Raw genomic sequence first — 137,512 nt, 5'->3', positions numbered from 1 at the left:
TAAACAGTGCAAATATCAATATTTAAACTATAAACATGTAGCTAGTGCTACCAGCAGTGTGTTTAAATGAAACAAAAGTCAAAAACCAACTGCCTCCATTTACATGAAGGTCAGGTTACTGTAAGCCAGCCAGCACAGAGTTCCCCCCTTACATCATAGTCTGCAGGATTCCCCCTTACAGTGAAAGGGAACTCTAAGGGAACTCTTATGCAAAGGGGAATGCTGCAGATCATGATGTAAGGCGAACTCTGATGTAAGTGGGGGGGGGGGGCACTGGTGACCAGAGACCACCTTCTGCAGCGTGAATACACTAAGGTAAGGGGGGGTGTGTTACTTATATAAATTAGTATCAGTGCCCCCTAACAGTATTCACTCCCCCTTACACCAGCAACCCCCTCCCCCCCAGACTGGCCTGGCGGCACTGTCACTGACCTCTTAGGTGCGCCGTACAGAGTCCAGTCAGATGGCTCCAGCTTTGTGGCTCTGGTTTTATCCTATAGTCTCCTTTCCACAATCCACACACGTCCGACTCCTCTTGAGACCCCCATCCTGGCGGTGTTCCCACTCTTGACTCCTCTCCAGACTCCCCCTCAGAGACTGCAGACATAGTACAGGAGGTGGAGGACAGAGGCTGCGGACATGGTACAGGAGGTAGAGGACAGAGGCTGCGGACATGGTACAGGAGGTAGAGGACAGAGGCTGCTGACATGGTACAGGAGGGGGGAGGACAGAGGCTGCGGACATGGTACAGGAGGGGGGAGGACAGAGGCTGCGGACATGGTACAGGAGGGGGGAGGACAGAGGCTGCAGACATGGTACAGGAGGGGGGGGGGGACAGAGGCTGCGGACATGGTACAGGAGGGGGAGGACAGAGGCTGCGGACATGGTACAGGAGGGGGGGAGGACAGAGGCTGCGGACATGGTAGGAGGAGGAGGAGGACAGAGGCTGCAGACATGGTACAGGAGGGGGAGGACAGAGGCTGCGGACATGGTACAGGAGGGGGAGGACAGAGGCTGCGGACATGGTACAGGAGGGGGAGGACAGAGGCTGCGGACATGGTACAGGAGGTGGAGGACAGAGGCTGCGGACATGGTACAGGAGGTGGAGGACAGAGGCTGCAGACATGGTATAGGAGGGGGAGGACAGAGGCTGCAGACATGGTATAGGAGGGGGGAGGACAGAGGCTGAGGACATGGTACAGGAGGGGGGAGGACAGAGGCTGCAGACATGGTACAGGAGGGGGGAGGACAGAGGCTGCAGACATGGTACAGGAGGGGGGAGGACAGAGGCTGCAGACATGGTACAGGAGGGGGGGGAGGACAGAGGCTGCGGACATGGTACAGGAGGGGGGAGGACAGAGGCTGCTGACATGGTACAGGAGGGGGGAGGACAGAGGCTGCGGACATGGTACAGGAGGGGGGAGGACAGAGGCTGCGGACATGGTACAGGAGGGGGGAGGACAGAGGCTGCAGACATGGTACAGGAGGGGGGGGGGGACAGAGGCTGCGGACATGGTACAGGAGGGGGAGGACAGAGGCTGCGGACATGGTACAGGAGGGGGGGAGGACAGAGGCTGCGGACATGGTAGGAGGAGGAGGAGGACAGAGGCTGCAGACATGGTACAGGAGGGGGAGGACAGAGGCTGCGGACATGGTACAGGAGGGGGAGGACAGAGGCTGCGGACATGGTACAGGAGGGGGAGGACAGAGGCTGCGGACATGGTACAGGAGGTGGAGGACAGAGGCTGCGGACATGGTACAGGAGGTGGAGGACAGAGGCTGCAGACATGGTATAGGAGCGGGAGGACAGAGGCTGCAGACATGGTATAGGAGGGGGGAGGACAGAGGCTGCGGACATGGTACAGGAGGGGGGAGGACAGAGGCTGCAGACATGGTACAGGAGGGGGGAGGACAGAGGCTGCAGACATGGTACAGGAGGGGGGAGGACAGAGGCTGCAGACATGGTACAGGAGGGGGGGGGAGGACAGAGGCTGCGGACATGGTACAGGAGGGGGGAGGACAGAGGCTGCTGACATGGTACAGGAGGGGGGAGGACAGAGGCTGCGGACATGGTACAGGAGGGGGGAGGACAGAGGCTGCGGACATGGTACAGGAGGGGGGAGGACAGAGGCTGCGGACATGGTACAGGAGGGGGGAGGACAGAGGCTGCGGACATGGTACAGGAGGGGGGAGGACAGAGGCTGCGGACATGGTACAGGAGGGGGGAGGACAGAGGCTGCAGACATGGTACAGGAGGGGGGGGAGGACAGAGGCTGCGGACATGGTACAGGAGGGGGAGGACAGAGGCTGCGGACATGGTACAGGAGGGGGGGAGGACAGAGGCTGCGGACATGGTAGGAGGAGGAGGAGGACAGAGGCTGCAGACATGGTACAGGAGGGGGAGGACAGAGGCTGCGGACATGGTACAGGAGGGGGAGGACAGAGGCTGCGGACATGGTACAGGAGGGGGAGGACAGAGGCTGCGGACATGGTACAGGAGGGGGGAGGACAGAGGCTGCGGACATGGTACAGGAAGGGGGGGAGGACAGAGGCTGCAGACATGGTACAGGAGGGGGAGGACAGAGGCTGCGGACATGGTACAGGAGGGGGGAGGACAGAGGCTGCAGACATGGTACAAGAGGGGGAGGACAGAGGCTGCGGACATGGTACAGGAGGGGGAGGACAGAGGCTGCGGACATGGTACAGGAGGGGAGGACAGAGGCTGCAGATGTGGTACAGAAGGGGGAGGACAGAGGCTGCGGACATGGTACAGGAGGGGAGGACAGAGGCTGCAGATGTGGTACAGAAGGGGCCCGACCATTTAAGCAGCTGAAGATAGGGAACCCAGAAGGAAGTCTGGGTGAAGATGGTAGCCGCCAGGGACAGGGCAGCACTGGAGGGCTCTGTCTTCAGGTAGGTCTGTCCATGTACTAGTATGCAGTGCATTCAACTGCATCATGACCTAAACCTGCACAGGAACAATTTTTTAAAAGAATGAACAAGACTTTGCTACTGCTAAGGTAAAAATGTTTAGGATTTAGAACAAGTTTAACTCTAAACTGATGACTTCTTAGGCTTCATGTACCTGTGACGATTTTACAACCTCTCCTGAACGATTTAACTTGACAGATAGTAACCCATTTACATGCTGCTTTTAGTGATGCTTTGCCTCGTTTGCATATTTTCTTTTTTCAAAATAGCCAAAAATGAAAAACGCCTGTAAACAAAACGCTAAATGCGAATCTACCACGTTTAGAAGCGATTTGCGCTTAAACTGCCTCTAAACTCAGCTTATGAACCTATTTTTTTTTGGTTCCAGAAAAAGCCTCTAAACTCCAATGCTTAGAAATGACTATAAAGGACCCAGTGTACATGTACTGATAAGATAACATGGAGGAGAGTTCAGGAGCAGGTAAAAAAAAAATGCCCAACTGCTCCTAAGCATCCATTTAGCAGCAGCAGTGTACATGAGGTCTTAGTGTTGGTTCACATCTACGGGGCTTCAAAGTTGCGTGACTTTGACAGCTGAAATTCTGCGCAACTTCATTGCCAGGAAAACGCTTTTAAAATATTTTCAAGATGGTACAGGACCCCCCTCAGGCTACACACCATCTACCCCTCTGTTTCCCTATTATGTTGGAGATGTGGAGCTGAGATGGGCTCCCTACTACACATTTGGTGGTCGTGCTCTAAATTACAAGCGTTCTGGAATGAGGTCCATCGCCTCACCAACAGCATATCCACCTATAACCTAGACTTCTAAACCGGCCCAGTTTCTGCTCGACCACGCCAACATACCCCCGAAGACCTACTCCCGTTCTTTGGCAATGCACATGATTATCACAGCAAAACTTTGTATCCCTGCGAAATGGCGGTCTCTGGAACCACCGATTATAGCTGAGTGGTATCAAGCGTATAAATCAGGATTGCAGACATGGAGAACCTGATCCATCAGGCACATGACACACCTTCTAAATATACTGAATCTTGGGCTTGCTGGATACACTTTACCTCAACAGATGATTATAAGACGGCTATGTCTTAATGGACTTCCGAGAGCTGTGGTGGGAAACTGAAAAACTGTAAATCCCCCACTATGGTTTACTCCCCCCCCCCCTCTTTCCCCCCATCAAGTCCCCCCTGCTCTTGCAAGTACCGAACCTGTACCAGATTATGCATAATACTCCTAACACGGACCTCCTTTGACCTATTACACACTCACCCCCTCCTGACCCCTCCCAGGCACATTTCATATTCTATACATTTCTCTATTGGATACGTATCCCCATTCTACATCGTTAGACCAGCTCGCCACATTGCTCTTGACTAACCTTGAACACTACAAGCTTTTCACACGACCCCGAGGTCGCCCCCTCATGTTTCCCCTTGCCGATGACACGTCTTATGTAAAGCAGGCTCTCGCCCTGAAATAATGATTTCTGATGTTGTTACGAAAGTTTATTTTGTTTACTGTTCATATGACTCCTGTTACACTGCGGCTACGTCCGCGACCTTGCATTTCATGATACCTTATCGATGCATTATACTTTCTGTATTGTTACCATTCTTTTCAATAAAATATTGAAACAAAAAATATTTAGCATAAGTGTGCGTCTGGGAACACCCTAATCCAGGGGAAGGCTGGCAGCCTTAGGCCTGGGGGGCAAGTCCAGTCAAGTGGCCCATAGAGCGTGGAAAAGTGATGGATCGAGGAAAACAGTCTAAGATTTTTCGTGATCACAAGAGTCCACACAGAGGGCCCCTTTACATCAGAGTCCGCACAGAGGCCTTCCCTTACATCAGAGTCCGCACAGAAACCTCCCCTTACATCAGAGTCCGCACAGAGGCCTCCCCTTACATCAGAGTCCGCACAGAGGCCTCCCCTTACATCAGAGTCCGCACAGAGTCCTCCCCTTACATCAGAGTCCGCACAGAGGCCTCCCCTTACATCAGAGTCCGCACAGAGGCCTCCCCTTACATCAGAGTCCGCACAGAGGCCTCCCCTTACATCAGAGTCCGCACAGACCCCATATACATCAGATCTGATGTAAGGGGTGTTCTGGAAAACTTGATTTAAGGTTGCATGCTGTGGACTATTGTGTAAAGAGGGTCTCTGCTAACCAAAGCCTGCCCCCCCTCCCCTTTAACAAAGTCCACAGAGCACCCCTTTTAATAAACTGGGAGGCAGGAGAGACTAGAGAGGGTGAGCTTATCAGGATGGAGGCTGAGGCGCAGGCAGGCTGTCTGATGCTTTTTTGGGTTCAAACTTTCTGTACAGTGCCCACACATGTCCGGAGAGTGTGGGCAGGGCAGACTCAGAAGGAGGAGGAGCAGATGAGCTCTATCTCTCCTCGTGTCTGTGCAGAGAGAGAAGGGGATGTCAGCACTGGTGTGCTCTGAGGCTGAGCTATGTGTGAGACGAGACATAGCTCAGCTCTGCAGCCAACTACTTCGGAGCTGACACAGGCACGGCTGCACAGTGAGAGGTGAGCAGCGGCCGTGACCTGTGTTAACAGAGCTCCAGCAGGCATATTCCTGCTCTGCAAAAACAGCATTTGGTAGTGGCGGCTGGGGGCTGTGCATAGTGTCACCAGCCCGGGGGGAGATTTCCACCCTGTCAGCCCTCCCCTGCCCTAATCACCCTGTGCGGTGCCGATTCCCCCTGCTGCTATTTCATCTATGCCCCCAATAGGGCTCCTAAAAAAAAGAATGTAAAAAAATTATAATAATAAAAAAAACTACTTAGACTGTCCACTGCCCTACTGACTTCATCCTCCACCATGCAGAAAAGTCCACTGCCTACTAACAATGTCCATGTTTTAATACATTTGGGGTGAACACCCTAATGTAATAGGCTGTGCACACCTATGATATTGAGTAATATTTGCAAACATTTATAATCTCTAAAAGAGATCTTAGTATAACTGTTCAGCCTTCATCTTTCTTTCTCAACAAAAGACCAGCCCCATCTTTGTTCAAGCATTATCCAGGTTCAGCATTTACTTACAAGACTGAGATGCTAATCAAAATTCATATTGTTGTAACTGAATCTTTTCTCATTGGAAGGAATGTCGCTTCAGTCCCTGTCTGGTAGGTGTTAGTCTTTCTCCCTAAATGTGACAACATTTGGAGTGGGGAAGGGTCTGAACCTCTGCCACATTTTTATTGCTAATGTACTCTGCTTGGATGAGGCGGATTTTGTGATGTCAGTGCCTGGGCCTCTTCACTTTGTCTAATCAGATCATGCCTTGCATTCATTGAGAAAAATGCAAAGCACTCTGTCAATGGCACCTGTGCCAAGCGAGCAACTTCCTATGTTCACTATGCATTAGGGCAGGTAAGTGGAAGACAGCAGCAATCACTGTAGTAGCAGGGCATACTACAATGATTTTCTGCTTCCACAGAGGTCTGGTATGGAATATTCATACTTACATTGGTTCAAGCTAGACTAATGTAACTATGCGGGGGAAAAAAAAAAAAAAATTGGAGTTCAGCTTTAACTCTCAAAGTGTCCCCCTGCAGAGATGTGACATCAGCAGTCTCCCTGGTTGCTCCCTTGCCGACATCTTCACAAGGATTTCTACCAGGTTTGACCTTTGGCTGTCTCGATTCGCCGGCCTGGGATGACACAACCCCCATGCACACTCAGGCCTCGTACACACGACAGAGTTTCTCGGCAGAATTCGTCGAGAATCTCGGTGAAGAGCCGGATTCTGTCGAGAAACTCGGTCGTGTGTACATTTTTGGCCCGATGGAGCCGCCGAGGAACTCGTCGAGCAAATAGAGAGCAGGTTCTCTATTTTCTCGATGGCAGTGGATTTTGGCTCGACGAGTTCTTCATCGGGCTGTTTTTTAAACGAGAAACTCGGTCGTGTGTATGCTAAGAAACTTGTCAAAAACTTAGACACTGGAGACCAACATAGGTAAAACTAGCGTTTGGATTGGAGATAGCACATTCGTGTCGCTTCCAACATTATTTAATCGTTTATTTGCAGCGCTTTACACAATTTTTCCTAAGGGCACAAAACAGCAATATACTAATTTTTTTTTACGATATTCACACAGAGTTCCTTAAAATTAGGTGGAACCTTTTTCTTACTGGACTCAATATATTTTTTTTTTTTTTATTGTCACCTTATTTTGGTCGTGTGTTTTAAATCCTGCTTTTAATCACCTTATTTTTTAATTTTTAAAAAATGCTAATCCTTTTATTTTTTGTAATGTCAAGTTCCCCCCATAGAAACCTTATTGCTTTGTCTTATCTCATGTGTCCCTTTCAAATTACACCTTATATCCAATTTTTACAAAATAAGAACCTGCCTTCTCACTTGCAAAATTGAAATGTAAAAAAATACAAGGACAAGTATGAACTGTAAAAAAAAAATGTACCATTTATTTTGGTAATAAAAAAAAATTTGATATGCAAAAGTCAGCACTGGAGAGCTTGCTGCCATTTGTGCACAGCCAGGTGTGGCCTGATGTGACTGGTGATCAGTTGGAGGCCAAAATGGGGACTTGAGAGGTTCATTCAGGAAGTCACGCATCAAGGTCTTGGACTCCCCGAGGTCAGAAACTGGAGCAGGGCAGGCAGATGTCACCAGGTTGTGGTACTACAGCAGCCTGAACTCTGGTACACCACATGGAAGTAAGGGAGTCACTTTCTTGATTTCTTCAAGGCCTTCCTTGGTGGCTTCCCTGCAGCCTGCTCTTTCACCTTCTCTGCAGCCTTCTCAGCAGCCTTCCTCTTATGCCTGGCTGGAGGTGGTGCCACAGGGGTAGTACTCATGCCAGGAGGAGGAGTAGACGAAGGTGGTGGAGGATGAGTAGCCGACGGTGGTGGAGGAGGAGGTGGAGGAGGAGGAGGAGCAGTAGAAGGAGCAGTAGAAGGAGGAGGAGTAGAAGGAGGAGGAGCAGTAGAAGGAGGAGGAGTAGAAGGAGGAGGAGCAGTAGAAGGAGGAGGAGTAGAAGGAGGAGGAGCAGTAGAAGGAGGAGGAGTAGAAGGAGGAGGAGTAGAAGGAGGAGGAGTAGAAGGAGGAGGAGCAGTAGAAGGAGGAGGAGCAGTAGAAGGAGGAGGAGTAGTAGAAGAAGAAGAGGAAGCAGAATGTTCAGATGGAGCAGGAGAAGAAGAGGAAGAAGAATGTTCAGATGGAGCAGGAGAAGAAGAGGAAGAAGAATGTTCAGATGGAGCAGGAGAAGAAGAGGAAGAAGAATGTTCAGAAGGAGCAGGAGAAGAAGAAGAAGAAGGTGGGGGAGCTTGAGAAGGAGCAGGAGAAGAAGAAGGTGGGGGAGCTTGAGAAGGAGCATGAGAAGAAGAAGAAGGTGGGGGAGCTTGAGAAGGAGCATGAGAAAAAGAAGAAGAAGAAGAAGGTGGGGGAGCTTGAGAACGAGCATGAGAAGAAGAAGAAGGTGGGGGAGCTTGGGAGTTATGTGGTGTGTGAGGATGGGGATGGCGGCAAATCACAGTGTCCTCTGTGAGAAGACCCCTCACCCCCTGATTTGCCAGGGTGATGAGGAGGCCCTCAAAGAGGAGGCGTTGGTCTAATGTCATTTCTGACATTTTGGCCAAAACCACTGTGACAAATCCCTCCTGAGCAGTGGGAGGCTGTTGCAGGGTTGCATGGGCATCCCGAATGAGGGCTAGTGAGGCGTCACGCACCCTTGTATCCCTCACCTGCCTTCTCGGACGCAGACGAAGAGGAGACACCTGGCATCTCGTGCTTGGCCCAGCAACCTCGTGCAACCCACTTGGGCCTGCCACCTCATCCGCTCCACTTGGGCCTGCCACCACGTTACTGATACTTGGGCCTGCCAACACGTCCAAGATACTTGGGCCTGCAGCCTCCTCCAAGCCACTCACCCTGTCCTCCTCCTGCCTGGCATTTTCCTGATCCTCCTGCTGCCTGGTCTCGTCCTGTGTATGGAAAAAAAGTAAAGTTTTACTATTTTTAAAAATTTTTGGTTTATTTATTTAAGCTCCTGACTGTAGCATTTTTTTTGGTCACGACTTAGCTAAGCCAATCATTCTGACCCATGTTTTATGGTCAATCACACCACAAAAATTCATGGCCAATACTGACAAATTTTAGGAATAACACTTTTAGATCTAATTTTTATTTACCTTTAATATCTTAATTTACATCTCTTTAACAACATTTGAACACCACATATTTGCACATTGAAAGTACTATATACCTGGCTCCAGCTGGGCAAATCTGGATCTTCATCCAGGATGGAAGGCTGCTGAGAGGGTTCTTCTGCAGAGGGAGCAGCAGGTTGGCTGGAGGGAAGGCTGGAGCTTCTGTGGCTTCTGGGGCGAAGGCTAGAAAGTGACTCCCTAACCTCCAGGTGTTCATCCAGGAAGCTCAGTTTGCTGTAGTACCACAACTTGGGTTTAAATACCCGCCCTGCTCCAGCTCCAGACCTCATCGAAGCCAAGACCTTGTTGCGTGCCTTCCTGTAGGTGCCTCTCAAGGTCCCAATTTTGACCTCCAACTGGTCAGTTGTCACATCAAACCCCACCTGTCTCCGCACAAGTGGGAGCAGGCTCTCCAGTGCAGTTTTGCGCAATTCTCTATTTCTAGAGATGGGGTCTTTGGTGGCCCACAGAACAGGAAGTTCTTGCCACCTATCAATGAAGATCTCCAAGAAGTCGGGTCGGTTAAAGAGATTCATCTTTTCCTGTCCAAAACCAAGGATAAAAAAATAATGTCACTACACAATCTAGAAAGTCAATTACTCTTTCTCACAAGCTAGCCCTTAAAGGGTCACTAATGGATAACTATATTTTTGGAGGAAATTACTGTTTACAGTGTCTAGAGATATACAAGTGCATACATATAATGTGCCTCTAGTTTCACTTTTGGTTTTAAATTTAGTTATTGTTTCTGTGAAGTAAAGAGACACACAGAACCCAAAAAAAATAAAAGCAGGGCATATTTTAATTTCAAAAATTATTAGCATTGTTTTGGTTGATTTTTAAACACACAGCTTAGACCACAGTGACAAGCTCCCCTGATAAATTTGAGAGGGAGCAGAACCAGGAAGTGATGATTTATGCAAATGATTACAGCTGCTTAAAAGCAAAAAGGGACAATGAGGACATGAAATCAAGACTGATATAATGTAAAGTTAGTTATTTCTGCCCCAAACAATTTTGGCTTAGTGCTCCTTTAAATGTCTGTCTTTCCTGAATATGCCACTGCTGTCCCAAGTTCGAAGCATACCTACACGCTTGTCGTTCAAACGTCTTTCTTACGCAACCCGGTCGTATGGACGCTACATGTGTTCGAGCCTTATATACACTCCGCACACGACATCCGCCCATGCTTAAAAAAAATTGATGTTTCCCCCCCGCCCCTTATCTTCCGTCGCAAAAACGACAAGGTGGAATTGGCAGCAGATCATGTTGGGTCAGTTCCTAGGAAACAGATGACCAGTTGTGTCGAACTAATAAGCCAGATCTCATCCTCATTTGTGTATGAAACGTTAGTTAGATAAAAGCACTCCGATATAGTTTGGTCAAGACATAAAAGCGACCATTTGCATCATGTTTAAACCGACTTGTTTTTAGAAGACATCCTGATGAGAACCGAGATTGCCCACACAACAGTAGTTGGATCAAAATGCATAATCAAAGCGTTGTTTACGTACGACGGCACTATAGCGGACCATTACCTTCAAATTTCAAACTGGCTATGTTGTAATTTCTGAACCTAAGATGTAGGCCACAAAATCATTCAATCAAGAAAAACATGTAAAATGTAGTTACATACCGGTCTTTGACCCGATCGTTATCTCCGCCGTCTTCCACAAACTGTGAACGCCCCTTTTACTCACGTGGTAGCCCTTTATACACGCGCATGTGGGACTTTACGCACGTCTCCCCGCCCCTGACGTTCATGGTATCGTATTTTCCCCGCCCCTTTTCCATCTTTTTTTGGTTGGAAGCACATGTTGGAGAATATGGCAGCACGGCGAATCAGTTGTAAGGCCTCCAACATGACCTTTGAGGAAATGGTGGAGATGGTCCTCATCCTCAAAGCAGAGGACTACGATGGGAGGCATGGGCCATATAAGTACCCGAACAAGGTCAAGGCCGCAATAATGGAGAAGGTGAGGAGGAGTCTCCATCGCAAATTTGGAGTGAAAAGGTCCAAGGAGCAGATCCGGAAAAGGTGGTGTGACCTTAAGAAACGTGAGCCGGAACAAATGAAGAGGATCAGGAGAGTGATTAGAAGAAGTAAGTTTGTTATATATTTTGTAAGATTTGTTCCGCGCCATGTGTTTTTTATTTCAGGTTGTACTGTAATATTTATTTAGGCACAATAATTTGTCGTCAAACTGGACGTCCATTCGGAACGACTAAATATTGTGTTTTAAATCCTACAAATTATGACATTTTTTGAAAATTGTGGTGAGATCAATCGTGAAAATTATGTAGATGTGCTATTAAAACCACAAATCTTTTTTTAATAATTAAATATACAGTAAAAGGAGAGTCTGCTCAGCAGTCGGTGACACATGTGGACTCATTTGCATAATTGTTGTCCCCTTTAATAACCCATTTTGGGCTTCACACAGAGCTGAGGTGATCCAGTGTATACTTTGTTGGCTTACATGTTTAAAAGTAGACCAAAGCTACAAGATTTGTCAGGATCTTTGTGAATGCCTTCAATCCTGTGTTTTGCCCTGAGGGGTTTTTCTAAACATCAATAGTCCCAGAAATTTTATAAAGTGAATCATATTCCTCTTTCAGGCCTATAAGCTCTAAAAATCCTGTTTCCATTTTCTTCATTCTCGTAGGGCGTCATGAAGCTTCAACACGGGAGCAAGAAGTCCAGCAAGCCACACCCCCGAGGGATGGTGATGATGCGCAGCCTGCCACCACATCAGGTAAAGTAACATATAACTAACCCAGCTTCAGGTAATGTAGATGTAGGCCTGCCTAATTTAAAAAAATTGTTTTGTCCCACATTTCAGGATCAGGTGGTGGCTTGGACAGGCATACAAAACAGATGCTGATCTCGGAAATATGGGCCTGCAGAGAAGAGGTGGAGGAGATACATTTGGCCAACAGAAAAAATAATGAAAGAGCAAGGAGGGTGGAAACTAAATTAAAAAATTTATTGGATGTTTTGGGGAGAGTCTGAATCAGAAAAAAATACCAAAAAAAATTTTAAATACCAGATTTTGATGTTTATTTAATAATAAAAAAAAAATAATAAAACCAGATTTTATACTTTATTTAATAAAAAAAAAAAAAAATAATAATAATAAAACCAGATTTTATACTTTATTTAATAAAAAAAAAACCAAAAAAATAATAAAACAAGATTTTAGACTTTATTTAATAAAAAAAAAAAAAAAATAATAATAAAACCAGATTTTGATGTTTATTTAATAAAAAATAAACCAAAAAAATTATAAAACCAGATTTTAGAGTTTATTTACTTAAAAAAAAACAAAAAAAAAATAAAACCAGATTTTATACTTTATTTAATAAAAAAAAAAAATAAAAATAATAACCAGATTTTAATGTTTAGTAAGAAAAAAAATCCAAAAAAATTACAAAAATGATTGTATATTGTATGAGAAAAAAAAACCCAAAAAATTACAAAAATGATTGTATATTGTATGAGAAAAATGACCAAAAAAATTACAAAAATGATTGTATATTGTATGAGAAAAATGACCACAAAAAATACAAAAATGATTGTATATTGTATGAGAAAAATCACCCACAAAAATACAAAAATGATTGTATATTGTATGAGAAAAATGACCAAAAAAAATAAAAATGATTGTATATTGTATGAGAAAAATCACCCACAAAAATACAAAAATGATTGTATATTGTATGAGAAAAATTACCAAAAAAAATACAAAAATGATTGTATATTGTATGAGAAAAATCACCCACAAAAATACAAAAATGATTGTATATTGTATGAGAAAAATGACCAAAAAAAATACAAAAATGATTGTATATTGTATGAGAAAAATCACCCACAAAAATACAAAAATGATTGTATATTGTATGAGAAAATATACCAAAAATTTTTGTAGGGTATTTATGAAAAAATAAAAATAAATAAATTAAGAAAATAAAGAGCTTTTGAACCTCAAAAAAGTGTGTGGTGTTTTTCATAAAATACGTAAAATTTTCTATGTGTTTGGTTTGGGGGTCACCTGGGAAATGTTTGCTAGTTGATAATGAAAATACACTTAGTTACACTTAGTAAAGAACTCCAAACAACACAAGCAAGACATAAGTTTAGAAAAAAGATTATGATTTATTTTTTTGAAAGCTACAATTATGGCAAATTTGATTGAGATGGTATTGCCCCCCTACCCATGAAATAGTCCATGTATTTGTCCCGGACTTCACGGGCACTCTGGGGGGGCAGTCCTGTGTGGCCAGCTTCAAGGCCCGCCAAAGTTTCTGCAGGGGTCAAATGTTGTGCCTCGGGCCCAACCAGGGCCATATAATTAGGAGATTGTCTCCGCAAAAAATTGTGGAGAATGCAGCAGGCAAAAATAATAGTATTCCACTTATATTCCGCCATGTGGAGAGAGGTGAGGAAAAGGCGGAACCGGCTGGCCATGATGCCGAAAGCGTTCTCAACCACTCTACGTGCTCGGCCCAGCCGGAAATTAAAGACACTCCTCTCTGGGGTGAGGGTGCGCTGAGGGAATGGCCTCATAAGATGGGGTCCCAGGGCAAACGCTTCATCAGCCAGGAAAACAAATGGCAGGCCTTCTACATTCTGGTCATCCGGTGGCAATGACAGATCATCATCCTGAAGGCGAAGCGCGAACTCCGTCTGCCTGAAGGCTCCCCCATCCGATACCCGTCCATTCATCCCGACATCCACAAAAAGGAATTCATACTGTGCTGATACCACCGCCATCAGCACAATACTGTTGAACCCCTTATAATTAAAGAACTGGGATCCTGAACGGGGTGGAGGCACGATGCGGACGTGCTTCCCGTCGATGGCTCCCCCGCAGTTGGGGAAGTTCCATCGGGTCTGGAAGTCCAAAGCCACAGACTGCCACTCCTGTGGTGTGGACGGAAGCTGGGGAAGAAAAAAAGAAAAAATTAGCCACATAACCTTGCAAGCAGATTATACAAGGACATTATAAGCATTATAACATTTCTGGGAACTAGCATATTATATCTAAATATATTTAGCCAATTAACACATTAAACACCCCCTCTGATGGGCCAATGCCCAAGTTTGGGGGAGGGCTAGATGAGTTAGGGAGTACTAAAAAAAATTAATTTTGATTATTGGTGAACATAGACTTTACAACACATTTTGGAGGGGAGGGCTAGATGAGTTTGGGAGTCCTAAAATTTAAATTAAAAAAAAAAAATATTGGTGAACATAGACTTTACAACACATTTTGGAGGGGAGGGCTAGATGAGTTTGGGAGTCCTAAAATTTAAATAAAAAAAAAAAAAATATTGGTGAACATAGACTTTACAACACATTTTGGAGGGGAGGGCTAGATGAGTTTGGGAGTCCTAAAATTTAAATAAAACAAAAAAAAAATATTGGTGAACATAGACTTTACAACACATTTTGGAGGGGAGGGGGGGGACATTACAATGGATATAACACAATACATTGGGAAGTGACTAGACTAGGTAGGTTGGGGCCCAGGATAGCATGCTGGGGAGGTAAGTGATGGAAAATATGCATGTAGGCCAAAAAAGGGGCATCAAAGTTTACATCATGCATGGGGGCAAAGGGGACATTCACAGCATATTCCAGACATGGTAATTAGGGAAGGAGGAGATAACTACAAGACATTAGCATACATTATAGACATAAAATGTGATATTAAAGGAGAAAACTTACCCTCATATATTCCTCCTGCAGAACCTGGATGATGGCAGAGCAGGTGTCAGGAATGATGAGGCCCAGAGCCTGGGGGGAGATGCCCGTGGAGAACTTTAAGTCCTGAAGGCTTCTCCCAGTTGCCAGATAACGGAGGGTGGCAACTAGCCTCTGCTCAGCACTGATGGCTTCCCGCATAACGGTGTCCTGCCTGGTAATATAGGGGGACACCAAAGCCAACAGGTGCTGAAAGACGGGATCAGACATCCTCAGGAAATTCCTGTAATCAACAGGATTATTTTCCTGAAGCTCCCGCAGCAAAGGCATGTGAGAGAATTGGTTCCTACGGAGCAACCAATTCTTGGTCCATGAACGTGTCCTCCTCCTGTTCATGAACTCCTCATTGTCTAGGTCATAAACAAACAGACCTATAGACAGAAGATGCTTAGCACGAAGTCGGCGACGACTAGGTGCCTGCAACATGGCTACAAGGCTAGTTACGAACGACAAATCAGAATTGCACTAAACAGACCGCAGTGAAGAACAGCAAGACCTATGAAGAACGACCCTGACAATGAAAAACGCGGGGACAGGACCGCAATGTAAAACAATACGACCTGACCGCACGTCTCGATTGCCTAGATACGACCCACACAAGTACAAACTGAACGGCAGAGATCAATCTGAAAGCACAAAGACTGAAAAGCACGAATCGTCACTCACCAAACTTTTACTAACACGCGTAAACACGGAATCAGCAAAAGGAGCCCCAAGGGTGGCGCCAACAAAATCAAACCTCCCCTTTATAGTCGCGTCATACGTCGTGAGCGTCATCGCGCCGGAGAACGACCAGATTTTGGTATGTTACGTGTGTACGCAAAGCAAGCCTGCCGAGCTTCTCGACAAGTTCAACAAGGAACTCGTCGAGGAACTCGACGGGCTTGGCACGTCGAGTTTCTCTGTCGTGTGTACGAGGCCTCACAGGAGTTAACTCATCCCAGAAAGGCTACCTGTTAGTAACGATTAAAAAAAGAAAAAGAAAAAAGACTTATCTATTTATTTAAAGTAAACATGTAAGAGAAACATGGGAGGCTGCCACCGATGATCTTTAATCACACTTACATACTATATTGTCTCACTACAAATTTCCTTTAAAGCAGCTGGAGCCTTGCTGAAAATGTACTGCAGGTAAAATGTGTGTATATAGCCAAAACATATATTTTTTTTGCTTTCCTTATTTTTTATTATTATTATTATGGCTATAAAAAGAAAACGAGAAATACCTCTATCAGGTTTTTTGTTTAGCTGAGGAGATTTCCCCTCACTTCCTATCCTAACAATACAACAGGAAATTAGAGGAAATCTTACAAAAGGTGAGCGGAATTTATATCTTGGTAAAAATGAAATTCCACACCTGGAGTAACAATAAGATATTCCCCCCCCCCCCCAATACATTTATCAATAGTGAATGCTGCACACACAAATCATGAAAAAAAGGTCCATTCAAAAACTAAAATTAAATAAATATATGTAGTACTTTTATGAAAAATCTACCAACATGTACAATGTGGAGATATATAGATGTTTTGGGTACCATTGTCGCAATAGATGTATTTAGTACATAAAGCAGACTTGGAGAAACAACAACATTACATACTTTAGATTTGCTTTGAAAAATAATGGACCAGCCTTATAGTCATTAAAAATAACCATGGAAAAAAAAAAAAAAAGTTTTTTTATTTTTTTTATTTACAAAAATAGTTTAGCGCAGAATTAAATAAACTACAGTTCACATTGTATATTTGTCACCTTGCAATACCCTTGTGACGATACAGCCGAAGAGAATACTACATCTGTACACACAAGCAGTGTAGAGATAAAACACAAAATGTGCGCCTGGTTGTTTCACCATGAAATTACACTTCTCTTGTAACCAGAGTTCTCTTTGACCAATAAAAATATGATGCTATGACTGACATGTTTGTCAAAAGACACATATGGGGGTATAGCAATATAAATATGTCCATTTAGACCCCAATTCAATAAGGTCAGTAGAGTCAAAAGGTCCTGCAAATGGCCAATGTTGACAAGTTCAGTCACTGTCAAATTCCTCTATCTTTAAGTCTTCATCTTCCAAAACTGCTTGAGCTGCTACAGGTTGAGGTTGGCTGGCTGGCAAATCTGCTTCCCCTCCTTGGCTTGAAGGTAGTAGTAATTCTCTATGCCCAGCTCTATGTTTAGGTACAGCATTACCGCTTTCATTTATACTGGGCACATGGCTGGGATCCTCATCTTCATCACTGTCAGCATCTGCACCTGGATCTTTGTCTGTCAGTGCTTCGAGCTTCATTCTGGAAGAACAAAAATATAGGTACACCCAGAGGACAGTAAATCCAAACCATGCAACACTAAAATAGAAAAGTTAGTATGAAGTGAATGGCTACAGCAGATAATTATATCACTTCCTTCAATGCAACGAAAGCAGACAAACTGTCTCTATAGCACTGAAGAGCATTTAAAGGGATATGAGGAGCCGGTCTTGTATAGCCAAACTGAAAGTGATGGCCAAGAAAGAGGCCAGTAGAAGAAGATCACAATAATGCAATGCTGAACACAATTTTTTTTACCAAAACCTGCATACAGCGAATACAGAAAAATGTATGCTTTGGACTTTACACTTGCTATGCACTGCACAAACTGTGGCTGGTACCTGATGAACTGGACAAAATTGGCTTTGCAGGTGGCCCTTTTGGGCCCATCCTTGATTGAAAAATTGAAGGAGCTAGGCAGAAAATTGTCATCTGCATTCAATGGCCCAGCAGGAGGCAGAATGAGAAAAATCTTTAAGCGCACGGTCAGCCAAAGGTAGCCATACGCCGTGTGATTTTCTTTTGTTTAGCCTGTTAATAGAATAAATGGAGGAATCTCCACTGTCAGCTATTGCAGTGGTCTGAGGGCCAGATGCGGCCCTTTGCTTACCTTTATGTGGCCCTTGATCTCATCAATTCAAGGCACTATTTCCTCCAACTGACACCAATGATGAGGCCCCATTCTTTCCACTGACATCAACAGTGGGGTATAATTCCTATCATTGACAACAACAGTGGGGCCCAATTCCTTCCACCGACACTAATGATGGGTCATACTTCCTTCCACTGATCTAAACATTGCAACACTATTCCTCTCCCTGACCTACAAAAATTGACCACTATTCTTCTCACTATTACCAACACTATCTCTCCCACTGACACCAATGACGTGGTACTATTACATAGTTACTTGAATAAAGACAATAGTCCATCCAGTTCAACCTGTGTTGGTGTACGTGTGTCACTGTTGATAATCATTTCCCATATCCCTGTAAATTGTGTTCTTTAAGATGCATGTCCAAGAGTCTTTTAAAAAACATTAATACTCCCTGCTGACACCACCAGAGAGTTCCACACACATTCTAACTGCCCTGACAGTGAAAAAACCCCAGCACAGCTTCAGGTTAAACTGCTTCTCCTCCAATATGCGTGGCCCCATATCCTCTTACACCCCCTGAGAGTGAATAACATTTTTCCTAAGGAAAAAAAAAAAACGCACTAATGGATAACATATATGAAATCAATCAAAGCAATTCCTAGAAATGTTAAACTCATCTGTGAGATATACACAGTTTAAAGCAATAATATTGAGTTGAGCTTAATATGATAATGTCCACTATGAATAAAAAAAAAAAAGTGAAAAAAAGAAATGAACCAAAGTATTAAATGTAATCCACATGTGATGAAGTGATATAGTCTTTGCATGAAAGTCATCAATATCCACCACTGTAAGAAAAGGATTTGCTGTGAAATCCCCATCACCTGCAGAAATGCTCGCTTACCAGCTAGTGTTTACCTCTTATTACAGGAGATCACATACCGACGGCCACAGATGTCTAAAAGCTCATGGTAGGACAATAAGTGCATTGAGACCTTGATTCAAATCGAGGTGAAATAAGGAAGGATACCCCTGTGATATTGCTGTCAAGAGGATTGATAAAAGAGGATCCATGGATGTTATCAAGGCCTTGGCTGGGTATTAAAGGGGTTGTAAAGGTTTGTTTTTTATTTCCGAAATACATTCCTGCATTGTTGGTTCACTAACCTTTTCCTTCGATTTCCCTTCTAAATGTTTTTTTTCTAAACATTTAGAAGGGAAATCGAAGCAAAAGGTAAGTGAACCAACAATGCACTAGCTTAAAGGAACTTATTTAGAAAATAAAAAATGAACCTTTACAACCCCTTTAACCACTTAAGACCCGGACCATTATGCCGGTAAAGGACCTGGCCAGTTCTTGCGATTCGGCACTGCGTCGCTTTAACTGACAATTGCGCAGTCGTGCGATGTGGCGCCCAAACAAAATTGGTGTCCTTTTTTCCCCACAAATAGAGCTTTCTTTTGGTGGCATTTGATCACCTCTGCGTTTTTTATTTTTTGCGCTATAAACAAAAATAGAGCAACAATTAAAAACAAACAAACAATATTTTTTACTTTTTGCTGTAATAAATACCCCCAAAAATGATCTAAAAAACATATTTTTTTCTCAGTTTAGGCCGATATGCATTCTTCTACCTATTTTTGGTGGGGGGAAAAAAAAAAATCGCAATAAGCGTTTATCGATTGGTTTGCGCAAAATGTATAGCGTTTACAAAATAGCATAGTTTTATTGCATTTTTATTAATTTTTTTTTTTTTTTTTTTACTACTAATGGCGGCGATCAGCGATTTTTTCCGTGACCGCGACATTATGGCGGACACATCAAGAAATTTGGACACATTTTTGGGACCATTGTCATTTTCACAGCAAAAAGTGATATAAAAATGCTTTGTTTACTGTGAAAATGACAATTGCAGTTTGGGAGTTAACCACTAGGGGGCGCTGAAGGGGTTAAGTGTGACCTCATATGTGTTTCTAACGGTAGGGGGGGCGGGCCTGGACTTGTGACATAATTGATCGTGTTTCCCTATAACAGACGATCAATGACAGTGCGCCACTGTGAAGAACAGGGAAGGTGTGTTTACACACACCTCTCCCCGTTCTTCAGCTCCGGAGAACCGATCGCAGGACACCGGGCGCAATCGGGTCCGTGGGTCCCGCATGCGCGGTCACGGAGCTTCGGACCATGTCGTGTGAGCACGCGCGACTCCACGGCTGGGCTTAAAGGGTCACTACATTTAACCTCATTTGCAATATAGTTGCCCATTCCATTATTTTGTTCAGGTCTTTCTGTAAAATTTCTATATCCTGATGTGAAGTTAATACCCTGCTTATATTTGTATCATGCGCAAAAACTGAGATTGAGCTATTTATCCCTTCCTTTATGTCATTTATGGATAAATTAAACAGAATTGTTCCCCAGACAGAACCTTGGGGTACCCCATAAGAAAATGATTCCAGACAGATGCACTTCCAAAAATCCTTTTACTGAAGCTTCACGTGACAAGTGGTTGACAGATGAAGCAGGGGACAAAGAGGTAAATGCGCTTCGCGCAAATGTTAGCACTCAGTCAGTGGTAATGACTAAGCGCCAATATTTGCACGAAACGCGTCTACCTCTTTAGCCTCGTGCACACGCTCGGTTTTCTCGGCAAGAACCAGCAAGAAAACTGCTGCCAGAACATGTTCTCTATTTTCTCAGCAGTGTTTTCCTGCCGAGAAAGTGAAAATTTACCTGTCGCCGTGGAAACCCCTGCATGCTCGAAATGACTTTGACGCATGCGCGGTAGCTTCATAGGCATAGGTAGGGTGCAGCAAGGTGGCGGTGACGGCATCGAATGTGATGAGCCCATACTCATCGTACACGATGACATCACCGCGTTCTTGCTTTTCAAAAGAACCACGGTTCTTTTGAAAGGAGAGTCTGTACACTCGGGCGGCAAGAGATTCTTGCCAAGAATCTCGTCAGGGAAAACAACGTTTTTTTCCTGACGAGATTCTGGCCTGTGTGTACAGGGCTTTTGTCCCCTGCTTCATTTGTCAAACCACTTGTCATGTGAAGCTTCAATGAAAGGATTTTTGGAAGTGCAGCCATCTGGAATAATTTTCTTATGTTACACAGCATGCGAGTTGGGCTAGCACCTGACTAGTGTGTGTGGGGATTACCAGAGTCTAACTCACCTGGAGCGGCTTTTCTGGTTCCTTAGGGTACCCCATTTACCACTCCAGACCAGTACACGTTATTTATCACTACCCTTTGGACACGGCCCTGTAACCAGTTTTCTATCCAGGAACAAACCTTATGGTCCACACCTGCAGACCTCAGTTTGTAGATTAAGAGTTTATGGGGGACTTTATCGAATGCTTTTGCAAAATCTAGATACACCACATCCACAGGCCTCCCCCTATGTAGATGGCAGCTCACTTCCTCGTAGAATGTTAACAGATTAGTCTGGCAAGAACGGCGTTCGTAAACCTATGCTCATTACTACCGATATTGTTTTCATCAGCAAATTCTTAGATACATTTCCTTATCCTCCCCTCCAATAATTTACCTACTATTGATGTTAGGCTGACTGGCCTGTAGTTCCCCTATATGGCTATGCTCTTTTTGGAATATTGGTACCACATTGGCTTTTCTCCAATCAGCTGGTACAATTCCTGTCAATATGCTGTCCACAAATATTAGAAACAATGGTCTAGCTATAACCCGACTGAGTTCTTTGAAGACTCTCAGGTGTAAGCCATCTGGTCCTGGCAATTTATTTACGTTAAGCTCATCTAGTCTTTCCTTGACTCCAGCCTCTGTTAGCCACAAGGGTACATCCTGTGATGTGCTACTAACAATGCTGTCGTAGTCAGCATAACCCTCCTTTTCCTGTATAAAAACAGAGGAGAAGAAAGCATTTAGTATTACCAATGATGGGGCACCATTTCTGCCACTGATACCAATGATGGGCCATTATCTCTCCTCCTACTGACCACAGGCACTATGTAATCGATTTTTTTTTTTTACTTCCACGACCACCAAGCCCAAGGCATTTTCGACTCCCACTGGCCCCTCAAAAGCATAGCAAACTGGCCCTTTGTTTAAAAAGTATGGAGACCCCTGTTGTACCCACGGGTTCCTGAATACAATGGCACTACCAAACGGTATCTGTATCGGACAGGATGCAATCACCGTTCAGCTGATACTTTTCCACCTGGCTCAGTTGCAACAGGAGGTGCTTTCAGGATCACCCATGTCTTGAATTTTAACCGACTCATCAGGAGTCAGTCAAAATTCCAACAGTTTATGGCCAGCTTTAGTCTTTAAATAACATTAAAAAATATTTCATTTGAGATGGTACCTGCCCGCCTACCATTTTTCGAAGACCCCCACCCCCACCTAACCACACACACAAAAGCGCTCTATGTTGGAGAGGATGTGGTAATACAGGCACCCTACTGCATATTTTATGGTCCTGTAAAAACATTGACAGCTACTAGCTAATATTTCAGTAGTTTTCAGAAATACTAGGGATTATAACAATGCCTAGTCCACCCTTAGTTACTCTGAACTTTGATATTGATAGATTTCTCGTTTTCTTCCGAGTCTTAGTTAGGCATATTCATAGCCTCCCTGACAGATACCAAACATCTTTGTCTCTCACTCACCCTTGTCTTCTCCTCAACATCTTCGTCTCTCACTCACCCTTGTCTTCTCCTCAAACACATTTGCCTTAAACTCTCTCCTCTCTAAGTGAATCTCCTTCCTTTACCAAGCTCCAATTCCCCTAATGCATCCCTTTCACTCTTCTTCTCTGATTCCATATGCCATGTAATGACTACTAATGAGATTCACTCCAAGTGCTCCCTCAGGTCCACTCCAGTTAGTCTGAAGTCACATGTTGCATAGTGCTACTCTAGCAAATTAGAGGATGTAACACAGTGCTCAACAAATCGCAGGAGCCAGGTCGTAGAAATTGCATGCTGGCCCCTGGGCTTTTGTCACTGTTCCAGCGATGCACAATTTGTATCGCCCGATGCCCGACTGCCAGCCTATTGCTTCCACACACGCAGGAAAAGTGCCCCCCCTGCTATGTATCCCGGCGGACGCTCTCCTCCGCATTTTGTTCCTGACCCAGAAACGACGTGTATGGAGGTCACTTCCGGGTCCCCATTGACAGTTTCCCCAGCCAGCATTAAGGTCCCCACATATACAAAGGCATGCGGTGGGGTGCCTACGCATGAAAGTAGCAATTGCGATACACGCTACGGTCTTAAATTTTGCCTTAGATGAGAATAAACCACAACCGCTAACTTTAAACTTTGAAAGGACAGGACATTACACCTGTTACAAGTGCAGCAGTGGAGAAAGGATTTCAGAAAGCAACACATAAGCTACTCGGAGGTACAATACCCAATTCTGAGAATAATTACCTTGCAAAATGCCTCTTTAAAGGTAATCGGCCAACATCCTGGATAAATGCAATTTGTGCTGGGAAATAAAATAAAAAATGTATGAAGTTCAGCAGATCCATACTCTACATTATGTTTTTGTCCCATATATATGTTCTTACCTGTATTTCTCAAGGGATTTGTAAGCTGAGCCAGGTATGGGATCACCTGGGTTTGAAGGCACAACGGTGAGGAACAGAAAATTGAAAACAGTTCTCTAGCTGCAAGAGAGTTTTCTTGGTACTGTAAAAAAGTAAAAATGGAGAAGTTACCCCAATTAAATAATTGTTAATCATGTTTTTAATCCCTGTGTAAACTACTGTATCTTTTTTGTGAAGCTTATTACTGTCTTATTTACACCTGGAAGAAGTCAGTTGTTTGACGAAACGGCGTAGGGAGGAGCGGCGTGCCGACGTCACCACAGTTTACCTCGCTGCTATCCGGAAGGGTGGGCGGATTGTGAGAGCCGGCCGGCTTCAGCAAAATTTTTACACGCTACTTTTTATTCGATTGTCATGTGAGTGCAACCTTTGCTTTTACCTAAATATACCTTTTTAGACGTTATCACGCTATGTCAGCACCTTCTTTCTTTTGGGTCATTTCCAATGAGAGAATCTTGATGTGAACATAAAGGTGGAACGTATAGGACAGGGATATGCAATTAGCGGACCTCCAGCTGTTGCAGAACTACAAATCCCATGAGGCATAGCAAGACTCTGACAGCCACAAGCATGACTCCCAGAGACAGAGGCATGGTGGGACTTGTAGTTTTGCAACAGCTGGAGGTCCGCTAATTGCATATCCCTGGTATAGGAGATCAAGGAACAAAGGGGTCCACGTAAATACACCAGGGCTGTTAGCCTTATATGCTTTTAATCGCTTTTGAGTCGGTAAGCAGATTAGGAATAAGAGGTGGAGGTCTCATCTATCCTACTTTCTTGCACCAGGCTCCTGGATTTGCTTTATGCATGTATTTCACAAGATAAATGCTTTTGGATATCACAGAAATTTGGATAATTTTTTATGAACTACTTGTTTGTGATTTTACAAGTTTGAATATTTATTTTATTCACCTTGCACAGGTTTTATACACAATTATATGGTGTTATAATTCACTTGTTTTATTTGTGCAGCGCAGTTTATATAATTTTTATGGCATCCAATGTTTCTATCTGACATTTTTGCTGCCGCAGCACGTTTTGTTTTCTTCTATAGCAATGTCATTATTCAATTTCACACTGTTTGTGACCAGCGCAGTATTTTTTCAACTTTTGCATTCTTATTTACACCTAGCAAATGCCACAACAGTGAAAAAAATTGATTTCTGTAGACCAACTCTGGCAACTCTGTTTACAGGGGTTTTTTTCTTACATGGCGTTTAATAGTGAACTCTGTGTATTGGGTCACTTACCTATACATCCACATCCTGCTGAGCTACCAGTAAGGATGTGGATGTATATTGTTAAAGTTTTGTGGAAATCCATTTCGAACACTAAAACGCACTCTGCGTTGTATATAAAATTCTTGTCATTTGCCTCCATGTTCCCATCTTAATGATTTGCTGGCATATTCTTCCATGCTGGACATTTTTCAGAGTTGTCATCTCATTGCAATATCTGCCTGCATGCGCTTCCAAAAAGAAACAGAGGCTGAGAAAACTGCAGCACCCACAGTTTTTTTTGAGGCTGATCTGATCACATGATCCAGCTCCCTTTTATCAGTCAGATGGTTTCAGGGAAAAGGAGGGAGCACCGACAACGGATTGGCCACTGAAGCCTATGGGTGATATCATCATTCCAGGCTTTACTAGCCGTTGTCAGGGCACTCCCTTCTCTCCCCTGCAGCCACCACTGGCTGACACAGGGAGATCCTTTTTTCTTAAGGCCGGAATCACACTAGTGCGTTGCTTTTTTGAGCTGCGTTGTCGTTGCAGATTTCTCTAGAGGGTGTTCTGCAGATCAACTGCGGTTTAGCTGCAGATCAGGTGCGAATTTGGAGACCTGGGAGAACTTCCGGGTGAGAGGAGAGTGGGGGAGAATTGTATTGAGCTGAATGAGAGAAACTCCTGCAGAGAACTGAACACATGTGCGAATTAGATGCGTACCCATAGAAGATAATGGGACTGAATTCGCACCTGAGCCGCACCGCAAGACATAAAAAACGCATGCGGTTTGGAGGCAATACGCAGTGCGGATGCATCGCACATATGTGAACCAGCCTCATTGAAAACAATGTATTTTGAAATGTCCTGCGAATTAGATGCGGTTTAAACCGCACTCAATTCGCATAGGTGTGAACCTGGCCTAAAGGATAGGTTCACCTTTGTTCCAATAAAAAGCATTTATTCTTTTTTTTTTTTTTGCATTAGGGGCCTTTAAAAGCATTGCAATAAGAGATTGCTGATGCCATGCAGGTCTCTTGCACACTGTCAGTGTATCTGCTTACATCCCGTATGGGTAAGCAGATACTCCCTGACAAAAAGACTCAATGAACTACCACGGGAAGCTGGAATTACACTTTAAGCCTTATGCCTCAAATCAATAGCTACACAGAGTTGAAGTCTTTCATCGCTTTGCTGTGCATGCGCATTGTGGATAAAAACACTCAAGTACTATTTTATAGCCCAATTTGATACATGTATTTTTGAAATTGTACAGGCTTTTCTACTGGTTTTGAAAATGAGAAGTCTGATTTCACTGCACACTGCAAGTGTTTCACAATGTGCATGTGTGAAGCTGCAGTAATTCAGATAAAACCCACCTCTTTTTCTGGCTGAAGGATGCCCTGCATAATCTAGCCCTTTCTTTTCTGGCCTGCCGATTTTATTAATTGGATTTCAGTTCTTTTGATGGAGGTTCAGCATTACATGTAGGTGTTTACCTAGGTGGTCTGCATGCACATGCAGTCTGCCTAGGAACGCCCGCTCCTCCAGACTGACATCCCACCCATGAAGGCATTTTGATATTTTCATATCTTCTCCAAAGAGCTAACCCACTGCTTGTATCAGAGCTTTTGTGAGGACTAAGGCAGAAAGCTGGCTCCTCACACCACCCTAGTTAATCCAGAATCGTGTATGTATTTGGAGAACAATTGCTGAAATGAAAAAAAAATATACAGCTTTAATGGGAAAACATTTAATAAAAATAATTGTTCTAGCTACCTTTTTATTAACCATAAGCCATTGTGGTTTGTGAAGAGGCCGAAATCCAACTCCTGACTGACTGTTGGCAAAAGCCCTGGAGCTGTTGGAATGGATAACTCCTCTGCAGGTCACCGATGAGCTGTATACATTGAGGGTTGTCCGGGACTGCAGAAGAAAAAAAAAAAAAGGAAACATGAAAATACTAAGTTATAAGAGCCTAGAATCACCCAAATTAAAATGGTTCCTAAGCTAAAATATTTTTACCTTAATGCATTCCCTGCATTTAGGCAAGAAATCTTTTAGGATTTGCTGTACCTCCCTTCCACTCTAAACACTTAATGACTCCTGGATCGAGCCAGCGCTGTGCCCGGCTACAGTCTTCTCTCCTCTCTCCTTCACACGTGGACTGAGAGGCAGCAGCAGGAGCCATAGTGTCAATAAACCCACACAGCCCAATTTGGGAGAAAGCCAGTAGGTGAACCCCCATAAAAAGTGGCTTCCTATGGGACACACCAAGAAGGGGAGATGCCTAGAGGACAGTTGGGGGACCCCAGAAGAGGAGGTTCAGGGCTTCCCTGTGCAATACTATTGCACTGAGCAGGCAAGTATAACATGTCTGTTATTTAAAATAAAGCTGAGACTTTACAATCCCTTTAACCCCTTCAACTCCTGTACCTACTGTATGGACCTTATGGACTAGAGCAATTTGTACACTTTTTTCTTTTCCTATTTTGACCTGCTTTTGAAAGATAAAAAAATTCTGACTCTTGTAAGGTTTCTTTATCTAATGTCACATGCAGATCAATGGTCAGATATGGTAAATACAATGAAACAATCTACTCAATGGCACTTGCAGACTACACAGCTCCAGCCATTCCTGATGTGTAATACAAGCGAACAATCCAGTTGTTTTCACAACTGATAGTTGCCGGTGATGGCAGCAGAGGGAGCAGCTGCAGGGGAAGATGAGTAGGATCAAAAAGATGCACCTTAGCTTTGTTAAACTTTTTTGGGGCGTATTAAGCCAGCTATACAATGATGGAAATTTGTCCGGTTCAGCAGGGACTGGCCGAATTCTGATCCGTGTATGAGCAGGCTCGATAGACACAAGCCCAGTCAGCATGTTGGAAAATTTTCTTTTGATTAGCGCCGCCGGTTGCAGGTAGTGGTGCTGATCAGTGTATTCCGATGATGGGGAAGTCTCCCCGATGTCAGAATACAAAGACACAGCGGGAAGGATTCCCCATCCACATCAAGTTTGTGGATAGGGGAATCAAAACGGTCATGTATGGCCAGCCTTGTATTCAAAATCCTTAAATGGTTAAAAGTGTAATTATATACTATACAATACCACCACACTATGAAGCTCCTATAAAGGCCCATTTTACAAATTCATTTTTCTGACAACAAAATATTGTCACCCTGGGGCCACCTACTGCCAGAGGAAACCATACTAACTTTTAGGTCATTACCCAAAAGGTGTATGTGGTTTCCTGTGGCAAGGGCTCATGCATGTTCATCTGGTCTCCTATACATGTCTACAAGTGTATGTTCTCTGCTGAAAGAGTATAATAGCTATGTCTGGGGTTTATACACACTAGTGTTTAGGTCAGTATAAGGTCTCTTCTCAGTCCAAGGTTTCAGTCGGACAGCTGTGATTCATATGTGTTTTGTTTTTACATTCTGAGGGGAGTACGGAACAGTTAGGCTACTTTCAGATTGAGGCACTTTGCAGACGCTATAACGATAAAAATAACGCCTGCAAAGCGCCATGGAAGAGCCTCTCCTTTCACTCCAATGTGAAAGTCCCGAGGGCTTTCATACTGGAGCAGTGTGCTGGCAGGACCGTAAAAAAAGTCCTGCTAGCCGCATCTTTGCAGGCTTTTCTTGGAACTAGAGAGAGAATGTAGTTGAATCTTGATGAATATCTATGTAGCCTTCACCTGTTTTGTCTTTGTTTCATGACTGTGTCAGTATATTGACCCGTCTCCTTGACCATCACCCATTGTCAAAATCTGCACATCCATTCTTATATCCCATTGCCGAGCTACGAGCGTGCCTTGGAAAGATATGTAATCCCCAAAAAGACCCCTTCATAACCTCCAAACTAGCTAAATCAAAGCCTAACCATATATCTATTGGGAAGCAATGTTACAAGCTTCAGTGTCTGTTCACCACATACGTGTCTCCTTTAAAAAGTACAGAGAAGAGGCAGATCTCTACGAGGGAAGGACAACGAAAAAGGAACCCTTGCATACCGTCATTAGGTCCAGACGAAGCTACCTACCAGCATTACGAAATGCACTGACGTCACTTCCGCCTGGGAGCCACGCCACGTCCTGGCATTATCTCCCGTAGTGTCAGTGTACACGAGGAAGAGGAGCGGAACAGTGTTCACACATGACAGCTCCAATGGGCAATTCCCAGGCCTGAGACTTCTAATTCATACTAGTCCTTCACGGCACCATACCTTCTATTGCATCAGGAGAGACCCCGACTGTGGAACTATCCAGCGGTCACCACTCAGGAGTCTAGGAACATTTCCCGCTATACCCTAACAGGAGGAACATTTATCAACGGGAATTCTGTGTCCATAGGAGTGGTATCGTATTGCATAATCAATACAGCGATACTCTTCATTTATCTGCAGTTAAGTGTGTAGCCGAGGCATAAAGAATCCAATGCTTGTAGGTGAAGGGCACTTTGTCATCCATGTATTACTGCTCTGAGGGTGTAACCATGGACTTCTTTAGGGGGGCCACTTATGGACTATAGGTCCCTCTCATCCTGAACTGTTACTATCTCTACTGTCAGAGCAGTATTCAGCTTCTACCTTGCCCTCCCTAATCCCCGTTTTCAATCCCATAGGATCAAACCTCCAGGGGTCTTGGCACAGGTCCGCTCTCTATACAGCATTGCTGTTATCCTGGTAATATCTGGGAAGAGCTGACCTGTCCCAAATAGTTTTTGTCATATTTGTTACATGTTTTCTGTCATGTATGTCCTCTATAGGTTTGTGAAATGTTTGGTCTGTCTGGATTGACCAGCCAGACCTGGAATTTTTAGTTCTTTAACTTTATGTCCACCAACCATGTTCTATTTTAATCAATAAATTGTTTTACATATTTTCAACATATGATCTATACTGGTATTCTATAAGCCCCCTTTTCTTTCTTTTTCCACGTCTGTTTGAGACACTTTCTTTATATCTATGAGGCGCTGTAGGAGTGGTGTATACACTGCTCCTAAAGTGCCCCTGCCCATTGGAATCAATGGGCAGCGCCGCTGAACCCCTGGAAAAGCGGGTCTGCAGCGGCACTTTTAATCCTTTTTCGGCCGTTAGCAGGGGTTAAAAGCTCCCCGCTAACGGCCGAATAGCGCCGCAAAAACGACGATAAAGCGCTGCAAAAAGTAAGGGCGCTTTACCGCCGACACCCTGCGCTGGCAGTGTGAAAGTAGCCTTAAGATCACTGCTTTTCTCTGTCAGTGTCATTTCCCCAATTTCTGCAAAGCTAAAGATTTAGGATTCACAGAAGAGTTCCACTGACAAAAGTGCACAAGCCATGGAATGGGGAACTCCAGTGTGAATCTTGGCATCCCTACTGCAGGCAGTATATTACACTACACATAAGCTGGTACTTAAACAGTTTGTAAAGCTAAAACTTTTTATCGCTATCATTTAGAGAAAGAATGTGAAAACTCCAAATTGATTCAAATTAAGCTCCTTACATTCCAGTCCCCAGTGAGAACGTCTGCTGTACTAAAGTACTCGCTGGCTCGGACAACATCATCAATATCAGAGAAAAAGTCCAGATAGTTTTGGTGAAGATAGAGGTTGAACAGCTCGCTTCGCATATGTGATTTCTCTACAACAACCTGAGAGTAGAAACATAAAAGGTAAAAAACTATGAAACAAAAAAAATAAAAGTTTATGTGATAGTGGCAACTCTAAAGCTTACAATTAAAAAACACAGAACATGCCGCTAGTCTTAGAATGGCTGTAAAAAGGATGTCTGTTCATTACACTGCACAGACACACTCAACATCATAATCATATTAAAGATATTCTCTCTTTAAAATAAATTAAACACTGAAAACATAACAAGAGCACACAGACCTGTGCTTGGCGCAAAAGTGTGTGTCTTCTACTCAAATATCAAATGGAATATCCAAAATATTACACTGCATCAAATAATCATATTGTTGGTTAGCCTTCATTTTCTAGGATTGTTTTCCCTTTACACAAAACCGTTTCTGATTGGGAAGCTACAATATCACATTTTTGGTTTTGAGTTTAATACCACTTTTAATTACAAGTAGTATGCCTCTGATGGGTATGGAGTATGAAAGTAAGTGCAAGACTTCCAATGTAAGACATAAAGAGAACAGATTTAGGCACCTTTCACACGTTTTTCAGGCGGTTTAAAATCGTGCCCTGCAGTCTTCAAAGTTATAGCCCGAAGGCTTTCACATTGAAGCAGTGCACTAGCAGGACCGCTTCAAAAGTCCTGCTAGCTGCATCTTTGGAGCGGTTTAGGAGAGGGGTGTTTACCGCACCTTCCCATTGAAATCAATGGGAAACCGCAGTAATACAGAGGCGCATTGCAGGCGCTATTAACCCTTTTTCGGACGCTAGTGGGGGTTTAAACCGCACCACCAGCGGCCGAATACCGTGGTGAATACGACAGTATAGCAGCGCTAAAAATCGCGCCGGTATACCGCCATCGCACCTCCGCTGCCCTGTGTGAAAGGGGCCATAGAGTTCCCCTTATAAAACAAACACAAACATTTAATGTCTATAAAGCAGGCTCACCTCAGGAAGGACAAGCAGCAGGTCTCTCTCATGTTGAGACAAGTGAGCTGGCAATTTTTGGAAGTTGGAGTCAGGGGTTGGTGCCTCTCCTAGAAAAAGAGCAGTTAAAAAATATATATAATTTATTTACACACACACACACACACACACACACACACACACACACTTTATATATATATATATATATATATATATATATATATATATATATATATATATATATATATATATATATATATATATATGAAAAAAAAAAAAAGTATGGGGTTGTTAACTCTCGTTAATAATACAATTAATAACTTAAGCCTCCTGGCTCAAACATGCAAAAGAAAATACCGAGCTACCTGCCTCTCTTCAGCAGCAGCACTGCTTAGGCTCCCGCATGAAGCCCTCCTGATGCCTGTCAGCAACCTCAGATTTAGGTTTCTGGGTTTCAAAAAGTAACCTGCACTCTCCAGCTTCTCTAGCTACTTCAGTGCACATCTGCACTCTCTGGATTCTCCCTTCCAAGCCTGGACTCCTCGGGAGGGTGGAGCCCAGAACCATGGTCAGGTGTCTATAAATAGGCCAGCACACACCTGACCAGTCAGTGTGCTGGTAAATCTGGACCCAGGACTGGGGATTTCATCCCACCCGGATCTCTACGAAATCCCCGGGCTCCAGGTCCCAAAGTGTATTTTATTAAGTAATGAGGGAACTGAAACGCCAGTTTCCTCTGTAAATTATAAGCTCCCTGGAGGCCCTCAACCCGTCTAGTTGAGAATTCTGGGTCACCACACTCTTTGGGTACCACACTACATAGATAGATAGATAGATAGATAGATAGATAGATAGATAGATAGATAGATAGATAGATAGATAGATAGATAGATAGATAGATAGATAGATAGATAGATAGATGGATATCACGCACGCACACCAACGTATGTAAACAAACATAAAACACACAAAACAGAGATGCAACAGTGGGTGTTAAAGGAAACCTGTAATGACGCAATACAGAAACTGCAATTGTTTCACTTACCTTTGCTTATCTCTTTTACATTAAACTAAAGCCGGCTATAGAGGGTTAAAACTATGTATGGGCAGACTGAATGTACCCAAGGTCAACTTAGGTCTGACTTTACATGCCATTATTACTAGTGGCTGTTATAGCCGCTAGCAATAATCACTGTGTTCTCCTGGCAAGAGCGGCTTCCCTCCGCCGGGAGAACACAATGGCTCCACGGAAGGGATCCCCCCATCAAGACAGTCAGTGTTGATGGGGGAATCAGGCGTTTTTCTTTCCTGCAATCCGTGGTTGCAGGAAAGAAAAATGTTCCGTCTATGGCTGACTTTACTCCTTCTTTACGCTGTACTTGAGTTCCACTCTCCATCTGCATGCTAGTCCTGGTGCAATGAAGATGAGCCTATTTAGCTTCACTCCAAGTAAGGTCATGGTTCTGTAGCAAAAATTCAGCTCAGGAGTCTAAAGCCTCATACACACAATCAAATTTTCCGACAGGAATTGTGTGATGGCAGGGTTTTGACAGAAAATCCGACCGTTTGTATGCTCCATCGGACAATTGTTGTCGGATTTTCCGACAACAAATGTTGGATAGCATGCGTTAAAATTTTATCACAACAAATGTGTCGTGTCGGATTTTCCGATCGTGTGTACACAAGTCCGTTGGAAAAAATTCCAAAGCACAAACACGCATGCTCAGAAGTAATGCTAACCATAAGACAATATTAGCAGAAGTTGCCCAAAGGGTGGCGCTAAAGAGCTGAAAAAACATGTACTTTTGTGTTCGTTAGCCGACAAAGTTTTGCCTTTGTATGCAGAACAAGTTCATGGCCAACTCCCTTCGGAGAAAAGTCCTAGGCTTTGTCCGCGGAAAATCCGATCGTGTGTATGAGGCTTCATCATGAATACTTCCATCTAAGGCATTTAAAATCACCAGATTCACATTAAATTAAAGAGTTACTCTACCCAAAACAATGTTCCTCTACATTTTGAACAAAAGGTGGTAAAGTTTTATTAAGGTCAGGTCATTTATTATATCTATTTCCCCTAAGCTACACTTCCAAGTACCTCTCTTTGAAGTGCTTCCTATATATATTCCCAAACTGAACTTATTAGGAGAGGGGTGATGAAGGTATTATGGTTTGAGAAGACTCCATAAATTCTCTAGAAATAAAGCAGAAATTCTGATTACACCCCAGAGCTTTGGGTTTCAATTTGGAAAGAGTTGCATGGTAAAAGAGGAAGAAAGAAAAAATTCCCCTGAATGCTTATGAATAGCAATACTTTTACTAAAACTGGGAGAGAGCAAAATCTTGGGCTTGTTTAATTTAAGGATAAGTTCACCTTTACAAAAAAATAAAAAATAAATAAAGCATTTTTATTTTTTTGTAATGGACCTGTAAAGCACTGCACCCACGATCAGCAGATCACGGCTGTAATGCCACGGTCCTGTAGACTGTATCTGTCTAGCCATACCTCTGATACATGCAGGCAGTTAAACTGAGAGGAAGACTTATTGAACTATCACAGCGCTCAACAGAACTGTGATAGTTCATTGAGAACTACAAGCCGACAACAGCCAAGGCTGGACCTTGCAGTTTTCCCATTCATGGAACACTGACTAGATGATGCGGCTGGGCAGACCCCACGTCTGCGTTTTTTGCAGAATGTGACAGCCAACAGGGGGAAAAAGATTCCCGCTAGCTGTCAGAATAGGGGATCGGGGGCCGATACATCTGTAACAGGTTACAAAAGGTGAACTTATCCTTTAAGCTTCGACAAAAAAAACAAAAAACGATTTGATTGGTTTCCAAGCACAGCTGCACAAGATTTTGCACTCTCCAGTTTTTTTTAGCAAATTAACCCTTTAGTGTAAAGGGAAGCATTATACATACTGACAACGAAACGCAACCAAGACTGTAATTTGTATGCATAATCATATCAATCTTAGTACATGGAGGGAATACAAAACTGAACCATACTACAGAATACTTTGGTTCCTGTATTTTTGATAGCCTGTCCTCGTAGATCGCTAGTGCCGGACTCCTCAAAAATTGTACAGAGAGAAAAACAGGATGTGATCAAACTGGAAGTAGCGGCTGGAACGCAAGCTGGGGCCCCACTACATACATAGCGTGCGTTCCAGGCTTCCATTAGAAGCAAGGAGCGCAGTTTTCAGATTCTTGGCACAATGGGCTAACTATTTGGGATACCGACTTAATGGTGCACGTTACAGCATTGGGAGCTATAATAGGCAAGCCCTAGCTGCTTATAAATTTCTTATATGCGTACATACAGTTGCTGTCCCATTAGGAACATGGTTTTACACATAAGGTAGTAAGACCTGGTTCACACTGGGGCGACACGACAGGCGTGTCGCGTCCCATTCACTGCAATGGAACCGTTCTAATATGAGCTACGCAAGTCGCTCAGACTTAGAAAAAAGGTTCCTGTAGTATTTTGGCGGCGGCTCGGGGCGATCTGCATTGACTTCTATACAGAAGTCGTTTTGCAAATCGCCTCTGAAGTCGTCCTCAGGACGACTTGCAGAGTCGCCCCCGAAGTCGTGCCGCCTATGTGTGAACCGACTCCTAACTCCTTTCCTCTTTCCGTCGAAGGTACTCCTGGCCCTCTTATTGTGGGAGCGTTAGTGATTAAGCTAAAAGTGTGTGTGTATATAAGGCTGAAAGATCAGTTGCTATCTGGCTCAGATGAAGATGGGTTACCTGGCGAGGTCCCCCTTAGGCCCCTTTCACACTACTGCGACTTCAAAGTCGCGCAATTTTACCGTGATTTCGTGGCCGCGATTTCAGGGAACGCCTGTGTAAGTGGCATCAAAATCGGACCAAAGTAGTGCAGGGACTATTTTGAAGTCGGAACGTACACTAGTACGTTGCAACTTCAAAATAGTACCTGCGCTACTTTGGCTGTCATTGGAAATGACTTGTCATGCTACTTTGCCATCACAAATCGTTGGTCAAGTTGTATATGTGTGAAAGGGGCCTTTGTTTAATCAAATAGCATACTCTAATGCAGTACAAAACGGACGTTTTTTTTTTTTCTGTCACAGTACCTTTGATTACAGCATCTGCCACTCAGCTTCCTGTCCCCTCGTATGCTGGTATTCTACGGGTTTTCTTCGGGTTGTGCGTCATATCCTTCCTGGGAGCTTTTCTCATTGCTCCCAGGAGTCATTGCGGAGCCTCGCCGCCATCTTTCTACACCCCACACTCCTGCACAGTAATGGTAGAGTGAGAAGGGGCGAGCGGACATCTTGTTACACCCACCGAAGTTTTAGATTTCACAGTTATTTTCAACACAAAACGGAGCTTATATGCTTAAATACAGTATCTGTTTTGTGTTTAAAATAACTGAAGTCTAAAACTCCGGTGGGTGTAATAATATGTCCGCTTGCCCCCTTCTCACTATCATTACTGTGCAGGAGTATGGGGTGTAGCAAGATGGCGGCCACGGTACTGAGCATGTGCAGGAACGAGAGGCAGTGAATGCTGGGAGTTCAGCATTCACCAAAACAAGGAAGTAAGTGCTTGTGTTCTTCTCATGCCCACAAGCAAAATGGAATCAGCTTTCCTGACAAAATAAAAGTTATTATTCCAGAAGGAATCACTGTGCGGATGATTAGAAACGGCAGAGAAGTGAGTAACTCATTTGATATGCTTTCAAAAATATAATGGCAAAAAAAAAAAAAAAGGGGGGTGCCGCGGGAGATCCGCTTTAAGTTGGATGTTCCGACAAAGTTGGGAGTTTGGGAAGGGGATATCACCGCTCTAGGTGGGTCAAACAAAGGTGAAAACCTCTCCTCCAGTTTAGAAGCCCAGGTGCTGGTAATGCATGTAGCAATAAAAAAAGTTGGGAGTTGTAGTGGCTCTATGTGCGATCATACTACCTACTTTTGTGAGTAGTTTTTATTTATCTTATTTTTATTACATTTTTTTGGATAATGCACTAGACCAGTGCGCCCTCCATTTTTCATTTTCTACAGTGTTTTCCGAGGACAGCGCCAGTCCTAGAGGGCAGCAAGGCTGTGCAACTATATCCACCTGAGACTGCGGTGTTATCCTTGGGTTTGCATTGTCACACCAGTTCGCAGGAGAATATCATTGTTGTTGTTAATGTTACAGAATACTTCATAATAGATGAACAGATCTTACTTTTGCAGTAAAGTATTTTTCCCAATGCCCTAAATAAGAAAAGTGAAGCATCTTTTCCTCCAATGGCTTGGATATCATCTGCATTTTCCATAACTTTGTCAGATTTCTTTTTACTCTTCCCCTTGGATGATGTTTTATCTGACTTTGTCGATCTGCTTTTCTTTTTAGAGCAGAAGACACTCGATAAGGAAGAGTCTAAAATAAACAAATGACAAATACAGATCCATTACAATTTACTTCACAAAAAAAGTCTTTAAAAAAAAAAAAAAAAAAAAAAAAAACAGACATTGAGGGACTGGAATTAACACACTTCCTGTAATAGAGTGACTACACGTACTCACTGTATATTGAGGGGCAGTGTTGTCAGCCTTGGGCAGGATGTGAGTTAGGACAACAGAACAACATTCCCTCCCCTCATCACCATAACTTAGGTGTTCTGTAGCTCACAAAGGTGAACTAGGCAGGGCTAAGAATGCAGAGAAGAGCACTGGATTTCTGGCAAGATCAACGATTATTTGTATGTACCCAACAGATATAATAGCTACTTCAAGTATTCTATTTAGCAAACAAAAAAGGTAAGTGCCGGTTCACACTACCGCGACTTCGGATCCGACGTGTCGCCCGACAAGAGAAATTTTATTGAAGTGAACGAGAGCCGTCTTAATGTACACTACTGAAGTCGCTCCGCTTTCAGTAAAGGTTCCTGTACTACTTCAAGGCAACTTGTACCCATAGATTTCAATGGAAGTTGCCTCCAAAGTCGGATCACTGTCTTAACTGAAGCAACTTTACAGGAAGAGAAAATAGTTTTCTCAGGCAAACCCCTCCCTCCCACATAGCTGATTATTGTTTGATTGGCCACTGGCAAAGTCACCTGTCCTGGAGGCAACTTTAAGTCGCGCTGTAAGTCGGGTTGCCCCTGGGTGAACCGGCTCTAACTGACAAGACAAGTTCATGGTTAGGTTTTATATACAATAACATTTTTAGACACTGGTAATACATTTTTCTCAACCTCTGGCCTCTTTCACACGGGACGTAATGATCCGCCCCGTGAACCTCCGCTTGCTCAGCGTTGATCCCCGCTGAGCCGCCGGATGACAGGGCGGTCCCCGCACACCGCGCAAGGACTGCCCTGTCAGATCTCCGCTCTCCCCTATGGGGGAGATCGGATGAACACGGACCGTCTGTCCGTGTTCATCTGATCAGATGATAAATGAAAAATCAGGGTTTTCCTCCGTCTGCAGAATCGGAGGATTGCGGAACCGGGTGAGATCGCTGACACCCGCAATCTCATAGGGACCAATGTATGTCCCTTTTTCATCCGTACACGGATGGATGAAAAAGCAGACATACGGTCCGCCCGTGTGAAAGAGCCCTTATCCATCAAAATAATGACTCCTTTTCCAAAACTGCTACATTCAGAAGCAATATCTGTCTCTGCATGGTAGCATGAAAGATATAAATCATTTTAAAAATTGTACTATGTTTCGGCTCTTTTTAGCAGGATGTCGTATGGTGGTCTCAAGCATCAATCAGCAACTATGGTTTGGACAATCCTCACCAAAAAACTGATGAATCCAGATGTATTTACTTGGCGCTTCTTATTCAAACTAAACTGCAAATCCTCTCATGGTAGTCAAGAGTAATTAAATTGAGTTTCTTAAAGCGTAACTTCACTTTTGCTGAGAAATAAACATTCCCCCTGGGTGATCTATGTACAATGCAAGGATTATAACAACCTTTGTTGCAGATTCCTATCTTTTGTTATTCTGAAGAAATCCCTGTGTGTTTGTCTGTGTCTCTTGGCTTAGTAGGTCTAATGGGAGTGGTTTCATAATTATCAGTCAGCTGTGGGGGACTAATGAGGAAAGCTGCTGGGCCTGCATCCCTTTAGAGGTGTTACTGTTGGAAATATCTCACCAAAAATTACATTTTTGTTGCAGGGGATGCCTGAAATCTGATTTGTATCTTAGGCAGACTTCTGGAAAAATCAGTGAGCTAATCACACAAGCAGGAAATTATGTTTCTGGGGAGTGGTCAGTACACATTCTGTGTACAGAACAACTCCATGTAGCCATATTGCATTTATAGAAAATTACAGTGGCTTCAGAATGAAAAGGAAAGGAAAGGAAAGGTAATTTTTAATAACATTCAATTACAATAAGACTTGTATCGCAATTATACACGCTATATTATTTTTTCTTGTGGGAGTTAACCTTTAAATCTATCAGGAGACAAATCGTTGTGTTCTCTGTGCATGGGTTCCTGGACCCGCCTACCTGCTGGGTCATTACGCTCTCCCTATTTATATTTTTTGTGTTATGGAAGGCCTGAAACACAAAATGGTGGCAGGAAAACCCAAAAAACTCAGGTGTAAAGAAATAAAGTTGAGAAATCTGGCAAAGAGATCTCACATTTAGGGCAGCCTTTTTTTAACTAAAGTACCTTGTCAAAATGCCAAAAATGTCCCTAGATTGCTCAAAACTTTTGTGCAAGCCAGCGGGTGGCTCAAACCTCCCTTTTTGTTACACTAAGCCACAAGTTTGCATTGAGCAATATTACAACCATCGGCACTGTGCAGGCCAGCCGCCAGCGTCCTAACAACCACTGACATCATTGGTTGAGAAGGAGAATATTGGGCACCTGCACAGTATGCTTGCCTGACACCCCCTAACTCTCTATGTCAGCAACAGGGTCAAGTTAGCTGCATGGGGGAAAGAAAATGGAATAATTGTTAGAAGAAGTGTGCCAAAAGTGTATTTGCTTTGAAAGAATAAATCACCTGTAATGTTGGGTGTCTTACGTGTGTGGAAGTTGCTGCTGCAATGTACACTTAATAGTTTAGATCTTAAAATTTTTTCAATGGGGTGACTTGAGACTGTTCAGAACTTTAAAGGGTGCCTTGACTGAAAAAAAAAGGTTGCGAAACACTGATCTAGGGTATCCAAGACATGCAGCAAGTCAGGGGTGGACTTACAGTAACCTACATCTATAGCATTACATTTGGGTGGACGAACATCTAAACTTCACGTATAAAAGCACCAAATCTTCTGCTATACACACTCAATAAGACATATCCCTAGCTGCTGTAGTAAACACACGTTCCAGTACGTATGACATAAATGTACCTGAAGTCCCCTTGATGCTAAACCCTATCACGTGATAGTCCTCTCCTCTTTTGAAAGTCTATATACTCCCTATGCTGGTCCAGCTCCACCACTGCTCCATTCACCTCCTTGCATCCCTTTTAACCACTAGAGGCCCGTGCTACAGTCAAATGACAGCTACAGCGCAGGCCTGAAAATCCTGGAGGACGTCAATAGACGTCCTCCCCTTTGCACACGCACTGTGATCACCGAGTCACCGAAACTCGTGTATCACAGATCCGTGTAAGGGGCCGGTCCCGAAGAGGAAGAAGGCACATCTGCCTCCTCCTTTCCTCAAAAATACCACCTGCCATTGCCACCTATCAATGCCCACAGTACCACCTATCAATGCCCACCTGTGACGCCAATCAGTGCCACCTAGCAATGCTGCCTATCAGTGTAACCGATCAGTGCCCATCACTGCCACTTATCAATGCCACCTATTAGTGCCACCTATCAATGCACTTCCGTGCCACCTATCAATGCCATTCAGTGCCACCTCTCAGTGCCGCCCACCAGTACAGCCACATCAGCGTACATCAATGAAGGAGAAAAATTACCCGTTTATATTTTTTAATATTTTGTTATAAAATTTTGCAATTTTTTTTTTTAAATCTGTTTTTTTAATTTTTTTTAACAAAAAAGAAAAACCGCAGGAGGTGATCAAATACCAGCAAAATAAAGCTCTATTTGTGGGGAAAAAAAATAAGAATGTCATTTGGGTACAGTGTTGCATTCAAAGCTGAAAATTGGTCTGGGCAGGAGGGGGGTTTAAGTGCCCAGTAAGCAGTTAAGTAGCTGCTTGGGAAGAAGGGAAGTGGAATACTATAGAGCAGTGCTTCCCAACCACATTCCTCAAGCACCCCCAGCAGGCCAAGTTTTGGAAATTTCCCTTAGATAACATAGCTGTGAAGAATTTAAAGTACCTGTTCAGAAAGAAGGAAAACCTGTAAACAAGACATGTTGGGTATACTTGACTGAGGTTGGGAACTTTAAATCTGCTAGGGTACCGACATCACATGCCCAAAAAAAGATTGGAATATCTCCATCTTGCAACAATTGCATACATGGGGAAAACCAAGTAACAAAATGTTGAGTGTTACCACTCCTCAGAAACTTCAAAGCTGCCAAAGGTTTTAGGCTAGGCACAAACAAACCTATGTGTATGGGTAGGAAGAGTAGCTATTTGGTCTATCGGTAGAAGTCCAAGTTTATATGCATAGGCTAACAAAGCTAACATTGGAAGCTACAGAAACAAAAATATGCTTGGAATCAAGTCCCAAGTTCACACACTGTACCTTTAAGTGCGGAGAACTGCAGGCTATTAATGGCACTTCGGATGTCTCCAGTGCTTCCAGAACACAGTAACTCAAGTGCTTGCTTGTCTGGAATAACACATTTTCCCCCACTCTTTAAAAAAGAAAAAAAAAGAAGAAAACCACAACAACATGAAAATTAGTTACAAATCAAGAAAGCTACGTATTAATTCAATAGAGACAGACAGAGACATATGAAAAGCTGGGACACATATAAAAGTAAGTGTGTTGCACTGCCTTTAAAGCGGAGGTTCACCCTAAAAACAAGTATATACCATTCAATCCAGCATACTGCCGACATGTACAGTATGCTGTTTTTTTTTTTTCCCGGTTTACATACCGTAGTTTAGGTATTTCCCCCCCTGGCTTCCGTGTAGTGAATCCCGCGGGAGTGGGCGTTCCTATTCAGAGACTAAGTGATTGACGTATGACAAAAGTTTCACCCCCGCGTCACCAGTTTCCGAAAGAAGCCGAGTCGGCTTTATACGGCACCTGCGCACCGACGTTCGGCTTTTTCCCGGAAACTAGCTATGCACATTATACGCCGGGGGTGAAGCTTTTGTCATACGTCAATCACTAAGTCTCTGAATAGCAACGCCCACTCCCACGGTATTCACTACCCGGAAGCCGGGGGGAAAAATACCTATACTACGGGATGTAAACCGAGAAAAAAAAACCCAGCATACTGTACATGTCGGCAGTATGCTGGATTGAATGGTATATACTTGTTTTTAGGGTGAACCTCCGCTTTAAGTTTTCCATACACATATAAAAACATGCTATAGCTTTGCACAAATGTAGAAAATAAATATCAATGGAATCCAGATTTTACCATTACACGATTATATATGACTGTCCACCAACAAAAAATCCTACTGCTTGAACCAAAATGCCAAGCACAAGGATTATTAGAGCCTTTACTACAACCTAGTACCTTGGTGCCAATCCACAATGGGAGTGCACAGCTTTCTACAACTGTACCGTGTACTGTATTGTGTGGAGTAAATGTACCCAAATCCTATAAAATGATTAGTTAACATCTTACCATGTGCAGACACTTACCACAGCAGCTTCTGATGTAGCAATTCGGGTCAGAACTTTCATCATACTGGTGGGGGCAACTGGATTAAAACTGTAACATAATAAGTAGCAAGTTAAATATGTAACACTAAAATAACATTTTGCAAATTGGTTACTATTAATTAGGCCACATGGAGCAATTAGTAGCAATCTTTAACAAGTAAACAGCCATTAAAATACATTTGTTTTTTTCTATTAAGAAACCTGCACTAGGCAAAAAAATTCAATCAAACTTCTCAAATGTTACCACAGTTAAAATGAAGGAAATTAAATCACCAAAGAAAGCAATCAATTGTTGCCAACATCCCTGCTAATACAGACATTTACAAACAAGTACAGTTAAAGGAGGAGTAGGGCCAAAGCTTTATTGGCCCTACAGTAGTGCAGTTCATTCTGCACCAGTGACCTTGTGGCTAAAGCCTGCCGTCAGCTGATGTCACTCAGCCAGTCCAGGCTCTGGATTGATATCAGCTTTACAATTGGGATCCCCCCATATGCACGGACCAGCAGCTGGAGCAGCCTCTCTGAGAGCCTGAGCCAGCCACTCCCACCCCCGCCACATCCCAGCACTCTAGTGAGCAGAGGGGGGACTTGGGCCCCTTTCACACTGGGGCGTTTTTCGAGCGTTGCCTCATCTGCAATCCCAATGTGCTGGTAAAGCACTGCCAAGACCCTAAAGTTTTAGGGCGTTTTTGCAGTGCCTCAGTGTGAAAGGGTAAGGCGTTATTACAGCGCTTTCAATTTATTTCAATGGAGAGGGGCGTTTTTTGAGCGTTTTTTTCAGCGCCCAAAAGCTGCTCCAAAGATGCTGCTGGCAGAACTCAATGTGAAAGGGTCCATTGAGATGCATGGAGAGCATTTTATGAGCGTTTTAAAAGTGCTATTTTTAACACTAAAATGCTGTAAAAACGCTTCAGTGTGAAAAGGGTCTTACAGTCACAGATCTCTGTTTAGAGCAGAGGGGAGAACTGAGGGATTAGCGGTGTTTAATCGTTCAGTTCTCAGTGGAGAGCTGGCGGGAGACAGATGCAGAATCGGACCAATGCTGCATCAATCTAGGCGAGTATAAATGTTTTTTTTGTTTTTTTATAAACCTGAACATCTTTTAAAATAGGCCAATAAAATATTTATTAAAGGTTGCCACCAATTTATAAAGACTTTTTAAATGAAGTAAACAGAAAGAAGAATTTTCTCCCCCACCCATTTTCATGTTTCCCAGATGGTCTACCTTGTGACATACTTTTTTTGCGGATGTTTCAGGCCCCAAGTACACATTACCCAAAAAAACAAAGAACAGGAGGTGAGGATTTCTCAGAAGAAATAAGGACATTTAAAAGCAAAATGGAAGGATGAGGTAAGTGAAGGAGGACTGCACTAAGGTAAAGGAAGCTATTTAGGAAAATAAATTGTACCTTTACAACCCCTTTAATAGGATAGAAGACGTGGTACTATCCTCTAAAGATAAACACAAAGAGATTATATATATATCTCTTTGTGTTTATCTTTAGAGGATAGTACCACGTCTTCTATCCTATTAAAGGGGTTGTAAAGGTACAATTTATTTTCCTAAATAGCTTCCTTTACCTTAGTGCAGTCCTCCTTCACTTACCTCATCCTTCCATTTTGCTTTTAAATGTCCTTATTTCTTCTGAGAAATCCTCACCTCCTGTTCTTCTGTCTGTAACTCCACACAGTAATGCAAGGCTTTCTTCCTGGTGTGGAGTGTCGTGCTCTCCCCCTCCTTTGGACTACTGGAGAGTCAGGACACCCACTAACACACAGCTCCTTTATCTGCAACGTAGAGAGCGTCCTGACTCTCCTGTAGTCCAAGGCAGGGGGCAAGCACGACACTCCACACCAGGGAGAAAGCCTTGCATTACTGTGTGGAGTTACAGACAGAAGAACAGGAAGTGAGGATTTCTCAGAAGAAATAAGGACATTTAAAAGCAAAATGGAAGGATGAGGTAAGTGAAGGAGGACTGCACTAAGGTAAAGGAAGCTATTTAGGAAAAAAAAATTGTACCTTTATAACCCCTTTAAGTTCTCCTACTTTTGTTAGCTATAGTGAGATGAAAGGGGCATGTGGCTCCCTCAATCCCTGCGCAATACACAGTTTGGCGGCATTAGGGGATGACGGAGGATCAATTTTTGGTATGTTTTCTCCGGAATATCCGAGACATGCAGGACGTAGAGGGTGGGGTCCTCCAGGACGTAATCAGTAAATTTTTGCGCGTTTCTGTGGATTTCTATCCAGAAGTGTTTGGTCTGCCACTTGTAGTCCCTACCTTCCCATGGCATCTCTAGCAGCAGGCCAAAACCGTGGGAAAGTATTTATGGAGCACTGTCGAAGTACGGCACCACCATGTAAAGGTTTTGAAGAGAATATATTACACACACATACATACATACATACACACGTGTGTGTGTGTGTGTGTGTGTGTGTGTGTGTGTGTGTGTGTGTGTGTGTGTGTGTGTGTGTGTGTATGTATGTATGTATGTATGTATGTATGTATGTGTATATTATATATATATATATATATATATATATATATATATACATATACACATATACACATATACACACACATACACATACACATACACATACACAAACACACAAACACACAAACACACACTACTAAAAGAATACTTGAGGGAGTTCACCTTTTGAAATTACTAGCTGTCTGGCTGTCATGCTTATGTTTAGGTTTCAATGCCATCACTTGAAAGACTCAGCTAGGAATTCCACTCTGCATATTTCTGTCAAATACTTTCATTTCGGGTATGTTGACCAGGGTACCAAATTCATAACTGGGAAAATTGAATTACACAGGCAAACAAAATGCTTATTTACCTGACATTACAGACAAATAATTCTTCCTGAATTTCCTTTGGAAACAGCCGTCTTTGATGGCTATCCCCACTAAGACTGTCTGATATGATGAACACTAGAGGGCAGCGTCCCGTCCTCACAAATGTCCTACAAGACAACAAAAAAACAGTAAAAGAATTGAACGCTAGGGGGAAACAAATGTAGCATTTCATAACCCAGAAACATTTCAGCTTACCTGAGAATATCATGTAAACTTGAAGGGTCTCTATAAAATAAATTAGGCATATCCTTCAAAGAAAAAACACAGAGAAAAACATCAAGATATATTGAAATTAAATCTCATCTCAGACATAATTTAAGTTAGATGCCCAACAAACTGAAAACCTAGATTTGCACTTCTACTGGTTGTTAACAGAGTTAAGTTGTTTAAATGTATTTGTTATAACCGTCATTATTAAAAATAATTAAATAAATAAAAGTACAAAAGTTGATCTTTTAATTTGGAATAATTCAGGGCTCACAATCAGACTTTATACTTCTCATCCTGCAACTAGTGCTGATCTTTAAAGGGAACCTGTCAGCCATTTCAAGTCCTAACAGTGGGTACTGCAAAGTTTCTATTACATTAATAATTTAGAAAGTCCTTCCATTATTTTCAGTTCAGCTTTACTAGGTAATTGACTTGTTCAACCTCTGGGCTAAGCCTCGCCCACATAATTTCATGTACTTATACAGCGCCGTCAATTTACACAGTGCTTTACACATATATATTGGACATTCACATCAGTCCCTGCACTCAAGGAGCTTATGATCTAAAGTACACTCTGCCCTGTAATATATGGTTACGATTGTACTTTCACGCAAGGCTTTTTTATTTATTTGTTTGGTAATGCTTGCTTATTTTTTTTTTTAAGTTGAGGAACTAGGAGTTTCAGCATGGTCAAGTTGCAAGAAAACATAGTTATATAAATACCTCTAAAGGAAGCAAAGAAAGTGAGAAGCTGCATGGCAGAGGGGAAGTACCGTATTTATCGGCGTATAACGCGCACCAGCGTATAACGCGCACCCTAATTTTAGGAAAAAAACTTTCAACAGCCCCTTTTATATTCCAAAGCCCCCTGCACATTACATACAGATCCCAGCACATTACATATAGATCACATCCCAGCACATTACATATAGATCACATCCCAGCACATTACATATAGATCACATCCCAGCACATTACATATAGATCACATCCCAGCACTTAGATCACATCCCAGCACATTACATATAGCCCCCAATCCTGTGGGAAAAAAAGATTTTTTGTTGTTTTGTACTTACAGTTTTGATGTCTTGCGCGGCGTCCATCTGCGGCCTCGTCGGGTCCGGCGTCCTTCTGCGGCCTCGTCGGGTGCCCTCTTCGGCGGGTCGGGCGTCCGTCTTCGGCGGGTCCGGTGTCCATCTTCGGCGGGTCCGGCGTCCATCTTCGGCGGGTCCGGCGTCCTCCCGCTCGTTTCCCGCCACGACTTTGAATACTGCGCCCACATATAGCGAGCGCAGTACACTCGTGAATCTTCGGGCAGGCTCGGGCGCCTCTCGCACTGACGTCCTGTACGCTCAGGACGTCAGTACGAGAGGCGCCGAGACTGGCCGAAGATTCACGAGTGTACTGCGCTCGCTATATGCGGGCGCAGTATTCAAACTCATGGCGGGAAAGCGGGTATCGGCGTATACTGCGCACCCACGATTTTGCCCTGATTTTCAGGGCAAAATAGTGCGCGGTATACGCCGATAAATACGGTACGTCCCCAGAGCGGTTTTGCTTTTCTTTGAACGTGTGGTTTAAAGAAAAGCAAAACCGCTCTGGGGACGTACTTCCCCTCTGCCATGCAGCTTCTCACTTTCTCTGCTTCCTTTAGAGGTATTTAAATAACTATTTTAGCTGCCATGCTAGGCTTAATTGGACACTTTAAAGCATAATTCCAGACTTAAGCCTCGTACACACGAACGGTTTTCCTGCAAGGAAAACTGCCAGGAGAGCTTTTTGGCTGGGAAAACCGGACGCGTGTATGCTTCCTCGCAGTTTTCCCGTCAGGAAAACAGCCGGGAATCCCGTCGGGAAAATAAAGAATCTGCTCTCCATTTTTCCGTCGGGTTTCCCAGCGTTTTTTTCGTCCACCAGATCTACTACTTACCTATGGGAAAGACTGCGAGTGAGGCAGTGCCGATGGAGCGTACGCACGGCCAGGATTCCCGGCTAAAGCTCCATGGCAGTTTTCCTGCCGGGTTCTCGGCTTTCCCCTCGGTTTTCACGGCTGACTTTTTACCGCAGAGAAAACCGAGCGTGTGTACAGGGCTTTACCGTTTCTATCCCACCACCTCTGGTGCTTAATGAGAAACTGTGCTGCTCTTTAATCATTTCCCTCCCTACTGTGTGCCTAAGAATTTTCACTAAAAGGGAAACAAAACAGGCATCACTTCCTGTGTGGTGTTGCCCATGCTCCCACAAGACCCACTAAGCTTGCTCTCTCAGGATACAGAGGTCATCAGTAATTCACAACTTTTTAGAAAGCCAGTCGCATCTGCATGAGAGCAATCCTGCACCTCTCTTTGCAGCAATGCCTGTACTGGAAACATAGCCAACAGCATCCTGTTTCTTCTAGATGGGAAGAGGGTTGTCTGCAGAGAGCTCCCTTCTTCTTGTGCACACGAATACTAGTCTTACAATTTTCTTGTACAAATTTATTTTAGAGTTACCAAGACCATATAATATGAGGTCAAACCTAAACACTTTGGCCCGGATTCACAAAACACGCCGACGTATCTCGAGATACGCCGCGTAAGTGTAAATATGCGCCGTCGTATCTGTGAGCCGTGCCCACAAAACTAGATACGGCTGAAAATGGGCTTCATCCGACCAATGTAACTTTCCTACGCCGGCGTATCGTGGGCGCATATTTACGCTGGCCGCAAAGGGCGCTCCCATCGATTTTCTATGCACATGTGAAAATGAGGGACACGTAGTTGCGCATAATATATGCGGTTTACGTAAGTCGTACGTCCGGCGTAAAGTTATTTCCCATATAGGAGACACAACTCATGCAAAGGTATGGACCAGGGAACACAAGCCGTCGTTTGCGTAGTACGTGAATAGGGCTGGGCGTAGGTTACGTTCACGTCGTAGGCAGTGATTTGACATATCTTAGGCAGTTGTTTAGACGTGATTCTCAGCATGCGCACTGGGATGCGTCCACAGGACGGCGCATTCGCCGTACGTTATTTGTATCTTTATGACGCTCAGTCCATCATTTACATGGGGTCACTCCTCATTAGCATGGTTCACGCCCACTTCCACTTACGCTGGCTTACGCCGAGGAAACCCAGCGTAGGTTTGGGGGCGAGTGCTTTGTGAATACTGTGCTTGCTTCTGTGCGCTGCGTCGGCGTAGCGTATATTAGATACGCTAAGCCGGCATAAATATGCGCCATGTATGTGAATCCGGGCCTTTGAATTTGTATGCAATCAGGCAGGCCCTTGCACTACATAGTTGAAGGTAAATCTAAAGGAAATTCAATAAGAAAATTGTATCATGTATGCCCAGCTTTAAAGAAAATTGTCTGCTGCTGACAGTGTACTGTATACGGTTTCTCTCCATATGCAAATACAGCATTGTTTCTCAGTGAACAAAACTGACTTCCCATGGTCCTTATTGTATGACTGGATAACATGTGCTGTATTATCCACTTACACAGAATCGGTAAGGAGTATGGAAGTGAAGCTCCAATTAGTGTCTTATTCTGTGCAGTGTGATATGGACTGCAAACACATGCAACAGCATCTGGGTTACTGTCTTCTACTGTTCTCATTTAGGTAAAGCTGTGTGTATTTGTTTAGATAGGTATGATGTCTGCTATCAATCACTAATACTGCAGGCATGTGCTTCTTCCGACTCCTCCTAAAAGCCAGTGTAGAGCAAGATGAAACAAGCAAGAATGGCCAAGTGATGCCACGTACACACGATCGGTTCGTCTGATGAAAACCGTCTGATAGACCGTTTTCATCAGACGAACCAATCGTGTGTGGGCCCCATCGTCCCCCCCCCCCCCATCGGTGAAAAAAACTTAGAACCTGTTTTAAAATTATCTGATGGTTAAAAAAACAATAGAAAAAAACGATCGTCTGTGGGGAAATCCATCGGTTAAAAATCCACGCATGCTCAGAATCAAGTCGACGCATGCTTTGAAGCATTGAACTTCATTTTTCTCAGCACGTTGTTGTGTTTTACGTCACCGCGTTCTGACACGATCGTTTTTTTAACTGATGGTGTGTAGGCACGACTGATGAAAGTCCGCTTCATCGGATATCTGATGAAAAAATCCATCAGACCGTTTTCATCGGATGAACCGATCGTGTGTACAGGGCATGACCGTTTTCCCCCCTCGGATAAAGGTTACAAATAAAATCAGAAAGGGCAGGGGGTATAAACAGTTAGATAACTTACATCAACAATGATGAGCTTTCTATCTGTACAAGGTTCTTCTCCAAACATCTGCAGCTTATTATATTTATTTGCTCTTAAAAGAAAGTCGTGAAACTGAGCAGATTGAGACTGACTAGTAAAAGGCTGGAATCCCATACCTGTACAAAAATAAACAAAAAAATGCTCATACATGTTATAAAGTTCCATTATTATCATTATGGGTGGAACATGTTATTAAAAAAGCAATAAACACATGGCACGGAGAATTGTATATACAACCTACAAACCAAGGGACCGGTAATGGAACGAAGGTCCTTTAACAACATGGAGTTAAAGAAAAACGCAAGCATTAAAATGAACCAGAATAAGCCTATGAAAGAGGAGGCATCTCATGGTACCCGCATTAAGCCTAGTGTGCACGAGCCAAATGCTGGGTGGCATTGACCAGTTCAATAGAAACTGGCTGACATTTGGTCCCTGTATACTGCATAACAGAAAAAGGTTTGACGATCGGCTCAGTCAGTACTCTGACCGGAGTGTTCTGGTGGGGGGGAGGGGCCATGCCCCCTATCAGAACACAATAGAATAGCAGGGGAAATTGCTGTACCAACATCAGATGGGTAGTACAGCAGCTCCTCCTGAGCTGTTCAGCCCTGATGGGTTGAATTAAAAAAACTAACAGAGGTTTTAGTCTTCAAACTGGAGCTTGAGACCTCTTCCTCTTCTCAAGGCCAGATTTTATCCTGCCTTTCCTTGGTGCCAAGTCCCACTTTGTTATTGAAAGCCGAGCTTAAGATGTTTGTGGTCCACTGGGTTCTTGCCTTAATTTGCAATTATGCGCAGCCTTCAAGCCATACCTTTTTCCAGCAAAGCAATGTCTGCACGCTACCTCATCACTTCATATTATATACCATATATACCATCTTATCCTGGGTCTTGAGTCTTTACCCGTCTTGACTGGCTGACCAGGTATGATGCAACTCCATGCGTCATTGCAACCACAGGTAAAAGATACACATGTACAATTAAAATAAACATGCTTGCAGGCAGAGCAGGAATTTTATAGCACAAGAGACATATAGGGGTTGATTTACTATAGGAAAATAGACTGAACTTTGTAAGTGCAGTTGCACTCATTTCCTGCACAGCTTAGTTAATGAAGCCCTGCTCAGCAAAAATGCTGTTTTTTTTTTTTGTTTGTTTTTTATCCTTGCACCCGATTGGATATTCTTTAAAAAGTGAATCTTCACCAAAAAACAGAAAGGAAAAAAGCCTAAAATTCAGCCACCACATCTTAAGATTGATAATCTGCAATGTATTACATTTTTGGTTTTGGTTTCAACACGGTTTTAACTGTCAAAAACAAGCAATTCAGTGGCCACACAAGCTCTCTCATTTATCAGCTGAATGATAGGCAATGGTACTAGGATTGGGTGGCCTTGGTACTTCCCGAGCAAAAGTCGAGCTACGTGTACCTCCAAGGCCTAGGATTCAAGGTGGCTGCACAGTAATCCAGGAGAACCGCAGAAGTACACATTGGGGGTTATTTACGAAAGACAAATCCACTTTGCACTACCAGTGTATTTGGAAGTGCAGTCGCTGTAGATCTGAGGGGAAGCTCTGACGATTTTATCATCCAATCATGTGCAAGTTAAAATGCAGTTTGTTTTATTTTCCTTGCATGTCCCCCTCAGATCTACAGCGACTGCACTTGCAGTGCAAAGTGGATTTGTCTTTCGTAAATAACCCCCATTAAGTCACTTTTTGTCATTTTATATACTTTGATGCTTATATATAAGTTTACTGGAATCCCCTGCCCATCAGCACTCACACTTGAAAAGTGATGTCAGTATTTGGAGCTATTTTACCTCTCTAACCTAACACTTTGCGGTCAGTTTCACACTTTGAACATGTTTACAAGAAGAGAGCAAAGATATATTCCTTTTGTACTTCTGAACCTTCAATGACCATTCAGCAGTCTGGGGCTGAATACGTTATTAAGGAAGCAAATGTCCTCTGCCAGTCATCCATTAGATTGGTGGGCAGCATTATAGTGATTTCAGGAGGATTTGGTTGTGGAAGTGTAAACAAATGCTTGCAATGGTAAAACATTGGGATCCTGATATGATTTTTGCAGGGAGTTTTCCCATACCTACTGGTACACATTCCATACAGTCAAGCACCTGTGTGAGACTTCAGATTTTCAGAACCTGTGCATGGCCACTACTCCTCAGCATGTCACAGTTAGACGAATATAAACCAGAAAATAATCTCAACTCTAAACAGGAGTTTTCCCTACTTTTTTCTGCGTAAGTTGTGATGTTAACCAGAAAAATGTAGAAGGCAGGATGAGAACACACTCAACATTTTTACTAAAACTGGACATCAGGTGTGTTACCACTGCAAGAAAGGGCGTGGGATTGACTATCATTATTTGCTTTTAAGAGCTCATTGCAATGCAATAGCCCATTAACTACTATACCAGGATTTTCACTTTTCATAATGCATTAACAAAAGGATTTCCTTTTTTTATCTTACCTCGATCAAAAACTGCTGGCTCATCCTGTTTAAACTCCTGCATTACAGGGTTGACCCATTCTTGTATCTGGATCCCCATTTCCTGGGCAAGCACTAGGATGGTTGCAGTCTTTCCACAGCCAGGAGGCCCGGTGAGCAACAAAACAGAGCCACTCTGCAAGGACATGAGAAGTAAAGTCTATGGTCATTTTTTATTTTAATTTCTTTTACCAAAAAAGAAGAGACCTTTAGATCAATGCAAAGAGGAATGCAAGGAAAGTTTTTAAATCTACAATCATGGTGACTAAAGGGAATCATACAAACCTTTTTCTGCCCAACGTGAGCTCTCAGCCAGGTCTCAACCTCCTCAATCTTCTTCTTGTGTACAGCAAGGTCTGCCTGCAGAAATGAATACATCTTTCATAAGTCGCATTAATCATCAAATTTGCTTTTAACTGAAGAAAGTGTCAAATGCTATATTTTTATAATTCCCTCCAGCTTGTAAAAAAAAAAAAAAAAAGCACCTTAAACCCTTCATTAAATAAAAAATAAAACAAAATAATGACATATGGCAGCAATACTGTATATCTGCGTTTACTATGTTTGCCTGCTGTTTTCCTCTTATCTCTCTCCTTGTATGTCTCTTCTTCATAAAATGTTATTTACATCACTAAGCCTATACTATACTTTGACATGTTACTTTCAAGTACTGCTTTTAAAAAACTTATCTGTGATTTGTTTAACGTTAATAAACAAATTTGACAAGGAAAAATTATCTTCCATTTTTTGGGGGAGCCACCCTAACAAGCCCAACAAAAATTCAATGCTGGTTTTGTTGGGTGACCTTCTGCCTGTATTCTGGTCACGCTTTTCCCTACAGCTACTTTGGGCAGAGGTCTGCTGTATCTCCCACTTCTCACTACTGTACAACCCAGAAGTTTTTCTGGAGTTCCCATAATAATATTACAAGAGGTCTGTCCTCCCTCATCTGATCAATGCCACCAGGAGCTGTATCCTGGACCTGTGAAGACAAATGCATGCCCCCCGCTGTATCAGTGGTTAGCTAAAGTCAATGAAATTAAAGTAGAACTATTGGCAAAATATTACATTTTTTTTCATTTTGGAAAGAGCAAGGGCTTTTTTTTTTCTTTTTTTTTTCACCATCTGTGTCACACTGCAGAGATTTCCCATCACTTCCTGTCCCATAGCCAAACAGGAAGCGAGAGAAAACCCCTACAAATTGGAGGGAATTCCTTGGGGAATACCAGCTCACCAGAATTAGTATCCCCATTGGAATATTTCCCCTCTATTACTTTTCTGGGGACAACCCAAAATTTGGGGTTTGCTTTTACATTGGCTTACAATGATAATGATAAACAGTGCAAATAGAGAGGGTGAATCTCCCTAAAAACGGGAGCACAAACAGCGATAAAAACCTGACAGGTGTTCTAATCCATCTCTACTTTGTCCAACACACAAAAAAAAATTGCCTTTAGCTTTACTTTAAGCACACAGAAAAGTGAGTTTCCTCAAGTAGAGATGCATGCGATAAGGCTTGTCGGACCTTGTTTTTCTGGACTGAGTTCTTAACCACTTCAGGAGTATGAGGTTCTTGACTCCACTAGTTCTCCACACTGAGAGGAGTAATACACCCAAGAGGATGGAGCTGGGGGTACTGGGACAGGAGGGTACTACCTCCGCCCCCCCCCTTTTCTCTCTGGCATCCTGTTGACTTTTATCCCCTCACACCCCATATTATTTATCTCTTTCCCCTGACATATTGTAAAAAATGTATCCATGCATTGGTGGTTACATAATATCAGATACATCCTGTACCTGGTGGTCTGGACATTATGGCTGGTTCACACTGCTGCGACCTCTCAGGGACTTTGACGTACCCCATGAATGGCAATGGAACCGTTCGAATCGGTGCAACTTAAGTCGCTCTGACTTAGAAAAAGTTTCCTGCACTATTTAGGGGCGGCTTCAGAGCGACTTGCATTGCCTTCTGTAAAAAGTCGCATGCAAGGTGCAATGAAGCCTCACCAGTGTGAACCAGCCCTTAGTCATGGTTATTGAACTCAGGTCAGTCTTTTTGTGTCTTAGTAACTATGTGGCTCTATGACTATATACAGGTACCACATTCTGAATTACATTGACAATCTATGTTATTGCTGATGCTGTAACTTGTAAATGGAATGCTGATCATGCATGTGCCGATGTAAATGGCATTAGGGGTGATGAGACATATATGGGTTAATTTACTAAAACCGGAGAGTGCAAAATCTGGTACAGCTCTGCATGGTAGTCAATCAGCTTCTAACTGCAGCTTGTTCAATTAAGCTTTGACAAAAAACCTGGAAGCTGAAACATTTTGCACTCTGTAGTTTTAGTAAATCAACCCCAAAGTCTTTCTGTGGGCAATTAAGTGTTTTTTTTTGTTTTTGTTTTTTTATGATTTTCACAGTGAGCGCTTTAATTGAAATTCAGGAAATCAACGTTGCAAGAGGAGTAGGATGCAGCTTGCCAGCATTTAAAAGGTGACTGGGGACACACATTCTGGTATATGTACAGAGGATGGACCCAAATATAATTATGTTACGAAATTGGAAGGTTTAATACTACTTTAAACAATGATCTATAAGAAAATGATGTTGGATAACACTTACCTGAAGTTTAGGTCTGTAGTTATCAATCCACGTCTCATTCTGAACCTGACTGGAGGATTGGTTAATTTGATCATTTGACTGATCTGAGGAAAAGGGGTTTGCTCTCTTTGTTCCCTGAGACTTGGTTTCTACAGAGTCATCTTTCTTCTTGGCCCCTCTTTTAGTAGCTTCAGATGTCTGAACTGAGACTCTACGTGAGCTTCCAAAAAAGTTTTCAAATGATGGCTCTACCCAATCTGTGATCTGAAGAGAGAAATCCACACCACCTCATTATAACCTGCTCTCCACCGCAAATGGATCTCCACTTGTCATGTCTCCAGTGCACATGAAGAAGTCATCCTGGTATCTAACTGGTAGATATGGACGACACTTTTGGCCTCTTTTCCTTCAAATGTAACATTTAAGTGGGTCTATTGTTTTCAGTCAGAAAAACTTGTCTGTTAGTAGAACGTCCAATTCTTTTTATTTATTTTTTGTGAAAACTGAAAGGAATCAAAAGATATAAAATGGTGGCTTTGATCATCTACAAGGAAATCTGATCAAAATGGCCTCTAACCAAATGAATATCTTGCTGCGTCAACGAAACCATTGTAGCTTTTTTTCAGCTTTCAATAAACTGCATTGATAATGTAAATTTATTACACACTAGAAATTGCGCAACAAAATACTTTACAAATCGACCAAATTCTGGTGGTCGGTCAAACATTTTGTTTCTGTAAGTAACTTGCGATTAAATGTGGGATTTCCAATGAATGGCAAAAATTAGTTGATAATCACCATGTGCATGGCCAGTACAGGTAAATCTTAAACCCAAAATACACTTTAAGCAGACCCTATATCTAAAAACTCGAAAGCTGCAACGGATGACATTTTTGTTCTTGGGTTTACATATGTTTTAAGAGAATAAGCAAGGTACAGTTGGAAAGCAAAACTTGAATATGTAAAGAGAAAATATGGGTGCACCCATAAATAATTACAAAACACACACACACACACACACACACACATACATACATACATAGAGATAGATACACAGTGATTTTTGTGCATTTCCCGTATCGCATCAATGTGAACCAAACCTAAGACACAAAAGCTCATTTGACCTTTCAGTTTATATTTGCTACAGGGGCTTACAAAACAAAATGTGTTTGGTGTCTTAAGCTGGCCACACACTAGTGACATTTTGTTGGAAAAGTTTTGTTTTAACCACTTCCGGCCCGGTCAATAGTAAATTGACGTCCGGGAAGTGGTTCTGTTATCCTGACTCGACGTCTATTTTCAACGACATTCTTCCAGTCATCAAATGTACAAAGAGTTTTCCTTCAAATGTTTGTATGCAGATTTGTGTGCACATACGCTTGAAAATCTACTAGTGTATAACCACCTGTACAGTTTGTTTTCTTTCTAAGCAGCCACAGTCTGAGTAGAGAAGCCTGTGAGCAGCCTGTACCTGCAGAGAAGTATCCTTGCTCTCTTTGTACAAGTAGTGTTTTCTCGTCAGAGGTCCAACACCCCATTACTGAGTTGGGTCTATAGCTCTGTAATCAGCAAAACTCTTCCTCCCTGCTGACTGAAGAGCTCCGGCTCTAAAGGGAAGAGACCACTGCTTCCACACAGAGAACAAGAGGCTTTACCACATAGGCTGTAGCTGGTTTCTAAAGAAAACGAACTGTGAGAACTGTGCAAACCATTTGCTTTGATGCCCCTGGAATGTATTTATCTGATTAAAGTGAAAGTCTAATAGGGCTTTAGTACAAAATCATAAGGTTACTTACATTATGCAGACCACATTCACATGTATAAAGTACATTACCACTTCCCACCGAAAGTATGCACATATGAGGCCTCACTGGACTGGGCCGTTTCTGAAGGGCTGCATATATGTGTATCTGTCTTTGTGCTGGGAGCACGCAGCACAGTGCACTCCTAGCACAGAGACCGTCTCTCTTAGGCCTCGTACACACGACCGAACATGTCTGCTGAAACTGGTCCGCGGACCAGTTTCAGCAGACATGTTCGGTCGTGTGTACGGCCGACCGGACAATTTTCCGGCGGATCGGACAGGTTTCCAGCGGATGAATGTTTCTTAGCATGCTAAGAAACATGTCCGCTGGAAGCCTGTCCATCGGACATGTTCGGTCGTCTGTACGACTTACCGGACATGTCCGCTCAGCCGAAAGCCCTCAAATGCGTCAAAGTGATTCGACGCATGCGTGGAAGCATGCGCACGTAGCCGCGTCATCGTCGTGGCGACGTCACCGCGTATCCTGTCCGCGCGGATTTCGGTTTAATGGTGTGTACAACCATCAGACCGAAATCTCCGAGCGGACATGTCCGATGAAAACGGTCCGCGGACCGTTTTCATCGGACATGTCCCCTCGTGTGTACGAGGCCTTAGGGAACCATACTAACAGTCCGAACTTACCCGATTGCTAGAATAGCCTCTGATTGGCTCTCACAGTGATCAGTCACTGTGCAGCCCGCCCCTGTGTTTTCTTACTCTATGAAAGGAGGGAGAGATGCATTGTATCTTTCCCTTCTCTTGCAGGGAGAAAGAAATAAAACTGCGTGTAAAAAAAAAAAAAAAAAAGTATAATTTTTTTTATTATTTTTATATACGGTATACACTGTATGTATATATAATATAAAAAAAAATAACTAGATCAGTGGTTCTCAACCGCCTGTGACCCCTTGATAAAACTTCCCAAGTTGTGGGGACCCCTAAAAGTAAAATTATTTTCGTAGCATGGGTTGTCAGCACCCAAGACAAGACAAGTAATTTGCTACCCTGACCCATGGGTAGCGCTCCCTGAGTCCCCTCCACTCGTACAGTATTAAAACCTTATATGGTACATTTTAGGATGTACCACTCTCTCTCTTTGTTCTCCTCTTTTTCCCTTTTATCTCTCGCTATCCTAATTTCTTTTTTTTTTTCCCTCATCCCTCTCTCTAGCCGTCTTTCCTGTTTTTTCTCTTATTCTTGCTCTCCCTTTTTCTTTCTTCCTCCCCCTCTTTTCCTCTCCCTTTCATGTATTCTCTATTTTTTTATTCCTTCTCTTACTCCTTGGTAGGGGGGGGAATGGGATGAGTGGCAATGCTGGGGGGAGTTCTGATCAGCCAACTTAGGTGCTCTTGATCAAGGTCATCTGCTGATCTGAGAACTGTAGTAGGGACTTTTAATGGCAACTATAATCACAGGTAGTGTTACCCAGTGTGTCTCCGACTTTGTGGTCTCTCGTAGCAGTGACACTTATGCTGAAATCAGGAGATAGGGTCTCCTCCAGCTCCTCCCACCTCACCAGTCAGCGGACCTCTAGTCTCTGCCCCCCAGCCACGCCGTGAACTTAATGGGCGGCTGCAAAGAGGCTGAGTGAACGGCCGTGTGCTCCAGGAACAGCCCAGCAGGGTGGCCACCAGCTCCAGAGACAGCCCTGCTGAGCAGCCGCAAGAAGGCTGGGAGAGTGGTGCGGGCTTCAGGAACAGCCCAGGATTTGGTGACCCCTGGTAAATCATTATTTGACCCCCGAGGGGGTCCCGACCCTCAGGTTGAGAACCACTGAACTAAATCAACTCGATATATTTTGGGCAGGTTTTTTATTAATTAGTGTCAGTGTGTTTTAGGTTGGATAAAAAAAAAAAAAGCAAGCAAAATGCACACAAATACACATATGTGATATGGCTGTGATCATCAGGAACAGGATCATTTTTATGGGTAGTTCTTTGGTGGTAGGTTATGGAAGTAGAAAGAAATATACAGCTACATTTGGGAGAAAAAAAAATCACCATTTACCACCAAATGAAAGCCCAATTTGTCCTGAAAAAAACAAGGTATAATCCACCTGGATACACAAAATAGTTGTGGTGATATGTACGGTTGTTACGAACGCGTCAAAGTTGCAAAATTGTGTTCAGGCATTAACATTTGTTTTACCCTTTATCACTAAGGTGTTAAAAAAATAAAAAAGTTCTGTTAATGAATACCACTGAATGCGTTATTAAAGGGAAGCCTGCATTCACACCAGAGCAGAGCATATTCCTGGTGACTTTGAAGCATTTTTGCAGGTGTTTTTTGAGCGTATTCTAGATGTTTTTGCACGTGTATCGAGCTTCAGGAGTTTGTTTCCTGGGCTGGAGGAGAGGAATTCTTCAGATATAAAAACATGTGCTAAAATGTCTGTAGCAGGCATTCCCATTGAAGTCTATAGAGCCAAAAATGACTGACAAAGCTGGACTGAGTGTGTGAACAAAGACACTTGAAAAGAATGGGATTCTGTGTAGTCAGGCGTAGGGAAGCGAGTGTGAAAGGGGGCTAAAGCAATATTTATGATGAAGAAACATTTTTATTTCATCCACATTACCTTAGCAGAAGTTACTTTTCTTCTGCAAGATGTCTTTGACATTATAAAGTTGTAGAATTCCCATCAGATCAGCACTGCATCCTGTATAGCAGACAGAGGCTTTCCTGCACCAAAGACAAAAAAATGCTTCATTATAAATCAAATAAAAAATAACAATTGGGTTTACTTATAGCTGCTAACCAAGGGATAAAAGCAAACCATATGCTTTTGCCCTCCGGAAGAATTTAACCCCTTCATCAGGGCATTTTTTTTCCCATTCAGCACTGCGCTACTTTAACTGACAATTTTATGCTCATGGAACACTGTACCCAAATGAAATTTATATCTTTTTTTTCACACAGAATAGAGATTTCTTTTGGCGGTTTTGTTTATTATTTAAATGAAAAAATACCAAAAAGTTTGAAAAATAAATAAAATTTACATTTCTGCTATAAAATATACACATTAAACAATAAAAATAAAAAATCGAATTTATTATTGAATTTATGCAAAAATGTATTCTGCTACATGTGTTTGGTAAAAAAAAAACAATAAGTGTATATCATTTGGTTTGTGTGAAAGTTAAAGTGTCTGGTGTAGATATTGGATTTTTTTTATTTTTATATATATACTATTAAAAGGGGTTATAAAAGGAAAGAAAAATATTTTTTAAAAATAACAAACATGTTATACTTACCTCCACTGTGCAGCTCCTTTTTCACAGAGTGGCCCCGATCCAGGTCTTCTGGGGTCCCTCAGCGGCTGTCTCTGGTCCTCCCCGCAAAAACTCCACACATTCATGCGAGCTTGCATGGTGTGGAGTCCTTGCGGGCGCGCTCCAGTTATACAGCTGACAACCAAAGCCGCCGACTGCATCACTCGCCCCCCCCGTTATTGGTTGTGATTGACAGCAGCGCGAGCCAATGGCTGCACTGCTTCAATCGACCAATGAATGAGCCGGGAAGCCAGCCAAGATGCCAGCACATTCAGGCGCAAGACTTTCGAGGGGTAAGGTAAGTAAACAGGGGGGCTGGGGAGGCCAGTATAGTCTGAAGTTTTTTCACCTTAAAGGGGTTGTAAAGGTTTGTCTTTTATTCTCCAAATAGGTTCCTTTAAGCTAGAGCATTGTTGGTTCACTTACCTTTTCCTTCTATTTCCCTTCTAAATGCCTTTTTTCTTTGTCTGAATTTCTCACTTCCTGTTTCTCCTCAGTAAGCTCTCCACCATCATCCGAGCAGTGGAAAGTCATTTAGAACAGCTTACAGAGGAGGAACAGGAAGTGAGAAATTCAGACAAAGAAAAAAAAACATTTAGAAGGGAAATTGAAGGAAAAGGTAAGTGAACCAACAAGGCACTAGCTTAAAGGAACCCATTTAGAAAATAAAAAACAAACCCTTTAATGCATAGAAGGCATTGAGGTGAAAACACTTTTACCTTTACAACCCCTTTAAAAGTGGTGATCAGCGACTTATAGTGGGACTGTGATAGTGTGGCGGGCTAGCTGACGCTGGCTGGGGGCATACACTAACTGACATCAATACAGTGATCAGTGCTACTATACACTGTCACTGTACGAACGACACAGGCTAGGAAGGAGTTAACATCTAGGGGTGATCACGGGGTTAAATGTGTGCCTAGCTATGTGTGTTATGTGCTGCTTCTACTAAACGATCTTGCTGTTTATTTCCCTGCTTGGTATGGAATAAAAAAATAAAAAAAATCAGCAAGATCGCCGGTCAGTGTTTAGGGGTTTGCGTTGTTTACAACACAGAGCTCCGTTCCGTGAATGACTTAGCCGATCAGCGAGTGCCAGCGACCAATCATTAGCCGGGACCCACTGATTGGCTTGTGCTGTAACTAATCACAGCACAGCTGGGGCGGAAGCACAGATCATGTATCAGGTATGTGAACCAGTGCAGAGCAGAGTGGCCGCCCTGCAGCAGTAGATCTGCATGGGGTGGATGAAAAGCGGATATAGTATTACAAAGGGAGTTGTTCTGTATCTCACAGCAATGAGTTTCAAGGCAGCCATTGGTTTTGGTCCCACTCGGGGGTTAAAAGGCATGGAAACTACAAAAGACAATGGGGTGCTCTAAGATTATTAACCACTTGACCTCCGGAAGATTTACCCCCCTTCATGACCAGGCCATTTTTTGCAATGCATCACTTTTACAGTTGTACAACACTGTACACAAATGAAATGCATATCATTTTCCCACAAATAGAAATTTATTTTGGTGGTATTTGATCACCTCTGTTTTTTTCTTTTTTGCGCTACAAAAAAAAAAAAGGATCGTTTTACTTTCTGCTATAAAACATACCCAATAAAAAAATAATTTCTTCATTCATTTAGACCAACATGTATTCTTCTACATATTTCTGGTAAAAAAAAATCTCAATAAGCGTATATTATATATTGGGTTATAGTGACTACAGACTATGGGCTATACACTGGAATTTATATTTGTTATAGTAGTAATGGCGGCGATCAGCGACTTATACTGGGACTGTGATATTGCGGCGTACAATCTGACACTAAGCCTAGGCTTCCACTATTGCGACCTGAAAGTCGCGTGACTTTGCTGCGATTTGAAGCAATGCCTGTGTATTTTTGAGGTCTATGGAGTCAGACCAAATTAGTTCAGGGACAGATATGAACGGTACTCATTGGAAATCACAGGGTGCGACTTGTCATGCAACTTTGCAGTCCCAAGTCACAGGACAAGTTGCACAAGTGGAAATGGAGCCTGACACTTCTGGCACTTTGTGGGAACCAGTGACACTACTACAGTGATCAGTGCTAAAAAATATGCACTGTCACTGTACTAATGAAACTGGCTGGGATGGGGTTAAAAATCTAGGGCGATCAAAGTGTTAAATATGTGCCTAGCCAGTGTTTATGTGTACACAGTGTGGCGATTTTACTAAGGGATGTGATAGATTTTATTCCCTGCATTGTAGAGAAAGAAAATGTCAGAACAGGTTCTGCCTTGTTTACATAGGAAGAGCTCTGTCCTGTCTCTACTCACTGATTAGCAGGTGCTGGCAGTCATCCGTTGGCTGGTACCCTCGGATTGGCTTGTGCGGTGCCTAATCATGCCCCCTACCTGGAAGTGTTGGATCCCGTATATTAGGCATGTGATCCAGCACATGAGAGCCACCGTACATCTAAGTGATGCGGTCAGCAAGCAGTTAAAATAGAACTTAAAGCAGGGTTCGACAAACCCCGGGCGCCAGATCTCAACTAAAATTAGCGACCTGGGGCGGCACAGCTGGGGTATCCTGCGTCTCCGTGCGCCACACGATCGTGTCGGGCCGCCCGGTAATTGAGGCCGCGGCTTTTTGCAGGCCTATGCTTACTTCTGTGATCTGGCGCCATCTTGTGGTGGCCGTTGGTATGACATACAACCAGCAATGCTAATGGAGCTTCCCCTGTCTATTTTCACTGTCATCTCCTTTCCTCTAATTAGAACCCCCAAACATTATATATATATATTTTTTATTCTAACACCCTAGAGAATAAAATGGCGGTCGTTGCAATACTTTCTGTCACACCGTATTTGCACAGCGGTCTTACAAGCGCACTTTTTGCGAAAAAAATACACTTGTTTTAATTAAAAAATAAGACACCAGTAAAGTTAAACCAATTTTTGTTTTATATTGTGAAAGATAATGTTACGCCGAATAAATTGATACCCAACATGTCACGCTTCAAAATTGCGTCCGCTCGTGGAATGAAGAAAAACGTTTACCTTTTAAAATCTCCATAGGCAATGTTTAAAAAATTCTACAGGTTGCATGTTTTGAGTTACAGAGGGGGTCTAGGGCTAGAATTATTGCTCTCGCTCTACCAATCGCGGCGATACCTCACATGTGTGGTTTGAACACCGCTTTCACAAATGCGTTGGCTTCTGCGTGCGAGCTCGACGGGGCGCGTTTTCTGGCTCCTAACTTTTTTAGCTGGCTCCTAGATTCCAAGCAAATTTGTCAAGCCCTGACTAAAAGCAAAACTTTTCTTTCCCCACGGTGTATAGAGTAAGGGGGGAGGGTTAGCATTTGCCATCTGTGTCCCATTGTGGAGATTCCCCTTCACTTCCTGTCCCATAGACAAACAGGAAGTGGGAGGAAATCCCTGCAAATTAAGGGAATTCCTTGGGGACCCCCAGGTCACAAGAACTAGTGTCCCCATTGGAAGATTTCCCCCCATTACTTTTCTGGAGACAACCCAAAATGTGGGATTTTCTTTTACTTTCGATGATATTGGTAAACAGAACAAATAGAGAGGGGGAATCTCCCTAATGGGGACACAGACAGTAATAGAAACTGACAGGGGGTCTAATCCTTCTCCACTCTATACACAACTACAAAAAATGTTTTGCCTTTAGTTATACTTTAATATAGAGAAGCTCTTAAAAGCCTAATTCCATGTATAAGGTCCGTTTAATTTGCTTGGCTCTCATGAACTAGTGAAAGGGACACTAAAGGGGGACCCCAGCCTAGGCGGCCATTATTGCGGAGATTTGGTTCCATATGACACAGATGGAGGGACACTATCAGGAGGAATTCCAGGAAACAAGTGAGAGCCAGTAATGTGTTGAGAACACGGAGCTGTGTCACAGGAAGTGATGGCCATCCAATGTGTTGTCACCAGAAGAAAAGCTGAGGGGAAATCACCCAATGGGGACAATTGTGCTTCCCTGACATTGCAGAGGTTTCCTATCACTTCCTGTTACTTCTCCAGGCCCGGAAGTGAAGGGAAAACTCTCCTGCACAAGACAGGCAGATATAAGCCCCCTGACAGGGGTGATAACACTTCCCCATACACATTGCTAACTAAACTGCTGGGATATGTAGTTCCTCACAGGAGACCTGCGTGATCCGGGTCATTGGAGTGCGGGGCACCGGAGGAAGTGTAACATGATGTCGGGGAACTCACCGTGCTGTAGCCGTAGAAAGCGGCTCCCCGAACACTTTAACGGACAGTTTTCTCTGACTGACGGGCGCCTGACAAACTCGTCACCGTCCCCTCGTGTGACGCAGCCGGCAAGTTAAAAGTCGCCACTACAGAACGGCCTGTGGGTGAGGGTGCCGCCATCTTTGATTTGGGCAAAGCTGGAAAAATACATGAAGTAATTAACTGGGAAATTGTTTATTTAATGTTGTCTGAATTGTCTGGGGGTGATGTAGATACGATTATTGCAGGGACATTTTTCAATTCGCTGGAGACTTGCAAGTTAGAACTTGAAAGTGTAATACGATTGGTCATGGAAAGTGAGGTCACGTCTCTGCTCCTCCCCTTCCTCGTGATTGTGCTGAGAGCGACCGGGAATAACACGTGTCCGGGGAGATCAGAGAGAGAAGACACCATGAAGAGCCCCAATATACTGCTGACTGGTCAGTGAAGAATCCCCCCCCCCCCCCCGTACCTGAACACTCCTGTCACTTACACCGCGTGTATCCTAACACCCTGCCCACAGGTGGCTGACACCCCAACATCCACCTAACACCCCCTGTACCCCATCCTGCCTACAGGTGACTGCTGGCACCCCCTGTGCCCTGACATCCTGCCCACAGGTGGCTGCTGGCACCCCCTGTGCCCTGACATCCTGCCCACAGGTGGCTGCTGGCACCCCCTGTGCCCTGACATCCTGCCCACGGGTGGCTGCTGGCACCCCCTGTGCCCTGACATCCTGCCCACGGGTGGCTGCTGGCACCCCCTGTGCCCTGACATCCTGCCCACGGGTGGCTGCTGGCACCCCCTGTGCCCTGACATCATGCCCTCAGGTGGCTGCTGTCACCTCTTGTACCCAGACATTCTGCCCACAGGTGGCTGCTGGCACCCCTGTACCCCGACACCCTGCCCACAGATGCCCGCTGGCACCGCCTGTACCCCCACACTCTGCCCACTGGCACCCCTTGTACCCTAAGGCCCCATGCACACGAGAAGCAATTACAAACACCTCTAAACTCACGTTTTCAAAGGCAAAAACCGGCGTTTAAAACGCCCGTTTTTGCCGCGAATTGCGCGTCATTTTGCCACGATTAGCGGCGTTTTACCACGTTTGCGGCTGTTGGCGCTTATCTCAAAGACATTGTAGACCCTCCCAAAGTTTAAAACGCAAAAATAAAACGCTTCTGAACCCAAAATTTTGCGTCTGAAAAAACGGACATAAACCCAACTGCTTTAAAACGCCAAAAAACATGACTGTGTGCATGGACACATAGGATAACATTAAATGTGTTCAGGGGCAGTTGAAAAAAATGCCCAAATGCCTCTGAACTCGAGTTTAGCAGCGTCTCGTGTGCATGGGGCCTAACACTCTGCCCACTGGCATCCCCTGTACACCAACACCCTGGTGACTGCTGCCACCCCCTATATCCAAACACCCTGCCCATAGGTGGCTCACACCTCCTGTACCCCAGCATCCACCTAACACCTCCTGTGCCCCTTTTCCCACTGACACCCCCTGTACCCCAACACCCTGGTGACTTCTGACACCCCCTGTATCCAAACACCCTGCCCACAGGTGGCTACTGATACCCCCTGTATTCCAACACTCTGCCCACAGGTAGCTGTCACCCCCTGTACCCTGACTACAAGTGACCCCCCTCTGCTACAACGTTCTGCCAGCATCTTGCTCATATATTACTCATATATTTAAGCGCCTCTTCTGTCACTCCAGTGTGGAAGCCTGAGTGCTCTCACACTGGAGCGGTGCGCTTGCAGGATGTTAAAAAAAGTCCTGCAAGCAGAATCTTGGTGGCGCTTTAGGAGCGATGTTTACACTGTTCCTAAAACGCCTCTGCCCATTGAAATCAATGGGCAGCGCTGCCAAAGTGCTTTGCGGGCGCTAATAACCCTTTATTCGGTTAAAACTATAGTAAAGTGCAGCTAAAACTAGCGGTGCTTTACCACAGACGCTCTTGCCGCCCCAGTGTGAAAGTGCCCTTAGTGTTACATTGATTGATACCTTGTTGGATTCCGGCATTCTGCTCACAAGGGACATAATATTACATCCCACAAATGGACATTCAGCCTCTTCTGAGCACAGCGTTCCAAAGAATGTTTAGTAAGAACCGCAGTTCATGTGCCACCATAAACCTGGCATACTGCTAATATGCATGAGTGCCAGGTGATTCGTTCATAATGTATCTCCACATACCAACAGGGAACATATGACTGTCCCAAATACAACATTTTGATTCATATTTGATTTGCTATCCATCTAATGTCCGCCTGCATGCAATTGTGTGACATTTATATTGCTAATTGTGATTCATTTGCAGGGACCCCTGGTGTTGGGAAGACAACTCTTGGCAAAGAGCTTGCAGAGAGATGTGCCCTGGCCTATGTAAATGTGGGAGATTTGGCTAAAGATGGTAAGAACTTGCAGATTCCATATGTTTATTTTCTTTTCTGGATCAGCCAAGCAGCTACGTATAAAATGTACCAGTTTACTTGCTCTGTCTAATACATGTGATCACTGGATAAATAAATGACCTTCGTCTCATATATCCACCAGCTTGTCATCAATGATGGTGAATTGTTCCTTTTGAGCAACAAAAAACAACCTTAAAGCGGTGTTCCGGCCGAAATGATACATTTTAGATAAAAATACCCCTATAATATACAAGCTTAAATGTATTCTAGTAAAGTTAGAGCCGGTTCACACTGGGGCGACTCGTCAGGCGACTGAGAAGTCACGTCCCATTCTATTCAATAGAACCATTCTAATAGAAGCGACGCAAGTCGCTCCGACTTAGAAAAAGGTTCTTGTACGACTTTGGGGCGACTCGGGGTGACTTGCATTGACTTCTATACAGAAGTCATTTGCAAGTCGCCTCTGAAGTTGTCTTCAGGTCGCCCCCGAAGTCGTGCCGCCCCAGTGTGAACCGGCTCTTAGTCTGTAAACTAAGGTCCGTTTTGTTTGTTTGTTTATAACAGTAGTTTGTTCTTTTATAAACTTACAGCAGGCCATGGGCATCTGAAGCCAGACCGTATTTCTTCCTGGATCTCATCCTTGCAGATCTCGCACATGCTCAGTGCAGCACAAGCAGTGTAATAAGGTTCAGGCCAGGTTTCCATAGCAACGGCAGTGTCAGAGGAAGTTGCCGCCCCTTCCCAGGAGGCATTTCAAACACGGCCAGGGAGGAGGAAGTTAAAAATTAATACAGCAGATATACAGTAGGTGCTGAGAAAAAAAATATCCAATTAGTTTACAGTGCACAGTTTAGTGAGGGGTGCTGAGTTGTAAAAGTGGGTGGAACTCCAGTTTAAGTAAAAGAACATCTGAAATATATTGCATGTATTTGCATACAGGTGGAGATGTGAATCTGAAGAGCTGTATGTTACGAGGAGTGCTGATAAGCCTTACCCAGAAATAAAAGTTGGGAAGCTGTAATTGCCACACTATTCTACATATTCCCCCAGGAAGTCAATGCACTTCTGACATCTGTCCCGCAGCTTTTTAAGGCTGCATTCACACCTGAGCGTTTTGTCGCCTGGAGCGCGACGCCCCAAAACGCTAGAGGGGGAAAAAATACATTATTCTCTATGGAGATGGTTCACATCTCCACTACAAAACACCGAACGCCTGAAGCCCAAACAAGTTCTGGACCCTTTTTTGTCGCTCGAATTTGGGCGTTTGGGCGTCTTACATGGTGACCCTAGACCTGTAAAAACCGCTGCGTTTTATCGCAGTAAAAAACGCTGCAAAACGCTACGCTCAGGTGTGAATGCAGCCTAATTGCAGCCTAATACAATTGTTCAGACTGCTGGTGTAACATCTCATTTGCAGCATTAGTTGCCTCTGGAACACTCCCAAATCGTTGTCCCTTTAGGTGTTTTTTGAGATTGGGCAACAGATGATAGTCAGAAGGAGCCAGGTCGGGCGAATAGGGTGTATGGAGCGTCACTTGAAAGCCTAAGGAGGTCAGTTTTGCCATTGTTTCACCTGCAGTGTGTGACGAGGTATTGTCATGCAACAGAATAAGACCTTTGGAGATCTTTCCTCTGCATTTTCCTTTGATATTTTGCCTCAACTTCGTCAATAAAGCACAGTAATATGTTGCATTGATGGTTGAACCCTTTTGGAGGTAGTCCACTAGCAGAACTCCCTTCTTATCCCCAAAAACTGTTGCCATTTGCTTCTGCACTGACCTTTGCTCCCAGAACTTCTTTGGCCTGGGGGAACCACTGTGCCTCCTCTCCTTAGACTCTTCCTTTGTCTAGGGATCATAACATTAGATCCATGTCTCATCACGAATTACCAGTTTGACCAGGAAATCTGACTAATTTCTTCCAAAACAGGCACCGATGTCTACACACGTTTCCTCTTGTGTTCGGTTGTCAGAAGTTTTGGGAGGCACTTTGCTGCAAACTTTCTCATTTCTCAAGTCGTTGTGGATAATGGCGCCAAATCTCTCACGTCATATTCCCAGATATGTAGCAATACTTTTGACTGATATTCGGCAGGCCTCCATGATCATGTCATGGATGGCTTTCACATTTGCAGGCACAGAAACAGACCTTTTACTGAGTTTCTCACTTTCAACACCAAAATGTCAAGTTTTAAAATTGACAATCCAACGTTTAACTGTTGCATATAAAGGGCCACTGTCACCCAAAGTTTCCATTTCATCATGGATTTGCTTCACACCGTTCCCTTGGAGAAACAGGAACTTTGATTATGGTCCTTTGCTCTTCCACATAAAAAATTTCTGGAGGTGCTGCCATGTTCACTTTGGACCTAAAAATAATGTAAAATCATAGGTAGTTGATTTTTTGCACCATTGAATATAGACAAATTGGCCAGTACACTCTGCAATTTACAGCTTCCCATCTCATTTTATTCTGGGTAAATCTCAATACTTATCAGCACACCCTTGTAGATGCTGGTGTATGCGGGATATTGGTATGGGTAGAGCTGTATGTTAGATGCTGGTGAAGGACGGTATGGGTAGAGCTGTATGTTGGATGCTGGTGTATGCAGGGACATCGATACGGGTAGTGCTGTATGTTGTTACAGTGGATATACACACCCCTGTTAAAATGTCAGGTTTTTGTGATGTAAAAAAATGAGACAAAGATAAATAATTTCAGAACTTTTTCCACCTTTTTAATGTGACCTATAAACTGTACAACTCAGTTGAACAACAAACTGAAATCTTTTAAGGGTGAAGTAAAAATAAAAAAATAAAATAATGTGGTTGCATAAGTGTGCACACCTTATAAATGGGGATGTAGCTGTGTTCAGATTTAAGCAATCCCATTCAAACTCATGTTAAATTCGAGTCGGCACACACCTGCCACCATTAAAGTGCCTCTGATTAACCCAAAATAAAGTTCAGCTGTTTTAGTAGGTCTTTCCTAACATTTAGTCGCATCGTACAGTAAAAGCTATGGTCCGCAGAGAGCTTCCAAAGCATTAGAGGGAAGTCAGGAAGGCTGCCAAGAGGCCTACAGCAACATTAAAGAAGCTGCAGGAATATCTGGCAAGTACTGGCTGTGTGGTACATGTGACAACAATCTCCCGTATTCTTCATATGCTTTTGTTATGGTCTGATGAAACCAAGTTGAACTTTTTGGCCAGAATTCCAAAAGATATGTTTGGCGCAAGTACAACACTGCACATCACCAAAAGAACACCATACCCACTGTGAAACATGGTGATGGCAGCATAATGCTCCGTTTTTTCTTCAGCTGGAACAGGGGCCTTAGTCAAGGTAGAGGGAATTATGAACAGTTCCAAATACCAGTCAATATTGGCACAAAACCTTCAGGCTTCTGCTAGAAAGCTGAACATAAAGAGGAACTTGAGGATCCAAAGCATACATTCAAATCAACAAAGAAATGACTTTACCAGAAGCAAATTAAAGTTTTGGAATGGCCCAGCCAGAGCCCAGACCTGAATCCAATTGAAAATCTGTGGGGGGATCTGAAGAGGACTGTGCACAGTTTATTTGCAATCTGACATATTTGGAGTGTTTTTGCAAAGAGTGGGCAAATATTGCCAAGTCAAGATGTGTATTAAGAGAGAAAAAAAAAAAAAGAAAAATGACTGCTGCACACCCTTAAGAGTTATTACTACGTTTTATTAAATATCAGAAAATAGAGCATAAAAGGCATTAAAAACACACAGGTAACCAATAATGGTATAGTACCCTAGAAGTGACCTGAGAATACACTCACAAAAGCGAGACGGCAAAAATCAGTGACAAATTGAAAACTGGAGCTTGATCATCCAATAAGGAGATTGATCTGCTATCAATAATCCTAAAGATTTCCACACCATGCGGTGGTTCCCTGTAACTACAGGTGAAAGTACCACCGTCTAAGTGGGAAAAGTTGCAAAAAAGAAAAAGCTCAAAAATGGGGACATGAGAGGGATCCACTATATAGTGGTATAGTAATACTGCTCAATTGGAGATAAATGGCAAGTGATAAATCAGATGAGAGAGATATAGTCCCAGGGACCACAGACAATTCTACTAGGCTGGAGAAAAAAAGTGGTATATATATATATATATATATATATATATATATATATATATATATATATATATATATATATATATATATATATATATATATATATATATATATATGTCTCTGCTCTTCAGATGGGTCGCCGCATCTGGCGTAAACAGTTATTCAATTTCCATCAGATAGTAACTGATAAGGAGGCATTCAACAGAAATATATATTTGAGACACTGTAGTAGTGATCATTAAGTATCAGAGTTCACCTATGCTGCACTTGAGAGGACTATGCAACAATGTAGCCACAATTGATTGACGGGTTCCCATTACTTATGGGTAGTGTCCATTCTAATATATCAAGTAGATATGTCCATCAGATATTGAAATCTTGTTGAACTGCTAATGGCAATTAGGCTTACATGAATATTGGATGTGTTGATATATACACTGTTGGTGAGCAGATAATTGATCAGCATTCCACAGAAAATAAACGGTTGAAGTTGTACTCACTGTTGGGCTGTTATGTGTAGCTCAGAGTTGTAGCTACCACATCAAATCTGTACTCACGTGCTGCCAGAGAGATTTGCAGCCGAGCCATCCATCCATGTGTAGCACACAGAGCCTGAAGCACTCCTCTTCAGTGCAGTAATGATAGGTGAATGATATAGTAATGTCCAGTATAAAACTGCAATTATACACATATATACGTATAATTGCAGTTTTATACTGGACATTACTATATCATTCACCTATCATTACTGCACTGAAGAGGAGTGCTTCAGGCTCTGTGTGCTACACATGGATGGATGGCTCGGCTGCAAATCTCTCTGGCAGCACGTGAGTACAGATTTGATGTGGTAGCTACAACTCTGAGCTACACATAACAGCCCAACAGTGAGTACAACTTCAACCGTTTATTTTCTGTGGAATGCTGATCAATTATCTGCTCACCAACAGTGTATATATCAACACATCCAATATTCATGTAAGCCTAATTGCCATTAGCAGTTCAACAAGATTTCAATATCTGATGGACATATCTACTTGATATATTAGAATGGACACTACCCATAAGTAATGGGAACCCGTCAATCAATTGTGGCTACATTGTTGCATAGTCCTCTCAAGTGCAGCATAGGTGAACTCTGATACTTAATGATCACTACTACAGTGTCTCAAATATATATTTCTGTTGAATGCCTCCTTATCAGTTACTATCTGATGGAAATTGAATAACTGTTTACGCCAGATGCGGCGACCCATCTGAAGAGCAGAGACATATATATATATATATATATATATATATATATATATATATATATATATATATAATCACTTTTTTTCTCCAGCCTAGTAGAATTGTCTGTGGTCCCTGGGACTATATCTCTCTCATCTGATTTATCACTTGCCATTTATCTCCAATTGAGCAGTATTACTATACCACTATATAGTGGATCCCTCTCATGTCCCCATTTTTGAGCTTTTTCTTTTTTGCAACTTTTCCCACTTAGACGGTGGTACTTTCACCTGTAGTTACAGGGAACCACCGCATGGTGTGGAAATCTTTAGGATTATTGATAGCAGTGGGGGTTTTATATGTGCTTGGGGTGGGGGGTCTCTTTGTGTTGTGTGGAGGGTGAATGGGTGAGTTATGGACTTAGATCTCCTTATTGGATGATCAAGCTCCAGTTTTCAATTTGTCACTGATTTTTGCCGTCTCGCTTTTGTGAGTGTATTCTCAGGTCACTTCTAGGGTACTATACCATTATTGGTTACCTGTGTGTTTTTAATGCCTTTTATGCTCTATTTTCTGATATTTAATAAAACGTAGTAATAACTCTTAAGGGTGTGCAGCAGTCATTTTTCTTTTTTTTTTTTTTTTTTTCTCTCTTGGTACATTATATTTTTGATTGCACCCCCCGAAAATATCGGTGAGTACTACATATTTGATAAATAGGTGGGATTCCCATATCCTTCTCTCCTTTGTTTATAAGTCAAGATGTGTCCTGCTGATAGACTTATACCCAAAAAGACTGAGTGCTGTAATAAAATCAAAAGGTGATTCAACAAAGTATTCGTGTAAGGGTGTGCACACTTATGCAACATATTATTTTATCTTTAAATTTTTACTTCCCTCCGCCTAAAAGATTTCAGTTTGTTGTTCAACAGTCGTACAGTTTATAGGTCACATCAAGGGTGGAAAAAGTTCTGAAATTATTTCTTTGTCTAATTTTTTTACATCACATAAACCTGACATTTTAACAGGGGTGTGTAGACTTTTTATATCCACTGTAAATACTGGTGTATGTTAGGTGATGGGTACGAGTAGAGCTGTGTGTTGGATGCTGGTGTATGCAGGGACATGGGTACGGGTAGAGCTGCATGATGCTTGATACTCGTGTATGCAGGGTATAGACATAAGTTTAGCTGCGTGGTGTTAGATGCTGGTGTGGGGTACACTGGATTCCCTGCATGTGTGTATCTGGACCAGCACTCTGGTCATTGCCAAACATCCCTCATTGCAATAAGAATACAACTAGGAATTGAGACAGGGACTTTTTACATACTACAGTTATACATTTTACAAAAATAATTTCTTATTACAGATTGCATAAAATTGTACTCTTGAAGCTGTTTTACAGCTTTAGTTTTTTAAATAGCTTGATCGGGCCAAGCTGGCCCACATGAACTATTTTTCTCACTAACATGTGCACATAAAAAGATTCCTCTGGTTAGCCGAGTCGGAGATTGTAACATCATCAGCCCACCTCTCTGACTCACAGGAAACATTGTATTGACTGGTAGAATACAAAGCTACCTGTGAATGTCTGAGAGCTGAGCAGACAAATTGACACTGTTTTGTTTTGGGTATGAGACAGGAAGGTCTCGTCTTAGACCCAGAACATAGTGCTGTATACTAGGGGTGTTTGAAAATAATAATTGAATTGATACATCGTGATTCAGCCTTAAACGATTCTGCATCGATGTGGAGAACGGCTGAATTGCAATTGCACCAATGCGGTCACCCCAACGCGTCTGTCAGTCATCTTTTCGGATATTTCAGCGCATCCAACTCTGCATTAATGGAGCACTGGTGAGTTTGCATTTGATGGGCACAGTGGGGCTGTGCACATGTTAGTGAGGGAAATGGCTCATTTGTGCCAGCTTGACCCAAAGGAATGAAACCAGAGATCAGCTTTGCATTCATATAAATGCATCATATATAACATGAGCTACTATCACCAGTCCAGAGATTGTAATATTTGTGGATAATATATATATATAATGCACATTTGTGTGCCATTCATTTTTAATGGCACCCCAAACTCCCTAAATAAGCAGACATTTTGTCACCCAGAAAATGTGCGGTTTAAAAACACACCAAAGCCGCCTCCAAAAAGCAGTACCGGAGCTATTTTGGCATATTTTTTGAAGCGGAGGACGGCCCATTCAAGTACGGTAAAGGGTGCTGATCCAAGAACACACAGTTGTGCAGAAAATGGGGCGCTAGATGTGAACAGAGCCTTTTTAAAAGAACACAACCACACATAAGTTGCTTGGTATTTATGGACGTGGGGTGTAATGTAAGTAATATTTATATTGAAGAATTTGGGAGCAGAGACATGAAAACTGTGATAATGATGTGCGTTTTTGTCATAGGCAATTTGTATGAAGGTTATGATGAAGAATATGACTGTCCTATTCTTGATGAAGACAGAGTAAGTTCTAGTTATTTTCTTCATGTCTGATGGTCAGTACTATAATAATTCCAGCGTGAACCTAATCTGGAAAATTTGTTCTAAATAATATGATAAAATAAATTGGAGGTTAACTTGTGTGAATATGTTAGTAAGGCGTAATGTACATGGGATGTTTTAAAACTTCTCCTGAAAGTTTTTACTTGACGGATAGTAACCGACGTTTACAAAAAAATCTGTTTAGCCGCGTTTGCAATTAGCCTTTTTTTTTTTTTTTTTTTTTTAAATAGTTAAAAATGCCTGTAAATGAAATGCAGCTAAACGTGAGTTAATGCGTTTACAAGCTGTTGCAGGCATTTGGCGTTTCAAATGCCTCTGAACATCTGTCCTGAATGTATTTTTTTTGCTCTCCAAAGAAATCTTCTAAACTCAACTGCCTAGAAACGACTATAAACGACCCTGTGTACATGTACTAATAGGATAACACAGAGGAGAGTTCAGGGGCACCTGGAAAAAAATGCCCAACTGCTCCTAAACATCCGTTTACCAGCAGCAGTGTACATGAAGCTTAAATTCTGAGCTATATAGCAGTTAGCATCTCAAGGTTTATGCACATTTTATTTTGCATATAACTGACCTGAGCACTGCTGTGACGGGAAGAAAGTGCGTGCAATGCGCATGCACAGTTTTGTGGAAGAACAATTCAGTTCTATGCGCCCATATTATTTATTTATTTTTTGCTGTTTACCTAAAGCATTTGTATTCCTATTATACAGAATTTTTATAGTGCCAAGAGTTTATGCCGCACTTTACAATGTAGAGGGGGGGACTGTACAATTTCAATACAGAAAGAATAGGAGGTCCCTGTGCATGAAGCTTACAATCTATAGGGATGGGGGGGAGGGGGTTACAAAAGGTAATAGGTGCGGGGGATGATCTGATGGACGTGACTCGGGTACAGATCTTAGGTTTGAAGTGGGGTAGACTTCCCTGAATAAGTGAGTTTTCAGTGATCGCCTAAAGGCGGACAGGGTAAAAGCTGACCGGACATACTGGGGCAGGGAGTTCCAGAGCATGGGCCAGGCTCTGGAGAAGTCTTGGAGGTGAGCATGGGAGGAGGTAACAAGGGAGCTAGAGAGCAGGAGCTCCTGGGAAAAACGTTGGACCTTTACTGTTAGGAAAAAAACTGGTCTCCTACTAGGATTGTATAAAACAAAACAAAAATGTACTTGTCAGGTTGCATTAACTTGCAGATTTAAGTCCACACATTTTGATCTGCAGATGAATGAACAGAAAGATACAAATGTAACTATATGCTATATAGTGTCTTTGTATAATAATTGTCAGAGCAGTGTTGTTTAAAAACCCTAATTCAGACTTTCTTTTTTTGACAGCTAGAGCAATGCCAGCTCTGTTTATTCATTGCCGACAATTATGGTATACTGGGAGGGCGTCCCAGAGGCAAGGCAGAGCAACTTGAAGTGCTACACACGCCTTGTGTACAATGAGGATTTTTTTGTTTTTTTTTTTGGACGTGTGTAGCACTTCCAAAGTTTGTAACTAGTTAAACATGACTAGTTGAGAAAGAAGCAATAAAGTGAATGAGTCGCTACTTTTGTGATATATTTTTACTGTTCTAAGAAATGTACTTTTATAAAAGAGAATTGTTACGTTTTTTTTTTTTGTTACCTGCTTGGACAATTTTTGTTTTTGTATTTCCTACTCATGTATGGTTTTTCATCTACGGTTTCTTTCCAGGTGATTGATGAGTTGGAGGATAAAATGAGTGAAGGTGGAGTCATTGTAGACTATCACGGTTGTGACTTTTTCCCAGAGAGATGGTTCCACATTGTGTTTGTGCTGAGAACAGACAATTCCTTGTTGTATGAAAGGCTGGAAAGCAGGTAACAATCCAGTAACTGCTCATAAACTAGTTGAGGACACTGGATATTTTATACACACCCAGAAAAACCTCACCAGAACATTTGTAGCATGTTTAGTCCTTCTGCTGCCCCACCCCCACTGGTCAGCAATTCTCAGCTCTTTGAAAAAAAAAAAAAAGCTGCTGCTGTCAGCAAAAAGGCTAAACTGTGCACATCCACACTGAATTTTAAATGTGACCGTAGCTGCAGGGGAGAGGTACCCTGCCAGAGAATCATTGAACATTAGACCGCATCATGCAGATATCTGCATGTCTCTATAAATCTAAGTTAGTATTTTCTTGCACCCAGATAGCCCTGATGAACACAGAGGTAGATGTGCCCACTGTTGTACATGATTTTCTAGTCCCCAACCATTTCTGGTTAATTGATTTAATATTTTTGTTACAGGGGATACAAGGAGAAAAAACTTCAAGACAACATCCAGTGTGAGATCTTCCAGACTATCTATGAAGAGGCAACAGAGTCATACCAATCAGAAATCATTCATCAGCTGCCCAGTAACACACCAGAAGACCTGGAGAACAACCTGGACAAGATCGCAAAATGGATTGAGCAGTGGAGGAATGACAATAACTAAACTCGGCAGTGGAAGGATGGTGATGGCTAAATTCTGGACGCAGACTCTGGTTCTCCTAACATGAGTGCAGCTTGGTGTGGCGTAACATACGTTAAACGTGTGTTTCAGTGATTTTTACAGAGCATTTATTTCTTTAGAACAGATTTAATGTACATATTGTAAAGTAGTGAAATTATTAAATATGTATCTTAAGCATAGAGCCAGTAGGAGGCGGCCAAGCTTATTGATGATCTCACTGTATACAGTCATAGGGCTTTTACTGTAGATCCTTCCCATTTATATAAATTCTGCTATTGATAAACCGCCCTTTAAAGTCCTGTGGTTACTTATGTGCATACAAACATCACTGTAGGTCTAGAAAATGGGCTGTGAGTCGCTGTGGGCTAAGACAGACACCCCCACAGTCAGGAGAGGGCCCCGTTGGCTATGTTTTCTCCATATCATTTAATCTGGCCATACACCTATAGATTATCTGCAGGTTTTCTATGGTTAGATGGAAAAAATACAACAGATTTCTCCATATATGCTAAACTGTGGATGGAGGAATCTCCCACTGGGCCAAGCTTCAGTATCTTGCTAGTCGGCCCCACTGGCTCTCAACCTAAACAATGCCTGCACCCATTCAGAATGTTCAGGTATTGTGAGAGCCAGCGGGGCCGACTAGCAAGATGTGGAATCTTGGGCCAGTGGGAGATTCTTCCATCCACACAGTTCAGCATAGATGGAGGGATCTGCTCCACTTTTTCCATCTGACCATAGAAAATCTGCAGATGATCTATAGGTGTATGGCCAGTCTTGCTCTGTATGTCGGAAGCAGGATGTTAGGAGTGTGGTATATAATGTGCTGCTCTGCCATTCTGTAAACCTGTCACATCAATCTTTATTATACTGTGTTTCCGATGGGGGGAAAAACTGACACTGTGTGAAAATTGGATATGGTAAATCCTGCTGGATTTGTATTCTACAAAGGGATAGGGTATGTTTAAATTGTTAATTTCACAATTATGCTGTCAGTATTTCTAAAAGTTGAGAATAGCTGATTGGCTAGACATTACGCCTGCAACTGTTGCAAGAATACTAATATGGTAAATCGCCTGCTTTTCAAGGGCAAAAGTATACTGTGTGGTGTGCTTAGACGACTTTTAATATCTTCCTGATTTGCCACCGAACAGCTTGTGAGTTTACAGCTGGGTCTTTAATTATTGCTATGCCATCTGACCTACTGTAAACGGTGATAAAACACTTGCTACAACTCCGACAGTGCCCGAGGAACAACCAGTGTGCACAACAGTAAACCGTTATATGGGATCTTGAAGCATTTGTAAAGCTTGTTGTTATTTTTTCAATTAAAATAATAAACATGTTATACTTGCCTGCTCTGTGCAGTGGTATTGCACAGAGCAGCCCCGAACCTTCTCTCCTGGGGTCACCTGCTGGCGCTCCTGGACTATTCCTCTTCTTTGTGTGCCACCTTAGGAAACCTCTTCCTTTGGGGGTGCACCTGCAAGCGCACTCCTGAGCCAGGCTGTGTGCATCTATTGACACACGCAGCAAGGCTTGGCCCTGCCTCCACTATCTGCTCCTGGGATTTGATTGACAGCAGCGGGAGCCAATGGCTCCCACTGCTGCCTCCCGTGAGTGGAAGAGAGAGAAGACCACCGCTGCAGACGAGCACAGCCCTGGATTAAGACTGGGCTAAGGAAGGTATAAAGGGGAGTGAGGGAGTGATACAAGTAATGGGACCATTTTTACCTCAATGCAGAGAATGCATTATGGTAAAAATGTCCAGCCTTTAGAACCACTTTAATGTGGTTAATTAACAATCTAATTTTGGTCTTTATGTAGGCCATGTGAATATTTTTCCAAAGCTTGTGTAGATGGGATTATATTAGTCCAGCAGGTCATCTGTCCTCATCATTGAGTAACCACTGGATATGCGGACAGCTTCCACCCCTGTCAGCATGTCATTGTTTTTTTACAGGCTTCCTGGCCACAAATTCCTACAATCACCTGCGATTCCAGCCACAAAAATCTGCTGTTTTGGACCTTGTAGAATGTGTGAATGACGCAGGTATCATTTTGTGGTGCTGTGGAGATCACATGGAAACAAGACTCCTCTCATTAATTTACTGTACCAAATTATATGCTATTTAATATGTTTGCACCAGTGTTAGCCTGTTTACAGTGTTTTTCTTGGTCTGCATTAAAGAGAATGTATAATTTACCCATACATTTTTTTTATATAAACAGTAAATGTAAAATTGATCTTCATACCACTAATAGTGTGATTTTTTTTTTTGTTTTTCTTTTGTACAATTTTTTTTTTTTTTTTTTTAAACAGAAGCATTGTTTATTGAAATAAAAATACAGTGTCCATGTGAAGAACAGGTATTTCAAGACAAAAATGTACATTGCCCAGTAGGATATTACCTAAATAAGATTAAGGCTTGTAGAAAAAAATCACTGAAAGAGAAAAGAGATGAAGACCTAGTTGACTTCTGGGTATAGCACACATATAAGTAATTGAACAGTTTTAAGGACTTAAAAGAAGACAAATCACTGTGTCATGTCAGATCAAGAACAGGAGGCGGGGAAGTGGTGTAGCAAAAGGAGGGAAGGTGGGTACAAAAGGTCTACATAAGGTCTGCCATATTTTCTCACTGCATACTTGCCTAATGCGCTCCTGTCCCACCTCTGTTTCCCACGGACAAATACAGGTTGTATCTGGACTGTTGGAGCCACATCACATGAATGTAATGTTTGTTTGAGTGGGATGCACTGTCGCTATTCAAGCTTTGAGTTAAAGTGGAGTTCCACCCATAAATATAACATTACATCAGTAGTTTTAAAAAAAAATGTCATTAGTCATTTACGGAAAAAAAAATTTTTTTTTAGATGCCTTCAAAGTGTTGTTGCTAGGCAGAATAGTTAATCTTCCACTTCCTGCACCTAGGTGCTTAATACTTCCTAACCTACACCGCACAGACTCCTGGGAATGTAGTGGGTGTAACTTTCCAGGAGTCTGTGCACTCCCCAGTCTCAAAGAATCATGTGACTTGGACAGCACAGGTGCTGAAACCTGATCTGACACTGCTTGTGCAGCACTGAGCATGTTGGAGATCTGCAAGGCTGAAATCCAGGAAGTCATACAGTCTGGCTTCATGATACCCACACTTAAGATGGCCCCAGTCAATTTCTATTTTATAAAGTGTCTAAATGCTGTAACAACCTAACAAAACAGACCTTAGTTTACAGACCAACTTTACTAGAATACATTAAGCTTGTGTATTACAAAAGTGATATTGTGGCCGGAACTCCGCTTTAAAGTACAACCATTGCTACCCGTCTTATTCTGAACTACAACTACACACTATGGTTTAAACACAACTACCATTGCAGCTTTGCTTTCAGAGTTTGGGCCTCCACTGCATCACCCGAGCAGCCGCAGTGTGTTGCAACTACAGTCTGATCCTCTGCTGGACCAATCCTGCACTCACTAACAACTAATTAACATACACTTTAAAAACAATGTTTGACCAGTATCTTGTTTCAAGAGTTGTTAAAGAACAAGTCCACCTTTGGGAATATGTTACATATTCCACCCGTTTTTAGGCTCGATTCACACCTATGCATGTTGCTTTTGAGCGTTTTTGCGGTGCTTGCTGTGTTTTTTGACGCCAGTAATTATTTTTTTTTTTACATTTCCTTTAATAACCAGCTATAAACAGGTAAAAAAACGCAAAATCGCGGTACTTGCGTTTTGGATGCAGGTCCATTGAATTCTATTGCATGCAAAACGCTGCTTTTTGCAGGAAAAAAAGTCCCTGACCCTTTCTAAAAACGCAGAGGCACAAAAAAGCATTGATGTGAACATGTTCCATAGGAAACAATGTTAAAAAATTTCCCTGCATTTCTGAAAAATGCATCAAAAAAAGCATTAGTGTGAATGGAACCTTAGGGTGGAACATGTAAAATTTTTCCAATGCTGCAGCTGCTGCCCGAAGTTCCCTGTACTAGCTGTCAGTTCTTTAAATCAGTGTGGCCCCACCCACAACCGTGTCATTCATGCACAAATTTCTGTATGAATCACCTACAAGTCCCGACATCCTTTCTGGATGTCGGTTTGTAGTTCTTGATGAAGTACCACGGCACTGTGGAGCGCCGTGGTAGTTCATTGGTTCTTCCTGTCAGTGTACCTGCTTGCCCTGCATGGCACCAATGATCTACTGATTGCTGCTGCAATGCTTTACAGGCTCTAAAAAAAAAAAAATCTATGTATAGATGACCCTCTAATATACAATTAAATTATGTTAAAGCGGGCATTTAAAATTTGAAAGTGCCATTAAAGGAGTTCTCTGAGCTAAAACTTTTAACCCCCGCTGTGCCCGGGCTGTAAAACTATACAAAATAAACTTTCACTTACCTGCCTACGATCCCCCGTTGTTCCAATATCGCCGTCCCGTTCTCCGGTCCCGGTCTCTTCCACTTCCTGGGGGTCGGTGACTCACAGTGCGCTCAGCCTATCAGCGGCCGCGACGGGACATTGCTGCGGCCGCTGATAGGCTGAGCGCACTGTGAGTCACCGACCCCCAGGAAGTGGAAGAGACCGGGACCGGAGAACGGGACGGCGATATTGGAACAACGGGGGATCGTAGGCAGGTAAGTGAAGGTTTATTTTGTATAGTTTTACAGCCCGGGCACAGCGGGGGTTAAAAGTTTTAGCTCAGAGAACTCCTTTAAGGTGAAATGACAATGCTGGAGCCTGCAGATATGACAGCTGTCAAATTTCAACATCATGTGCAGTAGAAAGTAGAGAACAGATTTATGCCTAGCCTAGTGAACAAAAAAAATGTCATCCTGAAACTGTACAGAGAATTAAAACCAGCATACAGAGCAAGAGAAATGGCGCTATACATTAGTCATAAATGCAGAATAAGCACAATTACAACGCACAGTAAAGATGAGCGTAGAAATACTACTATGTAATCTATTTGTCTAAGTGTGCCCACATATACACACACTTAGGCCCCTTTCACACTGGGGCATTTTTCGAGCGCTATTCGAGTGAAGCCTCATCTGCAATTCCAATGTGAAAGCCTGAGTGCTTTCAGAGCCCTTTTACACTGCCAGTGCCCGAAAAACACTGGTAAAGCCCCGCTAAGATCCTAACGTTTCAAGGCGTTTTTGCAGTGCCTCAGTGTGAAAGGGTAAGGCGTTCTTACAGCGCTTTTATTTCAATGGAGGGGCGTTTTTGGAGCGTTTTTTTTTTTCAGCGCCCAAAAGCTGCTTCAAAGATGCTGCTTGCAGGACTCAGTGTGAAAGGGTCTATTGAGATGCATGCAGAGCGTTTTAATAGCGCTATTTTTAAAGCTAACACTTCAGTGTGAAAGGGGTCTTATGCAAATAAATAGAAATGGCATATTATCAGGCCTCCCTTCACTTCTCCTATCAGCAGACTTTAGATTACCTACCATCTAGCACATGCTGCTCTCCTGTCAGAGTGACTTAAAGGGTCACTAAAGGAAAAAAATGTTTTTGCTGAAATGACTGTTTACAGGGTATAGAGACATAATAGTTAAGCGATTCCTTTTAAAAATAGATAAAAACCAATCATATAATGTACCTACAGTTTAGTTTAGTTTTTGCTGTTGTTTCCTGGTTCTCTGATGTACAGAGCCAAAGAGCCAATAGAGGGCAGTGAAGGTTTTGCAAAACGAAACTGGATTGGTGCTGAGGGGTTTTAGACACAGTAATCACACCTCCTTGATTAGTCACCACAGTGAGAAATCTCCCAGTACTGTGGTGATCAGGAAACAGACAACCAGGAAGTGTCCAGAACAGAGAGGATTTACAGCAACATCAGAGCAAAAACGAACAATGAGGACATGAAACCAGGACTGCAGCTTTCGGCTTCACGACCGGGGGCTCACTGCGTGAGTGGCGCTGCACTATCTGATTGGACAGGCAATCGCCTGGGCTCTGTCACTGTCCCAGGCGATCAGGAGGGGCCACCAAAAGGCAATATGACGTATCGCCTTAGCGGCGGAAGGAAAAAAAAAAATTACATGCCAAATGTGGCATGTAAGGGGGCGAGGAGTGGATTAAGCAGAAGTTCCACTTTTGGGTAGAACTCTGATTTAATAATTGTATGTGATTATCACATGTAATGATTTAGTGTAGAAATTCCTTGTGTTTGCTATTTACCAAAAAACATACCATTATCGATCTGTTCTCCACATTTAAAGAGTAAGCTTTCCATCAAATGTGGGTTACAAAATAAATGACCTGTCTGGTGGCCTTCTCTGACACTGGGAAAGAGAATATGAAATTATTATTGTAGTTTTACTGTCCTACTGGTTCTGTTATGCAGAACAGGTAAAAAGAGGGAAAGGCAATTTCAATCTGAAACTTCTCACACAGCAATATTTCATGAATAACTTTACTTGTGGAGCTGCTTCCGAATTTATGTAAGTAATGAAAGCAACCTATGATTTGCTAGTATTTACTGACGTTGTGGTCTCATGGAATCATACACTGTAGATGGTTAGACTACGGAGAGTAATGATGTGCAAAGTGCAGTAAATCCCTTCAGTCAATCAGATTGCAGTTTACAGCGGTCAGTGAAAAGCTGATTCTTGTACTGCTCATTTCCGTTACATCTGAATGTGTGCTGTAATCACGTCACTTTCCCAGCATAGTAAAGTGTAAAAAATCGAATTTGCCCCGTTTTGGTTTGTTAAATATATAATTGACAGAGTTTCTGTTCAAAAAGTGCAAAAAAAATAAAAATACTTGGGGCTCTTTCACACGGGCCCACAGTTCAGGTCTGCCTGCCAGTTTTTTAGGCGGACCTGAACGGGCGCTCCGTGCTCCACGGATGTTAGCGGTGACATGCCCGCTGACATTTGACCCGCTCCGATCCACCAAAGTGTGACGGAGGAAAACCCTATTTTTCCATCCGTTTATCGGATCGGGTGACAACCGTCTCCACCATCATCCGATCGCCCATAGGGGAGAGCGGCGCTCTGACAAGTTGGTTCCTGCACAGTGTGCACAGACAGACCTGTCATCTGCCGGCTCAGCGCGGATCGACAGAGCGATCCCCGCTTAGCAAAGCGGAGCCCGAAAACGGTCCCCCCCGTGTGAAAGAGACCTTTCTGTTATTGACAAATTTGGGTCTGATCCATTGCTCTATACATATACGGTAAAACAGGGCTCGACAAATCCCGGGCGCCAGGATTTTTTTTGTGAGCTGGCGCCATCTGGTGGTGGTCGTTGGTATTACAAGTTAAGCATTACAAGTTAAACAGCAATTCTAATGTCATTTTTCACTATTTTTCACTGCCATCTTCTTCCCTCTAATTAGAACCCCCAAATATTATATATATTTTTTATCCTAACACCCTAGAGAATAAAATGGTGATCGTTGCAATACTTTCTGTCACGCCGTATTTGCGCAGCGGTCTTGCAAGCGCACTTTTTTGGGAAAAAATTACACTTTTTTTAATTAAAAAATAAGACAACAGTAAAGTTATCCCCATTTTTTTAATATTATGAAAAATAATGTTACGCCGAGTAAATTCATACCCAACATGTCACGCTTCAAAATTGCGTCCGCTAATGGAATGCCGACAAACTTTTACCCTTTAAAATCTTCATAGGCGACGTTTAAAAAAATCTACAGGTTGCATGTTTTGAGTTACAGAGGAGGACTAGGGCTAGAATTATTGCTCTCGCTCTACCAATCGCAGCGATACATCACATGTGTGGTTTGAACACCGTTTACATATGCGGGCGCTGCTCACGTATGTGTTCGCTTCTGCGCGCAAGCTCGTCGGGACGGGGCGCGTTTTCTGGCTCCTAACTTTTTTAGCTGGCTCCTAGATTCCAAGCAAATTTGTCAAACCCTGCGGTAAAAGTAGTATTGTTTATGCCACCTCTCAAGCGAACATTCAAACCCTCAAATGGCCGGTGCCCTAGTGTTACATGTGTGACACCATATTGGGCTGTAAAAGATAGAAGGATTTCGTTCAGCTAATGCCAATTTTGTATTTTAAATTTTTTTTTTTTTTTAGATCTCCTCCAGTCTCCCTAGCACTTTAATGTTTAAAAGAGAACACTTAGAACTTTGCCACATTTTTCTAGGTGGTCTGGCTGCTGAGCTAGCATGATCAACAGTGTGGCCCTCTCTCTGTTTGACCGTGCTGCTTTGAGAGGACCTATTTTATTAGTTTTGGTTAACACGTTTTTTCTTGGTACCAGACATTTACATGAAACAAGCGCTGTGCGTAGGCATGCAGGAAAAGGGATAATGTGACAATAGATATGTAATATATAACATAAATAATGCATGCGTGAACAAACAAAAAATTGATCAGTCATAAGTAATAATTAGATTTAATTGTCCCACATAATAATAAATTGATACACAGACCATAGGGTTATAACACAGAAACAAAATTTGGATACAGGGACAGAACACTTGTTACCCAGTAACAGGAGGAACGTGAACGACCTTTGTGGCAGTACCACCAGCTTTCTTTTTACTCTGAGCCACTCCAGAGAAATAGTCTGTCCATCTCATTGGAGGAGACTTGGAGACCAAGATACAGTGGTGTTTTAAACCATCAGGAACATTAACGATATACCAGCTAAAAGGCGTGATTAGACCCAGTGGGGTCGCTTCCTAAGGTGAGCGGGCATTTCACCTGGTGGTGGAGGTGGTTGTATTTATCACAGTTTACCGTGAGGAGGGACTTAATGAAGGACAACGTTTTAAGGAAGATTCCAATTTATTATTATGTGGGACAATTACATATAATTATTCATTACTTATCACTGATCACTGTTTTGTTTGTTTACGCATGCATTATTTAGGTTATATATGACATATCTATTGTCACATTATTCATTTGTTTTACACTGGTGGAATGAGCACACCATTCCCCTAAATTGTTATCCATGTTAGTGTAAGATCACTGTTTAAATGGTGCAGCTGTTCTGAGTGTTTTAACAGCTATTAACATTACATAGCAGTGCTTTGGTAATTAGTACACAGTAATGCAGGAAAAGGGGACATCAGCCAGACTAGGGGGGGGAATCAGACAACGCCTCTGCAGCATAGTGGGCTGCACCCTTACCATGTGGGTCCGCCCAACACATAGACCAGGGGTCTCCAAACTGCGGCCCGAGGGCCAGATGTGGCCCTTTGCTAGCTTCTATCCGGCCCTTGGGGCACTATTCCTTCCACTGATATGAGGCACTATTACTCCCATTGAGACCAACAATAGGGCACTGTTTCTTCCACTGATACCAATGATGGGATACTATTCCTCCTACTAATAGGGGCACTACCCCTCCTATTGACCACCAATCCTGAGGCCATATTTATTCTCACTGATGCCAACATTTTTTTGCCCCTGCTGGTCACAATCCGGCCCTCCTAAAGTCTAAAAGACAATAAACTGGCCCTTTGTTTAAAAAGTTTGGAGACCCCTGATATAGACCATAGCATGTAAATGGCCCAGTTGAATCCACCACTCCAAGAAAAAAAACATGGTGCTAGGCATGCTGCCCACCTGGTTCCTACAAACGAATAAAAGCAGATTGCCTGGTGGTAGATCCAGCAAAGCTTGTTAACATGCTTGAAGAGACGAACATGGGAACGGAGTGCAAGCCTGGCCTGTTTGTCTATGGCAGTGGTCTCCAAACGGCGGCCCTTTGCTTGCCTTTATCCGGCCCTTGGGGCACTATCCCTCCCACTGATACGAGACACTATTCTGCCATCTGACACCGATAATGAAGCACCATTTCTCCCACTAACACAACTAATAGAGCACTATTCCTCCCTATGATACCAGCAATGGGGCACTATTCCTCACCCTAATACCAGATGTTTACTAACAATGATGCCAGGAAAACTCCCGCTGGCCAAAGTCCGGCCCTCCAAGAGTCTGAAGGACAATAAACCGACCCTTTGTTTAGAATGTTTGGAGACCCCTGGTCTATGGTATAACAAAAAACACATGAATGAAGCCAGCTTCCTGACAGGGGAACTCAATGAGCAGGGCATGATGGCTACTGAACTCTGTCTGAACTCAATAAAAGCGACTTCAACAAATTGGGCTTCTGGCAGGGGAGGAGCTGACAGGAAGGAATGCATAAATCAAAGGAGGGATTTTCTTCACAATTCATCAGTGTTTCACTGGAAAGGCAAAGAAAGATGTTTAATACATGAATGTATGGACCTGTATTTAATGTTCATGAGTTATTCTACTTCGAGAGCCCACTCACACCTTTGTGTACTGTAATATAAGGAGCTCAGGATATCCAGTCAGCTCCCTATAAAGATAATTCATCTTTATTGGCCTCATAAGGGAACACAAAATTGCTTGCTTCCAGCACAATAGACAACAAAAAGTGCAAATTATGGTACAAAAATCAAACTTTCAGCTCACCACCTGTAAAACTTGTCCTATAACAGGGTTGTCTTCTTCAGGGTCCTAAAAGCTAGGTCACCTACATTAGACAACTCAAGGTATCTTTTATTCATTATATGCCGAGCCATATGGGTGCTTTAAATCCTCATTGTGTACTGCCACAATGCTTCCATGTTGGTGTATGTAATGCTGCTAACTTGGTTGTTCTAGTCTACTGTAGAGTATTTTCTCTGTTTTGTTATTTTTTGGCCAAAAAATATAAAATGTATAAATATCACCTGATTCAAAAAATAAATAAATAAAGCTAGGTCACCAGCTGCTTACTAGAGTCTCAGTCACAGCATTCCACCACTCTGTCTCCCACTGCACCTTTTTGGATGAAAGTCCCTGTAATCAGAGTTGGAGGCTCTTTCCCAACCATAGTCTTTAACCCTTCGAATTCCAGATCCCATGTAAGGATTTAGCAATCTTGTGCAAACCTTTCATAGGTGAGAACTCTCAGATGAAGGAGTATAATATGCAGGCCAAACGTAGAAACCATGTAAGGGAAAACGTAACTCACATAGTGCGGTTAATCCCAAAACAAGCCTTTATTAGGCATAGAAAATATAAGCAAAAACCGGCGTTATGCCCCAGTTGAAGAGCTCTGCCGCTCGAAACATGTCGGGTACATAGCTCATACGCTACTTGCTCATTACGCCATATTTTACTTGTGATCACTTGTACTCGTCTTTCACTGGGCTTGTACTTTTTTATCTATTTTATATATTTATTTTTATCCAGCTTTCTGTTCATTTTTGCTTATATTTTCTATGCCTAATAAAGGCTTGTTTTGGGATTAACCGCACTATGTGAGTTACGTTTTCCCTTACATGGTTTCTACGTTTGGCCTGCATATTATACTCCTTCATCTGAGAACCTCACCTGCATGAGCTGTCTCCTCTCATTGGATCGGACCTGTCCTGGTGGATTAAAGGCTGGCACATCAAACGGCTTCCCTACTGACACCACGGCTGCCTAGGAGCTCGTACATGCTTGTTTGACATACCGTCGCTGACGTGTATGTCCACACATTCCGGTAAGAGTACCCATCTTTATATTTGTTTATTTGGATACCATTATGGATTGCTGATGAGGTTCCAACTGCTTACTAAGAACATCTGAATTCCATACCTGAGAAGATTACATCATCTTCCATTCCTCTACAGTCGTTTGGTCTTTTCCACAAAGAACTTTTGACCAACTCCAAAAAGAAAATACACTTTATATATATATTTTTTTTGGATTGTATAGGCCAGCTTGACCTTGGACTATCACACTTACATTTTGGAGTTACACGTATAATTCATATGGACTTCATTTGAGGTTCACATTACTATTTATTTTTGTGTCACATCACTTACCACGGTGTGTTTCTATTACACATTATCCAGCTAGATCTTATTTTCTAGCTGTCTTTCAGGTTACCACACGGTCATCATCCTCTGTGGTTTACCTGTCACACCACTTGGGGGTGTGTCCTCCTCCCCACCTTTCTTTTTCAAATTTTATTGATTTTTCACTGAATTTTGATCATTTACCATATTTTTTGATTCACTTCACTGAATACTCAGCGCTGCACTTTTTCTTTTTTATTTCTTGTACACAATATTGTCTTTTGTTGGTGCTGGCTGCTACTGGTTAACATTGTTTATGGTTAGCGCAACTTTTTTTCCTAATTTTAATATATACCAGGGGTCTCAGACTGTTGCAAAACTACAAGTCCCATCATGCCTATGAGGCCCTGTACACACGACCGAGGAACTTGACGTGCCAAACACATCAAGTTCCTCGTCGAGTTCAGTGTTGAAGCCGCCGAGGATCTCGGCGGGCCGACTTTTCCCAGTGACTAACGAGGAATTAGAGAACATTTTTTCTATTTGGCCCGACGAGTTCCTCATCGGCTTCCTCGCTGAAAAGTGTACACACGACCGAGTTTCTCGGCAGAATCCAGCTCCGAGCGAGTTTCTGGCTGAATTCTGCCGAGAAACTCGGTTGTGTGTATGGGGCCTGAGAGTCATGCTTGTAACTGTCAGCCTTCCAATGCCTCATGGGACTTGTAGTTTCACAACAGCTGGAGGGCTGCTAGTTTGAGACCCGTGCTATATACGGTACTGTAATCCTTTTTAGAAATGCTCCATCTAGTGGTCATTTGTATTAGTAACCATTGAATTTAAAAACTTTTAGGTAGATTCAGTAAGATTGCCGCAACTTTGCGGCGGCGTAGCTTAAGGAATTTAAGCTACGCCGCCGTAAGTTAGCGAGGCAAGTACATGATTTACAATGTACTTGCCTGCTAAGTTACGGCGGCGTAGCCTAAAGCGGCGGGCGTAAGGGCGCCTAATTCAAATGTGTTTGAGGGGGGCGTGTTTTATGTTAATAGTGCTTGACCTTACGTTTTTTACGTTTTTTTTCGAACTGCGCATGCGCCGGGCGCCTACATTTCCCAGTGTGCATTGCGGCTAAGTACGCCGCACGGGCCTATTGATTTCGACGTGGACGTAAATGACGTAAATCGATATTCGCGGACGACTTACGCAAACGACGTAAAAATTTCGAATCTCGAAGCGGGAACGGCGGCCATACTTTAACATTGCTATTCCATCTAATAGATGGAATAACTTTAGGCCTGATAATGGCTTACGGAAATGGCGTAAATGTTCTGCGGCGGCCGGACATACGTTCGTACGTTCTACTAATTTACATATTCTACGCCGACCGCAATGGAAGCGCCACCTAGCAGCCATCCAAAATATTGCAACCTAAGATAGGACGGCGCAAGCCGTCGTATCTTAGATATGTTTAAGTGTATCTCTGATTGAGAATACACTTAAACATAAGTCGGCGTAGATTCTGAGTTAGGTCGGCTTATCTACTGATAAGCCGGCCTAAATCTTACTGAATCTACCTATTTATATTCCAATTTGGACTAGGGAAAGTAAGAATACTTTGCGCTTAATAACTTAAAAAACATATGTGTGCAAATAAATACGTGTTCAGCTGCTAACCCCTAACTAGATAGATGAACTATTAGGATAGTATTGAATACATTGTAGGGGGCGCTCTTTCCAAGACAAATATAAAGTGCAACTGCAATAATAAATCGCCTAATATCTAAAATCCATAATCAAATAGTCATAGTAAAGTGCAAAATATAGAAAACATATATGAATGACTTGTGCAAACCATTGACAAAAATGTGAAATTCACAAACACATTCCAAAACGATTATTCAAAGTCGTGATGTGATAACCCTGATGGGTAGTGGTTTCTTCTAATTAATGACAAATAGATGTGCACCTTCACCAACTAGGGAATATACACCCGAAGTGTTCCATAAGTAAGTTCTGCTTACCAGATGGTAGTGACCTCTTTATTTAAAAAGCAGGTTAATTGCGCTTTAGTAAGATAATGCTTGCTGCAATAGTGGAGACTGTATGGGCAGCACAATCCCTCAATCCGACAGAGACCAAGGATGGGATATGTGAAAAAAATATATGGAAGGAACCAATAGTGTAACCCTGTTTTATTAAAAAAATTATAAAAAACAAATGCCAATTGGCTGCTTACATAGATTGTGCCTTAGCCTGGCACTGAGGCTGTTGGCGTTTAGAATGGTCGAATGGTGCCCCAAGGCTCACATTTGTTGCTGGCATGCGTTCCACCATCAAGGAAAGACAACAAGAGGGACCGGAAGTATCGTGACCAAGTACCGCCATCAGGAATTATGGGGCCCCTTACACAGCTTTAGGCATGGGCCCTCCAAGAGCAGAGAACCGGGGGGGGGGGGGGGCTGCCGCGAATTCAGAAGCGGGGGGGGGCCCTCTGGGCCCTTTAATAAAAAGAAATAAAAAATATATATTTATTTATTTTTAAAAAGGGGGGTTGCCATCTGGGGACCTCTGGGCCCTTTAATAAAAATAAAAAAATATATAAAAAAAATAAACATTTATAAAAAAAAAAAAAGGGGGGGGGTTATTTCTTTTATATAAAAAATAAAAGAAATAAAAAAATATAAATATATATATAAAAAATATTAAAATAAAGGGGGTTGCCACCCGGGCCCCTTACAGGTATACTGCCTGTACCCCCCTGATGGCGGCCCTGAAAATATATATACACATATGCAGTGCCTTGTAAAAGTGTTCATACCCCTTGGAATTTTCCACATTTTGTCATGTATTATCCAAAAACTTAAATGTATTTTATTGGGATTTTATGTGATAGGACAACACAAAGTGGTGCATAATTGTGAAGTAGGAAAATGATAAATGGTTTTCAATTTTTTTTTTACAAATAAATATGTGAAAAGAGTCAATACTTTGTAGAACCATCTTTCACTACAATTACAGCTTTTTGGGGATGTCTCTACCAGCTTTGCACATCTAGAGAGTGAAATGTTTGCCCATTCTTCCTTGCAAAAGAGCTCAAGCTCTACCAGATTGGATGGAGAGCGTCTTAGAACAGCGATTTTCAAGTCTTGCCACAGATTCTCAATTGGATTTAGGTCTGGACTTTGACTGGGCCATTCTAATACATGAATATGCTTTGATCTAAGCCCTTCCATTGTAGCTCTGGCTGTATTATTTTCTACAAACTGAGGTCTGTGTTTACAGGCCAAAGGGTTTGTTCTTGGATAAAAAAGTAGCTACGGGGGCGGGTCTAAATGGTAATGATAAATAACATGTACTCAGAATGTTAAGAAAAGGGGGAGACGGTTTTAATTCCCCCTGTTATCATGGGAAGGCGGCAGGACAGTCAGTTTCTAGGTCCCCCTTGCCCTGTCTAGTTCTGCTTCAGCTGACTGTCACGTGTCAGCTGAGGGAGAAAACGTGACTTTCCCGGGCTTTACTTGAACACCTGGTGTTCACGTGGCCTGGGAGAGGGTTACACGTGATTTTCCCGGGCTTTCTAGGGGAAAATCCAGTTTAAACCAGCCTGATACTGCACTAATTAGGGTATAAAAAGCAGGGGTTCCGTGCGTCCGATCAGCCGCTTCAGTGAGCAGGATCTGTGGTGTTCCCCGCCCCCCCTCCCTGTTTGTTATTTTTGTCGCGGCTGCATAATTATGTGGTAAGGTCACCTTGTTTAAAGGTGGACAAATTTGTTTTGAATATATTTATTGATGTCTGGGTGTTTGATTTTTGTAGCTATATACAGCCCGAGCCGTAGTGGCTGGGTTAGTTTTGTTTTAATAAAGAAATTCTGTATTGTTTGAATTATCCTATGAAACCAATAATAAAGCAGCCCCAGCCTTATTTTATGCCACACAAGTTGTCTGTCATTTTAATTTTAGGTAATTTATTAAAGTTTAAAAGGTCCTGCCTGCTTTCCCATGGTCTAGAGTGGTTAGTGGGGTACCCCAAGGCTCTGTCCTGGGACCAATTCTGTTTAACCACTTAAGCCCCAGATAATTTCGCTGGCCAAAGACTAGGCCACTTTTGCGATTCGCCACTGCGTCGCTTTAACTGACAATTGCGCCGTTGTGCGACGTGGCTCCCAAACAAAATGTCTTTTTTTTGGTAGTATTTGGTCACCTCTGCGGTTTTTATTTTTTGCGCTATAAACAAATATAAAGCGACAATTTTGAAAAAAAAAAAACAATATCTTTTACTTTTTGCTATAATAAATACCCCCAAAAAAATATATAAAACATTTTTTTCCTCAGTTTAGGCCAATACGTATTCTTCTGCATATTTTTGGTAAAAAAAATTGCAATAAACATTTATTGATTGGTTTGCACAAAAGTTATAGCGCCTACAAAATAGGAGATAGTTTTATGGCATTTTTATTAATAGTTTTTTTTTTACGAGTAATGGTGGCGATCAGCGATTTTTATCGTGACTGCGACCTTATGGCGGACACTTTTGACACCATTTTGGGACCAAAATGCACGGATTACTATAAAAATTACACTGGCAGTGGGGTTAACCTGTAGGGGGCGCTGAAGGGGTTAAGTTTGACCTAGGGAGTGCTTCTAACTGTTAGGCGGCAGGCGCACTGTGGAAACCTTTAGAAATGGCTAAAGAATAACAACAAATAAATAATTGAATAAATGAAACCAAAAACCTAGCCGTGTCTCGGCTCTTACTGCACAAAGGGCAATTCTAACTTTCAAGCAGTCCAAGCCTACCACTTGTCAGCCTCCACAGACACAATTTTTAGCTATCACCAACCTTTCCTTTCAGCTATAACAGGCTGCAGAGCACTGATTTTGAGATCCATGTGGTCCTACATGGATGCCAGCACAATGCCACAGCCCTGCTAAAAATCGCTAATCACCGCCATTACTAGTAAAGAAAAATAATAATAATAAAAATGCCATAAATCTATCCCCTATTTTGTAGACGCCTTTAACTTTTGCGCAAAGCAATCAATATATGCTTATTGCGATTTGTTTACTAAAAATATGTAGAACAATACATATTGGCCTAAACTAATGATGTTTTTTTTTAATTGATATGTATTATAGCAAAAAGGAAAAAATATTGTTTTTTTTATTTTTATTTATAGTGCAAACAATTAAAACCGCAGGGGTAATTAAATACCACCAAAAGAAATCTCTCTTTGTGGGGAAAAAAAGGCCATACATTTTATTTGGGTACAACGTCGTACAACCGCGCAATTGTCAGTTAAAATAACAGTTAAAAATTATGTGAAGCCCACACACAATCATTTTAAATGACGTTTTTGAAAAATCATGCTGAAAAATTATCGTGTGTACGCGGCATAATAGATGCAAATTCTCTCCTCTCTAGAGGAAAAACCTGGAAATAAATAAATAAAATAGACGAGGCATTCAGTGTAGAACTGAAAACAAAACGTATTTTTTATTTTGGGGCCCATTCCCCTCATGTGTAGTGACTTGAATGGAGTGTCACTTTGTACACTTCATATAAAGTTTGTTTAACAACTGACAGGGTTTATAACCCTCCATTTCTATATTAAAAATGAAAAAAGTGTTGCCTGTAGTTGTTCTTTGTTCAGTGTCATGTCACCTGCTGCTATGAGGCAGGCTTTATCATTGGCCAAGGTTCAGGGACTCTGTCTGGATTATATGTTTATGTTCTACTGAGGAAGAATAGTAAAGTTCAGAATGGATGACATGAGGCGTTGTATGGGCTCAGTCACACACACAGGAAGTGTGACACAATGGACTACACAGAGCACCACCCAGCTTCAGAGGTGAGCCAGATCCTGCCTGACTACCTGCGAGGAGGGCGGGGCCGATGTCGTCATCCAGAGAGAGAGGACGGTCATGTGACCGGGAGAGAGAGGAAGCCTGTCCCAGGGGAGAGTGCAGGTTTCAGGTGAGAGTGCCCACGTTAAAGGAGAACAGTCCTCCATACATCCCTATGGAGAGAAGGTAACCCCGATACAGGAGACATTCTATACAGAGAGAAGGAGGACACAAGGAGGGCGGGAGACATGCCCGGAGTCTTCTGAACATCGCACAGCAGGTGACATCCTCACTCTACTTTGTTTACTAAACACAGTGTGCAGGAGGAGTAGTGTTCAGGTCTGCAGCCATAGAATAGGCATCCCAAAATCTGACAGACACCTGCCTGACTTTGGACAACTCTCTTGACACTGAGCTCTGATCCTGGGATCCAGCTTTGGGGTTACAACCCTGGGATCTGATTCTGAGGTTGGACCCGGGATCTGACTCCAGGATCCAATCATGGGATCCAGCTTTGGGGATACAACCCTGGGATCTGACACAGGTTGGACCCTGGATCTGACTCCGGGATCCAATCAAGGGATCTGACACTGAGGTTGGACCCTGGATCTGACTCCAGGATTCAATCATGGGATCCAGCTTTGGGGTTACAACCCTGGGATCTGACACTGAGGTCTGACACAGGTTGGACCCTGGATCTGACTCCGGGATCCAATCATGGGATCAGCTTTGGGGTTACAACCCTGGGATCTGACACTGAGGTTGGACCCTGGATCTGACTCTAGGATTCAATCATGGGATCCAGCTTTGGGGTTACAACCCTGGGATCTGACACTGAGGTCTGACACATGTTGGACCCTGGATCTGACTCCAGGATTCAATCATGGGATCCAGCTTTGGGGTTACAACCCTGGGATCTGACACAGGTTGGACCCTGGATCTGACTCCGGGATCCAATCAAGGGATCTGACACTGAGGTTGGACCCTGGATCTGACTCCAGGATCCAATCATGGGATCATCTTTGGGGTTACAACCCTGGGATTTGACACTGAGGTTGGACCCTGGATCTGACTCCAGGATCCAATCATGGGATCCAGCTTTGGGGTTACAACCCTGGGATCTGACACTGAGGTCTGACACAGGTTGGACCCTGGATCTGACTCCAGGATCCAATCATGGGATCCAGCTTTGGGGTTACAACCCTGGGATCTGACACGGGTTGGACCCTGGATCTGACTCCAGGATCCAATCATGGGATCCAGCTTTGGGGTTACAACCCTGGGATCTGACACTGAGGTCTGACACAGGTTGGACCCTGGATCTGACTCCAGGATCCAATCATGGGATCAGCTTTGGGGTTACAACCCTGGGATCTGACACAGGTTGGACCCTGGATCTGACTCCGGGGATCCAATCCTGGGATCTGACACAGGTTGGACCCTGGATCTGACTCAGGGATCCAACCCTGGGATCTGACATTGAGGTTGGACCCTGGGTCTGACTCCAGGATCCAATCATGGGAACCAGCTTTGGGGATACAACCCTGGGATCTGACACAGGTTGGACCCTGGATCTGACTCCGGGATCCAATCATGGGATCTGACACTGAGGTTGGACCCTGGGTCTGACTCCAGGATCCAATCATGGGATACCAGCTTTGGGGCTACAACCCTGGGATCTGACACTGAGATCTGACACAGGTTGGACCCTGGATCTTACTCCAGGATCCAATCATGGGATCTGACCCTGGCAGGGCCAATGCTACCACTAGGCAAACTAGGAAGCCACCTAGGGCACACTGCTGCCTATGGCGCCTGGCCACTGGTGTTCCTACTCTCTTTTCTCGGCAGCAAATAAATAAGTATCAGCATTAGCAGCCAGCCACTGCTACATTCGCACATAGTGTCAGCGCTGGAGGACTGTGTCTGTGTCGCGTCTCCCGAATGAATGGAAGAAAACAAACATTTATAGATGGGCGCTGGTGAGGCTGCCTTTGATGGGTGCTTCATTTAAAAGATACATGGGTAGGGCAAAGGGGGTGGAGTCATGGGGGCGGCAAAATTAGGTTTTCGCCAAGGGTGGTCCTTGCACCAGCCCTGGACCCTGGGATTTTGTTTTGGGGTTCAACCCTGGGATTTGAAACAGATCTGACACTAAGGTTGTACCCTGGATCTGACTCTGGCATTCAATCATGGGATCCAGCTTTGGGGTTCAACTCTGGGATTCAACCCTGGGGTCAAGTTTTTGGGTTCAGCTCTGGGATCTAGCTTTGGGGTTCAACCCTGGGATCCGAAACGGAGATCCGACACTGAGGTTGGACCCTGGATCTAACTCCGGGATCCAATCATGGGATTCAGGTTTGGGGTTAAATCCTGGGATTTGAAACAGATCTGACACTAAGATTGGACCCTGGATCTGACTCCGGGATCCAACCAGCACTGACACCTGATCCCGGGATCCAGCGTTGGGGTTCAAACCTGGGATCGGAAACTGAGATCTTACTCTGTGATCCAACCCTGCAGTCCATTTTTTGGGGTTCAACCCTGGCCTCTAAAACTGAGATTTGACACGAGGTTCGACCCTTGATCTGATTCATAGTTTGACACTATGACTGACACTGAGGTCCATATTTTAGGTTTAACTCTGGATCTGACACTGGAACTTGATGACCCTGGGCTCCATCATTCAGCTGATTGGAGAACACAGTGTAATTAAAGTGTTTTATAAGGGTACTATATATATATAGTACTGCTATGTACAGCCCCGGACCTTCTCTTCTGGGGTTCCCAGCCAGTGACTTTGGCTCCTCCTTTTCTGTATCTGCCCCCATAGCAAGCCACTTCCTATAGGGAAAGACATGCAGGCTCGCTTCGGACACACACACACAGCCTAACTCGGCCCCACCCCCACTCTCTAGTATGATTGACAGCAGCAGGAGCCAATGGCTCCCACTGCTGCACGAACATCCTGTGAGAAGAGAAAGGCAGAGTATAACTGCACTGGATCGATACAGGACTTGGGTAAGTGTTTAACCCATTGGCGCTGGCCGCATGCAAATATGCACCCCCTCAGCAGATGGGCCTTGGCGCTGAGCGGCTGTATATTTGCATGAACTGGTGGTATACTGCTGCGCCGAGAGCGTGTACAGTTACCGGCGTCTAACGGAAAGCTTGCGATTGCTGCTTGCGATCGGGAGTTTTCCGATCATGTGTTTGTGGTGACAGCCAATTGTTGCGGTTATATGATCATAAACCCAGACTCCCGACATCCTAAACCCCTTAAAGGGCCAGGAGGCTCCGGCTCTAAAGGGTTAATGTATTAATAAATGTGTTTTTGTAAATGCAAGCAGTGTAAGTACCTGAATTTGACATGATATCAGTCCTTTGTAGTCCTTTTACAGCAGAGCTCGCAGAGGTCAGGGCGAAGCAGCACAAGGAGCTAGACAGCTGTGTTTTAGTCAAGAAGCATGTTGATAGGAGGAGAGTGTGTTGCTTCTTCTTTTACTGTCCAGTCACAGGCTAAGGAAGGGACAAGACCTGTGAGTGCTGCTGACCTGCAGCAGAGAAAGATCAGGTCTTCACCTCTGCCACACAGGGCCGTGCTGTGTGGCGGAGCTGTGTTAATCTCAGGACTGGATGAAAAGTAATAAACATTCTTTCTGTGATAAAGCGCTTATCTGTGTGTTTAACTGTTTGCCTGGAGTTTAGCTTTATATGTTCCCATTCTATGTAGATATGGAAATTTCCAACAGGCTAGAAGATCTTTTTATTTGATAATGCAAAATGAATAGATGGCAGCATGCCAAGTGATAGAGCTTTTACTAACACAACATATCCATAGAGCTCCCAGTCATTTCTTTGGGGCTGATTGGTGGTTGTGCAGCATGGGCATTGAGATGCATTTGATAACAATTGTCACTGATAAACACATTGCTGTACCTGGGCCTGGCATGAATATTTTAGGCGATGTTCAGATTGGTTGCCTTTAATTTCCCTGTGTATTGGTAGCCAAAGTATTGTCAATCTAGGAGTAAAAGCTCAGTAATTGCTCTTTCACATTGGGGGGCACGGTAAAAACCGGTGGCTGCCATGGTTTTGCCACCCACCTGAATTCTAACATTACCGCCTCATAGGGCTGTACACGTGCTGATGCTCTGCAGCTTCGGCATTTATATCTTGGGGTACTTTCACACTGAGGCATCGTGGGCGTTGGCGGTAAAGTGACGCTATTTTTAGCGGCGATTTACCATAGTTTTTACCGCGATTTTGCGACCGCTAGCGGGGCGGTTTTAACCCCCGCTAGCGGCCGAAAAAGGGTTAAACCTGCCTGCAAAAACACTGCTTTGCAGGCAGTTTGGCGGCGCTGCCCCATTGATTTCAATGGGCAGGGGCGCTGTAGGAGTGGTATAGTCACCACTCCTAAAGCGCCTCAAAGATGCCAGTGCAGTGCTCCAGTGTAAAAGCCCTCAGACTTTCACACTGGATATACAGGAGCGGCTCTTTCAGGGCACTTTCCAGGCGCTATTTGTAGCGCAATAATGCCTGCAAAGCACCTCAGTGTGAAAGCAGCCTTATGCCACGTACAGACGGTCGTTTTATGTGATGAAATAAAACAACGTTTTTAAAAACGTCATTTAAAATGACCGTGTGTGGGGAAAACGTCGGTTTATGTTTTGTGAAAAACGACAAAAAAAAAATTGAAGCATGCTTAAATTTTTTGTGTCGTTTTTCAAAACGTAATTTTAAAATGATAGTGTGTGGGTAAAACGACGTTTAAAACTACATTTTTAAACCCGCGCATGCTCAGAAGCAAGTTATGATGGGAGCTTGAATGGAACAGAGTGCCGTCGTACGTGCTGAACGTAACCGCGCTTTGCTAGAGCATTTTGAAAAAATGATGGTGTGTAGGCAACGTTGTTTTTTAAAATGAAGTTGGAAAAACGTTGTTTTATTTCACAAGAAAAAACGTTGTTTTATTTCATCACAAAAAACGACCGTGTGTACGCGGCATTAGGCTGCAAAGTTTGACATGCATGCAGCAGATGCAGTGCCGCCCCGAAATGTAAAATTGCCATTTGGCCCAAAAAACAAAAAAACAGGCATCAAGTTGAGTTAATGGGCCTTCTGAATGCCTGGCAGTTGCTGCTATACTCTCCTCTGAAAAGCAACCCACCGCAGGAACTTTTCAGAGGATGGTAACCATAAGCAACCCTAACTGGTGAGAAAGAGGCACAGTCATTCAGGGAGAGGCTTTCATCCATTTTAAAGGCTCACTGATCTCGTAGATATGAAGATCTGTCCATCTGTGACCAATTTACATTTACAGGAGATTTACTAAAACCAGAGCATACAGAATGTGGTGCAGCTGTGCACAGTAACCAATCAGCTTCTAGGTTTTATTTTCAAGTTAGACAGAAGTTAGAAGCTGATTGGTTGCTATGCACAGCTGCACCAGTTTTAGTAAGGCTACGTTTCCACTAGTGCGACTTGGGACTGCAAAATCACATAACAAGTCATATCCTATGTTTTCCAATGAGTAAAGATCTGTGCGACTTCAAAGTAGTCCAACTTTGATGCGACTTGAGGTCCATAAACCTCAAGAATACACAGGCATTGCTTTAAGTCGCATTAAAATCGTGGCAAAATTGCGTGACTTTCAGGTTGCAATAGTGGAAACCTAGGCTAAATCTCCCCTACTGTTACCCTGTGTTTGCGTGTTGTCATTCCTGCTGAATATGTACAGTATGTGTAGTGGTATGATCCAGGCTCAGTTTACCATAGTCTTAGAAGAATATACAAAACAGGATTAGCTGTGTAATGGTGTGGTTCAAATATATAGATAATGTTTTTTTTTTTTTTTTCTATAATTTTCTGAATGTTCTTTCAAGTGGAACTTCACTCTAAACTCTGGTTTTCCCTATTTTGCTGTGTAGAAGGATTAGAACCTTTTTTTCTTGTTGCAAGCAGAGGTTCTAACCCAATCAAAGTTACATTGTTAGTATGGTTTAAAAAAAGAGCACAAGTCAATCTAGTTCAACCAATAAAAGAGAATAAAATAAATATATAAAAAAATTCCCTCTCTTAGGCCCCTTTCACACTATTTCAGGCGTTTTAGCGCTAAAAATAGCGCATAAATAACGCCTGAAATAATCCTGACCCAGCATTCTCAATGTGAAATCCCGAGGGCTTCCCACTGAGGCGATGCGCTGGCGGCAGGAAAAAAAATCTCCTGCAAGCAGCATCTTTGGAGCATCTTTGGAGCGGTGAATGTTGAAATCAATGGGAAACCGCGGAAATACCGCCCACAATGCGCCTCTGCAGGTCCTTCCCCCCCCCCCCCCAAGAGCTAACCCCCTTCTTTGAAAGCGCTCTCCCAAGGGGGTTAGCTTGCGGGCGCGCTCCCGTGATACAGCCGGCGGCTATAGCCCACAACTGTATCACTCGGGCCTGCCGCGTCATTGATTTGATTGACAGCAGAGGGAGCCAATGACTGCACTGCTATCAATCTCCAATGATGAGCCGCCTCAAGATGGGGGTAACCATCACGGGAACGAGCCCAAAGAGTTTCGTGGCTTAGGTGAGTAAAACGGGGGGGGGGGGGCCCGTGAGTGCAAGGTGTTTTTTCACCTTAATGCATTAAGGTGAAAAAACACAAAGCTCTATATCCCCTTTAACCCGTTCCCGTCTGCGCTATAGCCGAAAGACAGCTACAGTGCGGGCTTACTTTGCTTGGATGGGAATCCATGGACCTCCTCTCATGATCGCGCAGCCTGCGCGCCCCCTGTGATTGCCGAGTTCTTCAGACTCAGCTGTTCACAGATCGGGGTAAAGGGCCAATCACAGTGGCACTTTACCATGTGTTCAGCTGTTTCCAGCTTTCTTTTCCTCATGCTGGCATAAAGAGGGGAGAAGAGAGCCGATTACCGGCTTGTGGAAAGCTGGCTACACACTATACAACTTTCCTTTTAGATTTACCAGAACCATATAATCTGAGGTCAAACCTAAACGCTTTCACATTGGAGACACAGCAGCCGCTGTTTAGGGTTGGTTTGCCAGCGCTATTTTTAGCGCAGTAGCGCCTGCAAACCGCTCCAGTGTGAAAGGGGTCTAAAGGAAATTGAACAAAATTGTAAAATGTGTTTCCAGCTATAAAGGGACATCTACACTGATTATCAGGGCACTGTTTATCAGTGTAGTCCCATCAATGCAGCCTCATCAGTGCCAATCGGGGAAGTAGGAAAATTACCTGCTTGCAAAATATAAAAAAAAAAACATTAAATTTTTTTGATTGTGATTAAATACCACTAAATGAAAGCTATATTTGTGTGAAGAAAAATTCTTATGGGTACAGTGTTGCATGACCGCGCAATTGTCATTTAAAGTGTGACAGCACTAAAAGCTGAAAATTGGCCTGGGCAGGAAGGGGGTGAAACTGCCTGGTAGGCAAGTGGTTAAGGTGTTATGGTCTTGTGTCCACAAACGTTTGTCATTGTAGTGTATAAAGCAGGGGTCTCAAACTCAAATTACCTGAGGGCCACAAGACAAGTTTTCATATGCCATGGGGGGCCGCATGCAAACTTTCAAACTTCAAAAACAACAGTACTGGTGTCAGCGAACACATTATTAACCCCCAGCACTGGTGTCAGCGAGCGCATTATTAACCCCCAGCACTGGTGTCAGCGAGCGCATTATTACCACCAGCACTGGTGTAAGTCAGGCTTTGACAAATTTGCTTGGAATCTAGGAGCCAGCTAAAAAAGTTAGGAGCCAGAAAACGCACCCCGTCCCGACGAGCTTGCGCGCAGAAGCGAACACATACGTGAGCAGCGCCCGCATATGTAAACGGTGTTCAAACCACACATGTGAGGTATCGCCGCGATTGGTAGAGTGAGAGCAATAATTCTAGCTCCTCTGTAACTTAAAACATGCAACCTGTAGATTTTTTTAAACGTCGCCTATGAAGATTTTAAAGGGTAAAAAAGATTGTCGGCATTCCACAAGCGAACACAATTTTGAAGCGTGACATGTTGGGTATGAATTTACTCGGCGTAACATTATCTTTCATAATATTAAAAAAAATGGGGATAACTTTACTGTTGTCTTATTTTTTAATTAAAAAAAGTGTAATTTTTTCCCAAAAAAGTGCGCTTGTAAGACCGCTGCGCAAATACGGCGTAACAGAAAGTATTGCAACGATCGCTATTTTATTCTCTAGGGTGTTAGGATAAAAAATATATATAATGTTTGGGGGTTCTAATTAGAGGGAAGAATATGGCAGTGAAAATAGTGTAAAATGACATTAGAATTGCTGTTTAACTTGTAATGCTTAACTTGTAATACCAACGGCCACCACCAGATGGAGCCAGCTCACATCTGGTGGTAATAACTTGTAATACCAACGGCTCACCACCAGATGGCACCAGCTCAAAAAAAAAAATATTATTATTTTTTTTTTTTTTTTGCTCCCCTCACTTCCACCCTGCCTGAGGGCCATTTATAACTGGTCCGCGGGCCGCAAATGGCCCGCGGGCCGGTACTTTGAGACCACTGGTATAAAGGAAAACTCCCTACAATCCCAAATGACATAGAAGGTTGCCCATGTTTTAGCACTGTGGTTGTAAAAGACAACGCTGGACCCCTAGGACTAGTTAGTATAGTTTTTTTTCTTACTTTTATACAGGGACACATTTTAGGATTTAAACATTTTGCATTCTTGATAGTAAGGGTGGAGTTCCTTTTTGCATTGTTGGTAGAATATGGGAATAGGTGACTTGTTCAGGTGGCTTGTATAGGAGTTTGAGCGTTTTTTGCCTTAGTGTTTTTTTTTTTTTTTTTTATTATTATTTTTAGTCAATGGAAAGCTTGTTGGGATCTTAGAGCTACAAAACGCTCAGGTGAGAATTGGGTCTTCGTAGTTCAGGTGACTTGTGTCAAAGACCTACCTGAGCGTTTTGTAGGTCAACGATCCCAACAAGCTTTTTTGACTAAAAAAAACACAAGCCAAAACGCTCAAACTCTTATACAAGCGATGAAAAGAAGAGCCTGTAAAAGAATCAAAGATGCTCAGCTCGAGTCTGAATGCTGCCTAATTTTGTGTAACATCTTATTCGCGTTGGTTTGTATTTTAAAATAACAATGTTTTTATGTTCTGTTTTTTCAGCAAACTTGCACAAATGTCTGGAGGAGCGTTGTCATCAGAAATAAGATCCAAAGGCAGGGCGACAAACAAGCGCGCTGCACAGTATGATCAGGTACCAGTAGAGCCCAATGCAGCTATCGTTAATCTCCAAACCTTGCAGGACTGTGAATTGGCTCTGAGCGCCGATCCTTTACCTCCACCTCCGCTACCACTTCATCCTCCGTTTGGGCCGGAGTTCTACCCAAGCGACAGCGAGGATCCAGTAACGCCACATGAGCTTAGACCTGTAAGGAGGTTTATTCCAGATTCCTGGAAAAATTTCTTCAAAGGAAAGCAAGAGACGGCATGGGAAGAACCAATTTCAGAACTTAACTACATTTCAGGAGGGGCGCGGTGCTCTCCTCCACGATCGCCATCTCTACCTACTTCTTCAGCACATGGAGTAAAGGCAGCTGGAAGCTCTTACAAAGATCCATATGGGGGTTCTGGCGGTAGCTACAACTCAAGGAAAGAGGGGGAAGCTATGATTCCGGATGACCCATATGGCTCTTTGGATCGGCATACACAAACTGTAAAGACATACACTGAGATGGTCGAAGACTACAATTTGCGCTACTCTTACATGAAGTCTTGGGCTGGATTGCTCCGGATCCTGGGTGTGGTTGAACTTTTGCTTGGAGCTGGTGTTTTTGCCTGCGTGACGGCTTACATCCATAAAGACAATGAATGGTATAACATGTTTGGCTACTCGCAGCCCTATTCTTACACTGCAAGTTTACAAGGGGGGTACTATTATTCAGGACCCAAGACTCCTTTTATACTTGTAGTAGCTGGTTTGGCATGGTTAGTGACTATAATTATGCTAGTCCTAGGTATGTCCATGTACTATAGGACTATCCTTCTAGACGCTCACTGGTGGCCTCTAACAGAATTTGGGATCAACATCTGTCTTTTTATATTATACATGGCTGCAGCGATTGTGTACGTGAATGACACAAACCGAGGAGGACTGTGCTACTATCCATTGTTTAACAATTCGATAAACTCCACATTCTGCCGAGTGGAAGGAGGGCAGACGGCTGCCATCATTTTTTTGTTTGTCACCATGCTTGTATACCTAATTGGCGCCATTGTTTCATTAAAGCTCTGGCGGCACGAAAGTGCAAGGAAGAGACGGGAGTATCTCGAACGGGAGGTAAGGATTATGATTTGTACTATTGTCGGGTGATCGTATATGGTTAAGGGTTTTTGTGGTGCACATTGTTTTCTGATCAGTGGCGTCGCTACAGGGGGGCAATTAACTGCTAATCTGATGCCCCTAAGGAGGCCAGGATGTGAGAGGAGACAGTCGTACGGCACTAGCTCCTATTCTGATCCTTCCCCTGTTTCCTTTATACGGAGCGGCTTCATGCATGAAGGTAAAAAACCTTCAGTGTGCAGCCCCCCCCCCCTCCCCCATGCTTGATTAAGTCCTATTTCCATCCAGCAATGTGCACAAGAGCCAAGGCTCTCCCGAGTCTCTCGCTGCTCATTGACTGAGATGCAGCACCAGGACCCATTGGCTCTTGCTGCTGTCAGTCACAGCCAGTGAGGCTGGGGGGCTGGGCTGGACATGAGCAAGCTGGCTCGGGAGCAAGCGCACATAAGTGCCCCCAAAGCAGGCATCTTGCTATGGGGAATCTCGGCAAGGGGGAGGGGTCCAGCGCGGCGCGGGGGACCTGAGAAGAGGAGGACTGGGGCTGCTCTGGAAAATCACTGCACAAAGCAGGGAAGTATAACATATTAGTGTGTGTGTGTGTGTGTTTTTTTTTCTATTTCCTTTACAAGCGCTTTAAGATAAGACTATTAGAGCTGTTAAGGTATTATTGATTATAAGTTTATATTTATTATAGTACTGTCCTTTTTCATATGTCTTTTTTATTTTCCAGCTGTTTACTTTGTCATGAAACTATCTTCAAGTATACAATATAGTTGATTTGTCAACCAAGGAATGTTTCAGACAAATCTGACAACCTTTTCTTTCTTTTTCATAGATGAAATCACAAGGTTCGCACATGAGTCCACCAAAAGTCATGGTGAGTAATCTTTATGCTCAGCAGCTCCGGTGTTAGGCAAATTACTTTTATAGCCCCTATATTTTCTAGAAAAATAAAACCGTCTTTTTTTTAAAGGAGAAGTAGAGTCAAAGCTTGTTTGGCTGTACTTCTCCTATGGATCACAGGAGTGCAGATAGTTCTGCTCTCCACTGACCTGTTTTCAGCAGACAGTGGGCTAAAATCTGCTGTCTGCTGATGTCACAGAGCTGGTCCGGGCTTGGGCAAAATCGCGACAATGGAGTTGGGATCCACCCACACGCCTGGACCAGCACCAAACTCAGCCTCTCAGCGAATCGCTGAGAGTCTGAGTCGGCCGTTCCTGCCCCCTCGAGGGGCAGAGCAGAGAGCCCGGTAACTGACAGTCACCAGCTCTCTGCTCGGGGAGCTGTGAGAACCAAGCGATCGGCGGTGTTGGATCGCTCGTTTTTCAATTTTAGAGGCGCCGGAGGACAGATGCTGCCTCCACCTGGGTACGTATGATTATTAAATAAAATGGAGACCCACACTTCTTTTAGGGTTAAAGGAGAAATGTGGGAATTAATGTTGTAGCTGTCATCTGCCGGCTCCAAGCCTGAGAACTGAGAAATCGCATGATCGCTCAGTTCTCGCTTCGCTATAAGCAGAGAGCGGTGATTGTCAGTTTACACTCTCTCTGTTCTGCCCCTCCAGGGCTTACTGGAGCGCCGGGCTGTGGAAGAGACGAGAGCGGCTGATTCAGGCTCTCAGCCGTGGTCCATCTGTTGATTGAGCATCTGGGTGGATCCCGACATTATTGTTGGCATTGTTCCAGAGCCTGGGGTGGCTATGGTGATGTCAGTCGAAGACGGGCCAAAAAAGCTTTGGCCATACGTCTCTTTTAAAGACCCTTTACACCCAGGACTGATATTTTAGTTGTATTGCTGTTGTCAGGTTGTATTATATTGCCTTGATCTCTTTTTATATCTTTGCGGTACTCCAATATAGATAGATCTGTACCTAAAATGTCAAATTCTGCCTCAAGTTGGCCATACGCTAGTTGATTTCTTTAGAATGAATGTTTGTACGAACATTTGTATGGAAAATTCTTAGAATTACATTTGCTAATTTGACAATTGTCCTTCGAAATTTTGTTTGATTTCAAAAGGCTATTTTGGAATAAATGTATTTTTTCTGAATGAAAACCACATTCACTGTTGGGCCCCTTTCACACTTGTACGACCTGAAAGTTTGCCACAGTTTGAAGCAGTGCCTGTGTAATCCTGAGGTCTATGGACTGCAGGTCGTGACTTTGCAGTCCCAAGTCACACAAGTGTGAAAGGGGCCTTAGAAATTTGTTTGTTTAAGAAAGTTTTTCTATCTTGCTCCTTTTTGAATTTTCTTGTCACTTGTCTTGTCAAAAACCAACATTGATTTGAACCTACTAACAATTAGAAAATCGAATAAATATTCCTCAAATTTTCCAGTGAGATTTCATCTAGAGCGGGGGTAGGCAACATTTTTAGAGGTGGAGATCTATCTGAAGAACATAAAAGAGATCAAAGATCATTGGGTTTCAGCATCTCTTCACTAGTTTCCTTTTTAGCAGCCCTGTTGGAGGACCTTGGTTAAATACAGTGAGAGAAAAAAGTATTTGATCCCCTGCTGATTTTATACTTTTTCCCACTGACAAAAAGAAATGATCATTCCATAATTTTAATGGTAGGTTTATTTTAAGACCCCTTTCACACGGAGTGCCTGTGCCCTTAGCATTAAAGCTTTTTACGGCGCTTTTCAGTCGCTACCGGGGTTTTTTTTACAAAACAATTGTAAAAACTTCTGTTTGGAAGCCTTGCCCATTCATTGCAACGGGCAGAGTGTTTTGGGAGCGCTAAATACAGCGCTCCCAACCCGCCCCAAAGATGCTGCTTGCAGGACGTTTCGTAATGTCCCGCAAGAGCACCGCCCCAGTGAGAAAAGACACCCTGAATGAATGAATCGGGCGCCTCAGCATGAAAGGGGTCTAATGCCGCGCACACACGGTCATTTTTTGGCTTGTAAAAAAACTTCATTTTTTCTCATGGGGGGGGGGGAAAAAAAAAACACGAAGTTTTTCAAACTTCATTTTAAAAAAACGACTTTGCCTACACACCATCGTTTTTTCAAAATGCTCTAGCAAAGCGCGGTTACGTTCAGCACGTACGACGGCACTCTGTTCCATTCAAGCTCGCGTCATAACTTGCTTCTGAGCATGCACGGGTTTAAAAACGTTGTTTTTAACGTTGTTTTACCCACACACGATCATTTAAATGACACAAAAAACGACATTTTGAAAAACGACATAAAAAATTGAAGCATGTTCGAATTTTTTTTTGGTAGTTTTTCAGAAGACAAAAAACAAAGTTTTGCGCACACACTGTCATTTTAAATGACGTCATTTTATTTCATAACAAAAAACGACCGCGTGTACGCGGCATAACAGTGAGGGACAGAATAACAACAAAAATATCCAGAAAAACGCATTTCAAAAAAGTTTTTTAAATAGATTTTCATTATAACGAGGAGTGACGGCTGGTGCTCAAAAAAAAAAACATCAAGCGTAGCCTCACTGTGCCCCTTCAATTGCCACCGGTGTGCCCCTTCAATTGCCACCGGTGTGCCCCTTCAATTGCCACCGGTGTGCCCCTTCAATTGCCGCCAGTGTGCCCCTTCAATTGCCGCCAGTGTGCCCCTTCAATTGCCACCGGTGTGCCCCTTCAATTGCCGCCAGTGTGCCCCTTCAATTGCCGCCAGTGTGCCCCTTCAATTGCCGCCAGTGTGCCCCTTCAATTGCCGCCGGTGTGCTCCCCCGACAGGCACTTACCATCAACTCAACTCGCCATGTTTGGAGTAAGAGGAATGTTGCCTATGACCCCAAGAACACCATCCACACCGTCATACATGGAGGTGGAAACATTATGCTTTGTTGGTGTATTTCTGACAGGACAACTTCACTGCTTTAAAGGGACGATGGATGGGTCCATGTACCATCAAATCTTAAGTGAGAACTTCCTTCCCTCAGTCAGGGCATTGAAAATGGGTCGTGGATGGGTATTCCAGCATGACAATGACCCTAAACACACAGCCAAGGCAACTAAGGAGTGGCTCAAGAAAAAGCACATTAGGGTCCTAGAGTAACCTAGACAGTCTCCAGACCTTAATCCCATAGAAAATATGTGGAGGGAGCTGAAGGTTCGAGTTACCAAACATCAGCCTCGAAACCTTAATGACCTGGAGAGGATCTGCTGAGAGGAGTGGGACAAAATCCCTCCTGAGATGTGTGCAAACCTGGTGGCCAACTACAGGAAACGTCTGACCTCTGTGATTGCCAATAAGGGTTTTGCCACCAAGTACTAAGTTGTGTTTTGCTAAGGGGTCAAATACTTATTTCACTCATTAACAATCAATTTATAATTTTTTTGAAATTCGTTTTTCTGGAGTTCTTTGTTTTGTGTCTCACTGTTAAAAATATGCCTGCCATCAAAATTATAGACTGATCATTTATTTGTCAAGGGGCAAATGTACAAAATCAGCGGGAGATCATAACATTTTTCCCCTCACTGTATCAGGGATCTAAACAGACCCCTGATGTTTCACTTTTGAGATTGAGGACACCGTGTTCAATCTACATTTTTGCAGCCTCGGCTACACAGAATGAATGAACAGGAAGAGCTCTACACTGTCTTCCTGTTCATCCATAAACTGAAACATAGTAAACAATGTTTCTGTTTCTTGAATAAACACAGCGAGTGATTGGTAATGATCACTCACTGTGTTCATTCAGGGGAAAAAAGGGGATGGTAATTACATAATTGCTTCCCCCGCTCTCCATTTTTAAGATACCTTGCAGCAGCTGACGGTAGGGAGAGGGGCTGTAGCAGAAGGATCCCCTGTGTTTTTTTCCTGAATGGTGGGAGGAACAGGGGGAGAAACTGCCACAGGGGGAACATACAGGGGCTCACACTCCAAGATGCAGGCAAGACTATACTGTACATATCGCTTGTATTCAGACAATATTATTCATTTGCTTTGCTTATCCTGGAGTTAAGCTTTAAAGTATAAGTCCCCTTTTTTGCACCAGCTGCATGGGTAGTGACAGCTTCTCATCCACGGATGTAAGCATGGTCGTCTGCTGAACTTTTTTTCAGGGGGGTGGGCGGACGGCATAATTTTAAGGTCATCCATGCTCGGTCCCTTTTGACACTGTCATGAAGGGGAGGGGCTTAGTCATTATCACATAAAGCGCAGGCATGCAAAGGTTTGAGAAACCTGATGCAATACTGTATAGGTTGTTTTCATCAAGATCAAAATATGGCCGCGCACAACACAGATGTATTGCAATCCAAAAAGATGTACATCCTCTAATCTCTAGGGTATACTTATATGGGCTGCTGGGCATCCTGGACTGGTATGCCTGAAAGGGAGAGAGACTGAGTAACTTCCAGTTCCATACAAAGTGAAAAAGTCTAAAGATTATATAACATACACTGTCACACACATATATTTTTCCAGCAATAGCTCAGCTGTCCAACTTTACAAGCAGCAAATGGCAATATATAATATTCTCCTCCTTAGGCTGCATTCACACCTAGGCGACAAAACGCCTGAAGCGCAACGCTACAATACGCTGGAGGGAAGAAATAACATGATTCTCTATGGAGATGGTTCACATCTCCACGCCGAACGCCGAAACGCCGAACGCCTGAAGCTCAAACAAGTCCCGGACCCTTTTTTGTCGCGGCATATCGGGCGGCTTCGGCGTTCTCCATACCTGACAATGACCTATACAAAACCGCGGTTAAAAACGCCGCGTTTTGTCGTGGCAAATCGCAGTAAAAATGCCGCAAATCGCCTACGCCTAGGTGTGAATGCAGCCTAACTGGCACAGTGGTGTGGTGTACATGCAAATTGCTGCTTGTAAAGTTGGACAGCTGAGCTATTGCTGGAATAATATATATATGTGTGTGTGTGTGTGTGTGTGTAACAGTGTATGTGGCACTGCTGCTGTTACATGTGGTTCTTCAGCGATCGATCATAGGCCCAGGGCAGGCACTGGCAGCGTATTCTCTCTCTTGTAACAGCCACTCACCTGTGGGAGGAGCCGGCACCGCGCCGGCCAGATCAGCATAGGCATAGCAAGTGCAACATACATTTACGCAGGCAGGCTGAGGCAGCCAATCACAGAACAGCCGGGATGTTAAGCAAAGGCCCAAGTGGCAGAGCCAATCTGATGCTCGGGCCAGGGGTGAGAAGGGAGGGATGGATGTGTCAGTATGTATCGCGGTGAATAAGTCGGAACAGACTGAGAGCAGCCCCAGCCCCCAGGCCAGCAGCAGACTTAGAAAATAAAGTCCACGGCTGCCATTGCAACACAGGGGGCAAGTCAAATGTCTTCTCTTACGATTCCAGGGGGGGGGGCAGTTGCCCCCCTTTGCCTTATGGAGGAGACGCCCATGGATGTAAGTGCAGTGGGGACCAGGGGATGAGGTGAGTTGGGGGCATAGAAATTAAAGATTCACCGCATGTAACAGAAACATAGCCATCCTCATCCTGTGGATTCCAAAAACCGATGTATATTATTTTCGGAGGCATTGAGTTTTTGAATCAACCCAGGAAGTTTTGCTATGCGCAAGTTGAATTCGAGTTTTTTTTTTTTTAACCGTTTTGAGTCCCCTTAGGATGAAATTTAATGCATTTCCTCCCACCCCAGCCAAATAAAGTATATAGCACAGCTCACTTAGGTTTATGCTGACAGATCTTGGTGTATTGCTTATGCTGGATTTTTCTAATATTCTCCAAAACTCTGACAATATCTTGTTTAGCAACTACCAAGGCTGTTGATTCAATTGTTCCGCATAATGCGAAGCAAAAACAGCCGGGATTCAGAAAGGACTTACGACGACGTATCTCCAGATACGCCGTCGTAAGTCCAAATGTGCGCTGTCGTATCTTTACGCGTATTCTGGAAACCAGATAGGCCTGAATTTGGCCAAGATACGACCGACGTAAGTCTCCTACGCCGTCGTATCTTGGGTGCATATTTACGCTGGCCGCAAGGGGCGCTTCCATAGATTTACGCGTTGAATATGCAAATGACCTAGATACGCCGATTCACAAATGTACTTGCACCCGTCGGATTTAGCTACGCCGTTTACGTAAGGCTTACGTCCGGCGTAAATTACCCCTGCTATATGAGGCGCAGGTAATGCAAAGTATGGACGTCGGAACAAGCGTATATTTTTACATTGTTTACGTAAGTCGTAGGAGAATGGGGCTGGGCGTAGGTTACGTTCACGTCACAGGCATTGAGCCGGTGTATGTTATGGAGTAAATTCGACGTGATTGTGAGCATGCGCCGTTTGTTCGGCCACTCATTTACATGGGGTCACGGTTCATTTAAATACAACACGCCCACGGCCTTGCTACTTTGAATTAGGCGGGCTTACGCCGGCCATTTTATTTTACGCCGGCGTAAGAAAAGGAGCAAGTCCTTTCTGAATACAGTACGAGCCACTCTGTTACGTCTGCGTAGCGCATATCAAATGCGCTACGCGCAATAAAGATACGACAATCTCTCTGAATCCCGGCCAACGTGTTTGCCAAAACAGGACAGGCACATACTGCATTTAGGTTGGTTTGCACTCCTATGGGATTTTAAAGAACCGGTTTGGTTGCACAGATCAGTGGCCCGTTGTTTCTCAAATAATGTAATAAACTAAAAGGGGCTATATACAACACACGCCATTTTCATAAGCTCTTGGTTAGTCCAACCTTGCAAACAGGATATGCAATGAAAGAATTCTGGTAATCACTTTAAATGAGGGGATTACAGTGTGTAAGATCCCACAATGCATTGCAACATGATTTAAAGGGGAGAACTGTAAATGAAAAATGAGTGAACATTCATTCGTGAAACTTATTGGCAGTAATTGACTCCTCAATGTGTCAATCTTCATATATGTTGGTAATTTTATAAAATCATAAAAGATTAAAGGACAATTCAAAGTGCAAAATGTCATGAAAAGCAGTCCATAAAGTGACATTGAACTCTCGGCCTCCTCCAAATTGTTAATTTTTTTTGCTTTGATCCAACTTTCTGTTAGTTGCTACATTAATTTCCCATGGCCCCACTGCATGTAGAAGAAACATGGCCATCCTCATCCTCTCTTACTTGCTCCTGGGATAGACTAGGAACTGTGGACTATGGGATTTGTAGTGTGCTTTGAGCAGATGGGATCACAACTTCCATGCAAACGAAAGTGAGGGGGTAAATGAGAGGTTTGAAAATGACAGGTGCAGAAAAACACAATAAGAAACAATTTCATGAAAAAGAGATTAAAGCGGAGGTCCACCCTAAAAAAATAAGTAAAAAAATTACTTTAAAATGCTAAAAAAAAATATAAAAAAAAGTTATTTTTTTTACTTACCAGAAATGGCAGTTGCTAGGCGATCTTCCTAGTCCGCGGCTGGTTGTCCTCCTCGCGTTGTCTGGGGAATGGGGCGCGCTGCCTTCTGGGAACTGTGTGTATCCCAGAGAACAGCCGCCCATTCATAAAGAGCCGTGCGAATGCGCAGTAGGAAACAGGCAGTGAAGCCGGCTCCACTGCCCGTTTTCCCTTTGTGAGGATGGCGGTGCCGGTAAACCGGCCACGATCAAGGGATCGGCCTGGGGGGGGGGGGGGGGGGGGGGAGGAGACATTGTGGGCACCTAGGACAGGTAACTGACTGGGGTGACCAGCACTTTCTTAATGAAAAAATGGCAGATAAAAAAAAAATATGTATCTGCCATTTTTTCATAGTGGCACAGTGAGGCTGCAATTGATGATGTTTTTTTTGGTAGTCAAAGAGAGTCAGAGTTTTTTTTAAGAACGTTTGTGTGTTTTTGAGCCATGCTTGCCTTCTCTGACTACCAAAAAAAACATTAATTGCCGCCTCACTGTGCCCATCACACGCAGCCACTGTGCCCATCACACGCAGCCACTGTGCCATTATTTAAAAAAATTAAATAGGGGGAAAAAAAAGTCATTTTCGGTTTCAGATTAATTTTTTTTTAATTTCGGTTTCGTTTCGGTTCTGAAATGTCCATTTCGGTGCACCCCTAGTGTTTATAGCTGCTGACTTAAAAAAAAAAAAAAAAAAATCGCAGCTGTACTTCCGCTTTAAGTCCATTATGTAGTAGATGTGTATGGATATATTTTTTTTGGGGGGGGGGGGGGGGGGAGAATAAGCATATTGTATAGTACCACTTAAAGCTGGCCAAAAATGGCTTTTTTTTTTTTTTTTTTTTTTTCATATAGGGAGCTGAGAAAACGCAAACTAACAGATTCCTCCATCCACACAAACGTGGTGAATGGAGAAATCTGCCCCTCTTGTATTCTGACAGCAGGACCCACCTCTGTCAGAATATCCTGATCAGGGGCTGTAGCTGCTGATCTAAAGACATTTCCAACATGTCCCTTTGACAGAAGTAATTTGAACAATTGACTTTTATTGAGCAGGGGCAGACAAACATTGATAGAAATTCAGCCAGTCTCTGCTGAATCAGACTCCTTTTAATCAGCGTATGGCCAGCTTTCATTTGAAAGAGATTAGCTGTTCACATTATTTGTAAACATAATTTCTAAATACATATAGTATAATGCGGTACTGTATGCAAATCTCCATCTTTGTAATGTTATCCGCTTAGCAGCTGCCCCACACATATATGTATCTAGTACATGATCTGTCATGTCTGGGGCGTGCTGCCGGCGACTTGCTGTGATTTGGCTCCAGCTGTGTCTAATCAGCTGGTCCGGGGGACATGTCTGGCGGGGACCCACTGATCGTTCAGGAGAAAGGCGGTCTGCCTATGTAAACAAGGCAGACCACCGTTTTGTGAAAGGGGAATGCACTGATCCTGTGTTCCTGCTAGGCAGGAACACGGATCTTTACATGGCAACACATTTAACCCTTTGATCGCCCCTGATGTTAACCCCATCCCAGACAGTTTTATTAGTACAGTATATAGTACCGAGCGTATATATATATATATATATATATATATATATATATATATATATATATATATATATATATATATATATATATATATATATATATATATATATATATATATATATATATATATTTAGCACTGATCACTGTATTGGTGTCACTGGTCCTCAAAAAGTGTCAGGTGTCCGATTTTGTCTGCCGCAATATCGCAGTCCCACTCTAAGTCGCTAATTGTCACCATTACTAGTAAAATAAATAAAAATATCCCATAGATTGTAGGCGCTATAACTTTTGCGCAAACCAATCAATATACACACATTGGTATTTTTTTTTTTTTTACCAACATATGTAGCAGAATACATATTGGCCAAATTTGATGAAGACATTTTTATTTATTTTTTTAAATTTGGTATGTTTTATAGCAGAAAGTAAAAAATCTTTTTTTCTTTAATTTTTTTTTTCAAAATTTTCTTTTTGTATATAGCGCAAACAAATAAAAAAAAAAGCAGAGGTGATCAAATACCACCAAAACAAAGCTCTATTTGTGGGGGGAAAAACAGGGGAATACATTTGATTAAGGGTACAGCGTCGCACAACAACACAATTGTCAGTTAAAGTAATGCAGTGCAATATCACAAAAAATGGCCTGGTAATGAAGGGGGGTAAACCTTCCAGAGCTGAAGTGGTTATGTAGACTGTTAGTTTTGGTTTCCATTACTGATAAAAAAAAAAAGGTGTGTGTGTGGAAAGTATGTAATGCTGGATACAGTGCAAAGTACTGTCCAATATGTTCTTCCTGTTCCACAATGTTATTATTCAGGAGCAGATTTATTTATTTTTTTTGCCCGGAGTTATGCCTTTTGTATCTTCCCTGCTTGAGCACCTGATATATTGCTGTTTTTTTTACTTACGAGATGGGTCCAGACATGCAGTGTGTGTCCTGAGCTGCTCATAAATTATTCATTATAATATTTTTAGCAAACTAGAAAAACATGTTTTCCATCTATATATTATTCTTTTTTTTTTGTAAGGGTTGTTTTGTTTAGCAGCTGTCTGGTATAGTATAGAGTCAATGTGCGGTCATTTTACATGAACTATATCAAAGTGCTATATAGAGGACAGGAAGTTGGCAGGTCATGTTAAACATATGCGACCAGTGCTGGTATAACCCAGCAGTATACTCGCAGGTAAAATGAGCCCAAAACAGTATCTATACCTTTTGCGATGCGATTTGAGACCATACAAAATAAATAGACGCACGCGATTTGAACAGGAATGCGGTGCAATTCCTGTCCGAATCGCATACAGTTTCCCACACTGCTTCTATGTGAACCCAGGCTGAAGCCACTATTACAAGCGATTCAGACAGGAATCGCACCACATTCCTGTTCAAATCGCATGCAATTCTTTGCAGCGCGATTTTGAGCGCGTTCATTTTGTATGTGCTCAAATCCCACTGCAAAGGTATTGGTTTCAGGTATCTGAGCATTTGCTTGAGTACTTGTGTAAATGCATAGTATCGGTATAGGTGCAATCCTAATTTTGAATATCGCAGATTCCTGTGCAAATACACAAGAAGCTGACAGTGTATAGCGGCCATTCCCAACCAGGGTACCAAGGAAAGGGTTTCTCCAGATATTGCTAAGGGTTCCTTGAGATGTGGCAAATTGACCCCTTATTTGATGATTCCTGCAGAGTTTAGGGGCCACAGCAAGAGACAACAGGGTCTTTTTTTTTAGCTATCTGTTAGGCTGGCCATACATTATACAATTTTCTTGTTCAATTTCCTTCAGGTTTACCTTTAACTGTATGTAAAGCAAGGTAGATTTGCGCTTCTCCTTAATGGTATCAGATATTAAAAAATAAATGAAAAAACGTGTTGACAAATAAATGGGTGAGTGTTAAACAAAAATTATGGTTCTAATTGGGATACCATAGGATTCCAATAGAAAAAAATAAGTGAAAGTTTGAGATGAAAAAAAGTTTTCAATTAGGTGCTGCAATAGTAAAATTCGCTGGAATATTCAGCAAGCTAAGGATATATAAATAAAGTAATAATGCGCAACCCAATATTACCTTTAACTGTGTAGTGCAAGGGCCTGTCTGATTGAATACAAATTGAAAGTGTTTAGTTTCCGAATATTTATATGGTTTTGGTAAATCTAAAGGAAAATTGTATAATGTATGGCCAGCCTAAGTGTGACATTTTGACCACCTCTGTAAGGGGGGCATTTTTTACAACTGACTTTCAATTTAATTAATTTTAAGAGAGGTTCACAAAACCTCTTCATAGGTTCCTCTAGGACAGTGTTTCCCAACAACAAAAACTAGCGATGCACCGATATCAGTGCCGATACTAGGCATTTTCACGAGTAATGGTACTCACGAAAATTCTCCGAAAACCGATACCGGAAGTGACGTCAGTTGGGGCGGGACACCTTCTGTAGGGCTAGGAAGTCGGGCCAGGGCACGGGCATGGTGGCCGGTGTAGCAGTATTGGTATCCCGCGTGAAGCCTAGCACAGAGCTGCTGCAGCCGAACACAACTGTGGTGAATAAACCCCCTTACATGCCGAGTGATTGGCTGGATTTTAAAGTCACAGGCTGGATCTGGATGCAAGCAGGACACCGCGAGACACAGGCTGGTTGGGAGAAGGGGACAGCAGCAAGCTGTATCAGCGAGACACACCCTGAATGAGGGGTGTTACACAGGGGGACACAGGCTGGATGAGGGGGGACACAGGGTGTATGAGGGGTTACACAGGGGGACACAGGCTTGATGAGGGGGGACAGAGGCTGGATGAGGAGTGATACAGGGGTACAGAGGCTGGATGAGGGGGGACACAGGGGGACAGAGGCTGGATCAAGGGGACACATGCTGGATCAGGGGTTACAAAGGGGGACACAGGCTGGATGAGGGGGGACACAGACTGGATGAGAGGTGATACAGAGGGACACAGAATGGGCGAGTGGTGACACAGGCTGGATGAGGGGGGACGCAGGGGGACAGAGGCAGGATGAGGAGTGACACAGGGGGACACAGGCCAGATTAGGGGTGATACAGATATTGGGGTGTGATCAGAGAACAATCAAATGTTTTGTAGGAAATGGTCAACAAGGTCACAAGAAACGTGTTGTGAAAAAAGACGCAAATTTACTGCCAAAGATTTGAGAAGAAGCAATTGTGAAACTGCCAAGAACAGTGTCTGGTAGGCTGTGGTGGCTGCTGCACAAAATGTTTACTATCAACAGGTCAAGAAACTGACAGACTCCATGAATGGAAGGCTTATGGCCCCGTACACACAACCGGTTTTCATGTTGGGGGAAAAAAAACATGGTTTTCCTGACGGAATTCCTCTCAAGCTTGCCTTGCATACACATGGTCACAAAAAAGTCTGGTGAACTTTTCACGCAGTGACGTGAAAGACTATGACGAGCCGACAAAATTAAGTTTTATTCTTCCGAGCATGCGTTGAATTGTTTCCGAGCATGCATGTTTTTTTTTTCCCGTTAGAAAAGTATATAGATTAACGGTTTTCCCACTAGGATTTTTTCCTGACGAGGAAAAAAGAGATCCTGCTCTTTTTTTTTTTCTTCTTTTTTTTTTTTGGCAGTTTATCCATGGGAAAACGTCCAATGGAGCATACACACGCTCGGGATTCCCGGCGAAAAGCTCTCATCGCAGTTTTGTCGTGTGTACGTGGCATTATGACTGTTATTGAAAAGTAGGGTGCCTATATTGGTCACTGATTTGTTTTTATATATAGTGCATGTAAAAAAAATAATTTTTTTTTAAATGTTTATTTATACATTTTGAGTTGTTTGTTTTCATCTGTGAAAGTGAGATTAAACAAACAAGTGAGATGGGAAATGTTTATTTAGTCGCATAATAATTCTGCACACTAAAGCTTGGTTCACACTGGGGTGACCTGTCAGGTGACGTAACCGCCTGACACGTCGCGCTCCATTCAGTGCAATGTAATCGTTCTAATAGGAGCGACTCAAGTCGATCCGACTTAGAAAAAGGTTCCTGTACTACTTGGGGGCGACTTCGGAGAGGCTTGCATTGACTATTAAAGAAGTCATTTGCAAGACACGCTGAAGTTGCGTTGTGCATGGCGGCTTCAGAGTTGGGCGACTTTGAAGCTACCGCAGTGTGAACCGAGAATAATAGTTGCCCAATAATTGTACACGGATATTCTCCTAAGAAAGCCAAAACCTCACTTTTTACTTTCTTAAAAATCTTAGGTATGAGGCTTATGTGTGCAGGTAATAACAATAAACCTACCAGCCTGATGGGATTTGGGCATAGCCTGTCATTGCACAGGGGAGCAAGCCTTTTTTTTTTTTTTTTTGGTGCCCCTGTTTGCATTACCTTCATAAAGCGGAGTTCCTACTAAACAAATAAAAATATTTAAAGTCAGCAGCTACAAATACTGCAGCTGATAACTTTTAATAATCGGACACTCACCTGTCCCAGGGTCCAGTGATGCGGGGGAATAAAGCCCTGCTCGTCTCCCCCTCCTCGCTGCGGTGCTGGTATCACTACAGTGGGCGCCCGGCTGTGGCTTCGCAGCTGGGCACACACTGCGATTGGCCGAGCAATCATCTGGAACCTATGACGTGTTCCAGATGATTGCAGAGAGGGAGAGGTGCCGCGGTGCCCAGCAGGGAGGAAGTGGAAGCTGAAACCCTCCAAAAAGAGGGTTTACGCTTCCCCCCCAAAAAAAATGTGGCATGTCAGGGGGTCACCTGCACTTGGAGTGGAAATGAAATTTTTGGGTGGAACTCCGCTTTAGTAAACAAACAAACCACTCGCGTTCAGTACTGTGCTAAAACAATTTGCAATAGATGTCCTTGAATGATACTGATTTAATCAGAAAATGTTATGCATGTCAATATACATATAATTTAGAATAATACTGCTACTTTTTTACTTCAAATCTAATGTTCAAATAAAATCTCCAAGCCTTTATATGCGTCATGTAAGTGGCTGGTGTCACGTATAGGTGATTTTTAGTGTGTCAGAACCTGAATATGCACTGAGCTGTATCACGGGGGATGTCCTACAAAGACGCTAATGACCAGTGAACAATCTTGCCGCTTTTAGTCTGGATTGTATGTCCCTGGAACATGAGAATGGTAATTGCTCCCAGGAATGTGCGGCACATCAGTGCAAGGGGGAGATAGGCTTGTAGGAATGTAACCTAGTCAGTGCTAGACGGGTTCCTTCTTGTAGAGTGCTCATTCTGCAGTCACCTGCTGATTAGTTGGCTTTTATGTTAGGCGACTGCTGAATCCAGTATATACAGATGATGTATACGATGATTTGCTTGTGACAATTTAGCATATATGAGCCAACTAGGTGATACTGACTTTTCACTAGCGCACAAATACTTCTACGGTTCCTAAGCACTTATTTCATATTGGTTGTAAAAAAGGGCAGGGTTCTGTCACATCAACCTGCACCAATTGTGTATGTGTAATCACACCGGGAGATTACAGTTGTTCAAAAGACAGGGAAGTCTTTTCAATGGTTGTGATTTAAGGAGAGAGATCTGTTTTTTTTTTTTTTTTTTTGCTTCAGTCAGTCTAGGTTACAGGGATCCTCAAACTACGGCCCTCCAGCTGTTGCGGAACTACACGTCCCATGAGGCATTGTAAAAATCTGACATCCGCAGACATGACTAGGCATGATGGGAATTGTAGTTCCTGAACAACTGGAGGGCCATAGTTTGAAGACCCATGGTCTAGGAAGATAAAAAATGTAAAAAGCTAATTGATATTGAAATGACAAGATAAAATTAAAATGCTCGTCAAGCTTAGAACTTTTTATTTAATTTTGGATAGAATAGGGAAAAATGAGAAGTACTGTTGGGTTTTTATTGCTATCCCTTTTAAGCCAGCTATACATGGGTCAAAGTTCAGCAGGGATCGGCTGAATTTCCATCCATGTATGGGTAGGGAGGTTGTAGAGAAGTCGATCTATTGTAGAGAAGTCACTGTTTACTGACAGCAGGGATGTCTCCCCACTGTCACAATACAAAGACTCAGTGGGAAGGATTCCCTATCCACATCAAGTGTGTGAATGGGGGAATTGGGTCCTTCTTCCTTCCTAATAATAATAATAATAATAATAATAATAATAATAATAATAATAATAATAATATTATTATTATTATTAATTTTTTTTTTTTTTTTTGGTTTTGTTCAGCCCTCTGGTTGAATGGATAATACAAATGACTCCTTTATGGGCAGCTTTATAGAGATTTAAAGAAGGACTCCAGGAATGAGATTACTTTCTACCATTACTTTATGCCAGCTTGGCTAAAATGAATTTATGCAGATGCTTCCTTTCTTGTGGCCAATGGTCAATCTGTAATTCTACTTTTGTAGCCTATGCTACATGCAGGAAGTGGCATGCTTTTCTGGTGCATGCTACAGCGACTTCCCCACTATGTACTTTTTAAAAGGAAAAATAAAACAAAAATAAAAATCACCAATTGGCGGAGGTGGAGATTGTGATGTCATTTACCCACCTCTCCAGTTTGGCCAATTAGAGGGAGCCTTGTGTTCATTGAAAAAAAAATCAGTGGTTCTCCTGAGTGGCTGGGGTGCCGGAGAAAGCGATGCTCTTTATTTAGTCTCAAGCAGAATCCACTGAAGCACCTGCCTGAAGAGACGTTGCTTCCTGTATGTAGCATACGAGGTGTAGGGCCGCTGATAAGGCAGTTCAATCGGTCCTCTTGTACTGGACCCGAGCCCCATCACTTCAAAAGGGGGGCCTGGGCATCTGTCTAGCAGGAGAACTGCCTTGTGACTCTTGTGGATCCCTCTGCAGCGCTGCAGGGGGATTGGTTGTAATATTTGCCCGTTCCACATGCTTGTTCACATGTGCTTTTCTCTCTAAAGAGCAGTCAGCATTTAGATTGCTCTTCAGAAAACATTTGACAGGCAGTAAGGAGACCTATTGCCTGCTCTAACCCCATATTCATGCACTGCGAGGCACTTGCAGGGCAGCTCTATTCACTTGAATGCCTTGTCTTGTTTAATGAGGGTAACATTTCTGCCATTGCTGCAAAGCATGGCATTTTAACAAAAAAAATATTAGAGGCCCTTGTGTGTGTGCATGCACTTGGCTATCCAGAGAGACTTCAAGAAGCGCCACCTATTGTGGAGTACACTTGACCGTCGGGGTAAACCCAATGCAGACAGTTGAACGTAGTCAGGTGTCCGTTTAATAAACTGTGAAGTTTTTTCTTTGTTCAGTTCTCAGGGGGAGAACAAAGGAGAAGTTTTTCCTCTGAAAACGGGTGAGATCTGTGTAAAAGTGGGTGGGCTGCCTGTAATCTCGTGAGATATTGTGAGATTACCGTTCCAGCGGGGTTCAAAAAGTGAAACTAAAGTTTTTAAAAGAACATGTAATTACATGTTTTCAGACATGTAATTATATATATAATCTATATCTATCCTGTGTATGTACAGTGAGGAAAATAAGTATTTGAACACCCTGCTATTTTGCAAGTTCTCCCAGTTGGAAATCATGGAGGGGTCTGAAATTGTCATCGTAGGTGCATGTCCACTGTGAGAGACATAATCAAAAAAAAAAAAAAAAATCCAGAAATCACAATGTATGATTTTTTTTAACTATTTGTATGATACAGCTGCAAATAAGTATTTGAACACCTGAGAAAATCAATGTTAATATTTGGTACAGTAGCCTTTGTTTGCAATTACAGAGGTCAAACGTTTCTTGTAGTTTTTCACCAGGTTTGCACACACTGGAGGAGGGATTTTGGCCCACTCCTCCACACAGATCTTCTCTAGATCAGTCAGGTTTCTGGGCTGTCGCTGAGAAACACGGAGTTTGAGCTCCCTCCAAAGATTCTCTATTGGGTTTAGGTCTGGAGACTGGCTAGGCCACGCCAGAACCTTGATATGCTTCTTACAGAGCCACTCCTTGGTTATCCTGGCTGTGTGCTTCGGGTCATTGTCATGTTGGAAGACCCAGCCTCGACCCATCTTCAAAGCTCTAACTGAGGGAAGGAGGTTGTTGCCCAAAATCTCGCAATACATGGCCCCGGTCATCCTCTCCTTAATACAGTACAGTCGCCCTGTCCCATGTGCAGAAAAACACCCCCAAAGCATGATGCTACCACCCCCATGCTTCACAGTAGGGATGGTGTTCTTGGGATGGTACTCATCATTCTTCTTCCTCCAAACACGGTTAGTGGAATTATGACCAAAAAGTTCTATTTTGGTCTCATCTGACCACATGACTTTCTCCCATGACTCCTCTGGATCATCCAAATGGTCATTGGCAAACTTAAGACGGGCCTTGACATGTGCTGGTTTAAGCAGGGGAACCTTCCGTGCCATGCATGATTTCAAACCATGACGTCTTAGTGTATTACCAACAGTAACCTTGGAAACGGTGGTCCCAGCTCTTTTCAGGTCATTGACCAGCTCCTCCCGTGTAGTCCTGGGCTGATTTCTCACCTTTCTTAGGATCATTGAGACCCCACGAGGTGAGATTTTGCATGGAGCCCCAGTCCGAGGGAGATTGACAGTCATGTTTAGCTTCTTCCCTTTTCTAATGATTGCTCCAACAGTGGACCTTTTTTCACCAAGCTGCTTGGCAATTTCCCCGTAGCCCTTTCCAGCCTTGTGGAGGTGTACAATTTTGTCTCTAGTGTCTTTGGACAGCTCTTTGGTCTTGGCCATGTTAGTAGTTGGATTCTTACTGATTGTATGGGGTGGACAGGTGTCTTTATGCAGCTAATGACCTCAAACAGGTGCATCTAATTTAGGATAATAAATGGAGTGGAGGTGGACATTTTAAAGGCAGACTAACAGGTCTTTGAGGGTCAGAATTCTAGCTGATAGACAGGTGTTCAAATACTTATTTGCAGCTGTATCATACAAATAAATGGTTAAAAAATCATAAATTGTGATTTCTGGATTTTTTTTTTTGATTATGTCTCTCACAGTGGACATGCACCTACGATGACAATTTCAGACCCCTCCATGATTTCCAAGTGGGAGAACTTGCAAAATAGCAGGGTGTTCAAATACTTATTTTCCTCACTGTATATATACACATGGGTGTGTGTATGCACACACACACGTGTGTGTGTGTGTGTGTGTGTGTGTGTATATGTATGTGTGTGTGTATATATGTGTATATATGTGTGTGTGTATATATATATATATATATATATATATATATATATATATATATATATATATATATATATATATATATATATATATATATATATATTTTATGTTGTTAATATTCATTTTTAACCCACTGGTGCTGATATTAGGAAGAAATAAGCCTTCTTCCTCCTATCACACCAGCTTCTCTCCCAGATTCTCCACCTCTGAGCTGGTGAATCTGGAAGGGAGATATTTCAGTGGAAGAGCTGTGAAATCTTCAAATCTCGGTTTATTAAACTGGCCATTTGTGACAAAACAGCCATGTGCTGTGATGAGAAGTGAAGAACATGTTCTCTGCTCCTTATCTCAGTTTATTAAACCGGCAATGCTCTGTGATAAGCCGTGATCATCATGATCTCGGCTTATCACGGTTTATTAAACGTACACCTCAGTGTGAGAGGTAAGGTCACAGTGCAACATCAAGTTCTGCTACAAATTGGGGAACTCAAATGCTTTTGCGACATGAAGGAAACGACTATGGATGAGCCACATCGGGGTTTTCTTTCTGTGTTGTGTTGGGGGATCATCGTCATACCCACCTATCTTGCACCATTTGAAAAATTATTTTTTTTCACTTTGGACTCGCCTAAGTGTCTCTTCACGCAGTTTAATGGACATTTAGGTTCTCAATATGTTTATGTTGTCTCACCATTTTGCAGGCAATTTGATTAATGTATATTTAATTGTGCACTGTCACTTCTATGTTTGCATTATTACATATATCACTAGGTTCTCATGTGTAGCTAGCCTTTGTGGTTGCATAGACCGAATCTATTGTAGCCAGCTAAATCCGATCTTGTTACTGGAGTTTCCAAGAAGTGAAAGAAGCTTGAATTCCGTTTTGCTGCTAATCGCAAAATCCAAGTGTGATTTAAAGGCCCATTGATCACCTACATCAGTGTGTGTTTTAGCATCTAATGGTGTTTCCCCCCCCCCCTTTTATTTTAGCACAATGTGTCTTCGGGTAATGACCATATGGTACTGGATGGCCCAATGCAGCAACGAGCTAATAAAGTTGGTGATATGCGGCCTGAGCTGATTAGCGGATATATTCCAGCAGGACATATACCAAAGCCCATTGTCATGCCGGATTATGTGCCGTAAGTATTGATGAAAGCCATGTTTGCATACCCAGTTTGTATGTGCCTGACATCTTTTATTTATTTGCATGTGCTGTCCTCTAACAGTGTGAAATGTAAGTGTACATGTAGAGGGGAAAACCATGTGAGTGCCCTGTGACCTTAAATGATCCAATGAAGGACAAAGCAACCAGTTACTCTGACTTTTCTTGCTGCCTGCTTATTCCAGTGCAAGTGACTTTAAAGCGGAGGTTCACCCAAAAGTGAATCTCCGTTTTTCGGAACCCTCCCCCCCTCCGGTGTCACATTTAACACCTTTCAGGGGGGAGGGGGTGCAGATACCTGTATAAAACAGGTATTTGCACCACTTCCTGGTATAGACTCCCACGGGAGTCCGACCCCTCCACGTCACCTCCCCGTCGCCCCCCCCCGTTGTGTTCTGGGAAACACTCAGCTCCCAGAACACAACAGGGACCAGTGGGAAGGGCGCAGCGCGATTCGCGCATGCGCAGTAGGGAATTGGGCAGTGAAGCCGCAGCGCTTCACTTCCCGACTCCCTCACCGAGGATGGCGGCGGGGGAAGCCTGAAAGCCGAGCTACATCGGCTTCGGCTGCCGATGTCGCTTTAAAAAAAAAAAAAAAAAAGTACAACATTTTACAAATTGATTATTTGTTGCATTATTAAATGAAAAATATACATTTTACACCCCCATATTCTAGGTAAGTACCAGAATTGTCAAATTCATATTTATTAAGCATTTTATTTCCATGATGGCATTATTGGAGTCTCCCATAGCAATATCTCTGGTTCTTAATTTACTTGTGCTGCGCTACTCATCTTGGAGGAAGAGACACACTTTGGCATCATAACCTTGGGTGCTATAGGACCCTTTTTTCCAGTATTTGTTATCTGTGTATTGATGCAGAGTGGGCAAATTGTGTTTCACCCTGATATCATGGCCTCAGTTTCTTTATAATATTGATATGTTTTACTGCATATTCTATTAGATGTGGACAAGATTTTTAAATATATAAAATATTAATTTAAAATGTCCTACAACTTATCTTTATAGTAAAAAATATATATATTCATTACAGAAAATACCAGGCAATAAACTCGGATGATGAGCGAGATCGTTATAAGGCGGTTTTTAATGACCAGTACTCTGAGTACAAAGAACTGTCGGCTGAAGTCCAGGCTGTCTTAAAGAAATTTAGTGAACTGGATGCTGTTATGAGCAAATTACCTAGGAACACAGAGAATGAGCATGTAAGTATCTACTATCTACTAGTCTCTATACCTCCTGTTTATATCACGGAGCCATCACTACTGAGCTGTATTTGAAATGTTACAGCGTGTGCGGGGAGAAGATCCCTTACCCTCTGTCACAATGTAGGGTTGGCGTGGCTGCAGGTGATTTAGTAACATATTACATGTTACACCCTAAATATGGGCACTACAGGTGAACTTATCCTTTAATCGGCCATTGCAGGCACTTCCAATTGTGAACCTGACTTCATATTTCATCTTGTATGCAGACAGATATGATGATAAAGTATAAGGAAGGACAGGGCTGCTGATGGAAATCACAGGCCCCATACAGCTTACCTGACAGGGCCCCCCTCGCCTCTGAAAATATCAAATTATATTTTTGCTAAAATAAAACGCCCGTAATGCTCAGGGCCATCTTTAATATTGTTTGGGCCCTGGGCAAGCATTTTCCTGCCCCCCCCCCCCCCCCCCCCATGCAATTGTGCTCTTCACACCAACAGCCCAAAAAAACATACACACACTCTGTAACCCCCCTGTCCACAGCCACCTCTGTACCCCCCTCTGTCCACAGCCACCTCTGTATTCTCCATATGCAGCCACCTCTGTATACCCCCCCCCCCCAGTCTGTCCACAGCCACCATTGTCAGCCTCCCTTTAAAGAGTTCTCACCTCCTCTTCACCAATTCCTCCTCCAACCCCCCTCCTCAGTTCACAATTCTCATCCTCACCACGACGCTGCACCTTCTGTTATGTGTGTGCGTTCTTTTTCCAACACACAGTGCAGTCTCAGATCTGTAGCAAACAGCCAGAACACTTCGCTCTGTTCTGTGCTGTGCTATAGAGGTCTGAGAGTGGGGGTGACGGGACAGGGGAGCACGGACAACCGCTCTGCCTCACTCCCTGTCACAGCCACGATCCTGCAGCTCCTGAAAGAGGGAGAAGCAGGACGAGTCTGCTCTTACACACAAAGCCCGCAGCTGCTCTCCTCTCCTGTTAGTGTAGCCGCTTGTGTAAACTCGGCCGGCCGGAAGAGGAAACAGGGAGGACGGCACAGCTGTGTTTGTGACCGCTACACGGGAGAACTATTCTAAGGCAGCACAGGCTTCAGGGGCAGCTGCTTTGGGCCCCCAACAATGATGGGGCCCTGGGCAGCTTCCCCTTTTTCCCGGCTTTATGAATGGGATTATGCCGGGCCGTCACAGCGCCAGAGCGGCGATACCCGGAAGAAGCTCTGAGGGGACATGGCGGCGGAGGGGAACGAGGAGCACTTTGAGGGCCTCGATTTTAGGTAAGTGCCACATAATGTATGTATCTAGTATGCTCTGCATAGAAACCAATCGGCTTCCTGGTTTTAATAATTGAACAAGCTGAAGTTAGAAGCTGATTGGTTACCATGCACAGCTGCACTAGAGTTTGCACTTTCCATCCAGTTTTAGTAAATCAACCCCAGTGGTTCCTAGTGATTATGCCACTGATCTGTAATCTGTAGATTGCCAGAGGACTGAACAGTTAAAAGATAAGTTCACCTTTCTGAACATGCTGCACCCATTTTTATCAGGTCCACCTAAAAAACTGACAGGCAGACCTGATTGGACAGCCCGTGGGAAAGGGGCCTTGGGGTGTAAGATGTTCAGCGTCTGCCTGCTCTTCCCCCCCCCCCCTATTTTTTTAAAGATGAACTGGACATAGATGGCTAGAGTTTTGGTTGTTCAGCCGGTGAGAGACAGAAAGTCACGCCATTCTCCAATAATTTTCCACAATTCCCTAATAATTGTTTACCTGGCTCAGTCGATTTTAAAGTGGTGCTTGTAGGACCAGCTATGGCTCCAATTTTGCCTGATTGAGTAGAAATTGGCTTGAATTAGAGTAATCTATGGGGACCTTTAAGCTGGCCATACACAGATGCATATTTCTCCATCCACGCAAAGAGCCGGTTCACACTGGGGCGACCTGTCAGGCGACTCAGCTGCCTGACAAGTTGCGGTCCACAAAAGTCAATGGAACCGTTCTAATAGGAGCGACGCAAGTCGCTCCGACTTACAAAAAGGTTCCTGTACGACTTTGGGGGCGACTCAGGGCGACCTGCATTGACTTCAATACTGAAGTCATTTTACAAGTTGCCTCTCAAGTCGCCTTGAGATCGCCTTGCCGAGTCGCCCCTAAAGTCGTGCCGCCTGTGTGTGAACCGGCTCTAAACGGCACAGATGCAAAAATCTCCCAATGTGGCTATTGCATTCTGACTACCACCAGCTTTCAAAATACCCAAATAGTGCCTGCATCTAATTGGATACATTTTCTGCCCGACTCCTTCCATTTTTCAATAGAAGGATGTTGGGCAGAGTTGTGCCAACATGGCCACCCACTGATTGAATTTAGTTCAGGTGTGTGTTTTTCTTTTTTTAATACATATAAATACAGGATACATGAAGGTTGATTAGCCTGTACTTCTGTGTTAATAAATACAACTTTGTATTACATCTGCTGCTTACTATAGTTTAAGTAAAATATGACACCAATTTAAAAGTGTTGCTGTATTTTTCAGGAATACCAGCGGATTGCAAAAGTTTTGCAAGAATATCAAAAGAAAAAGAATGTGAGTATATTATTTTGTATTTCACAAATATTATAGAGGTTTTATTTACTATAGTTTTAAATATAGTACATGTTTTGCAGTAATACAAAGTAGGAACAAACTGCTTCTCTCACAGGTGAACAATTAAAAGCACACCTATGTCCTTTTTGTTTGTTTTCTTTCTTTCTTTCTTTTTTTGTTTGTACAGAGCATACGTCAAATCCATAAAAACCGTGAGAGGACAATACAATAATTTCACTGATCAGGGAACAATCCATTACAAACCATGGGTTGAACGAGTAAACCTTGAATGAGGATGTAGATACAATGGGAAGAAGAACTATGTGAACCCCTTTGCGTTAACTGCAATAATTTGTCATAAAATGTGATCTGATCCTCATCTCACTTACAACAGTAGACAAACACAATGTGCTTAAAGAGGAAGTAAACCCACTTAAAAAAAAACAAACACCACCTGCAAGGCAAAGGTATATTGAGTTAGTATGCATAGCATACTAGCTCATTATGCAATACTCACCTCAGATCGAAGCCCCCGCAGCCGTCCTCGTACACCACTCGGGCGGCCGACATCTCTCTCCGGGGGTTACTTCCGGGTAGCATAGCTCCGGCACTGTGATTGGCCGGAGCCACAATGACGTCACTCATGCGCACAGGAGCCGCCAGTCACAGCACAGCCTCCTTTAGGAAAGGCACAATCGCTGTTGTTAAAGTGTGCATGCGAAGTGGACTTCGGTACCCGTCATTTTTGTAAATATCTCCTAAACCATGGAGGTTTAAGAGATATTTTAAGCACCTAGGTAAGCCTTAATCTAGGCTTACCTGTAGGTAAAAGTGGTTGTAAAGGGTTTACAATCACTTGAAGCTTATAACACGCAAACAATTGTAATTTCTGTGTCTTTATGGAACACACCCATTAAACACTCACAGTGCTGGAGGAAATAGTAAGTGAACCCTTGGCGTTTAATAGCGGATCGAACCTCATGTAGCAGCAATGACTTCAAGCAAGCGCTTTTGGTAAGCCTGGATCAGACCTGCACAATGTTTAGGAGGAATTTTTGACCATTCCGCTTTACAAATCTGCTTCAGCTCAGATACGTTTATAGGATGACTGGTGTGAATGGCTCTCGGGGGCATTCTAAAGCACCTCTGTGGGGTTAAAGCAGTTTATTTTTTTTTGCAACCTGCAAGGCAATGTCATAATATGCTAGTATGCATTGCATACTAGCACATTATGTGAAACTCACCTTAGAACAAAGCGCTTCCAGCGGCGCTCTGTCCCCGCTGAAGGCACTTCCATCTTTACCTGGTCTTTCTTCCGGGTTTGCCGACTCCGGCTGTGTGAGTGGCCAGAACCACGATTACGTCACTCCTGCGCATGTGCACGGGAGCCACCGTTTTCGGCACAAGACTCTGAAGGAACGTCCCAGGTGGCCATTCCTTCAGTGTACATGCGCCGGTGACGTCACCAGCTGCATCTACAGTAAATATCTCCTAAACGGTGCAGGTTTAGAAAATATTTACAGTACCTATAAGTAAAAAACTATGCATGGGAATTTACTCACACTTTAAGGTCTGGGCTCTAAATTGGGCTACTCCAGAAGGTGCATTTTCTTTTTCTGAAGCCAGTCTGTGGCGGATTAACTTTGATGTTTGGGGTCAGTGTCCTGCTGCATCACCCAACTTCCACAAAGCCTCAACTGGTGGCCCTGTTAGGGTAGGCTGTATGGGGCCCCGTGATTACTTACAGCAGCCTTCTGCAACTACAAGCATCCAACTTAGGTGTGTGTGTGTGTGGGCACATACGGCTGATTGGCCTGTTGTCAATTTTGACCTATATATGTCTTGGTCTTCTATATTTTTTTTCCACAACAACACAGCAGGACAAAGAACCCCTACTTTGTCTTTTTTATTTCAAACACTTAGAGATGCAGCCCTAAATGTTCCACAAATATTTACATGTGACCATCTCCTCCACTGAAAGTTTCCCAATATACACTGCTCAAAAAAATTAAAGGAACACTTTGAAAACATATCAAATCTCAACAAGCAATAATCTCATGCTGGATATCTATACTGATATGGAATGGGTAATGTGTTAGGAATGAAAGGACGGTACATCATTTGATGTGAATTAAAAACTATCCACCTACAGAGGACTGAATTCAAAGACACCCCGAAAATCAAAGTGAAGAAATTGCAAGCTAGTCCATTTTGCTGAAATTTCATTGCAACAACTCAAAATGGTCCTCAGTAGTTTGTATGCCCCCCAAGTGCTTGTATGCATAACTAACAACATCAGGGCATGCTTCTAATGAGACAACGGATGGTGTCCTGGGGTATTTCCTCACAGATCTGGACCAGAGCATTGCTGAGCTTCTAAACAGACTGAGGTGCAACCTGGCGGCACCAGATGGACCGAAACATAATGTCCCAGAGGTGTTCTTTTGGATTTAGGTCAGGTGAGCCATTCCTGTTATCAATTTCTTCATCCTCCAGGAACTGGCTGCATGCTCTCGCCACATGAGGCCGGGCATTGTCGTGCACCAGAAGGAACCGAGGACCCACTTCACCAGCATAGGGTCTGACAATGGGTCCAAGGATTTCATCCTGATGCCTAATGGCAGTTCGAGTTTCCCTTTTGTGTAGCATGTAGAGGTCTGTGTGTCCCTCCATGGATATGCCTCCCAGACCATCACTGACCCACCACCAAAACCGGTCATGCTGAACGATGTTACAGGCAGCATAAAGTTCTCAGTGGCTTATCCAGACCCTTTCACGTCTGTCACATATGCTTAGGGTAAACCTGCTCTCATCTGTGAAAAGCATGGGGCACCAGTGGCGGACCTGCCAATTCTGGTGTTCAATGGAAAATGCCAATCGAGCTCCACAGTGTCCGGCAGTGAGCACAGAGCGCACTAGAGGACGACGTGCCCTCAGGCCACCCCCATGAAGTCTGTTTCTGATTGTTTGGTCAGAGACATTCACACCAGTGGCCTGCTGGAGGTCATTTTGTAGGGCTCTGGCAGTGCTTATCCTGTTCCTCCTTGCACAAAGGAGCAGATACGGGGCCTGCTGATGGGTTAAGGACCTTCTACGGCTCTGTCCAGCTCTCCTAGAGTAATTGCCTGTCTCCTGGAATCTCCTCCATGCTCTTGAGACTGTGCTGGGAGAGACTGCAAACCTTCTAGCAATGAATGACACGTATTGATGTGCCATCCTGGAGGTGTTGGACTGCATGTGCAACCCCTATAGGGTCCAAGAATCGCCTCGTGCTACCAGTAGTGACACTGACCCTAGCCAAATACAAAACTAGTGAAAAACTGTCAGAAATGATGAGTAGGGGGGAAAAAAATGCCAGACACCTCCACCTGAAAAACCATTCCTGCTTTGGAGGTTGTCTCATTGTTGCCCATCTAGTGCACCTGTTGTTAATTTCAATTAACAGCAAAGCAGCTGAAACTGATTAACAACCCCCTCTGTATACACCCCTCCCCCTCTGCTACTTAACTGACCAGATCAATATCCCAGGTGTTCTGATTCATAAGTGTTACTTTAATTTTTTGGATTCGTGTAGTTACCATTTAAATCTAGCACAGATTAAGAGGTAGAAAGCTTTTGATTAAAGGTTGATGTAACCGTACATCTACTGTGTCTTGCTCCATGTCCTCTCTGAAGTAGCTGTAACTTTTTTTTTTTTTTTTATCCATCATTAGAAAATACTGTTGTGATAGCTTCTCTTATGGACTTGTTTTTTTGTGGAGAATGAGCGATTGGTTTCAGTATAAATGACATCATGTTTTTTGTGACAGGACCCAACATTTCTGGAGAAGAAGGAACGATGTGAGTACCTGAAGAACAAGCTGTCACACATCAAGCAGAGAATTCAGGAATATGATAAAGTTATGAATTGGAATGATGGATTTAATTAACTTTTACCAAATAGCTTTTTTTTTTTTTTTGTGAATGCCTTAATACGCTTTAAACCCCGATTCCCTTTATGCCTTTTAAATATTGCAGCTTGTTTTTATATTGAATATTTTGTAAATACTATACTCTCCAATGGTAAATACTGGATATCCTGTGTGTAACAATATGATTTGTTGCTTCTTTCCTAAATGGTTTGCTAGTTATACTTGAAGGAGATGCTGTCACATTTAGGATGTGCTGCCCATTTCATGGACATTAGGGTGGATTTGAAAAAAAGAATTGCGCACAGCAACCAATAACATTTCGGATTTTACTTTCCTTCCAGTACTTGCTATGGGAAACGCACATGAGCTGATTTACTAAAACTGGAGTGTAAAATCTGGTGCAGCTGTGCATGGTAGCCAATTATCTTCTAACTTCAGCTTGTTCAATTAAGCTTTGACAAGAAAAAAAAAAAAGAAAATCTGGAAGCTGATTGGTTTCTATGCAGAGCTGCACCAGATTATGCACGCTCCAGTTTTAGTAAGTCAACCCCCCTGTTATAATAAATTGGCCCCGATACTCTAAGAAAATAATATTTTTCTGGTACCAAGACAGATTGTATATATTGTTTTAGAGCTGCATTACCAAAAAATAAATAAATCTATTTGTTTCTTAGTACATTTTTGCTTTTGCTTTTGCAATTTATTTAATCTTATTCCGTATTTAAAAAGTAACTTTTGTTGAGAAAAAAATATTCCGCTCTGGGTGATCTATGTACATTACAAGGATTTTGACAAATGTTTTTACAGATTCCTACCTTTTGTTATTCTCAAGAAATCTCTGTGTGTTTGTCTGTGCCCATGAGCAAAACTGAGTTTAATGGGAGTGGTTTCATAATTCTCAACAAGCTGCTGTACCTGCAGGGTTCTAATGAGGAAAATTGCAGGATCTGCATACCTTTTTAGATGTGATTTCGTATTGCAGACTTTTGGGAACATCAGTGAGCTAATCACACGAGCAGGAAATTGCATATCTGAGGGGGGGGGGGGGGGTCATTCTGTACACATTGTGTATACAGATCACCTCCCAGGTAGCCATATTGCATTTTACAGAGAATTACAGTGCTGCAGATTGAAAAGGAATGGTAATTTTTAATAATATTCAATTAGAATATGACTTGTGTTGCAATTGTATATGCTATATTATTCTTTTTATGTGGGGGGAAAAAAATAGAACTGCTGCAGGAATGTGCAGGCATCTCCTCTGGAATTTCTATTTTATTTTTATAAAGTGATAGTTGCTTTAAGGACAAATGTCAGGGAGGAAAAAATACATGCAGTATATAATTAAAACAAAATGGTAAATTCTGTGAGCTAAAGAGCTGTTAAAGTCATTAAACATTATGGGCCATATTCACAGACAGCGGCGTATGTTTGAGCGGGCGTAGCGCATCTCATATGCGCTACGCCGACGTAACCTAGAGAGGCAAAACCAGTATTCACAAAGCACTTGCTCCCTAAGTTACGGCGGCGTAGCGTAAATGGGCTGGCGTATGCCCCCCTTATTCAAATTCATATGGTAGTGGGCATGTTGTATTAAAATTAACTGTGACCCCGTGTAAATGAATGGCCGAACAAACGACGCATGCGCGCGCATGCTCAGAATCACGTTGTATATACTCCCTAAGGTCCGACGGCTCAATGAGTACGACATGAACGTAACCTACGCCCAGCCCCATTCACGTACGACTTATGTAAACAACGTAAAATACGACGGCTGTTTCGACATCCTTACCCTAACAAGACTTACCCCTGCTTTAGGTGGGATAACTTTACGTCGGACGTACGCCTTACGTAAATGGCGTAGCTTACTGCGACGGGCGCAAGTACGTTCGTGAATCGACGTATTTAGGTTATTTGCATATTCGATGTGTAAATCAATGGAAGCGCCCCCTAGCGGCCAGCGTAAATATGCACCCAAGATACGACGGCGTAGGAGACTTGCGTCGGTCTGATGGAGCCAGAATTCGGGCGTATCTGGTTTCAAGAATACGGCGCATAGATACGACGGCGCATCCGTGGACTTACGCGGCGTATAAGAAGATACGTCGGCGTAAATCCTACCTGAATCTGAACCTATCTGTTTAAATGGAAGTCCAGCCAAATATAAAAACACCCTTTTAGTTTAGTCGTACATTCATAAAGTATAGGGAAATTCTCACTGGTAGGTGATTGTCGTCAGGATAAAACGTGAAGAGAAAAACGAAAACTTTACAGTTGTCAGTAATCCACCATTCACAGGATTTCTTTTTTCAAGGAGTACAAGGCATTCTCTGATTGGACCAGGTATGGATCATGCAAATGGGCAGTGCTCAGCACAAGACTGTGAATACTGCGACAATGCCTATATTCAAGCCGATTACTATGATTGTCACCTCTCACAACAGTCCCTCGTGTATGAAATATGCATACCTATGTTGGTCCAAGCTGGACCAATTTATGCAATAAAAATTATACCTAGAGTTAAAGCGTTTGTTACCCCAACACTTCATATTCCTGATATGTGCCTGCTGTACCATGTACTTGTATGAAAAAGTAGCCTGTTCTCTTTATATTGCTTCCTTTATTTGAAATCCCTGGTGTTCCTGCCAGTCCCTCTGCTTTCCTATTAAAAACTGATCACACTAATGGCCCGTACACACGATCCGAATATCGGACGAAAACTATCGTCCGATGAAGAATCGTACGATTTTCGGATCGTGTGTACACTACTTTCGAGAGCCGATCACGACAGTTCATCCGATTTTTTATTTTTTTTTTTTTTTTTTTTTTGGTCGTACGAGAATTTTCGTGACTTTAATAACCTAATTAATTTTACTTGCGACTATTAAGCGAAAAAAGTCGTACGATTCGGATCGTGTGTACGGGCCATAAGCGAGAGAATACACCGTCAGTTCTCTAGCTTATTCTGGGTACTCGGCCTGCTCTCCGATGATCAGACTTGTCCTGACACGCCGCCCCCGCACAGCCATTCTCTGGGAGGTTCAGTGTACTGCTGCTTCTCCTCCCCCAGCTGAGAACAGAGGGAATGTAATCACTTACAAAAAAATGGATTTATAATTTTTTTTTTTTTATATATCTATACAAAAAATGTTTGCCTTTTATTTCTATTTTAAACTGAATGGGTTGTTTTACAAGGTGATTGTTTACAATCTCTTGAAGCTTTAACTAAGTGATTTAGCAGAGCTGGCAGGCCTAACTGATGTGTACTAATGATTTTGTCTTTAGCACAAAATAATACTAATTTTACGTACAGTGTCATTTTACCGTTATAACATTTAATGTTAGTGCTGTGTTCATATATCAATATACAATTCTCGGTGTTGCATTTGTTTTATCAGAAAAACAAATATTTCATATCTCCTCCATTTCCAAATTTACTCATGATAAGTATTGTGTACAAAAGTGTATTTCTATTTTATCAACTTCCAAGCCTATCTAAGTGAAAAGTTTATCTGATCTGTATAACCAAACAAATGATCTGTGTGCAGTGGGGGTGGCCTTCTCTATGATTTTTCCTTATGTGTAAAATGATTTATAATGGGAGACTGAAAGACCTCTACAGAGGATGGAACTCCAGGACATCCTTGCTGAATGTAAAATGTAGTTTTTATTCACTGAAATCCATGCAGAAGCCATGGCCAGAGATTACAAAGTGTTTACCACCCCACTGATGTCATGTGAACACAATTTGTTTGCACTTATCTCACAGGAGATCTGGTTTCCTCTTAAAAAGAAGCAAAAAAGGCTGGTCATTTAGCCCTTGTTCGTGATTTGTCAGTTCAAAATCGCATGACATATCACACACTATTGCCAGCAATGGAACTGCTGCCATGACTCATGTCAGAGACTTTGAAAAAGGTTCCTGCACTATTTCTGTGCAATTTCATGTGTGACTGGCATTGACATCTATGGCCCAGATTCAGTAAGCAATTGCGCCTGCGTAACCATAGTTACGCAGCGCAATTGCTTACTTGCGCCGGCGTAACGAGTTCTCCTGATTCAGAGAACTCGTTACGCCGACTGCAGCATAATATCTGCGTGGCATAAGGCTCTTATGCCACGCAGATTTTAGGCTGCATTCTTGCGATGACCGCTAGGGGGCGTTCCCATTGTGGTCAGCGTATAGTATGCAAATTGCATACTTACGCCGATTCACAACGTTGCGCGAGCCCTGCGTACGCAAATTACGTAGTTTGCGTACGTCGGGTTTCGCGTAAGGTTGCACATCCTAATAGCAGGCGCAGGCAATGCTATAGGATACCCGTCGTTCCCGCGTCGCGACGTTCAAAATTTACGTGATTTGCGTAAGTGATTCGTGAATGGCGCTGGACGCCATTCACATTCACTTTGAAGCAAATGACGTCCTTGCGACGTCATTTGCCGCAATGCACGTCGGGAAAGTTTCCCGACGGAGCATGCGCTCTACGCTCGGCGTGGGAGCGCACCTAATTTAAATGATTCCCGCCCCCTACGGGATCATTTACATTAGGCGCCCTTACGCAGGGCAATTTTAAAGAGCGCACACGCAATTTACGGAGCTACTGCTCCGTGAATCGCGCGCAGCGCAGATAATTTGCGGGGACGCAGGGCAAAAACGCTGCCCTGTGCCTCCGTAAAAAAGGGGCAAATCGTACCTGAATCTGGGCCTATGTTAATAAAGTTGCACAGATGTCAGCAAGCTGCACATGAAAATCGCACTGATCGGCAGCGAAACCGCATTAAAGTAACGCGATTTCAAATCCGCTATGGTGTGAACCAGGGCTAAAAGCAGAACTCTAATGCCCCCATACACAAGATCTGATTATCGGACGAATGATCGTCCGTTTTTTTTTTTTTTTTTTAATGCTAGTCTCACGTCTAATCTGATAAGTTTACTAAAGTCACGAAAATTATCGTACGACGGAATAAAAAATTGGAAGTGATGTAATGTGTTGTAATGCATTTGTATTGCATTTTCGAACGACAGCTGTACTGATTAAAGAAAAATCGTACAATCTGGCATCGTAAGAAAAAATTTCTGTGCATGTCCGATAAAATAATATTGGAT

At 43.0% G+C, this 137,512-nt stretch overlaps 3 protein-coding genes across 4 annotated transcripts; 2 read left to right on the top strand and 1 right to left on the bottom strand.

The window, feature by feature from the left end:
• Positions 1–16,562: 16,562 nt before the first annotated feature.
• RAD17 (RAD17 checkpoint clamp loader component) lies at positions 16,563–63,833 on the bottom strand. The gene is made up of 17 exons (XM_040341573.1): positions 63,685–63,833; positions 58,770–58,873; positions 54,412–54,654; positions 52,067–52,141; positions 51,764–51,917; positions 49,247–49,383; positions 44,996–45,048; positions 44,782–44,907; positions 41,910–41,979; positions 40,830–40,941; positions 36,386–36,580; positions 31,208–31,296; positions 30,124–30,270; positions 26,413–26,559; positions 23,375–23,495; positions 23,235–23,292; positions 16,563–17,197 (listed from the first exon to the last, which is right to left on the bottom strand). The coding sequence occupies exons 2-17, from the start codon at positions 58,809–58,811 to the stop codon at positions 16,939–16,941; spliced, it is 2,028 nt and encodes a 675-aa protein (XP_040197507.1). The 5' UTR covers positions 58,812–58,873; positions 63,685–63,833; the 3' UTR covers positions 16,563–16,938.
• Positions 63,834–64,032: 199 nt separating this feature from the next.
• On the top strand, positions 64,033–76,753 carry AK6 (adenylate kinase 6). The gene is made up of 5 exons (XM_040341577.1): positions 64,033–64,142; positions 66,036–66,128; positions 73,890–73,948; positions 75,686–75,831; positions 76,258–76,753. Exons 1-5 carry the CDS (start codon positions 64,115–64,117, stop codon positions 76,445–76,447), a joined length of 516 nt encoding a protein of 171 aa, XP_040197511.1. The 5' UTR covers positions 64,033–64,114; the 3' UTR covers positions 76,448–76,753.
• Positions 76,754–94,062: 17,309 nt separating this feature from the next.
• On the top strand, positions 94,063–132,700 carry MARVELD2 (MARVEL domain containing 2). Of its 2 annotated transcripts, none has more exons than XM_040341564.1 (7): positions 94,063–94,235; positions 103,266–104,439; positions 105,278–105,319; positions 124,498–124,649; positions 125,727–125,898; positions 128,444–128,494; positions 132,304–132,700. In XM_040341564.1, exons 1-7 carry the CDS (start codon positions 94,078–94,080, stop codon positions 132,421–132,423), a joined length of 1,869 nt encoding a protein of 622 aa, XP_040197498.1. In that variant the 5' UTR covers positions 94,063–94,077; the 3' UTR covers positions 132,424–132,700. The 2 variants fall into 2 exon arrangements, with proteins under 2 accessions (XP_040197498.1, XP_040197502.1); XM_040341568.1 differs by having other exon boundaries at positions 94,156–94,385.
• Positions 132,701–137,512: the final 4,812 nt, after the last annotated feature.

This window comes from Rana temporaria, chromosome 1 (genome assembly GCF_905171775.1).
Source record: "Rana temporaria chromosome 1, aRanTem1.1, whole genome shotgun sequence".
NCBI lineage: Eukaryota > Metazoa > Chordata > Amphibia > Anura > Ranidae > Rana > Rana temporaria.
Note: the sequence above shows the minus strand (reverse complement) of the source record. Positions and strands in the feature narration are given on the sequence as shown.

What these genes read in the sequence shown, in the direction of transcription:
- AK6 (XM_040341577.1), top strand. Translation starts at nt 64,115, where the DNA reads ATGAAGAGCCCCAATATACTGCTGACTG. An exon ending in GGGAGATTTGGCTAAAGATG is followed by an intron (nt 66,129 to 73,889) that starts GTAAGAACTTGC and finishes TTTTTGTCATAG; the next exon opens with GCAATTTGTATGAAGGTTAT. An exon ending in TATGAAAGGCTGGAAAGCAG is followed by an intron (nt 75,832 to 76,257) that starts GTAACAATCCAG and finishes TTTTTGTTACAG; the next exon opens with GGGATACAAGGAGAAAAAAC.
- RAD17 (XM_040341573.1), bottom strand. Translation starts at nt 58,811, where the DNA reads ATGTCAAAGACATCTTGCAGAAGAAAAGTAACTTCTGCTAAG. An exon ending in AGTTTACATGATATTCTCAG is followed by an intron (nt 44,908 to 44,995) that starts GTAAGCTGAAAT and finishes GTTGTCTTGTAG; the next exon opens with GACATTTGTGAGGACGGGAC. An exon ending in GCAGTTCTCCGCACTTAAAG is followed by an intron (nt 36,581 to 40,829) that starts GTACAGTGTGTG and finishes TGTTTATTTTAG; the next exon opens with ACTCTTCCTTATCGAGTGTC.
- MARVELD2 (XM_040341564.1), top strand. Translation starts at nt 94,078, where the DNA reads ATGGACTACACAGAGCACCACCCAGCTTCAGAGGTGAGCCAGATCCTG. An exon ending in TGAGTCCACCAAAAGTCATG is followed by an intron (nt 105,320 to 124,497) that starts GTGAGTAATCTT and finishes CTTTTATTTTAG; the next exon opens with CACAATGTGTCTTCGGGTAA. An exon ending in AATATCAAAAGAAAAAGAAT is followed by an intron (nt 128,495 to 132,303) that starts GTGAGTATATTA and finishes TTTTTGTGACAG; the next exon opens with GACCCAACATTTCTGGAGAA.